General features: G+C 41.0%; 2 protein-coding genes, 1 non-coding gene and 1 pseudogene across 12 annotated transcripts; 2 read left to right on the top strand and 2 right to left on the bottom strand.

Annotated features, from left to right (window-relative positions):
* Positions 1-844: 844 nt before the first annotated feature.
* Positions 845-11182, bottom strand: LOC124988805 (40S ribosomal protein S18-like; annotated as a pseudogene).
* A 48968-nt stretch (positions 11183-60150) lies between these two features.
* Positions 60151-86409, top strand: Cgn (cingulin). The gene is made up of 21 exons (XM_047524974.1): positions 60151-60253; positions 65401-66280; positions 67971-68071; positions 68204-68273; positions 68382-68480; positions 70525-70652; positions 72898-73030; positions 73382-73594; positions 73998-74146; positions 74399-74531; positions 78232-78441; positions 78776-78982; positions 79539-79796; positions 80692-80862; positions 81533-81694; positions 82565-82654; positions 83150-83233; positions 83326-83444; positions 83766-83874; positions 84396-84559; positions 84864-86409. Exons 2-21 carry the CDS (start codon positions 65432-65434, stop codon positions 85003-85005), a joined length of 3591 nt encoding a protein of 1196 aa, XP_047380930.1. The 5' UTR covers positions 60151-60253; positions 65401-65431; the 3' UTR covers positions 85006-86409.
* Positions 86410-87837: 1428 nt separating this feature from the next.
* Positions 87838-135317, top strand: Tuft1 (tuftelin 1). Of its 10 annotated transcripts, none has more exons than XM_047565187.1 (14): positions 87850-87968; positions 88620-88782; positions 102016-102090; positions 102473-102574; positions 115341-115427; positions 116000-116089; positions 117580-117645; positions 121283-121396; positions 126069-126197; positions 126910-127004; positions 130468-130573; positions 131920-132003; positions 132803-132903; positions 133711-135317. In XM_047565187.1, exons 2-14 carry the CDS (start codon positions 88717-88719, stop codon positions 133772-133774), a joined length of 1179 nt encoding a protein of 392 aa, XP_047421143.1. In that variant the 5' UTR covers positions 87850-87968; positions 88620-88716; the 3' UTR covers positions 133775-135317. The 10 variants fall into 10 exon arrangements, with proteins under 10 accessions (XP_047421164.1, XP_047421186.1, XP_047421143.1 ...); XM_047565195.1 differs by lacking the exon at positions 87850-87968 and adding an exon at positions 88200-88365; XM_047565200.1 differs by lacking the exon at positions 87850-87968 and adding an exon at positions 88381-88497.
* A 7494-nt stretch (positions 135318-142811) lies between these two features.
* Positions 142812-142915, bottom strand: LOC124968807 (small nucleolar RNA U13). Its single transcript, XR_007105849.1, has one exon. It is a non-coding gene; the product is annotated as a small nucleolar RNA U13 (small nucleolar RNA).
* Between the last annotated feature and the right edge of the window lie 1264 nt (positions 142916-144179).

Genomic DNA, 144179 nt, shown 5'->3' with positions numbered 1-144179 from the left:
AGATGCAGGTTTAACTTTTTTTTTCCCTCCAAGACTACTCACTGGAGTGTTTTATTCCTTCAGGAGACATATTCAATGTCTAGATCCAATCTTTAAAAAGAAAAAATTTTTTAGAACATTATAATTATACACAGTAGTTGGATTCATCTGGACAAAATCATACATGTATGAAATTTGTAGATCCAGTCAGTTAAAAATCTGTCAGTCCTTCTATAGTTACAACTGGAATACTTTCACTGTTAAAAAAACAAAAAACAAAAAACAATAACCCATACCTACTATTTGGTTCAAGTGGAATAGTTCATACAGAAAAAGTTTTGATTCTTTCTATCCTGCTTGATTCTTTCCTTTTACCAGTTTTCAAAATGAGTTGGTTAGCAGCACTTCTCCAAAGTGATCAATAAGCTCATTCTCAAACTACCATTATGATATTACAATTTAAACATATTTAATGTTTTGATCCCTGCAGTTACCTTTACTGAGGTAAAATTTATTGATACTCAATTTTGGTCATTGGGAACATCTTCCCTTGGCTCCAGAGTTCTTTCACACAACACCAATAACTGATAAAATCCTTGCTAGTGAACAGATGTTACGTGCTCATCTCATACATTTCCTGCCCCACACCTAGAACCAGCTATTTATTCAAGGACTGATATTGGGGGGGAATGATATTCGAAGACCAAATCTACATGGCTGGAGGTCCTTCTACTCATTTTATATATATATATATATATATGTATATGTATATGTATATATATATATATATATATACATATATATATATATATATTTTTTTTTTTTTTTTGGGTATATAAACTATTAACAGAAAAGACCTACAGGCTCATTTCTTCTTGGACACACCCACAGTATGGCCAATGTGCCCAGTGGACTTAGTGTGCTGGCCTCAGACGTGAAGGTCCCAGAAATGGCAGAGATCTATGGGCCCTAATCTTCATTAGTCACTCCAGGTCCTCCCAGAACTTACTGACTAGACCACTGGCCAGAACCTGGCTGTATTTTCCATCCTTTACATCCTTCTGGGATCTTGTACTGTCATGGATTCTGCATAATGGTGACAACCACTATGATCACTCATCCTCAGTGAGTTCTCCTGCCCTTTAGGTGAGGTCAATGTCTGCTTTCCTCAACACCACATGAGTATATCTTTGCCCCACACCCTTAATAGCATTGATGGCAAAGGCTATTTTCTGCTGCCCATCATGTTTATGTTCAGTACTCGCAAAATGTGCTGGAACTTCTCAGGAATCACTAGAGACTCGGCAGTAGTTGAGTGGCAGCCTGTAGGCCTCCTGTGGAAGAGCTCTACTCATTTTAAACATAAATTACCTCCACAACACCACCCAACTGTTAAGTCAGCTATTATCAATTTTGCTCCTATATTATCGAGTAGAAAAATTCCATATCCACAAATACTACATCTTAGAAACTTTTAAAAAAATCATTTCTCCTAAAAAAATTTCACCCCAGTACTAGGGACTGAACCCGGGGAGGTGGGAGGGGGACACACACTACCACTCAGTGATACCCCAGCCCTTCTTTATTATTTTGAAACAGTCTCACTAAGTAGCATTGCGAGGCTGGCCCTGAACTTGTGATCATCCTGCCTCAGTCTCCCAAGTCACTTGGGATTATAAGTATGTGCCACTGCACCTGGCTTCAGTCTTATGAGTAACTTACATTTATTAAACTCTTACACTATTCCAACTGTGTGTATTCCCTTTTCTTCTCCTTAATACCTAGATCATTTTCCCTTTTGGCATAATTTATGTACAATCAAGAAATTTTGCCTGGTGTGATACGTACACCTGTAACCCCAGCAATTTCAGAGGCTGAGGCAAGAGGACAAAAAGTTTGAGGCTAGCCTTGGCAATTCAGTGAGACTGTCTTCATGTTTCAAAATAAAAAAGCCAGGGGAGGTGGTGTATGCCTGTAATCCCAGCAACTCAGGATGCACACAGTTTCAAGGTCAACCTCAGCAATTTAGTAAGACCCTCAGCAACTTAGTAAATCCTGTCTCAAATTTAAAAATAAAAAGGACTAAGGATAGAGAACCAAGTTCAATCCCTAGTACCACAACAAAAAAGTAAAATAAAATAAAAAGACTGAGCAATGTAGCTCTGAGGTAGAATGCGTGCCTAGCATGCACAAAGCCTGGGTTCAATCCCCACTACCTATGAAAAATTAAGGACAATATAATTAAACAATCAAAAGCTAACTAGGCTGGGCAAGGTGGTGCAGGCCTGTAATCCCAGTTACTTTGGAGGTTGAGGCAGAAGGATCACAAATTTGAGGCCAATCTGGGCAAATTAGTGAGACCCTGACTCAAAATTTTTAAAGAGCTTACAGTATATAGCTCAGCAGTACTTTCCTAGTTGCTCAAAACCCTAGGATCAAGTTTCAGTAAGGGGATGCTTACTGGATGCTAATCAAGGGGATACTTAATCAAGTCTTTTAGCAAGTAATTTTTAAGACCATCTTTCCTTCACCACCATGATACAGAGATCACTACAAAGATATCAAAATTTTCAACTATTCCTAACAAAAATTTATCTATATTATACAATAAGAACTTCTTCTAAACATATATGTGATGTGTTTGAGGGTGTTCAAGATTTAGAGCCAAAAGCCCATAACTTGACTTCCAAATAGAGTTCATTTCTACTTTTGATAAAATTTCCAACAGAGCTTAAAAAACAAACAAACAAAAACCCTCATCCAATTTCAGTATTCTCCAACATAAATCAGGTAGAGCCCATGCTATGCAGTGTATCTGCAGAAGAGATTCAACAACTGTATAGTTTATATAAAGAGAAATCTAGATTATAAAAGACATCATTAAGGAATCTTCACAGGTACTAGTGGATTTTAGCTAACCCAGAAGTATTGAAACAGGGTCAATTTTGACCTTCAAAAGATGTATGGCAGTGTCTGGAGATATTTTTGGCAGTCATAATAACTGGGGTGGAGGTGAGAGAAGATGCTACCAACATTTTATCTAGTTCGCAGTGACCAGGGTTACCTGCAAGGTAGTACCAAGATTGAGAAACCCTAATCAAATAGAATACATGTTCTGAATAAGAAGGAAACTTTAAAAAAAAAAGAAAAAAATCATCCCGCAGTAATTTTTTTTTTGCAGGGGGGGAGAGGAGGTGCCAGGTATTGAACCCAGGGGCACTCAACCACTGAGCCACATCCCCAGCCCTTTTATTTTGAGATAGGGTCTCACTAAGTTGCTTAGACTTTACTAAATTACTGAGTTTGGCTTTGAACTTGGAAACCTTCTGCCTCACCTCCCAAGCCACTAGGATTACAGGTATGCACCATCATCACACCTGAAATAATTTCTTTTAAAAATATCTATTCTTTCTGCAACAGAGCAAAACATGGTTCCTATGAACAGTTCAAGTGTTTTTATCTTGTTCAGCAAAAACACTTTTATAAAACCCATAAATGCCTAGTTTGTTTCACCCTATAATCATCTACCTGTGAAACTTGATTTTATCTTCATATTCACCTGACAACTCTGGTGTCATTCTTGCTGGAGTACATAGTTTCTCCTAATAAAACTGGAGCATCATTAGCCCCTTAACATTATGGTTCTCTCTGTTTGTTACTATCATTGACTAGTGAATAATTTTTGTGAAAATAATTTCTAAGTCCTTTTATCTAATACACCCTTTTAAAATCTTTCTGGTTCTGGGTCCTTAATTTCCTCCACAGGCTGCTTTTCCTTCCTCCCAGTACTGGAGATCCAACCAGGGGTGCTCTACCACTGAGTAATATTCCCTAGCCCTTTTTGAGACTGAGTCTTACTAAATTGCCAAGGCTGGCCTCAAACTTGCTTTCTTCCTGACTCAACCTCCCAAGTAGCTAGAATTACAGATGTGCATGCCTTCCCCCACCCCCTGCCAATCTATGGGTTGCTTTTACTTCATATATGAACTCTTACTGCTTTTTCATCCTCTAAATCATTTTCTCAGAGGACAGTGAACCAAAATGACACCTGCAAATCTTCTTGAGTTATTTCTCAAAATCTCATGGTAGTGTGTGAACTCAAAATCACAATAGCTCTATATCTCAAAAGCCCAAGTTTATAATAGGCTTAAGTAGAAAAATGTTAGCCAACAATTCAAATTATTGGCAAATAATCCAAATGTTAGTTATTAGTCATTTGTTCTGTGGTTTGTTCTTTTTGTAAAAACCAAACAAACAAAAGCCAAAATCTACTTATGGAGCATTTATTCCTGACAATAATGTTTAACTGAATTAAGTACTTACGTTTAACTTGAAGTGCACAGGAAATATAGCAATGAGGAACAAATAAATATCACTATAGGAAATTAAATGAAATAAATCCAAAGGCAGGACTTTCTATAAGGAAATACGCAAACACAGAAGATATGACATTCTATTAAACAACTAAGTTTGCCTTTTGAAAAACGTCAACTCTGCCAATCACACAGGAATCCTAGCAACTGGGGAGGCTGAGGCAGTAGGATCCCAAGTTCAAGGCAAGCCTGGGCAACTTAGCCAGACAGCCTGTCTCAAAATAAAAAATAAGGGTCAGTGGTAAACACCCCTGGATTCAATCCCCAGAATCAAAAAAAAAAAAAAAAAAAAAAAATCAATCTTTCTCTTGCTACATACATACACCCACCTACCCATACATAGGCACAAAATTCTAGGTTAAAAGATAATAAAGAGGGGCTGGAGTTGTGGCTCAGTGGTAGCATGCTTGCCTAGCACACGTGAGGCCCTGGGTTCAATCCTTAGTACCACATAAAAAAAATAAAATAAAATAAAGGTACTGTGTCCACCTACAACTAATATATATATTTAAAGGAAAAAAACCCTCTGTTAAAAAAAATTAAAAAATAAATTAGGGCTGGGGAAATAGCTCAGTCGGTAGAGTGCTTGCCTTGCAAGCACAAGGCCCTGCGTTCGATCCCCAGCACCACAAAAAAAAAAAAAAAAAAAAAAAAAAAAATTAAAAAGATAGTAAAGAGACACAACCAAACGCAACATGTGAACCTTTATTAATCCTGGTTCATACATAGCTATTAGAGACATTTTGAGGACAACTGGAACATTTAAATATAGACTAAGTAACAGATGATATTCAGTATTTTTAATTTTCTTAGAAAGACATCAGTATAATAGTTATGTAGGACAAAGTATTTGCCTAGCAAACACACAAAATGTTTAGTGGACATGTCACAAGTGTGACTTTCAAGTGTTTCAGCAAATAGGTATTTTTGGCTTTCTTACCAATATGCCCACTTTTTAAAAATTTCTGGCACATTCCAAAGTATCAACCCATCATTATGTCTAAATGATAGGTTCATCATAAACATTCCATGTATTTTCACCATTTTTACATGCATGAATTTTTCTTAATATAAAGTTGGAGGAGGGAACTACCTTATCATACCCTGATATTTTATATACTACATTCTGCTATTATCTTTTTGGCATTTACTAACTAATTGGGTAGCTGGTCAAATTTTCTGTTAACTTTTGTTTCTAGGAGCAAATTTTCATTTTTTAAAAGGCAAAAAATAAGAAATGAACGTAACATAGACTATATAGGCTACAAAGGAGGTATAGTAAGATGAACATTACCTTTTTCTATTAATTGGTTGACATCTTAGTAATCTAGTTGGTTTTCCTATTTTATAGTAGTAACTGTACTGGTAACACAATTGTTGTGTACACAATAGGCTTTATTTAAAACTGCAGAGGCTGGGGATACAGCTCAGTTGGTAGAGTGCTTGCCTTGTAAGCACAAGGACCTGGGTTCAATCCACAGCACCACAAAAAAATAAAAATAAAAATAAAATAAAATAAAACTGCAGCTCACACAGGACTATAAGCCATGCTCACAGTCTGGTCTTTGGCACTCATATTTCCGTCCACAATCTGGGCGTACCAGATTAATACCCTTCTGTGGGTATTAACTTAACTGCTGTCAAATACGGCAGTGTACTTCATACTCAGGTCCTATATATCAGCTCATCAGAAGTCTACCTAACCAAAAAGGCAGGATACAAACAGATCCTTTAAAAGCAACAAATACAATCTTGCAGATAACACCTGTCTACTTTTGAGGTATTTAACAGGCAACAAATAATTTACTTATCTTCATCTCAAATAAAATTAAGGAAAAATGTAGAGTCTACCACAACCCTCCAGACATACTTCGTTCTTGCGCTTTTAAGTCCTTTAATTTGGTGTTCTTTCATAGCTTTAACAAATTATAGGAATGAAGAATTCAGTACCTAACATTTTCAATTCACTGCTAGTACAAACCTGCCCACAAATTAAGATAAAAAGAACATTTGGAATAGGAAAAACAGTTTTAAAAAACAAACAAAAATCTCTTTCTGAGACTGCAGTCTCCCTATGTTGCCCAGTCTGGTCTTGAACACCTAGGCTCAAGTGAGCCTCCTGTCTCACTTCCCAAGTACCTGGGACTACAGGCAAAATCTTCAGAAAACCACCCTCTCTTACTCCAGGGTTGAAAACTAAGCAATGCTAATCCTCAAAATAAATGCAATTTATTGTTCAAGTTACCTAAATTTCTGGATTTAAAAAGGAATCCAGAAAACTAATAAGGCTAAATAATCTGGCTGTAAAACTAATTATAGTTAAATATATAATAAAAAGTTTTTATATGGTCCATTTTGTCCCTCCTAGCATCTAACTGCTGTAGTATGTTAAATATAATAGTCATAACGGGGTTTATAATAATCTTAAGAGCCTGTCTAGTATTTCCAAACCCAAAATACTTTCTACTTGTCTGGCAGTAAGTTCCATTATCAAGAATTACCCAAACATTGATTAGGTTAGGTGCTCTTTACTAAAAAACAAACCACTGAAGTAAACAGTAAGTCCTCTTAAGAAGGTTCAATATCCAGGAGTCCCTTTCATTTCCCATGGAAAAATTTTCTTCACTGATGTTGTCTAAATTCCATTTCTGGGCTGGTGGTATAGATCAGTAGTAAAACACTTGCTTAGCATGCTGGAGACCCTGTGTTCAATTCCCAGTACCACTAAATAAATAGTTGGATAAGTAAATATATATTTCATTTCTACTTTCTCAGTTTCATTTAGATCTGCTAAATCCTAACAAGAGGTTAGTCAGTATTTGTCTCAATTCCTCTCAGTTACAAATGTAAAAATTCATTCTTGTAGACATGGCTTAAAGTTACAAAGCAGAATACCAAAAATCTATCAAAGTGTTACCATATTGACAATTATGGCAAAACTAGCAACAGTTCTAGGATTTGCAATTTAAGCCACCTTCAACAAAAATTAATTAAAAGAACATAATCTGGAGAACAGACAAAAATATCATCTGGAAATGTTTTGTTTTACTGTGATATGGTTGGCATTGTTATGCACTTTATATTAACTCAATGAATTTTCATACCAATTTTATATCCCAAGTACCACTTTTTACATGTAATGTCAAAACAGAGGCTTAGAGAGACCACAAGCAGCTGGACATGGTGGCACACACTTGTAAACCCAGGGATTCAGGAGGCTGACAAAGAAGGATTGCAAGTTATTGCCCAACTCAGCAACTTAGTTGAGGCCATTAGCAACTTAGTGAGATCCTGGCTCAAAATAAAAAAAGGGGTGAGAATGTAGTTCTCAGTGGCAAAGAGCCGAGTATACCACCCCTACCATCCCCTGCAAAAAATAATAATAATAATAATAATAAAAATAATCACAAGCAATTTCCCAGACTACAAGTTAGTAAATACTCATCCAGGATTCAAACCAAGGTATTTTGTTGTTGCTGGGTTTGTTTCAGTACTAGGGATTGAACCCAGGGACACAATACCAGAGACACATCCCCAGTCTTTTTTATTTTGAGACAAGGTCTGGCTAAATTGTATGATTCTCCTGCCTCAGCCTATGGAGTAGCTGGCATTGTAGGTGTTCACCACCACACCCAGCTCAAAGCACAGTTTTTTACTCTGTAACTCCTCCCTAAGTCATTGCTTTTTCCATTAACTTCAACTAATATATGTAAATTCTCCAGAAGGTTCTAAACAGAGGCAGATTTTGATGGTTTGGAGAGCAGAAGCAAAGGACAGGTCCAATGATTCTCCAATTTGGGGATATTTTAAATTCTCAACATTTTGGTCTCTTAAAATTACTGATGACCCCAAAGATTTTTCATTTATGCAGGTTACATTTACCACAATAGAAATTTAAATGAATTTAAAAAATACTTATCAGTACATGAAAAAACAAGTCCATTACATGTTATTATAATATGTACAATAAAAAGTCACTATTTTCTTCCCAAATAGAAAAGTAACAGTGCTTTCCATGTTTGTAAATCCCTGTATGTATACCTTAACAGAAGACACAACTTATTAGTTTTCTCATAGCTGCTTCTGTGATCAGTCTATTGCTATGTGCTGTTTTGATTAAGTATATAAAAAAATCTGGCACTGTACAAATAAACAGTGGAAAAGGGAGGGTTTTTGTTTTTGTCTTTGCACCAGGGATTGAACTCAAGGGTGCTTAATCACTAAGTCATATCTCCAGCCCTCCCCTTTTTTTTTTTTTTTTTTTTTTTTGAGATAGGGTCTCACTAGGTTGCTTAGAGCCTTCCTAAGATGCAGAGCTGGCTTTGAACTTGCAATTCTCCTCCCAAGATCACAGGTATGGCATGCCTGGCTGGGAGGAGTATTTCAATACAGTTTTCAGTTAACCATGAATAGTGATAAATACTAAAGTTCAATAAATGATAGTTTTTTTTAAAGAACAGTTTTGCATCTTGGAACCTGAAACCATATCAATTAATTTTTCATACTTTGTAACATTAAAATCCACTGGTGTAACTTGTATTTTCATAACATCAAGCACTGGTCATTTGGAAAATAAAGATTTACTCAGTTATGCCCATCTTTAAGAGATATATTTCATTACACAATTAAAAAAAAAATCACAGTTGTTAACTACTATTATGAGAAAAGTTTGTTAAGTACTGGGAAGTTGTGAACTCAAGCTGTCACTGTAATCCCAGCAGCTTGGAAGGCTGAGGTAGGAGGATTTTGAGTTCAAAGCCAGCCTCAGCAAAAGTGAGACACTAAGCAACTCAGTGAGACCCTTTGTCTAAATAAAACACAAAAAACACGACTGAGGATGTGGCTTAGGTCAAGTGCCCTTCAGTTCAATCCCTGGTATCCAAAACAAAAACAAAAACAAAATCCCCTCAAGCTGTCAACTTTTTAAAAATACTTATTTTCACTTAAAATTTATCACTGATAACAAACACAATTGTTTTTCTAGAGGAGACAAACTCACTTCTTTCATTTTCAAGAAAACATTGCCAAATACCCAAGTGCGAAAACTAGTTTGTCAGTCATCCTCAAGTAAAAAATGCCATATCATGAAACAAGCAGCTTACAAATCAATCTTACGAATGCTTTTCCTCATGACAACAATCATACCTCCATACAAAGCATAAATAATTTATGCTTCTCATTTCATCTTAGAAATTTTAAAGATGTATTTAAAAAATCTAAGATTTAATATTATTAATAGTTTTTAATTGCTTGGTCAAGGACATTCTCCTTGCCACAGTAGAGTCTGGTGCTACTGACTGGCTGTGTGCTAAGGCACACTAGGAGTTTTTACTCAGCATCATTTTTGAGTCATCAGTGGAAGTGCCAGTGAAAAATAAAGTGTCTCAGTATTATTTTGAAAATGTTATGGCCTCAAGCCGCCTCTGACAGGGATTTCTAGGGGCCAACTGGCCACACTTTTGTGAAGTGCTTTCCACTACTTCAAGAAGGGAGAGGAAACAAAATCCTGTTCATTTTGAATCCATGCTCCTGGTTTCTTCAAGGAAGGAAATCAAGTGAAGAGACTGCCATTTGTTTTCACATTATATTCTGATCACCTTTATGAGAGATAATTCTCAGTGTAGTGGTTCCTTTAACCAAGTGGTTAAAGGACTGCCCATTAAAAACGCAAAGATAACATTCCCTCCCCACCCCACTCAAATTCAGGGATGAAGGTACTCTTTATGCACCCTTCAGTTAAGAATGATTATGCTAAATAAGTGGTTCCAATTTTGGGTCCATGTTCCCAGTTCCTGAGCAACAGTCTAGAAATTCATTGTTGTTCACCAAGCAGCAACCATCCCTCCCTTTCCCCTTCATCTAGTTGAGGGAATTCCTTTAGAAGTAAGATCCCATTTTTGTTAAGTTTTCAACTGCAGTAGGAGGTGTTTAAAGTGTGTGGAGACACAGTTATCGTCTACACTATTCTGATATAACGCAATTATATCTCAATTTCCATCTCTTGAGATCGACTGGGCCAAATGACTTAAAACACTCTCAGCTCTTTCCGAGCTAAGGTCTAAAACAAGTGAGTCAAGAAACGTGCAGTGTTATTAACAGTTTGAGGGAATCCCACACGTCTAGCAAAAGAACATGAAGAAAGGACGAAAAGCAGGTGGTTCAATGACATTACTTCTTTTCAGTAGGTGCTAAGAATCTAGAGAAAATAGTCCTAGGGATAAACATGGCGCCCACCGCGGCAGGACATAATCACCAGAAAATAACGACACTCTGCCCCATCCCATTTTATAAATCACGGCGCCATCCTTGAAGAAATTGGGGGGGGGGGCAATGCAAGAGACTGTAAACTAGCTGCAATACACTGAGGTTTGGGATGCAGTTGGAGACAGTACAGGGATTACATAACACTAGGGATCGGCTAAGCAATCGCTCATTTTCCTCCTCCCGCTCAAACCGGCGTCCCACACCTTCCCGAGCGGGAGCGGGGGCGGGGCGGCGGGAACCCCCACCCCGGGGACGCCGCCGCCCTCCTCCCGGCGCAGCCTCGCCCCTCGCCGGCCCCTCCCGCAGCGCCGCGCCGTCTCGCCGCCGCCCGCGCCCCCCGCCCCTTCCCCAGCGGGCCACCGCCCGCGCCGCCCACTCCTCCGAGACGCCTCGCGCCGGGCGTGCGTGTGGACGTCGGGTGTGTGCGGGACCGTGGGGCGCCGAGTGCGCGCGCGCGCGCCGCGGCGGGCGCCGGGGGGCGGGGGCGGTCGGCCAGCCGGCAGGCAGGGGCCTCCGCCGCCGGTCCACCGCGCGGCTCCCACGGCCCGGAACGCACGCACGCACATACACACACACACACACACACACACACTCACACACGCGTGCTCGCGCACCGCACCCCACGACCGCCACTGCCACGGGCCGCGCCGCCACTCGCGGTGGGCGGGGGCGCGCGCCACCAGCCCCCCGCCCCCACCTCCGCGCGCACCCGCCCCATCCCCCTCTCATTGTCTCGCCTCGGAACGCCTCGCCAAGCGAAAAGATAACGGAACCCCCGGGAGAAGGGGGTGGGGATAGCGAAAGCTCGCTCGCTCACTCACCTCCCGTGGTCGTCGCCGCCGGTAGTCTGACCCGAGGAAGGCGCCGTCGCCTTAAAGGGACCTTGCACCCGGCGCTGGGAGAAGGGGGTGGGAGCAGGGGAGGGGACGGGGGCTTGGGGGGAGACGAAGAGGAGGGAACCGTTGAAAGCTCGTCTCCCCGAGGGTGAAAGGAAGCCTCCCTCGGGTTCGAGTGATTTGGGGTGGATTTTTTCCCGAGGGGGGCGGGGGGCCCCGAGGGAGGGGGGTGGGGGGGCCAAGGAATGCGGCTCCGTGTACGGGAGCTGGCGCGGGGGAGAGAGACGCCGACTCCCCCCACCGACCCTCTCGCCCCGCGGAGGGATACGGCTCGTCACTTCCGCCCTCCCCCTTTCGTGGCCTTTCAATTGGTTGAGTTGCGTGGCACGTCATGGGCTCATCCTAACCCCTGCCTGGGCTTCTTTTCTAGTCAAGTTTGTCTGGGCCTGCAAATAAATAAATAAAGAAAAAAAATTTTTAATAGAAAAAATAATTAACTTAAGAAGTAATATGTAAATTTCGGTGAGAAAAATGGGTCTTCTAATGAAAATATTCACTAATTTACTCGCTTAGACTTTTCAGGAGGAATTTTAGGAGCCTCCCCACTTCCATTCAAGGCTTATACCCTATCAAGAGAACTTCATGACACAAGTCAGATGATGAAGTCCAGTGGCACCAACTGTCATTGGAACAAAGGGAGCAAGATGGCACTCTCCTTCCTCAAGAGACATTTGGCCAAGTAGCCTTGTGGCAATGGCCTTATTTAAGTGAAGACTTTTTAGAAATCATTTTTACCCCCAAGCCCTTCTGGACTCTGGAAAAAAGTCACACATAATTTTGTATCAAGGTGATTCTTGTGAAGGGTACTGCTTTCAAACAATAGTGAATAGACTCAGCAGAGATCCCCAAGCCAAGAAACGATAGATCCATATGCTTTGGTTTCATTCAAGGCCAAGATGGATTGGTCCAAAGAAATTGATTAGTTCATTCAAGACTATCCACCTGTTATTTCTCCCCCAAATAAAAACTAATCCTTTCTATAGGTAGCTAAGAAATTTTGCCTTTTACTGCCTCCTGAGATGATAAAATTCTGAAATATTCAAATGTTCTCTTTAGTATTACACAAATATTTGTTCCAGACGAAATTCTAAATCAAGGTACTTGGTGCAAGAATGGTGAAATCCAAAGTCATATTTATTCCTTTTTATACAGTCCATGCAAACTATCAATCCATAACAATAGGCATTCCAATGGTTCACATGTACACATGTGCACATGTATACACATACACTGTCACCACCCATTTTCATTCAATTTCATCCCAAAACCAAGTAAGTGATTCCAATGAGTCATTCCTAGAAATATCTTCATTAAATTGGCAGAATCACTTGTCTTTCTGAAAATACTTCCAAGAACTTACCAGACCAGATCTAGAGAAGCCTACAATGAGATTATGTAGAATTCTACATAAAACTCCAATCTTATTTTATGCTGTCCTACAGTAATTATTATAATTTATTAAGTTTATTATATATATACATTATACATGTTATAAATGTTATTTACCTCTGAAATATTCCAAAATATTTTTCCATGTTCTATGTGCAAAATTATAATCTCAGCCAATGAGGTCTAGCCCAGCAAACTGTGTCATATTCTATTAATCAAAAATCATGGGGCTGGGTTTGTGGCTCAGTGGTAGAGCACTCGCCTAGCAAATGTGAGGCACTGGGTTCAATCCTCAGCACCACATTTAAAAAAATAAAGTTATGTTCACTTTATAACTAAAAAAAATTTTAAAAACCATTAGCATGTCATACTGAAAATGCATCATGCATATATTCATTCATTCAAGTATTTATTGAGTACTTGTCATATACAAGGCACTGTGCTAGGGACAGCAACAAAACAAACAAAATGCCTGAACTTTTGGGTCTTATATTCTAGTGAGGAAGAGACAAAAAACATGCATACAAACAAAGTGTTTTCTTATCTATTGTCAAATAGCAAACAGTCTCCAAACTTATTGGCTTAAAGCAACAATTTTATTATCTCTTAATTCTGGGAGGTGATAAGGCTAAGCTAAATGGTTCTCATTTGGATCCTCTTCTGCAGTGGCTGGCACTGAAGTCATCTCAAAAGCTTCCTTACATGTTTGGAAGTTGATGTTGACTGTTGGCTTGGGTCACAACTGGGGCTGTTGGCCAAAACATTTATAAGTGGCCTCTCCACGTGGCCTGTGCTTCCTCTTTTCACAATGGCTGAATTCCAAGAGTGAGTGCTCCAAGAGGACCAGACAGAAATTTATGGCTTTTTCTGACCTAGCTTCATAGGTCACATAGCATCACTTCCACCACAGTTACACTTCGATTGGAGTGTGTGGGGGTGGAGATCTATGTTCCTCTCAAAGGGAGTAGTGCACGCATCATTTTGAGAAGAGTATGTGAAATGGAAAGTCCATCGACATCCTGAAAGATGCAATCTGCAATATGTTGTGTAAGTAAATATATAATATGTGATGTGATGATAGGTTGTACAGAGGAGAAAAGGTTAGGATTCTGTGCAGGAAAAAGGTGAAGAAGTTGCTGTTTTATGTGGAGCAGGCCTCTTTATCATGGTAACATTTAGGCAAAACCCTGAAGGAAATGAAGCCAAGTTCAGATTTTACTCCTAGGCAAAGCAAAGCCACTGAAGGATTTTGAGCCAAATAGTGAAGTGACCTAATGTTTTTGAAGATGACTCTGGCTGTTTGTGGAGAATAACTGGTAGGTTCCAAGACAAACTGAACCTTAGTCAACTAATATTGGTTGGGTGGTGTAGGGAGACCTATTAGGAGGCTATTGCAATAATTCTGGTGAGAGATAATGGTGGCTTGGTGTAGGGTGGGAGTGGTGAGTTCTGTGGTGTGTTGTTTACTTCTGTGTAGCCTACTTTCCTGTCATTTAGTTTGTGCCTCGGGAAACCCTTTTGACCTATAATAGCTATCAAAATGTGTGAGTGATGATGGTATGCCTGCCACAAATAAAGGGAGAATATCATGCTGAATGTAAAAATGAGAGCTCTACAGGGTCTGGAGGCACTTTGAGGAAAAGGATAAAGATCAACAGGCAATTAGAGAATGAAGTAGGACAGTATCCTAACTGGTACAGTATCCTAACTATGCCACAGTGGGAAGAATTGATGAACAGTTGAATGATGGATACCTAGAAGAAATGGTGGGCCAAAGGCATTTTGTAACTTCAGAGGAGTTATAAAATTTGAAGAAAAATCTGCTGTCTTGTAGCACTGGTGCAGCACTTCAAAAAAGATGCTGGGGGCTTAAACCTGGGGCGCTTAACCATTGAGCCACCACACCTGGCTCATGATCCTATTCATAGAAACGTAATTCCCTTGGCTAGAGGGAATGCCTGTATTCATTTGGGTAGCATTGAGACATTTTGCTGTCATTGGCTTTCTAGACATGGCTTTCTAGAATAAAGTAACCAATAGTTGTGGTGTTCAAGTATGAACCATCTTGATAATAATGGAAAACCAAAGCATTGGAATAACTTGAATCAAATCCTTGGAAATCAATCACATAGCCAGGCACAGTGGCACACACCTATAATCCCAGCAATGCAGGAGACTAAGGCAGGAGGATTGTAAATTAGAGGTTAGCCTGACTGACTTAGGGAGACCTTAGCTCAAAAAAAGTGTGAGGGGGTAGGTTGTGTGGCTTGGTGAAAGAATGCCCCTGGGTTCCATCCCCAGTACCAAAAAAAAAAAAAAAAAAAAAAAAAAAAAGAAGGTGTCCTTCAACATTCAACAGATGAATGGATAAAGAAAATGTGGGGGCTGGGGAGATAGCTCAGTTGGTAGAGTGCTTGCCTTGTAAGCACAAAACCCTGGGTTCAATCCCCAGTACCCAAAAAAAAAAAAGAAAAGAAAAGAAAATGTGGTATATATACACAATGAAATATTACTTAGCCTTAAAGAAGAATGAAATTATGGCATTTGCTGGTAAATGGGTGGAGCTGGAGAATAACATGCTAGGCAAAATAAGTCAATCCCAAAAAACCACAGGTCAAATGTTTTCTCTGATATGCGGATACAATAAGGGGGGTTGCTAGGGAAGAATAGAATTTCTTTGGATTAGGTAGAGGGGAGTGAAGAGAGGGGAGGGGGTCTGGGGATAGCAAGGATAGTAGAATGAATCAGACATTATTACCCTATATACATATATGACTACATGACCTGTAGGATGCTACATTATGTACAACCAGAAGAATGAGAAGTTATACTCCATTTATGTATGATATGTCAAATGCAGTCTACTGTCTGTCATGTATAACTAATTAGAACAAACTTAAAAATCAATTCACGGGCTGGGGAGATAGCTCAGTTGGTAGAGTGCTTGGCTTACAAGCACAAGGTCCTAGGTTTGATCCCTGGTACCACCAAAAAAAAAAAAAATCAATTCACAAGCGTCTCTAGAACATATTGGAGAGGGGTCTGAAAGTCAATGCAGTTTGATACATTGAAGAATTTAGACCCTAACTGGGTGCGGTGGTGCATACCTATAATCCCAGTGGCTGCAGAAGCTGAGGCAGGAAGAGCACAGGTTCAAGGCCAGCCTCGGCAATTTATCAAGGCACTAAGCAACTCAGCAAGATCCTATCTAAAAATTAAAAATAAATAGGGGCTGGGGAGATAGCTCGGTTGGCAGAGTGCTTGCTTTGTAAGCACAAGGCCCTGGGTTCAATCCCCAGCACCCAAAAATAAATAAATAAATAAATAAATAAATAAATAAATAAATAAATAAATAGACCCTAACAACATACCCCTAAAATAGTGCTACCCCAGTCTTCAGTAACCAACTTAGAAAAACTGAATCCTTACCATCTGGATTTTTTTTTTTCAACCAGGGATTGAACCCAGGGGAGCTTAATCACTAAGCTACATTCCCAGCACTTTTTATTTTTTATTCTGAGACAGGGTCTTGATAATTGCTGAGGCTGGCTTTGAACTTGTGATCATCCTACCTCAGCCTCCCAAGCCTCTGGGATTACAGACATGCACCACAGTGCCCGACACTCCATCTGGATTTCTGAGAAATTCAGAAGTTAATGGAAGTCCCAAGTTGGGTTTTTCACAGGTAACAAGAGAGTATTCCTTTTCTACAGTTTATGGAAACATTTATTTGCTTTCCTTGACTTATGGTTTCTGCCAAGAGTTGAAAATTGAAACCACCTATAGCTTGGAGAGTGTTAAGGCAGAGAGACAAATGGTTTCAACGTGTTTACAAAAACAGTACGTTATGAATGCCCTCTCTGGTGTCATTTTGCTAACATACAGACCGAATCACTCATTCACCAGGTTCAGTGTGACAGTGACCAGTATGAGTTGGTGTAGGAAGTGTGGTTGGGAGTGGGGTGTATTAGGTAGTCAGGCCACTCCAGGCAGAAAGCAGCATCAAGGGGGCAATGCCAAGTTTCTTTCAAAAAGGCATCCCACCCTCTGTAACTCACTCAGAATGGTCAAAGCTTGGAATCAAAGAGAGCTCATTTTGAAAATTTTAAGAGAAAAAACAGTGGAGAAATTTTCACCATCTGAGCAGCTCCAGATTAAAAAGATCAACAGCTGATTGCACTGAATCTGGGAGTGAAGTCAATATGTGTCAGTGTACAGGAGGACTGAAATGCCTAAAGTGACAGGGAAATTGTCATGAAATAAAAGGCAAGTGAAGATCCACATTTGACCTGTGTCAAAGAATGAGGAACTTAAAGGCTGTGGCTGGATTTTATTTAGGAATATTTTTGCTACCTCCTTATACATACGTAGAAGAGCTGAGGTACAGGAGATGAGGAAAAACCTAAGAAGTTTTCAGACTGGATTCCCAAAGGAAGAAAAGTTCCTCATTTGCTTTCAGCAAGAAGAAATCTGTCTCTGTCTTCAAAACATATTTTGTAAGAAGTGCACAAGCAGCAATTTCATCAGTCATCACGATTTCACTGAGTTACTGCATGATTTCATAGAATAATGATTTAATTTAACTTTGAATTAAATGAGTATTGTTTAAGAGACTCAAAAGCAAAGCAATGCTTGTTTCATCTAGGTTGCTGCTATTGAATTGACCAGGTATGTTTATCTAGTAACTAAATTGATTCTATAAATCTTCATGGAAAAAAAAACTACATTATTTTTATAGATAGTTAATATCTGTTTTATTCATTATAATGAATTGCAGAGTAAAATTTAATACAAATTTGCTTCTTTCTATAGGATACATTTTTTTAACACTGTTTTCATTTTATTATAGTCATAAACACAACTGTGGATAATAAATAATTTACCAATTCATTCTTTTGAAGGATATGAGGATTAACATCATTATTCTATAAAAGAGAATGAGGTATCCTTCAGAATTAAGTTTTAAAGTTTTCTGGTGGAGATAAGTGGCCAGATCCTTTTGCATTTTCTTATTGTTAAGTATGTAGAATAAGGAGCAGAGGTGGCAAGGAGACCATCTCCTATGACAGTCATGGATCCGTTTCTAATGTCTTTTCTGTTTCATGAAACATAAATATAAAATCTGAAAATGTGAAACAGCCAAGATTCATCAATTTAAAGTCATTTTATAGGAGAAAATGACTTAACCTTCATTCATCCAAGAAATAATTCTCATTTCTAGGTTTGTGTTAGAAATGACATGAATTCAGTGTGAAGATGAGTTCCTTCTTTCCTATACAACCTTACTTCCTGGCAGGCTCTGATCTTTGTTTCTCCAATACAGAGATTTTATTTCTAGCCTAGCAAAATTAACCTTTAACCTCTTCTACATTATGAACCCTTCAAAAATCTCTAGGAAAGTTATTATCTTCCCCCAGAAAAATGCACATTTGTATAGACACAAAATTTTGCAAATTTTTCAACTTAATGCCTATATCTGGGCCTATCATGAACCCCAAGGAAAGAGACTCAGACCCTGGGCTCCACAGACAAGATACTTCATTCCCTGTCTTCCCAGGGAGATGTTATCTCTTAATGATCATGAACATCTGTGACTAAAAAACTAGAGACTCTTCTCTAACCAGTAGTTTATTACTATTACTAGTACTATTTTACTTCCTTATTTATCTTTGCCCAAGATATTCTCTGTATTCCTTCCCTCTTTCCAGCATACAATTAAAACATTTTTTTTCATGTGTGTTGTGTTAGGGTTTAAACCCAGGCCTCACACATACTAGGCAAGTGCTTTGCCACTGAGCTAAACCCCTGGCCCTTTATCCAAGATGTTCTTTAACTGAAAAATTCAGGAACCTCTAGATGACCAGAGGGTCTAGCTACTTCAGTCAGGTAAATTGACATTCATTGGCACTGAAGACGTTATTTCTGAGATTTTCCAACTCTGAAAATATAATATAGTTGCTCTCCTGGGATGCTTAGTTTTACTTCATTGACTGACTCATTGACTGTGGTTCTCTGCATTTCCCAGAGTCCCTTGCAGCTGTACTAGGGCTTCAAGACCAAATCCTTATAAAGGGGAATATAAGTTCAAGTGATGAATTCCTTCCAGCCTACAGCATTTAAAAATTGATTTGCCTCCCATTCATTGAGATGACAGACTCACAATATGAAAGCAATCTAGATCCCTGAGTCACCTCATGGAGGAAAGCTGAACTAATGAGTTACTCAGCATACAACGGACTTTACCAGAATAACTACAACAAAAATCCTTTATTGTGCTAGGCCATGAAAATTACAAAATTAATTTGTTAATGCAGCATACCTTAGTTATACTAACACATTGGTATAAAGGTTGAATTTTTTTTTCTTTTATGGTACTGGGTATTGAACTCAGGGGCACTCTACCATTGAGTTACATCCCCAGCCCTTTTTATTTTGAGACAGGGTCTTGCTAAGTTGTGGAAGCTAGTCTTGAACTTGCAATCCTCCTACCTCAGCCTCACAAATAGCTAGAATTACCACCCAGCTAAGGTTTAATTCTTAAAAGAAAGAAAGAAATGCCTAGTACACTTTTTTTGGGGGGGTAGGTGGGAATTGAACCCAGGGCTAGGCTAGCACTCTACCACTGAGCTATATCCTCAGCCTTCCCAGGACTTTAATAATGGGAGATAAACTGGGCGAGGTGGTACACACATGTAATCCCAGTGACACAGGAGGCTGAGGTAGGAAGATCTTAAGTTCAAAGCCAACCTTAGCAACTTAGCAAAGCCCTAAGAAACTTAACAAGACCCTCTCTTGAAATAAAAAATAAATAAATAAAAAGAAATGGGGATGTGGCTCAGTGGTTGAGTGTCCCTGGGTTCAATTCCTAGTACCAGAATAAATAAATAAATAGAACTTGGAACATAGCTCAGTGGCAAAGCTCCCCTGTGTTCAATCCTCAGTTTAAAAAAATGGGGGGGGGGTTACAAACTAGGCATGGTGATACATGAAGACTGAAGCAGGAGGATTTGAAATTTGATGCCAGCCTGAGTCACTTAATAAGACCCTATCTCTAAAAAATAAAAAGGACTGGAGATGTAGCTCAGTGCTAATGCACTTGCCTAGCATGCTTGAGGCCCTGGGTTTAATCCCCAGTACCACAAAACAAAAAAATAGGAGGCGGCATTGTTAACTGGATAGTGCTTGACATTATATATCTACATTGTAGGGTAGATATAGGTATAATACATAAAATGCCCAGGCCAGAATCTGGCTTATGGTAGTTACTCCATAAATGATAGCTTTTATTAAAAACTATTAAAATATATTATAATATATTAACCATATTAAATTATTAATATATAATATTTAATATAATAAAATATATTACAAATATATAATTGGAGGGACATAATTAAATTTGACTATAATCATGAATGACAGTCTCCCTTTTTTGATTCTTTCCCAGTTTTCTCACCTTAGGGTATCTCTTCTAAATAGTTCAAATTTGGGGCTCAAACATCTTTACAGAATTGAAGTAAAAACCTCTAAGAAATGCATAATTTATTATCCTTAATCAACTATTTAGAAACAGTCTACTTTTTCTTCCACACATTAATTAACAAAAAAACATAATAGGTAACATAATTTTGCCAAGTGCTTGTGCGTGGTTCACACAATTAAATAGTATGACTTATAAAATGATGCTGAATGTGTGACATAGACAGTACCTTCTGGAAGAAGAAAGAAAAGTTCTATGCAGGCTTGAGTCTCTAGTGAAGACTTCTGAAAAGAAGCTGGCTCAGACCTTGTCTTAAAGAATAGGTGGGAGAGGGCTGGGGTTGTGACTTGGTGGTCACTTGCCTGGCATGCATGAGGCACTGGGTTCGATCCTCAGCACCATATAAATAAACAAAATAAAGGTATTGTGTCCATCTACAACTAAAAAAATAAAAAAAAAAAAAAAGAATGGGTGGGATTGCTGAGTGTAAGGCACATACCTACCCGTAATTCCTATGACTCTCAGGAGGCAGGAGGATCACAAGTTCAAGGCCAGCCTATACAGCTTAATGAGATCCTGTATCAAAATAAAAAACAAAAAGGCCTTGGGTTGTAACTCAGTAGGAGAGTATTGCTGGGTTCAATCCTCAGGAATGAGGGGTGTGGGGAGAAAAAGAGAACGGGTAGAACATGGATAAAAGAGGAAAAGAAGGAAAGGCTTTCTACATAGGCAACAGAATGACAAAGGTGCTATAAAACCCACAGTTTAAATAAAATATGACCTTGAATAATTTTAAATTGATGAGTTTTTTTTAATAGATTAAAATTGATCTAGCATTGGCAACTCTATATTTTTGACCCAATAAAAAGTGACATTTGTAGAGTGATACACTGGTACTTTCAACTGTGTTGGTAATTTTTTTTTTATACTGAGTGGTAGATATAAAGATTTCTTATATTACTTCTTTTTTTTGTTTTTTCTTTTTTGGTACTGGGAATTGAATCCAAGAGTGCTTTACCACTGAGCTACATCCCTGGCCCCCTCCTTTTTTTTTTTTTTTTTTTTTTTTTTAAGTTTGAGACTAGCTCTTGCCAATGTACCCAGACTGGTCTCAAACTTGTGATCCTCCTGCCTCAGCCTCCTGAGTTGCTGAGATTACAAACACGTGCCACCTTGCCTGGCTCCTTATACTGTTTTAAATTTTCTTGAGGTTCTTAACTACTTCATAGACATCTTTTTAAAATTATTTAAAGAAAAGCAAAAAATTGCTAAATCTCATCTAATAATTTAAATAATCTCTTTAGATAACACTCATCCTCTTTTAGGAAAATACACTTGGTTTACTCAGCATTCTCAGCCTTTCAGCCTTTTCTTTAAGAAGTTATCTGAGTGTCTTAGGGTAAAAGCATGACTATGCAACCTGTGACAAAGGAGAAGAATCCAGAAATCCCAAATGCAGTGTTCTTTGGCTCCTTTGGCCTCTGGGCAATGTCCCACCTGTCATTGGCCACTGATTGCCTTACTGGTGTGGATATAACTTGTGAATTGGCCTCCCTTAGGTTGCTCAGACCTCATAGTTCTTCGTCTACCTACCCTCAGCTTTCTAGCTTATCTAAGAGCTTTATAGTTTGTCTAAAAGACTCCTTTGACCCTGACCTTAAGGGGGGAGAAGGTGGTTCACTCCACAGTCCTCACTACAGTGCCACCTTGACCCACTAAGGTTCAAGTTCCTCAACCAGACTCTCAGTCACTGCCTGTCACTGACAGCACCTCAGGAAAATGGGACCTTAGGGTCCCCTCTGCCCGACTACAGCTTACTCACAGTTTTAGTTGATGCACTATGCCACAGAAGGGTACAGGAAACCCTGGTTCTCCTCACAGAAGCTAAAACAAGAACAGGTCTTTTACCTGTAGTTATCTGCTACACTTCATTTCTACACCAAAGCCTGGAGAGGAGAAATCCGAGCACATATTTAAGTTTTTCCTTTCTCTTTTTCTCTCAACCACTTCCTCTTCCCATGATCCCCCAGAACCAGAAAACAGGCTTCCTTCCTTTCATGTCCTTCCAACATTGATCAGGGCATCACAGCCTAGTATGCATATGTAGAAAGTGTAACTTCTGTACCCTTTGGGAGAACTCTCTGAGTTAAGCCCGCCATGCTCAACTTCCTCAAGTTGAGGGAGTTATATAACTTCTTTTTTAAATCCTTAAAAAAAAATTAGTAAATCTTCCAAGCCACTAACCTGGCTTGCAAAGTTCTTGCTTTAAAATTCTGTTGTACTGGGTATTGAACCCAGGGATACTTTACCACTGAGCTATATCCCCAACCATCTCCTTCTCCTCCTTCTTCTGACAGGATCTCACTAAATTGCTGTGACTGACCTATCCTCCTGCCTCAGCATCCCAATGGCATATTACAGGCATGGGTCACCAAGCCTGGCTGTAAAATCCTATTTTGAATAAGTTGAATATCTCCCCCACCATCTTTTCTGTTATGAATCCTCATTTCTTCCAGGCAGATAGATGCAAAGGGTCATCTAAGGATAAAGTCATTTATTCAGAAAGGAAAAAATGAAAGCACAGTTTTTCAAAATACATTTCTAATTGCTCTCAATTTTCCCCCATCTCCTGTTCTTTCCCTTCATACATCAACAACTGCCCCATAACACTCATGTATCAAACTCGAAGATTTACTGTCAGCATTGATTCTCAAGATGTTGAACTAGCTGAACAGCAGCCCAGATCCATGAACATGTAGAAGAAACAAAACCAGTTGAATAAGTTCACCACATTTTCTTTTCCTCTCTCCCAAGGCACATATTTGTACAGCACTCTGAATGTTTTACCCAGGGTGTTCTGAGAATGGTTCCCCTTCCTCAATCCACTTTAAGCAATGATCTCATTCTGCCTGCTAGGCAAGGAGATCTGTGGAATTTGCCTGGTGCATTGCCATTTAACAATGTGAGACTTCAGGACACATAAACTGTCTCACTGGTATCACAACTGCCCTTTAAGCAGGAGATTCCTGAGAACAAATGCTCAGCCCCCACGTTCAGTGAATCAGTGAAATGAAAGACCAGGTAGCAGATAAAGGGTCCTGCCAGTCTGTAACCAGAGTCAGACCACCCCAGTTTGAACCCTGCCTGAACTACTAACTAGCACAATTACTCCAACTTGTCTAAGCCTGTTTCAACTATGAGATAGAGTTATAGGGCAAGTTCATAGACCTAAATGCATGTACGATGTTAGCACAGAACAATGTTGAATAAACATTAGCTTATCAATATAACTCTAAATATTATATTGTCATTACCATTTAATATTAGTGGGTCAGTGATCCACTGCTGACAGTGTTTCCCTACTATTTGTACCTCTACTCACACTTGCACTTCAACCTTCCAATCTAAATGTTGAACTAATAAAAGGGGCAAGAGTCAAGTGATTGTGTATAAGATGGGAAAGGAATGGGTATAAAGATAATTCAATCACAAACTATAGCCTGGTTAGCACAGAAGAGAGCTTCCCTAATGAGAAAGGACAAAGTCAAATTCAAGCACTTCAAGTCTTTCATGTTACCTTTACAGAGGATAAAATTTTAGAAATAAATTAAAAGGGGGAATGAAGTCAGCATGGTGGTACACACCTTTAATCTTAGATACTCAGGAGGCTGAGGCAGAAGGATCACAAGTACAAGTTCAGCCTAGGTAACTTAGCAAGACCCTGTCTCAAAAAAAAATAAAAAATAAAAAGGGATACAACTCAGTGGTAGAGCAATCCTGGGTTCAATCCCTAGTACTGTAAAATGAATAAATAAATAAATTTTTGAAAAGGGGGGGATGAGATGAAGAAAAGTTTAAGTCTAAAAATGAATTAAAATAAAATAGACCTATGAGGGTATTTAATTAGGCAATAGTCCAGCAGCCCAGGCTTCTCTGGGACCACACTGGAGGCCAGGTTTGGGCACATTTGGAAATGTCCCCCCACCCCCCAGGCAATAGGGTAGAAGAGGAGCCATAGAAATGAGAGGAGCTTGGCAGAACTGCCTTCCTATTTAAATTTATAGCTTTCCTAACTGAAATAATAGCTTTAAAGAGACAAATTATTCACAAATCATTAATAGCAAATGTTGAGATGGGAAGATGATAAGCAAGAAAGATAATTAAAGTCTGTACTATTCTTAAAATGAAATACTGTCTAAGCACAGAGGAATAAATTATGTAACTTTTCAAACCTTTCCAATATAGCATCCTTTAAAAATTCCACTGTCTAGCACAGTGTTTTTCAAACATCTTTTGACAACAACCCACAGTAAGAAGTATATTCCACATCTCGATACCATAAGCACAACACACCCTCCATTTAATTTCATGATTCAAATTTGATGAAAGAATATTAATTCTTACTATATAGTAGCTTTATGTTCTCTTCTATCCAGCTTTTTCCTTCTTTCTTTCCTCCCTTTTTTTCTTCCCAATACACCTTGTCAAAATGATTTTGGCCGCACACAGTTTGAAAAACTGTGGTCTTCAGGGTTTTCCTAACCATTAAATATTTTTGCAAGTTTGTTTACCTACCCAAAATACAGCGAGAATTCAGCAAATCTGCCTGAAACAGCAGTCTCTAGGTTTGACTTTTGTCTCTAGGATTCAAGATGTCATTCCCTGGGGATCTGGGTTCCCTATTGGTGGACCTAGGGAGCCAAAAGAGAGAGGGATAGATAAAATGAGACTCAATAGAAAAATCTGTAAGGTCTGAAAGACAAGAACCATTTATCTAATGGAATCTATTTTATATCAATTTGCATAAAAATCTCCATCTTAAATATTTAGCATCAACATGAACAATCAACCCAACAACCAAAACTCTGGCTTGGGGACTTCAATTACAATTTTCATGGAACATTGACCTTTTTTGCAATACCGGATCTCACGGGTTACCCCCACCGGCCCCAGCCCTTCTCCAGCCTCGGGTAACTTTTCCCTCCAGTTCGGTGGAAGGTTACATTAGAAGAAAGTAGTCCCTACCGTCTAGAAAGTTTTCAAGGAAAAGAGGGCGTTTGACGTGCGGGCGGATGGCCGGCCAGGGCGTGGGCGGCGGGCCCCGCGAACGCCCGGGCGGGTGGCGCGGGTGTGCGGAGGCCTCCGGGCGGCAGGAGGGCCCGGGCAGGGGGCGCAGGCGCCCCGGGTCTGCAAGGCGTGCCCGTCCTGCGCCCCTCGGTCCTGACGAGGCCAGTCCACCCTGCGCCCCGCAGCTGGAGGCAGCGCTGATCACCGGGCAGTCGAGGGCGGAATCCAGCGTCTCCAGGAGTGGGCTTGGGTTTTCAAGAACCGTCTTTTAGAGAGTGTGTGTGTGTGTGTGTGTGTGTGTGTGTGTGTGTGTGTGTGTGTGTGTGTGTGTGTGTGTGTGTGTGTGTGTGTGTTTTTTCAAGAACCGTCTTTTTGTGTGTGTGTGTGTGTGTGTGTGTGTTTTCAAGAACCGTCTTTTAGTGTGTGTGTGTGTGTGTGTGTGTGTGTGTACGTGTTTTTTTGTTGGTTGGTTGGTTGGTTGGTCAACATGACCAAAAAAAATCTAACTGAAATGCAGAAAATGAGATGTCCTGTTGAAAAAAATAAAAAAGAGGTTTTGAGAGGTTTTGAAAATGTAGATTTTCCTACATCCTTTTTCTCTCAGATCAATTTAGCTGTAAATTACGTGTTGATAAGCGCCTAGAACAGTTTAGTAGGCTCTGTCTTCTGCCCTCATTTGACACCAGATTCTGGTGTGAAAACATCATCCTGCTAAGTAAGTGATTTTGAGTTTTTGCTTTACTTCTCTCCCCCCTCTCCACCCCACCACCCCTCCTCGTTTATGGCACTGAGGATTGAACCCAAGACCTCACACAAGCTAGGTAGGCACTTCACCTCTGAGCTAAATTCCCAGGCTTTTTTTTTTTTTTTTTTTTTTTTGAGACAGGGTCTCCTTAAGTTGCCTACACTGGACTTGAACTTGCCATCCTCCTGCCCCAGCTTCCTGAGTAACTGGATTACAAGAGTGTACTACAGGCCTGGCTGTATTGCTTTATTTTAATATATATCCCTGCTTCAAGTGGGTAACATTACACCTAGCTTAGCCCAGGTTTAATTCAGATCTTTAAAAAAAAAAATCAGTGGTAAATAATTTAACCTATTTTCTCATTCAGTTTTAGGAAATTTTATTTATTACTACGCACATTTTAAAGTTTTTTGTTTTTTTTTTTTTTTTTTTTTTTTTTTTTTTTGCTGTGTCATTCTTAGGATAGACACAGCCTCCTCCCCTGGTTGGCACTGTCAACAGACATTTGGTGAGTACTTAGTTCAGGATGCTGATGGGTACTACATAGATTAAACAATATGACATACTAGTTGACTTCATTAGAAACAAGACTTAAAATTTCATATACTTATAATCTATGCCATGTCATGTACCAGAAATCTATGTAAAATACAAATTCTTTAAATGTAAGGACCTCATTTTATTCCTCAATGAAATTAAGTTCATCTTGGCAGTGTTGTAAACTTAAAAGGGTCTAGTACATAATACCCATTTAATGATAGGTATTAGTGTAATTTCTCTTGATATCTTCCAAAGTGCTTTGCATGTGGCAAACAATAAGTACTGGTTGAATGAATGAAAGTGTCATGTCCCATACTATACACAAAGAAAACACCAGGATGGAGACCCTCTAGCACAATGACTTCATTTCATCAATGAAGCTTAGTGTGGAGGTGTCCATCTGCAGCCCTTTGCCAGATGCAGGCCCTCTTGACCTTGGGATGTGGATCATTTAAAATTTTCTGAAGAAAAGTGTGCCTAATTAGCTAGTAGGGCTTAACCTCTTGTCAGTATGGGACTTGAGAAGTTTGTCTAAATATGGAAAAACTAAGCTCACTTGACACAGATCAGAGGAAAAAAAAAGATTTCTACAAGTTATTCAAGTTATTCATGTCAAAAGCAATTAGGGGGCCTTAGCTTCCATTACATCATTCCTTAGGAAAGTATGTGCTGGGAGTGCTGCAAGTCTTGTGATTTGATAGAGAAATTAAATCTGGATTTTCTTTGTGTTTCTGTCCTTAGCCATATTCAGTTTTTAGTATGCCTGGAGAAGACTGAGCAGAACACAGAGATTTAGTTTATATTAATGCTGTCAGACAGCTAAACAGTGGAAACTTGTTTAAGAAATTTACTGAAAGCTATTTCCTTAGATTAAAGACCAGTGAATTAATTAAAAAGGTTTTGAGAGATAGAATGTGCCAGACTCCTACTGGCTCATAAGATTGTACTTTCTTACTGATGTGATGTGACAGCTGAGTTCAGTTTCATGTAAACCTGGAGGGGAGTAACACAAGAGCAGTGCTGATGTGTTCCAAGTCATGCAGGTGGCCATGGCAACTGAGTCCACCAGCCACTGGACTTGTTTCCTTTTGCTAAAGCACCCTGAACTCAGTAGAAGCTCATACTTTGACAAGATGCTCAACTATTTGGTGAAAATGAAGTCACCAAATTTTGATGCCTTTATACTCTTTCAGGTTTGGTTGTTTTTACGACACCTGACTTTAAATAGCCCTCAGTTATTGGTCATATCCATGACATTCAGTTTCCAGAGCAATTAACCGAGCTGAAAATGAATCATGTAAAAAGACACAAAGCCCTGTAATTTTAGAGACAAGTAGAATTGCAGAAATATTCTAAAATTTTTGGTCCATTTCTAGGCAGTGTTTGGGTCTAACTGGTTCAGAAAGCACATTCCTTTTTTCATGAAAATGTTAATATTGAAGCCAAAAACAATGCCATTGATATATAACCATAGTCAAAAATTGAATGTGCCGGCTGGACATGGTGGTATGTGACTGTAGTTCCAGTACTTGGGAGGCTGAGTTTAGGAGGTAGAGACCAGCCTGGGTAATATACAGTTGCCCAACATAGGTGTTTGAAAACAAACAAACAAACAAACAAAAAGGGAGGGAGGAAAGGAGGAATGGGGGAGGAAGGAAGGAAGAGAAATGTTTCCTGGCTGATTATAATTTATTCTGAATGCTAGGCATCTGCGATACCTAAGTTCTTATTGTTTATAACAGTGTCATTCAACAGGAATGTAATGGAAACCACATATATAATTTGTGGTAAAATTACAATTTGTATAAAATTTGTGTAAAATTTTCTAGTAGCCATATTAAAAAATTAAACAACCTATAATCCCAGCAACTTGGGAGTCTGAGGCAGAAGAATCAGAAGTTCAGGTCCAGCCCAGAGAACTTAGTGAGACCCTGTCTCGAAATAAAAAATAAAGTTGGGCACGGTGGCACATGCCTGTAATCCCCACAGCTCTGGAGGCTGAGGCAAGAGGATGGCAACTTCAAAGCCAGTCTCAGCAATTTAGTAAGACTGTAAGCAACCTACTGATACCTGTCTCAAAATGAGAAATAGAAAATGGGCTGGGGATGTGGCTTAGTGGTTAAATATCCTTGGGTTTGTTTAGTATACATAATATATTAATATAATAATAATAATAAAAATTTAAAATAAAAAATAAAAAGGATTGGGGATGTAGTTCAATGATAGAACACTCCTGAGTTGAATTCCTGGTACCAAATTAAATTAAATTATATTAAATTAAAAGAAAACTGACAAAATTTATTTTAATAACATATTTCACCAAATATATCTAAAATCATAGAAATTATTAAATAATTATTTTGTATTCTTTGTGGTTTTTTTGTTTGTTTTGTTTTTGTAGATGGACAGAAAACTTTTTCTTTCTTTCTTTATTTTTATGTGGTGCTGCTGAGGACCTAACAGTGCCTTACATGTGCTAGGCAAGTAAGTGCTCTGCCACTGAGCTATAGCCCCAACCCCACATTCTTGGTTTTGAATTAAGTTTTTCTGCTTCTCTAACAGCATATCTCAGATTGTACTAACCACATTTCAGGTACTTAAAAACCACAGGTAACTAGTGGCTACCATGCTGGACAGTCCATGGATGGAGGGAAGTACAGATGAGGAAAGAGGTCATTTATATTTTGTATAATAAAGGCTATAACGAGAGAGGTGTAAAATACATTGAAAGTATATAGAAGTGATCTACTTTCTTCAGTTCTTCTTCCTAAATATCCTGTAATTCTCTCTGCTTTCCTGTGTCTTTCCTGCAACTGTTCTCACCCAAGCTAGATCATCTCTCTGTTAGACTTCCACAGCAGCCTCCGAAAAAGTTGCCTCTTAACATCATCTTCCTCTTTTCACTTATCTGTCTCTTTTCTGAATTTCTCTTTTCTTGTCCCCCTTGCTTTCCAGAAAGTTTTTTCTTCCTTCTTTACTTTCCTTCCTACTTTATCCTCTTGTAATATTGAATGCAAATAGATTTCTAAATTTTTGCTTTAGTTATTTACTTCTGTGTTCCATGTTTTTCATTTAAAAATCTGAAGAGCTTGACCTTTTATCAGGATTAAATTAAGATGCTTTTTACTCTAACCTGGTCTTCAGTGAACTTTTCTTATAGATTAGTGTGTTTCTATGGAAAAAATACATAACCATCTTCTCCTGGGAGGAAAACAATCCCCTTCACCATTTGTAGAGGAGAAAATGGAACAGTTACTCACAGCCTCTTTTAAGAGCAAGAAGAAACACTAAGACTATAGAAGGACGAAAGAATTTTTTTTTTTTTTTTTTTTTTTTTTGATTCTGGGAATGGAACCATGGGGATGGTGGGTCTTGAGGAGGCTTTACCACTGAGCTACATTCCAGCCCTTTAAAAAATATATAGATAGATAGATATAGATATAGATATTTAAAACATATATATTTTAATTGTCAATGGATCTTTTATTTGTTTGTATGTGGCGTATTGAACCTAGGGCCTCACACATGCCAGGCAAGTGCTCTACCACTGAGCCACAACTCTAGTCCCTCTTTTTGTTTATTTTATTTTGAGACAGGTTAAATTGTTTTGGACCTCAGCTAAATTGCTGAATCTGGCCTCAAACTTGTGGTCCTCCTGCCTTAGAATCTGGAGTCCCTGGGATTACAGACTGGGTCTGGGGAGGGAGATTGAAGAAAGGAAGTTATAATTCAAGAAAGACTTCTTACTTTAGAGGCAAGTAGATACCAACACTAAACAAATGAGAGAGATTCTTAGTCTAGGATTTCTGTATAGAGAAGACCACCCCCATCCCAGTTCTGACCAGAGGAAGAGTCTTCCCCAGTAAGGTTTGGGCATTCAGCTTCAGAATCAACTGGCATTTGTTAAGTGAGTACTACATATGAGGCAGGGTCCTAGACACCTTCTACTATACAATTTTATTATTCAAGCCCAAGAAAAACCTTCCAAACTTTTTCAAGTGAAATCTTACCATGAAATGAGACTCTGCAAAGTGAGGCCTACATATGGAAATACTTCAGTGTTAAGGAACCAACACACACTGAAACATTTTCCCTACCATTGACCATTGCTCTGAGAACATTCAAAGCCTGTTGTTTACCATATTCCATCCAACAGCTTGTTTTTAATCTCTCACTTCAAAGATTTATCGAGAATTTATTTCTGAACATAATTGTGAAAAAATAATAATAATAGCAGTGTGTGTATTAATTAGGATAGAGTAATTGCTCTAACAAATAGACCAAAATAAAAATAATGGCTCCTAGGCCAGGTATGGTGGTACACACTTGTAATCCCAACTGTACAGGAGGCTGATGCAGGAGGTTCACATGTTCAAGACCAGCCTGGGCAACTTAGGGAGAATCTGTCTCAAAATAAAAAGGGCTGGGGATATAACCCAGGGGTAAAGCTCCCGTGGGTTCAACTGGGTTCAGTCCCCAGTACCAGAAAAAAAGAACAGAAAAGAAAAAGAAGGGGTGTGGGGGTGGGAATAATGGCTCAAATACAATAGACATTTATTTCTTGGTTCTTGGGTGGTGAGGCAGCTTGCCTCTATGCAGTCATACAGGACCCCAGGATAATAAGACCTGACGTACAAAAGTCATGAAAGAGCACATATGGGAAGTTTTTATAGGTCTAGAAGAAGGGTGCATCCCCCACAACAAATAGGCTCCATGAAACAGTGTAGTTTGTAAACAGTTCATTACTGGTGTTTGGCAAGATAAGAACAGAAATGGAAAAATAAACCTTTGAAAAGTTTCATAGCAATGTTGGCAATCTTATACCTAGTGAATCTAAAACTTTTAAATTGGGCTTAATTTTATTTTTTACCATTAATAATTTATTTTTTAAAAATCAAATCATGTGCATCTCACCACGTTACTCTTCAATAATTTCCTAGTACTTAACATATTTGAGTTAAACTTTTGTCATAAAAAGCCTATGAAGTCATTCAAATCCAGTGCCTTTCTACCTCCTTCGACTCCTCTTCCAGCCATGTCCTGTATCTTACAGATCTTGCCATTCACACAGCCTTGCAGCTACTCTCATACGTCCTGCTCTTGTCCTTGAGTAGTCTCACTGGGCTTACTTCCTTCAGCTCTCAATTTAATAGTACTTCATCTGTGAAACCTTTCTGGATTCTCCTTTACTTGGTGAAGCATCTTTCTTCCACGAGAACCATAATTGTTTGGTAAAGAATAGCTAGCCATCTTCTGAAAGAATGTATTTCTTCCTTCTTAGACTATAATCTAAATCAGGGCTGAGAACATACTTTTTTGTTTTGGTGGTGGGTCGGGGGAGATACTGGAAATTGAACTCAGGGACACTCAACCACTGAGCCACATTCCCAGGCCTATTTGGTATTTTTTTAGAGAAAGGGTCTCACTAAGTTGCTTAGCGCCTTGGTTTTGCTGAGGCTGGCTTTGAGCTCGCTGCCCTCCTGCCTCAGCCTCCTGAGTGGCTGGGATTACAGGCATGTGCCACCCACCATGGCCAGCAAGAACATACTTTTTCATTGATGTGTCTCAGTAGCCTTTTTCTTTTTCTTTCTTATTTATTTTGGGTACTGGGGGTTGAACCCAGGGGCACTCCACCACCAGGTTACATCCCCAGTCCTTTTAATTTCATTTTATTAAATTTCGAGACAAGGTCTTGCTAAGTTGCTCAGGTTGGCCTTGAATTTGTGATCCCCCTACCTCAACCTCTCAAGTAGCTGGGTTTACAGATGTGTACCACTGCCCTGCTGCTTCATATGGTTTCCGGCTAATAGTTGATACTTAGTGAATAGCTGACAAGTGAATGAATGGGGAGTTTCAACTTTTGGACCATCAAGATGGTGGAGACTCTCTCTCTTGTTTGTCTCCTAAAAGTCAAGGGTTTGAAGAAGATAGAACAAGTGGAGACAATAACAGATAAATCCAAAACCAGACCTCAGAAAGACTGTCAAATGAGAAGACTGAAATGTAGGCATCTAGGATGGGCTGTGACATCTCAGTACCTAGAGAGGTAACATCTAATCTTTCATACTTCCTCAGTAACGGAAACTGACTTATTAATGAGGGTGACAAAATATCCAGCTGAAAAACTTTATCTTCCGACTCACTGTAGATGAGTAGCAATGAGATTTAGGTGGAAAGATCTTTAAAACAGGCTGACTACACTCAGAGGTCTTCCCTTTGACCTTGCCTCATCCTCATTCCTGATGTCCAGAACTTGGATGTGGAATCTAGTGTTGCGGATATTGCTACCTTTCAGGAGGCAACCCTGAGAATCAAGTCAGGAGCTAGGGATAGCAGAGCAGAGAGCTAGCGGGAGACTGAGACCCTAAGGAAGTAGAGTGACTCTACCATTCTTAAAACTTGAACTTTGCCAGCCTTGGCCTTCTTCCACATAAGAGGGAAATAAACTTTTACTTTATTTTAACCACACTTACTTAGACTTTCTGTTTTATGTAGTCAAATCTAATGCTAATGTAAGGGGACACTTATAGAGTGCCTTTCTATGTCGGGTATTTTATACATGTTACCTATTTTATTTTAAAAAAAATTGTAGTTCTTGGAATTGAACCCAGGGTGCTCTACCACTGAGCTATATCATTAGCCCTTTTTATTTTTTATTTTGAGATAAGGTCTTTTTAAGTTACTGAGACTGGCCTCAAACCTGTGATCCTCCTACCTCAGCCTCCTAAGTCTCTGGTATGCATCATTTCACCTGGTTCACATTTTCTTTTTTTCTTTTCATTAAAATGCTACAAAATTTGACCAGATTGTCATTTGATAGTTACGTGAACTTGGGTAAGTTACTTCACCTCTATGTGCCTCAACTTCCTCATTTGTAAAATGAGAATAATAATAACACCTTTTCATAGAGCTATGATGATTGCACACATTCCTATACATGAAGTACTGGAACTATGCTTCACTTACAGTAAGTACTCAGTGTTAGACATACTGTATTAGCAATGAGACAATCATAATTCAGAAACCTGATTGTTGCTCAGAAAGTTACAGTAACTTGTTTAAGTTGGCACAGTAAGTGATAGGGCCAAGATTCAAATCCAGGCATGTGTAACTTTTAAAACTGCATTTCCCCAGCTGCATTCAGAAAGGACCCAAAGTTAATAGAAGGGTGGGAGATGGGGAGGGAGCTGAGCTGGAGCCCAGATGCACAAAAGAAATCCTGCCTTTTACCCTTGTATAACTGGGTGAGTCTTCCCAATGGAGTAGCGGAATCCATCTCGCCCTCTTGTGGCTGTAGGATTCACTGTGCACTCTTGGCAGTTAGGCCATAAAGGGAGGGATAAAGTTAGCAAAAGGCTTGGCTTTGGACCCTATATGGGAGTACAACAAAAACAAACAAACAAACAAAACAATAGGGTGAAGTGAGAGCCTACAGAATGGGAGAAAAGTTTGCCAACTACTCGTCTGACAGAGAATTGATATACATAGTATATAAAGGACTAAAAAAATTCAACACCAAGGAAACCAAAAACCCAATCAATAAATGGGCAGATGACTGGGCACAGTGGCAAAATGTCTGTAATACTAGTAACTTGGGAGGCTGGGGCAGGAGGATCTTAAGTTAGAGGCTAGCTGGGAAACTTAGTAAGACCTTGTCTCAAAATAAAATAAAAAAGGCTGGGGATGTAGTGCAGTGGTAAAGCATATGCTCAGCATGTAGGAGTCCCTGGGTTTAATCCCTAATATTGCAAAATAATTTTTTTAAAAATAGGCAGATTAACTGAACAGGTACTTCTCAAAAGAAGAGGTACAAATGGCCAACAATTATATGAAAAAATGTTCAACATCTTTAGCCATCAGATAAATGCAAATCAAAACTACTTTGAGCAGGGCAAAGTGGCACATGCCTGTAATACCAGCGGCTCTGGTGCCTGAGACAGGAGGATTGGGAATTCAGAGCCAGCCTCAGCAAAAGCAAGGCCCTAAGCAACTCAGTGAGACCTTGTCTCTAAATAAAATACAAAATAGGCCTGGGGATGTGGCTCAGTGGTTGAGTGCCCCTGAGTTTAATCCCTGGCACCAAAAAAAAAAACAAAAAAAACAAAAAACAAAAAAACCCCAACAACTTCTTTGAAGTGTGGATCAATGGTTTAGTGCCTCTGGATTCAATCCCCAATTCCTAAAAACAAAACAAAAACTACATTTGATTCCATCTTATCCCAGTCAGAATGGCAGTTATCAAGAATACCTATAACAATAAACGCTGGCAAGGTTGGGTGGGGCTCATATACATTGTTGGTGGAAATGTAAATTAGTATAGCTACTATGGAAATCAGTATGGTGGTTCCTCAAAAAATTAAAAATAGCCCAGTGTGGAGACATATACCTATAATCCCAGCTATTCAGAAGACTGAAGTAGGAGGATTTCAAATTCAAAGCCAGCCTTGGCCATTTAGTGCGACCCTGTCTCAAGATAAAACATTTTTTAAAATGCTGAGAATGTAGCTCAATAGAAGAGTGTCCCTGGGTTCAATCTCCAGTACTTGGGTAGGGAAGAACACACTAAAAGTAGAACCACCAAATGATCCAGCTATACCACTCCTTGGTATATATCTGAAGGAATTAAAATCAGCATACTATTAGGATACTTGCATACGCATATTTATCACAGAATAATTCACAATCACCAAGGTATGCAATCAGCCTAGGTACTCATCAACAGATGAATGGACAAAGAAAATGTGATATTTTTGCATAATGAAGTATTATTCAGTCATAAAGAAGAATGAAGTCATGTCATTGGCAGGAAAATGAATGGAACTGGAAGACATTATGTTGAGTGAAATAATTCAGACTCAGAAGAACAGGTATTCTATGTTTTCTCTCAAATGTGGAATATGGGTCAGGGAAGACAATATGAAATAGAAGAAAGAACATTAGAGAAGAGGATAAGGATCAGGGGAAAGAGAGGAGAGGGTAAAGGAAGGTAAAGGGGGTTGTGAATGATCAATATATGTTATATGCATGTACAAATCTGTCACAATGAAACACTATTATTATTATTATTATTATTATTATTATTATTATTGGTTTTGGGATTTGAACCCAGGAGAACTTTACCAAATCCCAGTCCTTTCAATTTTTTTTTTTTTTTTTTTTTTTGATACTGAGGGTTGAACCCCGGGGGTGCTTAACCTGAGCCATATTCCCAGCCCTTTTTTATATTTTATTTAGAGACAGGGTCTCGCTGAGTTGCTTAGGGCCTCAGTAAATTGCTGAGACTGGCTTTGAACTCATGGTCCTCCCCGAGCCACAGGGATTACAATACTGTGCCACTGTACCCAGCCTTTTCTATTTTTTATTTTGAGACAGGGTCTCAATAAATTGCTTAGGGCCTTGCTAAATTACTAAGGCTGGCCTCATACTTGTGACCTTCCTGCTTCAGCATCCAGTTACTGGGATTACAGGTATGTACCACTGTACCTGGCTTGACACCCTTTATTCTGTGTAATTAATATGTGCTAATAATAAAAGAAAGAAGGAGAAGGAAGGCAACTTCAAAAGAATTCAAAAGAATCTTGATTAGTTCAGTGCTCAACAACTTCTTCTATTCCCTCCTCTCCCTCCTCCTCTCCCTGTTCCTCCTCCTCCTCCTCCTTGTGCTAGTGATTGAATCCATGGCTTCACACATACTAAGCACCCACAGTACCACTGAGCTATAACCCTAGACCTCAGTGCCCAGCTTCTGAGTCCCAAGTCCATTCCCAGGGCCAGGAGTGACAGCCTTCCATAAAAATGAGGCCCAGGCAGTTGATAAGACTTTTTCATAAGCGTGATGTGGGGCTCTCAATAAAAGAAACAGGAGATAACGTCCCTGCCCCCAAAGAACTCATCATATAATTAACCCTTTCAAATAATCAGCAAACAGAATTGCATGTGGTTAAGAGAGTGATTCTAGAGGCACCCTGGTTGGGAATCCTGCTGCTTTCCGTATGCCCTTGAGCAAGTTATTTAACTTTTTCTGTACTTCACTTTTATAACTAACAAAGAGGGAAATACTACCACTTCCCTCATAAGATCATTATGAAGATTAAATGAGGTAACATTTGTAAAGTAATTAGAATAGTAATTAAGCAAGTACTTAAGTGTTTTTAAATAAATAAACATACACCGAACAATTAGAGATTTCAAAATAACGTAAGTGAAATACTCATGGTGTGGTTTAGCTCGGGAAGAACTCAGAAATAGGGAAAGTAGGGGCTGGTGATGTATTTCAGTGGTAGGTGGGCCAAACCCTGTGTTCAGTCCCCAGCATGAAAGACAGAAAGACAGAGAGAGAGAAAGAAAAGAAGGAGAAGGAGGAAGAAAAAAAGCCAAGTATGTTGGGGGCACACCTGTAATCCCAGCAGCTCAGGAGTCCCCTGGGTTAAATTCCCAGTACCAAAAAGAAAAAAGAAGAAGAAGGAGGAGGAGAAAGAGAAGGAGGAAAAAAATGGCATGGGCTGGGGCGCAGATGAAATGGAGAGTGAGAAGACATGGTAGAGGCATTAGGATTGGGGAGCAGGGAGCCCTAAGGTTGAGACCTGATTATGGAAGACTTTGCAAACTAGATTTGCTGTAAAAGGCAACAGGGAGGTGTTGAGACTTTTCAGATGGAAATTATTTGATGAAAGTAGTGTTTTAGGGAAGATTCATCAGGCACTAGTTTTCCAGAAGGGTAGACAGTAAAGAGGTAGGTACAATAATTTCTGGCCTGAGGTGATTAGAAGCTAATTCAATGTTGTTTAAGACATGGAGATCGGAACAGAAAATCAAGGTAAGATTACAGTTAGAGTAAAAAACTAAATAACACATAGATATTTAAAATGAAATACAAGTCTCCCTTCTCTTCAAGATCCCCAGTCTAGCTGGGCACGGTGGCACATGCCTGTAATCCCCGCAGCAGGAGACTGAGGTAGGAGGAAGGTGAGTTCAAAGCCAGTCTTAATAATTTAGCAAGGCTTAAGCAATTTAGCAAGCCCTTGTCTCAAAATAAAATATAAAAAGGGACCGGAGATGTGGTTCAGTGGTTAAATGCCCCTAGGTTCAATCTCTGGTACCAAAAAGAAAAGAAAACAATCAGTCTAACACACACACACAGTTGATTTTGTGTGTGTGTGTGTGTGTGTGTGTGTGTACATGTGTACTTGGGATTGAACGGAGGCAGTCTACTGCTAAACTACATTCCCAGCCTTTTTTTACTTTTTATTTTGAAATAAAGTCTCACTAAACTGCCAAGGTTGGTCCTGAACTTGTGATGCTCTTGCCTCAGCCTCCCAAGTAGCTGGGATGAAGGCACATGCCACTAAGTCCAGCAAGTTGACTCTTTTTATTCTACGTAATTGTGTTCTATATAGTTGCCACAAACACTGAATTAGCAAATATTTCTCCTGGCGGACATTCAGGGTTAGGTTCTTGCAAGCCTGTGGTCACAATATTTTCAGCTGATCAATACATAAGCCATGTTTCCATTTAAAGATGCCTTATTTAATATGTATTGTCAAATCACCGACATTGAATTCACAGCCAATATCACTATAACTCATATGCTGAACAAAGCTTGTCTAGCACAAGTATTTTCTCCGTAAGGCATATCACAGCAGCCTTCAAGGCTCTGGAACACTAAGAAGAACTTGAGCATATTTGGGGGACATTTTGTTTTTGTTTTTCTGCAGTACGGGAGTCAAACCTGGGGGTGCTTCACCTCCAGGCCTTTTTATTTTTTATTTTGAGACTGGATTTCTCTAAATTGCCCAGGTTGGCCCTGAACTTGTGATACTCCTACCTCAGACTCCCCCATTGCTGCAATGACAGTTGTGTTCTACTGCACCTGGCTTGGTACAGTGTTAAAATAATGAAATCTCACTGGGCGCGGTGGACCATGCCTGTGATCCCAGCTGCTTGGGAGGCTGAGACAGAAGGATCTCAGTTCAAAGCCAATCTCAGCCAGAGGGAGGTGCTAAGCAACTCAATGAGACCCTCTCTCTAAATCAAATTAAAAAAAGGACTGGGGATGTGGCTCAGTGGTTAAGCATCCCTGGGTTCAATCGCCCGTACCAAAAATAGAAACTAAAATAAAAGCACATAACTGTGCAAGTATCACAGGAACCACACTTGGAAGGGTCTCAGGCATTGCTTTCATGCTCTGCTCTTGTTGCTGTTTTTAAGTTTTTAATTTGTGAACAAGAGGCCCCTTACCATTTTCATTTTTGCACTAGGCTACATCTTATATAACTGATCCTGTATGTATGTGTGTGTGTCTATTTAATTTATAAATGAGATCATAAATATTATACTGCATTTTGCTTCTTTCTCTTTTCCTTTAAAAAATTAAAAAATCAATATTCTATCTTTGGAGATCTTTTTCTATTGACACATATAAATCTACTTTCTTCTAACATCCAACTTATAGATGTATCATAATGTACTTATTGAGTGTGTTATGGGCCTTTGTTTATGAATTTTTTACTTTTAGGAATTACTTTGAACCAGAGGTAGTGGTTGTACACCAGTCATCTTAGTTACTCAGAGGCCAAGAAAGGAGGTCACAAATTCAAGGTCAGCCTGGGCAACTTAGCAAGATCCTGTCTTAAAAAAAAAAAAAAAAAAAATATATATATATATATATATATATATATATATATTTATTTATTTATTTATTTATCCCCAGCATATAGTTTAGTAGTAGAGTGGCTCTGGATTTAATCTCCAGAACCAAGAGGAAAAAGAAAGAATTGTTTTTAATTTACAGAAAAGTTACAAAGATATTCCAGAGGATTCCCATGTACCCATATCCAGTTTCCCCTATTATTAACATTTTGCCCTAGTATGGTACATTTGTCACAGTTATTATTATTTGGGGGAGCAGCTACCTGGGATTGAACTCAGAGTTACTCAACCACTGAGCCACATCCCCAGCCCTATTTTGTATTTTATTTAGAGACAGAGTCTCACTAAGCTGCTTAGCACTTCACTTTTGCTGAGGCTGTCTTTGAACTTGCAATCCTTCTGTCTCAGCCTCCTAAGCCACTGGGATTACAGGTGTGTGACTTTGTGCCTACCTGTCACAATTATTGAATCAATACTTTTTTAACTGGTTTTATTTTATTTTTTTTTTATTTTAGTTATCGATGGACCTTTATTTATTTATATGTGGTGCTGAGAATTGAACCTAGTGCCTCACACATGTCAGGCGAGTGCTCTACCACTGAGCCACAACCCCAGCCCATTGAACCAATATTGATACTAGCTATTAACCCAGGTCCAAATTTTATCAGATTTCCTTAGTTTTTACTCTCATATCCTTTTTCCCTACTAGGATCCCATCCAGACTGCCACATCATATTTTTTTTTCATATCTTCTTAGACTCCTCTTGGCTCTGACAGTTGAGTTTGTACTTTTTATCATTGTCATTCTATTCTGACTAATTCTATTCAGACATCAATTCTGACTAATGGGAGAAAAACCCATCTGACTTAACCATGCCCAGAATACAGAATCAGCAAACAGATGAGTCTAGATCTCTATCCCCATTTTCCCATCTGCCACAATCCCTTTTCTCTGAAGCTCTCAGGTACCTTCCTCTTTCCCCATATCCACCAAGTGCCCTGTGCATTCCTTCTTTGCCCTCTGACTTCAACCTACCAATGATGTAACAAGGAGTTAGAGAGGCTGCTTTTGCTAAAAGCTGTGACTCTTCACCTAGACCTGCAAATGCCCTATGGGTAACTGAAAGCAGGATGCAACTTGGTCCCTCAGTATTCATTTTGCATCTCTCTCCTTAATTACGTTAAACTTTGAGTCAGGTCCCTGCTCAGTTTTGCACATTAGCATGTTAATCATTTAAGGAGTGTTCATCTAAAAATTGGTAATAAAAGGTTTATTAGCCCTAAATTTATAGGACCTATCTCCTTCTCCTTCAAGACTGGGACCCAGATTTGCTGGGAGATTTGCAGCATCCTGTTTCAGACCCCTGGAGTTCGGCCAAAAAGCTTTCAGTAGTTGTCCTATGCCTTCCAGGAATCGCAGAATCAATCATCTCACAGAAACTGAATTGCCCTCTTGCAGAATTATAGGTCTGATGGATAAACATCCTGAGAAGCAAGTGAAAATTGCCCCCTGAAAGTTATAAGGGCTTCTCTGGAGTCACTTTTCAGAACAAGAACTGAGAGACTGATCAACCAGATCAGTTCAATCCAAACTGCTTAATTATGCATACCTCTCCCACCTTACTCCAATACTTCCTCTGTTTAAACCTAACTCCTGTCAGCACCCTGAAGACAGAGCTGAGATGCTGGATCTCACTTTGTCTTCCCAATATGGCCAGAGCAACTAAAGTTTCCTTTGCTTTTTTTTTTTTTTTTCCTTTTGGAGGTGGGTACTAGAGATTGAACTCCGGGGCACTCAACCACTGAGCTAAGTCACATCACCAGCCCTATTTTGTATTTTATTTAGAGACAGGGTCTCACTGAGTTGCTTAGTGCCTCACTCTGGCTGAGGCTGGCTTTGAACTCCTGTCTCAGCCTCTTGAGTTGCTGGGATTACAGGCATGCACCACTGTGCTGGCTCTTTGCTACTTTTTACCATTACCTTTTCTGCTTGTTTTTTTGCCCCTCCCCTCAGGGGGAATCAAGTCTCAGGCCTAGGACTCCTGGTAAGAATGGCAAGTCTTCTTCTTCTTCTTTTTTTTTTTTTTTTTTTGGGGGGGTTGCTGGGGATCGAACCCAGGGCCTTGTGCTTACAAGGCAAGCACTCTACCGACTGAGCTATCTCCCCAGCCGGCAAGTCTTCTTCGAGTCAAATACTACTTACTAGCCTTCTTTACCAAATGTTGAGGTTCCCTCATATATTCCTTAACCTGCACAATATTTATTTATTTATTTATTTATTTTAGTGTTTTATTTATATTTATATTATTTTATTATTTAATGTATTTATTTATTTTAATGTTTCCCACATTCAGAGTATCTGACAGATTTTATTAGTAGTTAATCTCTAGTACAATTTTTTTTTTTTTTTTTATACTGGGGATTGAACCCAGGGGCACTTAACCACTGAACCACATTCCTTGTCTTTTTTATTTTTTTGTTTTGAGACCGTCTGACTATGTTTCTCAGGGTCTCTCTAAATGGCTGAGGCTGGCTTTGAATTTGTGATCCTCCTGCCTCAGTCCCCTTAAGTCACTAGGATTACAGTTGTGCGCCACCACACCTAGCTCTCTAGTACAATTCTAAACAAAGAGTTGCTTGGTGTAATATTGGGGAAATTGAAAAGTAAAGGCACGGGTCTGGGGTTGTGGTTCAGCGGTAGAGCCACTGGATTTTGATCGTCAGCACCACATATAAATAAATAAACCAAAGGTTTTGTGTCCATCTACAACTAAAATAAATAAATAAGTAAATAAATAAAAAGTAGAGGTAGGGAGGTTGGGAAGGAGAACTGGCATATTGGGGAAGTTCATGCACCTGATTAGTATGTGTCCTTAGTAAAGGTGAAATGTGCTTTTTTTGTGTGTGGTAGATGGACTCATCTGGTCTCATTACTCACAGTACTCATGCCCCATAGCTCTGGGCTAGATAACATAGGACAAGTACAGAAGTCCTGGAGAAAGTTGGAAATACAGATTTGGTATATGGATAAGAAGTCAGTGTTCAGAAATATGAGAGTTGTCTGCTTATGGAAGCAGAAGTGGAAAGCGTGAGAGTGAATTAACCATAGAAAGATAAGAGTGGAGGACCCAGAGGAAAGGAAAAATCTTTTCCATAGTTAGGTGACAGAGGGAAGAAAAACCCATGGAGAGACCAGGGATAGGCTGGAGCTAGAGGAGATCTTAGAGCAGTGGTACAAAAACCCATGGAGGAAAGAGTGAAAAAGTGGGTACAGAGACACACGAAGCGTAGGCAGAAGGAAGGTTGAGAAAGGCCCTTGATTTCAGAGCTCTAACGCAGGACAAGAGGACTTGGGTCCATTGGGTATAAACTGCTCAGAGATGGCTGGTACAAAGAAAAAAAAATAGGAGAGCATCTGCACATTGCAAAGGGATTAGAAGATATTCTAATACATTTTTGTGGGCAGAAGAAAGTAACCCATAAGTTACTTTCTTAAAAGTGGGGTTTAAGTTCTAGCTTTTAATTTCCCCACAAAGGGAAACTCACAAGTTAAGCTTACGAAAGCAGGAATCACTCTATTTTGACTTCTATTATATTTTCTAGAGCCTAGAAAAGTGTCCGGTATCCAGTAGGTGTTCAATAAATATTGAAGACTAGAGAGACAAGCAGGAATTAAGTCTGGAGAGTAAGAAGAGAGAATGACTTTAGAATAAAGAAGGACTATCTCAGACCCCAGAAAAAATTGAGCTAGAGATTGGGAGGAGAAACTCATGCCCCATAGTCTTGGGCTAAATGACATTTAAGGTCCAGTGAAGATGGACTGCAAGAGGGCATCTTAAGGAACTGAGGGCAGAAAAATTCCTCCTGCTTCCACACAGGGCAGCCAAGAGCTGACCTGGGACACCAGCTGGGTGCTTTTTTCAGTCTTTTGCATTTCAACTGAGCCCTGTGTACAATGAATAAAGAGAAGTGACAGTATAGTGACATGATTTAGGTTAATGAGCTACTGATCACCTGCCAAGTGGGTAGAAAGTTGGTTTTTTTTTCCTGCCCGCTTTTGTAGAAAAAAAATATTGTAAATGAGTCATCTGGTCTCATTACCCAGGGTACAAATCAGTGAGCTGATAAGAAGTCTCCATCCCCTCACCCCATTCCCAGTTTCTGGTGTAAGGATACAGTCATTATCTCTATTGTGGGAAAGATTTCATGGGTATAAACATATGTCAAAACTATACAGTTTATGCAGTTTACTATATATCAATTATATATTTTTTTTCTTTTTTGATACTGGGGATTTAACCCCAGGTTGCTTTGCCAGTGAGTCACATTCCCAACCCTTTTTATTTTCTATTTTGAGACAGGGTCTCAGTAAGTTGCTTAGGGCCTCCACTAAGTCACTAAAACTGGCCTTAAACTTGTATTCCTCCTACCTCAGCCTCCTGAGCCACTGGGATTACACCACACCTGGTTCAATTATATTCAATAAGGCTATTCCCCCCCCCCCCAAAAAAAAAAAAAAATCTTATGTGTAAAATATTTAAAATCAGAGTTTGTGTACTTAATTTCTATGTGCTTATTTACATATGTACATTTATCTAATTCATTTTTATAGTCAAAGAGAAAGATATTTTGAAATAAATCATATATAATCATATATATATAATACATATGTATATATAATCATATGTATGCATACTTTTTTTGTTGTTGTTGGCTGTGCTATGGATGGAACCCAGGGTCTTGCTTATGCAGGCAAGTGCTGTACCACTGAGCTAGACCTCTAGCTCTAAAATCAAATAATTACCTTGGGGAAAACAAAGGACAGCCCTGGGAGACAAGATACAAAGAGTGTCATTGTAGAATTTCTATCCACATACCAGGATAAACTAGCCACTCCCTCTCCTGAGAGTAGGAGGGAGAATTGAAGAGGAAACAGTCTTTAGTTTGATAACCTTGGGTAAGAATGCTGTGTTCTTTGTGTACTTTCTTTCTTTCTTTTTCTTTTCTTTTCTTTTCTTTTTTGGAGCTGGAATCATACCCAGGGCAGCAAGTGCACTAGGTAAGCACACTAACACTGAGCTATACCCCTACCCCCTGTAACTTCTTGAGACCAGCCTTTCTTTGTCCTCCTCAAGTTCCAGAAAATCCTCCCTTTCATAGACCAGAGAAAGACTGCTTTCTCCTAGGGAAGCCAGTTGTTCTGCCATTCTTCATCACAGGATCCCACTTCTTAGTCATCCTGATGTGCTACAGAATTTGAGAGATGCCAATGCAACCCACCTAGAAAGATCCAGAACCTGTGTTCCCTGTTCCTAGTACTCAGCAAGGAACCAGACCCTTGCTGAGGAAAATCTACTATTAAAAACTTTGCTGAAGGGATTTTGAAATTATTTCCAAAGGAATTAAACTTAAACAGCTAAGGATTTAAATTCCTCCCAATTTGGTATCCACTGTTAGAATTTAAGGACTTTTATGGCAGACACTATAAAACAGTCCTGGGTGCTGTTCTTAATCCTGCACAGACAGGGTTGGCTCTTGATGTTGACTTGAATCAAAAAGGTTGGAGATTTAAATCTGTGGGATGGAGTAACAAATCAATATTTGCTTTGTAAGCTCAAACTTGTCTGCTTAGTAGACCACATTAATGAGTGCAGAGAGTAAAAGTCAACGAACTTCCTGAAGCAACAGTCCTCAAATTTACCAAAAATCTTCTAAGAACTCCAGGAGGATGGAGCCATGAGTGATTATCACTATCTTCTCATTATTCAGGATTTGACTCAAAAGTCAACTCCTCAAAAGGACTTCCCTGACCACTCTCTGTATCTGGTCACCATCATGTTACTCTTTTTTATTTATTTATATTGGTAATGGGGATTGAACCTAGGGGTGCTCTATCATTAAGGCACCTTGAACTTGAGCTCTTCCTACCTCAACCTTCCCAGTTGCTGGGATAATAGGCATGTCCTACTGTGCCAGGCTATCTTACTTCTTTCAAGGCAGTACCTTCAGAATTCACTGTTAAATTAAAATTAAGACCATACTCTTTCCAGGCATACCCCAGACAATGACTGAGCTTAGTGTGTGTACCCAAGTCTGGTCATTTCTAATCAACATGGGACTCTTCCAGTAACTTCGCCCTGATCACCTCATTGGGATGACTAAGACTCTTTCAGATCTGTTACCTCTTGAGGTTCTCCCTACCCAGTTCCATTTCTTCTCTCTGTATCTTTTCCAGCTATTATTACCCTTAATAAACCTGTTCAACTTCTAACTTTGTCTCAACATCTGCTTCCTAGAGAACTCAAACCAATGTACTGGGTGATAAAATAATGCAAAACAGATTAAAAAAAAAAAAAAAGACCCAGCTATCTCACTTCTTGGTATTTTCCCTTAAGATCTAAAATCAGCATACTACAGCAATAGAACCACCTCAATGTTTATAGCAGCACAGCACAATTCACAATAGCTAAATTATAGAATGAACCCAGGTGCTGTCAATAGATGAATGGATTAAGAAATTGTGGTGTGTACATACAGTGGAGTTCTACTCAGTCAAATAAAAAGAATGAAAAGCTGAGGTTGTAGCTCAGTGGTAAAGCGCCTGCCTAGCACATGTGTGGAACTGGATTCCATCCTCAACACCACATAAAAATAAAAATAAATAAATAAATAAATAAAGGTATTGTGTCCATCTACAACTAAAAAATTTTTTTAAAAGTTGAAATTATGGCATTTGCAGATACATGAATGGAAATGGAGAATATCATGCTAAGTGCAATTAGCCAAACTCAGAAACTCAAAAATTGAATATTTTATCTCCTATGTGGAAACTAGAGTAAAATAAAAAGGGGAGGGAAGGATAGGATATCATAAAGATAAAGGGAAGATCAGTAATTAGAAGAAGGAGATTGAGAGACAGAGTGGAGGAAGGGGCAAGGAGAGGCAATGCAGAATGAGTTTTTTTAAAAAACATGTTCTGTGCCTACATAAATATACCACAGGGAACTTCACCTTTATGCATAATAGAAAGAATCAATCAAGGACTGGAGTTGTAGCTCAATGATAGAGCACTTGCCTAGCACATTGAGGCCCTGAGTTTGATCCTCAGTACCACATAAAAATAAATAAATACATAAATTTTAAAAAAGAACCAATCAAATATAACAGATGAGTGAAAGGAATTCTAGTAGAGGAAAGAGGATAGGGGAGGGAAGAGAGGAGAGAGAAAAGGGTAGAATCATGAACTGAAATTGAATTCCATGCATGTATGAGTTTGTTGGGATTAATCCAACTACTATGTAAATCTATAGAGCTCTTGAAAAGCTGGATCTGGGCATGGTGGCACATGCCTGTGATCCCAGAGGTTTAGGTGGCTGAGGCAGGAGGATCGCAATTTCAAAGCTAGCCTCAGTGATTCAGTGAGGCCTTAAGCAACCTGGCAAGACCCTATCTTAAAATAAAAAAATAAAAAGGTCTGGGGATATTCTCAGTGGTTAAGAACTCCTGGGTTAAATCCCCAGTACCCACCCTCAAAAAAAAAAAAAAAAAAAAGAATATGAACACAATTTGCTATTGTACAAAGACTGAAAGTTGTGAAGTATTTTTATTATTGGCTGATATCCCAGATATAAGGAAGATGGTCAATCAAAAAATATTTATTGAGCATCTACTATATGTCAGGTACCATTTGTATTAATTTTCTATGACTGCTATAACAAATTATCAGAACTTCAGTGACTTAAAGCAACACAAGTTTATTATCTTACAGTTCTGGAAGTCAGAAATCCTAATTTCAGGAAGATCACAAATCAAAATTTCAGCAAGGTTTTGTTCCTTCTGGAAGCTCTAGGAGAGAATCTATTTCCTTGTCTTTTCTAGTTTCTAGAAGTTTCTGCATTCTTTGACTTATGACCCTTTCTTCTATCTTTAAAGCTAGCCGCATGGCATGGTTAAATTAAATAAGTAGGAGGTCATTAGCCTGAGACTGTCTCCATACTTTGAGTTCCTATGGAACAAACTCCAACCTAACAATATGTAAACAAACCTAAATCTAATTTAGGAGTATAACAAACATCCAAGTTTCAAGCAATCACAGGCAGCTAACTCATCACACCATGCTCAAATAAGGTAGATACCTTTGCTTCTGGGACCAGCCTATAAAATCTGGCTGCTCACACTACTCTGAACCTCTTCTGGTTCTGAGAACTTCCTGATTCACAAATTCTTCTTTGCTCCAACTTTACTAAATCTAATTTGTCTAAAGTTGATTTTTGCTTTGTGCTACTGGGTATTGAACCCAGGGGCACTCTACCACTGAACCTCATTCCCAGTGTTTTTATTTTATTTTGAGACAAGTTCTCACTAAATTGCCCAGGTTAGCCTAAGACTTGTGATCTTCTTGCCTCACCTCCCACCTCTGCCCAAAAGCTGGGATTACAGGCACGCACCACCTAATTTTTCTAAACATTTTATCAGCATCTTTAAATATTTCTCCCATTCTCTAGTCATTGCCTCTGTAGTCACATCTCCTCTGACTGATGCTCCTTCCTCCCTCTTACCAGAACTCTTGTGATGACATTGGGCCTGCCTGGATAATCCAGAAAAATCTCTCCATCTCAAGACCCTTAATTTAATCACATCTGCAAAGTTCCTTTTGTTATGTGAAATAACATGTTCAGAGACCTTTGATGTGGACATCCAAGATGTGGACATCTTTGGAAGGACAATATTTTGTATTATTGTGATACTACACCCAAGAAAGATCTGAGGTCTCCCAGAGATTCTGTTCTAAGGTAGGAGAGATGGATAACACTCAGGTAAATTAATTAACATTTTCAGAGATCGATAAATGCTATGAAGACATTTTAAAAGAGCAACATAATGCTAGGTGTGGTGGTGCACTACTGTAGTCCTAGCAACTGGGGGGGCTGAGGCAGGAGGATCACAAGCCTTAGCAATTCAGTGAGACCCTGTCTCAAAATAAAAAATAAAAAGTACTGGGAATGTGACTCAGTAGTAAAGCACTCCTAGGTTCAATCCCCAGTGCCACACACACACACACACACACAAAAGGGGTGCCTAAATGGGTCACCAAACATATTCCTCTTTTCCCCAACTATATAAAAGTAGTCCTACCCTTCCCCTGATCAGGACCTGTTACCCCTGACAACATGGTCATTTCTCTTCTTGCCTGGTGATTGCTGTAAAAGGGGTTTGAAGTGCCCAAGTGGCAACCATAGCTGTTGTTGACACTTATTGGAAAAAAGTATGGCCCTTTGGGGAATCAGAACTTCTAATCCTGAGGATCCCAGAGTCACAGGACTAGGATGCACAAAGTTCCCTAGTGGATTACTGGGAGCAATGGAAATGGGGCTGCTCCTTTCCTTCTCTAGGCCCCTCTTAGAGCTGTCAGTCTTTTGTCCCACCAAGTATATGGGTCAGAGCAGTGTTCCTTTTTTCTTTTCTTTTTCTTTTCCTCTCTTCTCTTCCCCTCTCCTCTCCTCTCCTCTCCTCTCCTCTCCTCTCCTCTCCTCTCCTCTCCTCTCCTCTCCTCTCTTCTCTCTCTCTCTCTCTCTCTCTCTCTCTCTCTCTCTCTCTCTTTTTCTTTCTTTCTTTTTTTGGTATCAGGGATAGAACCCAGGGGTGCTTAACCACTGAGCCACATCCCCAGCCCTTTTTATTTTTTATTTTGAGATAGGATCTTGCTAAGTTGCTGAGGCTGGTTTTGAACTCACAATTCTCCTACCTCACCCTCCTGAGTCACTGAGATTACAGATATGCAACACCATGCCCAGCTCTTTCCTTTTTAAGATGGTGGTCTCACTGTGTTGCCCAAGCTAGTCTTGAACTCCTGGGTTCAAGTGATCCTTCCTCCTCAAACTCCCTTGTAGCTGGGACTACAGGTGAGCACGCCACAGGATATGTTTCTTACCAAGGTTTCTAGAATGTTAGTGTTTTTGATTGTCCTACTGATCAGCATGTCCATTGATGAAAATGATGTTCTGTAATATGTCCACACAGAATTGTTTATGACTGAATAGGGAGGATTCACTATAAGCTGGACTTTGGCTGGGACTATTAGTACCTACTCCCAACAGAGGGGTGAAGATGACACCCGTCTCCAGGTATCAATGTCAATTCATATTCTGTGTCCAATAACCCTCAAACTGCCTGATTTCTTTTCTCTGTGTATAGTCACCTGAGTAGTCACAAGTCTCTGAAAGGAGTGGGGAAATCATTAGTGTCTCCCATACATTATTGCTGTTACCAGTCTTGGGGACCTGTCTACCTCTCTATAGTCAATGAGTTTGGGGTCTGAAAATAGACTCAGGTCAGGGAAATAGACAAAGGAACATAAGGTTTTTTTTGTTTTGTTTGTTTGTTTGTTTGTTTGTTTGGTACCAGGACTTGAACTCAGGGGCACTCAACCACTGAACCATATCTCCAGTCCTATTTTTTTTTTTTTTGTATTTTTAAATTAGAGACAGGGTTTCATTGAGTTGCTTAGCACCTCGCCTTTGCTGAGGCTGACTTTGAACTCCCAATCCTCCTGACTCAGCCTCCCCAGACACTGAGATTACAGGCACATACCACCACACCCAGCTTTTTATTTTTTTTTAAACTGGAATCTTCAACTTAGATTCTTGATCATTCATTCATTCTTATGTCTTTTGATTACACATATTCAGCAATATCCTTATTCTGACTTCCCATCTATTTTGTCACTGGGGATACCACGTTCCATTAACCATCTATACCCACTCTTCTTGTCAAGCCCCCTTGGCTACCACTTTGACCTTATAGTCAGTATGAAAACCCTGACCCCTGGGTTTCTGGTAATTAAGTGCTGCCACTAGCTTCTATTGCTTTAGGACCCCATCATCCCTGTTGGTACCAAAGGGCTAAGCTAAGGACAGTGTCTTTTCTTGTTAGGGGTGGTTTACAGCAGAAAGTCACCACTGAACTTCTTAGTGATGTTGGTATTTTTCTCACTGGCTTTGGTAATCAGGGTTCCTCTGTGCCTTCTATGGAACATTCTTTGACGGGGCTTCTGCTCTCTTACAAATTGACTCTAGCATGTCTATGTCACTGGGGCATTTTGTCCTTTCTTCCCCCAATTACTATAGAAATTCAGGCATTTGACTTTTACTTAGCAAGAGTTATCAACTTCCTCCAAGTTTCTAGAAGTCTCTGGGGCATGTCCTTATCAAGAAGTTAAATTCTATCTCAAGAAAGTGACCCCCAAGTCGAGAAACACTCCTTTATCTACTCAAGTATTTCATGTCTTGGATTAAGCATCATCAGAATCCAATACCATAGCTACTCCCCAACTCTTATCAGTACATGTTGGCTAGTTCTGGAAGATACTTTGAAGTATCTACAAGTATCTCCCTTTCTTCCTCCATCAGGTCCAGCCTGTTCTCGCTGGACTATGAGGCAACCTAATTCTAATTAAGACCCTAGAAGTTGGGAGATTCTGAGGGGGAGAGGCCTCTGCAACATCTCACCATAAGGAGAGAATGCTAACTCTTAACAGGCAGAGGTGGGCTCCCTCTTAAGGCTCTGAGAATTCACAAAAGCAAAGGGAACCAAAATCTTTGAGGTCACCTCCCACCCTCTGACCCCAGATATTTCCATTCAATGTATCAATCTTAGGTTTTCCCAGCCAGGGCCCTGACCTTGAGTGCAGATCTGCCTGTGGGAACTCTATTGAGTTAGGAGTTGAGGTTTAAGATTTTTTTTTTTTTTTTTTTTTTTTTTGCTTTCCTACTGCTATAGATAAGAGCCTCTTTGTAAGTCACCAAAGAGGCCCTCTGGCCTTCACAGTTAATTTTCAATGTTTGTTAACAGCTTTCAGCTTTTCATTATCTCCTGGAAGGGTTCAATGCAACTTAATAACAGGCATTCAATTCCACTGTCCCTGTATTCCTCACCTAACCCATTCCTCTGCCTAACCCATATGCCTGAATTGTTGAACTATATATTCTTCCACTTCACCATCAGTGAAAGTTTAAGCAACTGAGGCCACCATCTCCTCCCAGAGACTATCTCTACCCATACACAATCCAGGAGGAGTCCTTTCTTTCTTTCTGTTTCTCTTTTCTCTCTCTCTCTCTCTCTCTCTCTCTCTCTCTCTCCCCCCTCTCTCTCTCTTTCTTTCTTTCTTTCTTCTCTCTCTCCTTCCCTTCTTCCTTCCCTCCTGCCTTTCTTCTTTCTTTCTTCTGAAGTTGAGATGTGTGCAGTGGTGCTAGCCTGTAATTTCAGCAACTTTGGAGGTTGAGGCAGGAAGATTGCAAGTTTGAGGGCAGCCTGGCCATCTTAGTGAGCTCTTGTCTCAAAATAAAAATAAAAGGCTTGGAGATGTAATTCAGTCATAGAATGCCCCTGGGTTCAATCCCCAGTACTACAAAAAAAAAAAAAAAAAAAAAAAAAAAAAAAAAAAAAAGAGAGAGAGAGAGAGAGAGAATCTCATGTCTCACTATGTTGCCCAGGCTGGCCCTGAACTCCTAGGCTCAAATGATCATCCTGCCTCATCCTCTCCAGTAGCTGGAACTACAGGTATGCACCAGGGGTGAGTTATGCAGTTCTCAAATCCCACTTTATTACCTGCTTTTTCAGACCAGTGCTGGAACAAACTGAGTCATTTTAGGTGGTTTGGAAAGCAGATGTGGAGACAAAAATTAGGAGTGCAAAAGGTGGTAATACCTGGTAAAGACAAAGGGGAAGGAAGCAGGAGTAAGCAGAGAAAAACCTTTGGATAGTGATGCAGATTAGATGCTTTCGAAAGTTAAGGAAGTGGAAACAAAATTAAACAAGCTATGATGTAGATCCTTCCAAGCTGCAGTCTACCCAGTGAGAAGGTCCAGAACAAAGAGTATCCTATTGAGAAGTCCGAAACTGGGCAGAAATGACCTGACCCTAATACCCTCACTGTGCTTCGTCATTGACTAGAGGCTGTCCAGGAGGAGTGAACCCCTAATTCTAACTCTGTAGTGGATCACAAAGGTAAAGCAGCTGGAGGTGGTAGCTAACTGCATTCTGGCAATTGAAGACAGACTATTGTATTTATTTATTTTGGTACTGAGGATGGAATCCAGAGGGGCTTTACCACTATACTATATCCCTAGTCTTATTTATTTATTTATTTATTTGAGACAGGATCTCACTAAATTGCCCAGGCTGACCTCCAACTTGTGATCTTCCTGTCTCAACCTCCTGAGTCACTGAGATTACAGGTATGCTAGCCACGACGTCGGACTTGAATGGCAGATTCTTTCTTAAAGGGAGCTATGGTTGCCATATCAGGTATTTTGTCTTTGAGTCTAGTGCTATTTCTATATATCATCTTGCCTCTGTACTATGAGACATAAACTTTGAAAAAGATTCTGATAAGGAACCTAAACAAATGAGGCAGTTAGTGGAATTCTGCTAAAACTTTGCCACAGTAGACTGTGGAAGAATTGGAGGAATCTTGGGGCTTCAGGAATGTGTGCATAGGTTTAAGCTGCCAAGTTTCTGTCTCCCTCACTGATGAGGGAAGGAAAGAAAGATGGGTGGTGGAATCAGCTGTTGTTTGGGTGTGTGAAGGAAAGCTGGCTTTCTCCTCAGAGATGGCGTTTTAACAACTCAAAAAAAAAAAAATTATGCAGAAAGAATCCGATCCTTTAATTTCATTAGAATTGGAAATATGTGGCATTTTTTCTTTTCTTTTTCTTTTAAATTATACTCTTACTCATTTATTTTTTATGGTACCAGGTATGTGAACCTAGGGCACCATTCATGCTAGGCAAGTACTCTTTCACTGAGTTACATCTCCAGTCCTTAAATTATACTTTTTTTTGTACTGGGATTGGTTCTAGGCACACTTTACCTCTGCGCTACATTCCCAGCCCTGTTTATTTTTTATTTTATTTATTTATTTTCTGTTTTCAAAACACGGTATTTAGCTTTAAATGTAAAATTACTGGGGATGTAAAAAAGAAAACAGTCAAAGGAGAAATAAAACAAATGGTTACCGGCAGTTAACACCTGAATGTGAGAGATTCACAGCCCCTTCACAAATAGGAGCCTTTTTATTTTTTATTTTAAGACAAGATCTTGCTAAATTGCTGAGGCTGGCCTTGAACTTGCAATCCTCCTGCCTCAGCCTCCAGAGTCACTGGGGTTACAGGCATAAGCCACTGTGCCTGGCACAATACTCTTATTTTGAATGTATACTGGAGACTTGGAACACACTGGAACTTAGTTGCTCAAAGGATTAGAGGTGCTTAGCTGGGACATTAAAGATTTAGAGGGTGGGTCAACTCAAGGAACTTCCAGAAGAGTTTTTCCCTAGGGAGTGACTCTGATTAGGCTGAAAAAAGTTCCTTGGAATTCTTTGTCCTAAACAGTTACCCTTTTATGTTACCAGATATGGTTACACTAATTCATGTACCCAGGAGTGATAAAAAGGAGGAGCTGGAAGACAGAATATGATTGTTTTTTGTTTCTTTGTTCCCTAAGAAGCCCACAGGAGCCTGATGAGGTGATGCACAGCTATAACCTCAGTGACTCAGGAGGTTGACTCAGGAGACTGAAGCAGAATCCCAAGTTTGAGGCCAACCTCAGCAACTTAGTGAGGTCCTAAGGAACTTAGTGAGACCCTGTATCAAATAAAAAATAAAAAGGGCTGGGGGGTGTAGCCAGTGGCAAAGTGTCCCTAGATTTCACCCCCAGTTCAAAAGATAAAGAAGGAGGGGGAGGTGGAGATGGTGCAGGAAGAGGGAAGAAACCCGTGGGATCTGAGTGTGATGGTGCATTCCTATACTCCCAGCTACTGGGGAAACTGAGGTAGGAGGATTGCAAGTTTGAGGCTAGTTTGGGGGAAAAAATGGCAGGGACTGGGAATGTAATTCAGTGGTAGAGCATTCCTGGGCACAATCCCTAGTACTGCCAAAAAAAAAAAAAAAAAAAAAGGCAGGTGCAGTAGTGCACACCTGTAATCCCAGTGGTTTAGGAGGCTGAGGCAGGAGGATCACAAGTCCAAAGCCAGATTCAGCAATTTAATAAGGCCTTAAGCAACTTAGTGAGACTGTCTTAAAATAAAACAAACAAACAAACAAAAAAAATGGAAAGGGCTGGGGATGTGGCTCAGGGGTAAATTGCCCCTGGGTTAAATCCCCAGTACCAAAAAAAAAAAAAAAAAGGAGAAGAAGCTCAAAGAATATGATACAATTATGAATTCCGAGAGCATATTCTTATATCTTCTTAATTCTCTGAGGAAGCTGAATTCCATATAGTTTAGAAGACTGGCTAGGCGTACAGCTTTCCCAGAAATAAAATTAGAATACAGATCTCTTGTTTTCTCAATCAGTGCTCTGCTCAATGATGTCATAAAATCTCTGCAGCTCTGCTTCACTGGTCAGACTGAAGATTGGAGGATAAGAGTCACAAGAATGAAATATCTTCTGGGGATTCTTAGAGATCCTGTACCCCAAGGTTGGAAGGGTATATAAAGTGAGAGTTTATAGTGACTCTTTCTTTTCTTTTTTGTGGAACTGGGGACTGAACCCAGGGGTACTCTTACTCTGAGTTATCCCCCACTCAACCTTTTCTTGTTGTGACACAGGGTCTCTTTAAATTGCCCCTGTTGGCCTTGAACTTTTCATCTTCCTGCCTCAGCTTTCCAATTGCTGGGATCATAGGCATGCACCACCATGCCTGACATGACTGTTTTTTATTATCTTCCCTAGCCATACCTATAATAGAAATTTTACTCAACCAGGAAAAGCCTCAAGTGTTAGTATATGTATGTTACTATTGCTGTTAAAAAGGCAAGTATTTGTAGCCAACCACAGTGGTGCACAACTGTAATCCCAACAACTCAGGAGGCTGAGGCAGGAGCATCATAAATTCCAGACCAGCCTCAGCAATTTAGGGAGACCCTGTCTCAAAATAAAAAATAAAAAGGTTGGGGATGTAGCTCAACGGAAAAATCCCCCTGGGTTCAACCCCTTGTATGAAAAAGAGAGAGAGAGAGAGAGAGCACAAAGTATTTGTAAACAAAGCACAAGAGAAAAATGATGAGTAATATGCTGAAATGTCATCAGGGTCAATGGTCACTATCCCCCGCCCCCACCTTTTCTACTACTGCATAAACTTACCGCCTCAATCAAGCCTTGCCATTGCATTTATCAGAGACCTAGATTAGCCTTCTGAAGTGCTGCCATTTTCTTGTTCAAAAACCCTCAATAGCTCTCCATTACCTACCAATAAAGCCTTGCAAAATTAATCTTTCATCTTATTTCCTATTGCCCTGTCCCTTTTTTTTAGTCCACAAGCTCTTTCTCCTTTCAGTTCCCTCAGTAAATATCCTTTTCTGTCCCTGGGCCTTTGGACATTTTCTTCCTTCCCCTTAATCTGCCTGTTTTTTCAAGGACTCATTAGTTGAAAGGGAGATTTTCTAGTAAGTATTTCATTCGTGCCATTCAATTGGCATTTATCATATATTTCCTTGGGTTTACAGATAATTCCAACAGCCCCCAAAACTTGTTTACGAATTCTCTAGCCTCAAAGATAAAGAATTACTCTGCTCTTTGCCAAGTCCAGCAATCTGTGAACTAAAGGTATCTGACTCAACTTCAACTCCCTACTTCTCCAAACCTACTCTTCCAAGTTAAGTTCTAAAACAGATTTCACCTTCTCCTCTTAAGTCCAGGCTTTGACTATCCACTCTTTTTTATTTCTTGAATCTTACCCATTCTTCCAGTAGCTTCTTCTCAAAACACAACTAAATCTCTCCTTAAAAACAAAAACAGAACTAACACAAAACTTCCCTTTTGTTTCCAGTTTTTCTCTAAATCAAGGTACCCTCCCATCTTCCCTTTTATTGAAATGTTTTTCATGTTGCCATCTGAATTGAGACCTATTACTATGCTGAAACAGAATCTGAAGATCCATTACTTCTAAGTGCCAAATTGCAGTCTCTTCTACTTTAATAGTTCTTTTCAATGGGTTTTCCCTCCTACTTCCCTATCACTGGTTTCTCCCTCATTTTTCTTCCACCTGACTTATATTTCTCATGGTTTCTTCTTTGGTACTTGTTGCAAACTTTCAAATCTATAGAATGATTCTTAGTTCTATTTCAGGAATGACTTTTTTTTTTGGGGGGGGAGGGGTGCTGGGGATTGAACCCAGGGCCTTGTGCTTGTGAGACAGGCACTCTACCAACTGAGCTATCTCCCCAGCCCCTGACTTTTCTTTTAAGCTCTAGTTGTTTGCTAGGTACTTTTTTTTTTTTTTTTTTTAAATTAGGAATCGAACCCAGGGGTGCTTTCCCAGTGACCAACATCCCCAGCCCTTTTTATTTTTTATTTTGAGACAAGGTCTTGCTAAATTGCTGAGGCTGGCATTGAACCTGTAATTCTCCTGCCTCAGCTTCCAGAGCCACTGGGATTACAGGTGTGCATTGCTGCACCTGGCTTAGGCACTTTTTTGTAGATGTCCCAGATACTTCTCCACAATGTTAAGTTTCAAAGCTAATTTATCATATTCTTTCTCTTCTGGGTTCTCCCCCAGTCCCTCCTGTCTTTTATTCTTTGGATTTCAGTCAATAGCACTATGTCCTTCAGCTATTGTTATTTTTAGTGGTGCTGGGAATGGAACCTAGGGTCTCAAGCATGTTAGGCAAAAAAAAAACTACCACTGAGCTACATAAATCCTCAGTTATCATTTTTCTAATAGGTGATCTTTTTTTTTTTTAAAAAAAAGTATTTTTAGTTGTAGGTGGATACAATACCTTTATTTTGTTTATTTATTTATTTATTTTTTTTACGTGGTGGTGGGGATTAAACCCAGTGCCTCATGCTTGCTAGGCAAGGGCTCTACCACTGAGGCACAACCCCAGTCCAGTAAGTGATCTTTGAGAGAACAATTTCAATGGAGTTGTCAGAGGTAGTGATGAGTCCTGGAGAACTCAGGAATGAATTCAGAAAAGAATTATAGGACAGGAATTTGACTCCAAATGCACTTCTTTGATGAATCTTCTCCAATTTACCTAGAACTTTCTCTTCTACCCCATTATATTGTGGGAGAAGAGATATCTCCAGAAAAAGGTCTGAGGAGTTCCCAGAGGAGAAGGGGACCTCAACTCAGGACCAGCAGAGTTCTTGACATGTGAAGGAAAAGAATTTCAGCATGAGTCAGACAAAGGCATAGACAGAGGTTTATTAAGAAAGGTAGATACACATTCTAGAGAAATGTGGGCTATCTCCAGGGTGAGAAGGCCTGCCTTGGGTTGGGGTCAAATGTTTATAGAAGGGCTGTATCAGGAATGGAACTGGAGGTAGATCCAGGATGGAGCTGTGCAATGTCACGCCAGTTTTCCTGTGCTCTCCTATTTCCCTCATTTTACAATAGCATGGACCAACTGTGGAAATTCACCTCTCAACGTTTTCTGCCTCTCAATGTTTTCTGCCTCTCAACGGCTGAAGGTGTTTTCCTTAAGATTCCGAATTTCTCCCTCCTTACCCTAAATCCCTACCTCACTTTCATAAATTAAATTGTTCTCTTGAATATATTGATTTTTTTTTTCCTGGAAGTTACATTTGTTTTATTATTTTGCTTTTGCAATGTTTATAAACTGGACAACTTTGTCATATTGTACCATTTCTTTTCTTTCTTTTTTCTTTTTTTGTGCTGGAGATTGAACCCCTGGGTGCTTAAACATTGAGTTGCATTCCCAAATCCCCAGCCCTTTTTATCTTTAATTTTGAGACAAGGTTTGGTTAAGTTGCTGAGGCTGTCCTTGAACTTGTCGTCCTCCTGCCTCAGCGTCTCAGGAGTCGATGGTGTTACAGGTTTGAGCAACTCCATTGGGCTCAAACCATTTCCTTTCTTCTTTTAGTATAGGGGATTGATAGAACCCAGGTGCACTTTACCACTAAGTCACATCCCCAGTCCTTTCTTAATTAAATTAAAAAAGAATTTTTTTTTTTTTTTTTTTAATTTTTGAGACAGGGTCTCACCAAGTTGCTGAACCTCTTCCTATTAATCGCTGAGACTGGCCTGAAACTTGTGATACCCCTGCCTCAGCCTCCTGAGTCTGTCATTATAGGTTATGTGCCACCATGCCTAGCTAAATTGCACCATTTCTTAAGGAGAGGGATCACTTCTCTTTTGAACTTTGGAGAAAGATCATGGTTTCACCTTTGTCACCTGGTCCTGATGATGTCCCTCTGAGACAGTACTTCCTTGAGGAACAGATCACAGAGACAATGACTAAGAGGCTCCCAGGTTTTACTTGTAACTTGTATTCCTAGTGCTGGGGAACTACCTCTGTATTTATTACAAATACACTAAGTATCCTAATTGTTAAGGGTTTCCTAGGAAAGTTCAAGCGTTTTCACTTTTCCATCTGGGTCTATTCCACAGTCCCACATTAATAAAAATGAAAATATCGTCAAAAAAAAAATCACCGCAGTGGTATGGAAGTGATCTGATCCAGGAAGGACACTTCCTTTTCTGATCCCCACCCCTCACCGCACCTTTTTTGCTATTCCTCCCCAGGGCATGGGCCAATCTGATGGCTATATTCCTTATAAAAAAGCTTCCTTTGGAATGCGGAGACTTTACTATCTTAGTAGGGAGCTGGTAGATGGACTTTCCCCTTCAGGGCCCACACCTAGGTTCTGAAGGCTGGGGGAGGGGGAGGAATTGAGCTTCAGAGATCGCACGGGATTGCTGACTGCATTGAAGAGTCCTCTTCAAACCTAAACATGTATAAAACAAATATTCGTTGAACACATAAGCGAGAGAAATAATTTAAAGTCCAGCAACGTAAACGAAGTCAATCCTTTAAAGCATATATCCACAGTTAATACTAGGACTAGCCAAATTTAATATTACTTAACCTCTACTCTTTTCTAAGTGCTGCGATCGATATTCCTACTTCTTGAAAGCTAGCTTTCAAGAAAGGTGGATTTTCAACCTGGGATTGAGTTCCCTTCCGCTTAGAACAAAGGTCATTCCAATACGTGTAAATATACATCTCTGATACCCATTCATTCGACAGCTATTTATTAAGCGCCTGATACTTCTGTTTCAGGCGTTTCGGATGAAATAGCGAGCAAAACAGAGGAGATCCTTGCCCAACAAAATGATAAAAATGATTTTTTAGAATTATGTAAAATTCTAAGGTGATAAATATTTCAGAAAAAAAGCTGTCAGGCTGGAAAATGACAGTGGAGGTCCGGAGATAGAAGAGAAACCAAATTGGGGTTTGGGTTCGGGTTGGGGAAAAGCGAGACGAACTGAGGTGGAGGGAGCTCTGATGTCGGAGAACAACGGAGATATTTTCTGCAGAAAATGATAGAACAGTGTTTTGGCTTATGCGGTGGTAGATGAAGGGCAAAGAGGGCTAGGACCGAGATTCCCGTTGAGAAAACCCGAGGCAGGAGGCTCTTTTCCAGTAGAGCTAAGGAGACGCTCTGGAGGGAGACTCCCGAGGCCCAGGTAGGGGACGACCACTGGCAGCCAGCCACTACGCCCCGAAAATGGCCTCCGATGCCCCTCGCCGCCCCGCCCCGGCGCTTCGCAGCCCGCCGGCCCACGTGACCCGGCCTGCCCCTCCCGCCTACCCTGCTCGCGACCCCGGGTCTGGGTCCCAGCGGCGGCGGCCCCGCCCCTCGGGAGAAGCGAACCAACCGGAGGAGGGATAAGGCGGGACGGGCGGTGACGGCCAATGGGGGTGGAGTTCTGGAGTAACAGGTTGGTGGGAGGGGGAGAAAGAAGGAGGGAGCGCGAGGGCCAGAGGGGGAGGGCCGGGAGCCGCGCGTGCAGCTCTGCCGGATCCCGAGCCCGGAGCGCGAGCCCGGGAGCGCCGACCCTGGCTGGGGTGAGTGAAGTGGGAGCTGGCAAGGGTACTGAGAGGCAAACGACCCTTTAGGTGTACCCCTGAAGGGCGGGAGTTGAGGCAATCAGAGATATCTCCTTGCATCGCACAGGTGATGAGTTGGAGCAAGGCGAGATGGGGAGGTCAGTTAGGGTGGCAGAACTGATGAGGAGTTGGCCCCCTACTCTGAGGTGCTAGAGGCAGGTGCCTGAGAGGGTGTCAGCGTTGAGCACCCGAAGCCAAGGCTATTCCCAGGGCACGAAGCGTTTCAGGGCTAGGAGATCTCTAGAGGTCAGACGCCAGCCCTAGGGGCAGAATTTCTCTTGGAGACCGGGGTGAATTGGGGGTGTGTGAAAGAATTAGTCCCAGTTGGGCAAAGGGAACTGCTGCCTGAGGTTCAGAGACTTAAGGGGAGGGCAACAGCAGGTGCTCTTTTCCTGAGATTCCTTTTCCGGATTGCCAGTCTGAACTGGCCACAGGCACCTCTCTTCTGGGTTTGAGATGGCTCTGAGGTGTGGGATCTTTCTTTAACCATTCACCTACAGGTGAAGGCAGTTGCCAGTAGAAATATGGAAGGGCAGAACAAGAGGGCACCCCTCTCTTCTTGCTAGGTGTGAAACTATTTAAGGCTTTCAGTTTCTGTCTTCCTTTGCTTTCATGCCAGGGCGAATTTTTCCTTATTCTTCTGAAGAGAGAATGTGCTCTCCAAGAGAGGGTTATGAAGAAGCATAGATCCATGGGTTTACAAAATATCTAGAAATACTTATTTCTCATGAGACTTCCTTCCCCAAGCTGATATCAAATCCTTCCTCCAAGCACATATATTTTCTTCACTGGTTCTAGATGGGGGTCACTGGGTGAGGTTTGGGAACCACATCAATTTCCTTGATGTTTTTTTGAATCCTCATTACTTCCTGAAACCCCTTGAGGCATCCCTGACTCCTGATCCTTGATGGCTGACAGATTGGCAGTAGGCACTAATGGTGCAGGAAATAGGCAGAACTCCCCAGGAGACCAAAAGACTAGGGGAATTACACTTCCAAATCCCCAGGCCAGTTGAGAGGTGCTCATTGGGGCCAAGACAAGACTTCTGAGGCAAATTTCCTTGCCTTAGGCAGCAATGGAACCAGAGCCAACCTCAGCTTGGCCCCTTTGATGCCCTGCCTGAGGAAAGTTGTAATTGGGAAATAATTAGCAACTGCTGTTTGTAAATGGTCTGCATGCACGTGCCCCACCACCATTTTTTTTTAATCCAGGATATTTGGGAGTAGGGGTCTGACTGTGGGGACCTGCTAATCCAGAGATTTGTCTGACTCTAAGAGGATTCTGGCTTCCTAGATCCCTGCCTGCAGTTCCCAGGCTGGTCTGCATGCCATTACCCTTGTGGGAGGTGCAGAGGGGGTAGGGCTGCTTCTCTTCAGGCCAGGGAGGGGAGATCTTGGCTAAGGATGTGGCAAGGTAAGTGTGGGATCTGGAATGCAACTTTGGGAACTTGAGAGGGAGTGGTGAAGGGAGACAAAGTCTTCCTGTCACACACTGTTCTGTCACTCACCAAGTTCTTTGTTCATCTGCTCCTCCTGCCTCTTCCCTCCTGACCTTCTGCCTGCTCCTTGGGAGCCTTGGCTTTGGCATCCAAGCTGGAGAGAGTCCTTCCCATGGTCTTGCCCTTCTGCCTCCTCTGGTATGGAATTTCTCTGGTCTCCTTTACAAGCTGCCCATGTAGTTTCCCTGGTCCTCCCCTTCCCCTTGCCTCTCAAACCAGTCCAGCCAGTTTGTAGGGGCCCAATTCTTCATTGTGTTTTTTTCCCCACTGGCCAAGCAGCTCTAGCCTGGCTCTCAGGTTTCTTCTTTTTCGGTGGACCTAGCCAGGAGTTCACTTGGGGAGGGGGTTCTATTTGGACCCACGGGGAACCTTCTTATCTCTATAACTTTATGAGAAAAAGGAAGCTGTCTTTTTCTGTTTTGACCATTTACTTACCACCAAGGAGCTTCTAATCTCTATTCTTTTGCTTCTCCAATTTTCTAAATGTGCCAGTTATTTAGCATCTAGCATATTGCCTGGCCCTTTGTGTACCAATCCCTCCCGTGCCCACACACCTCCCTGAAACCACCCCACCCCAACTTCCTGCTAGAAGTCCAGGGACCCTGTCACTCCTAGTTGGGAACCAGATGCATATGGCTGGGCCAGAGGTGATGGAATTGGGGCAGGGCAGGCTAATGAGTAACTCAAGGAGAAGTGGCTGTCTGGTACAGGTGCCGAGTGTCCTCCCCCTCTTTGCAGGCAGGCATGGCAGAGGCAGACAGATGAGGCTGAATTAACTTGTGTCCTAGTCTCTTCCCAGAGTACAGTTGGTGAGAAGAGCCCTGGGCAGATGCCAAGGGAGGGAAAAGCAGGGTCAGGCATCTGGTGAGAGCACAGGCCCTGGGCTCCATGTCACCTGGTGCCCAATCATTGTTTACCTTCCTCTGGGGCTTACGAAAGGCCTTGGAGCTGCCCTGTTCCCTTGGCCCCGCCCTGCTGTCCTCTGTAACTGAAGGAGGGTAGGTTTCGGGTTTTCCGTGTTGAATCATTTAGAGCCCTGCTGTCTGACCCACCCCAAAGATCCCTCAGCCCTCCTGGCCCCTGACCCACATGCCTTGGGACTGAAGGTGATTGAGGCTAGGGAGTCACTGGGATCTGGGGGAGTACTCGATACCACCTTTGCACAACTTGTCACTCTCACCCAAGGGGCCGTGCACTTTGCCAGGCCTAGGTGGGAACTCTTTGACCTGGATCTGGAAGATCTGTAGATGTACTGACAGGACAGAGCTGTGTCATGCATAAATCATGTGACTTCTGAGTAGCAGTCTAGGCACTTATGGTTGTAAGATCATGACTGCATAGGGCAGGGAGTTCAGACCAGGAAGAGGTCTTGTTAGTAGGGCAAGAGAGAAATGACCTTGGGAGATCCCTAGGCAATCTTCCTGCTGCTAGGCGACTCAGCCTTGGTTTAGGATACAACCTTTAACAAATATTTGTTCACATCTACCATGGGCTCAGATGATGATGGTCTTTGCCCTCTAGGAGGTTAAAGTCTAGTGGGGGGAGATTGAAAAAAATCACTCCAATATAAAGATAAACTGAGATAAACTTACAGAATGGTAACTGTAGAGAGCATGTAATGTGGATCTGATCTGGTGTGTGGGAAGTAGTGGTCAGGGAAGTCTTCTCTGAGGATGTGACATCCTTCTGTGAACCACGTAAAGCTAGGAAGTTCCTATGGAAAGGAGTAACTTATGTGAACAGTAACATTTATTGTCAGATTTGAGACAGGGCTTTCATGTTTAATATATTATCATTGCCTCACTGTTATAGTGGAATCTAATTATGATAAAATGCAAAAACTTCAAGAGCCTAACAATAATCTTACAATTGTATACACTGTATAATTATTTATTGTCTGATTCTCACAGGCAATTACCTTGTTATGTCTCATTATACCCATTTTATTGATGAGGAAACCAAGGCTCAGAAAAATTGTGATTTGCTAAATGTTGTATACATCAAGTGAAGAGCAGAACTAGGATTTTTTCAAGCCAGATCTTGACTCTAGTCCAGTGTCTTTTCTACCAGATGAATGATTTGGAGAACTACTTTCCCTCTCTGCCTTCTCAAACCTTTTAAGGTTTTGTGGCAAAAGTTTGTGTGGGCTATCTCCTGAGGGAGAACGCATTGCTTTCACAGTTTTCTCAAATCTAGTCCCAGCGCCCCGAAAGTGAAGAACCATGCCCCCAGGTGACCCCTCCCTCCCTGTTCCTCTCTCCTGAGGAGAGGTGCTGGTAATGCTAGGAATGTTCTTCCTCAGAGACCCCCACCAAACCCTTTCTCACCTGGAGCTCTGCTTCTGCCTCCTTTCTCCCTCCTTATCTCACCCTGGTTTGCTGGCTTTCTAGCACTCCTACAGTTCCTAAAAGAGATGTTGCCAAGTTTCCTTGGCCCAGAACTCAACGAGGAGGTTGAGTTGGGCATGTTTATTTTTCTGTCTGGCACATTAGAGGCTCCTCCTGGAGGTTGGTGCTGGGCTCTGGTACAAACTAGCAGAAGGGGTGGGGAAGCTGGATTTTTTATTTATTTATTTATTTTTTTATTTGCTTGGAATAGAACCTCTCTCCCAAGTTCCTGGAGCCAGAGCATACCTGAAACACATTCCATCTGCTGCCTCTAAGCTTGGAATGTGAACCAGGGAGCTAACCTGTGAATAGCCTTGTCTCTGCCCTCAAGTTGGAAAAGCCTACCTGTTTAAGGGTAGGGTGTGTGTGTTTGGATTGGCAAACTTAAAACCTTATTTAAATCTTTTCTTTTTGTTTGGTGTTTGTTTGCTGGGGATCAAAACCAGGGCCTTACACTTGCTGGGTAAGCATTCAACCACTAAGCTACATCCGCAGCCATAAATCTTTTCTTGAATAGATAATGTATCTATATGATCTCAAATGCAAAAGGGGCAGAAAGATACACAGTAAAAAGCCCATCCCTTTCTATTCTCCCAGAGAATAGACACTCTTCCCCTCTTCCATCCCTGTCCCCAATTCTCAGTTCCCCCACCCAAGAGGCATCACTGCCATCAGTGTGAATATTTTTTCAGAAATGGGATGCCATGTTTTGAGGTCATCTGTACTTTAAATGAGCTCTGGGAGAGGAGGCCCTCTTTCCTCCAGGGGGTGGAGGTTATCTGGTAGGCAGGCCTTGGATCTGCCTTTACCCAGGGGAGGAGGGAGGCAGTTGGTGTTATATGTGCACAGTATGTTTGAAGATCAAGCACAATCTTTAAACTCTTAACAAAGCCAAGCTCCCCAGGGCTATATCAGAGGAAATAGATTCTTCTAGGTCAGTGAATTTCAAAGTGTGCTAATCTGGACCAGCAGTATCAGCCATCACCAGGGAGAATTTGGTTAGAAATACCCATTCTCAGGTCTCACCCTAGACCTAATGAATCAGAAACTGGGGGTAGGGACCCAAATTCTGTGTTTCTGCTGCTCAGATAAAGTATGAGAACCACTGTGGTATATATAAGGAACTGATAAGGCAACCAGTTTCACTAAAGGTGGGCAGGTGGGGTTTTTGGGTTTCTATTGCAAGTTATTCAGCTGAAACTCTTTTCTTCATCTTCTAGGATCCCTCCTACCCATGAGCAGGCATCTGCCATGGCTGAACCCCGGGGCCCTGTAGACCATGGAGTCCAGATTCGCTTTATCACAGAGCCAGAGGGCAGTGCAGAGATGGACACCTTACGTCGAGGGGGGCGACGCCCTACTAAGGATGCAAGAGCCAATACCTATGGGGTTGCCGTGCGTGTGCAGGGCATTGCTGGGCAGCCCTTTGTGGTGCTTAACAGTGGAGAGAAAGGAAGTGACTCTTTTGGGGTCCAGATCAAGGGGGCTGACAACCAAGGGACTCCAGGAACTCTGAGCTCTGATTCGGAACTCCCTGAGAACCCCTACTCTCAGGTGAAGGGATTTCCTGCCTCCTCTCAGGGCAGCACTTCTGATGAGGAGCCTGGGTCCCATTGGAATGGGAGACTACTCCGTTCCCAGTCACAGGCCTCACTGGCAGGCCCTACCCCTATGGATCCCAGCAACAGGAGCACCAGCTTGCTGGAATTAGCCCCCAAAGATACTTCCCCAGATAGCACCATTGACACTGCTCCATTGTCTTCAGTGGACTCCCTCATCAACAAATTTGACAGTCAAGTTGGGGGCCAAACTCGGGGACGGACTGGCCGTCGTACACGGACACTGCCCCATGAACAGCGCAAACGGAGCCAGAGCCTGGATAGCCGTCTCCCACAGGACACCCTTGAGGAACAGGAGCGCCAGTCCCCCAACCACTGGACTCCTAGCACAACATATGATAACCATGTGAGCAGCTCGAAAAAACCATCCCAGAGCCAGAGCCCTGTGAGTGGCCTTAGCCATTCCCATCAGACTCAGGACTGGGTCATTCAGAGTTTTGAGGAGCCACAGGAGAGAGCACGGGATCCCACCATGCTGCAGGTCAGATTTAGTCTCAACCACTTCTAACCCCAGCCCCTCTCACAAACTCTAGCCCACCAGCCCCAGGACTCCTTGCTAATCCACTAATCCAAATAACCTAGGGCAGAAAGTCCCTACCTTTGTTCTACACTCTCAATCTACTAAATGGATGATATTCACATACACAAGGTACTTCCATGGGCAAAATTCTAAAGAAAGTAGAACTAACTATGAAATCACTATTCATAAGTGAGGTATGGTGTGCATAGTTTTTGGTTTTTTGTTTTTGTACCGGGGATTGAACCCAGGGGCTCTTAACCACTGGGCCACATCCCCAGCCCATTTTAAAATTTTATTTAGAGACAGGGTCTTGTTGAGATGCTTAGGGGCATCACTAAGTTGCTGAGGCTGACCTTGAACTCATAATCCTCCTGCCTCAGCCTCCTGAGCCCCTGGGATTACAGGCATGCACCACTGTGCCTGGTTGTGGTGTGCACATTTATAACCCTAGCTACTGGGGAGGCTGAGGCAGGAGGATCACAGGTGTGAGGCCAGCTTGGGCAAGTTGGTGAGATCTTCAACAGCTTAGCAACAGCCTGTCTCAAAATAAAATAAAATAAATAAATAAATAAATAAATAAATAAATAAATAAAGGACTGGGGATGTAGCTTAGTGGCAGAGTACCCCTGGGTTCAATTCTGAGTACTGCAAAAGAAAAAAGAAAAAGAAAAAAATCACTATTCACAAGCTTAGAGAGTTATTTGTCATTGCCCCAGCCATTAACCATGCTTCAGTCACCTGCAAATGTTGACTAGGTCTACAGCTTTCATAAGACAGACTTGGAGAATATGAACAGTTCCCTGGTGCTCTTGCCAAAATTCCACACCTTTTTTCTCTATCAAGAATGTAAGGCCCCAGCACCCAAAAAAAAAAAAAAAAGAATGTAAGGGCTGGGGATGTAGTTGGTAGAGTGCCTGCCTCGCGAGCACAAGGCCCTGGGTTCAATCCCCAGCACAGCAAAAAAAAAAAAAAAAAAAAAAAAAATGTAAGGAAGGGCTGGAGTTGTGACTCAGTGGCAGAGCGCTTGCATAGCGTGCATAAGGCACTGGGCCCAATTCTCAGCACCACATGTAAATAAATGAATAAAATCAAGGTCTATCAACATCTTTAAAATAAAAAATTTTTAAAAGGTGCCCAAGGGAAGAAAGACCAGGCAGAACATGTTTTTTTAAAAAAAGAATGTAAGGAAGTGGGGAACAACTTTACTTTGAGACAAAGTTATATTCATTCTAAGAGTAAATCATTTATAAACTCTAGTATATCAATCATCATTAGTGACAAATTACTTGTGACGTAGCTCATAGCTTTTTTTTTTTTTTTTTTGGAGTAAATACATTTATTGATACCCATTTTATATATAGTTCAATGAAATCTATAAATATGAAAGCATTTTTCTTCTGGATATCACCATGGTCCATGTAAATACTCAACAGTCAGTCATAGCTTGTTGAGGTCTGCTTACTGAGGAAAATCTGGTTTACAACATTAGCACAAGGAGGTATCCTGCTTGGACTTCTCCCTGCCCTATTGCTTAGGCCTCATCATGCTTGAAGCTGCTACCTCTACTTCATTATAACTCCATTCACACTTTTGGTCTAATCTATTTTTCTTTCTTCCTTCTCTCTCTCTCTTTTTTTTTTTTTTTTCCCAGTTCAAATCAACTCCAGACCTTCTCCGAGACCAGCAAGAGACAGCCCCACCAGGCAGTGTGGACCATGTGAAGGCCACCATCTATGGCATCCTAAAGGAGGGGTAAGGAGGGCCCAGCCAACACTGGAGACATATATGTCCCTTCTTTTCCCTCCATCTTCCTTGCTCTTCCCTTTTTTTTATCTAGTACCTTTTTCCTGTGCTCACTTTTGCTTCTATTCTTTTACCTTCCAGAAGCTCAGAAAGTGAAACCTCTGTTAAGAGGAAAGTTAGTTTGGTCCTGGAGCAGGTGCAGCCTCTGGTGGTGAGTGACCTTCCTCAGGTGGGAGCAAGGCTTAGGGTTAGGGCTGTGACGTTTCCAGGGATCTGGATGTGGATTCAACTCCTGCCCTCTCACCTTGCTTATCTTCAGCAAATGGTTTCTCCTGATTCTACTAAGGCCCTAACAGGGCAGGGCGAACTCACCCGAAAAGTGGAGGAGCTACAGAAAAAGCTGGATGAAGAGGTGAAGGTGAGGAGAGGTTAGATATATGGGAGGGATGAAGGGGAGAAAACCTTGGCCTTGAGATGGACTGGGCTGGCTCTTTCAAGCAATGAGATGAGCACTCTAGTGTCCTGTGAGACAAGAGACAAGAGTGTGCACTAGTACCAGCAAGGACTTTTGGGGTTCTCTGGAACTTACAGAGTACATTAAGATCCAACTACTTTCCATTGCATATTCTTTGGGAGTTCTCTTCCTGGCTCTGCTATTTACTGGCTATAGAAAGCTGGAAAAAAAATTACTAAAATTCCCTTCCTCTATTCTTTGCATCTTCTTCATAAGATGGCTATACTAGTAGCTGTTATTTATTGAATATAATTTTTTTGGTACTAAGAATTGAAGCCAGTAGCATTTAACCACTGAGTTACATCTCCAGTGTCTCTTATTTTGAGTCAGGGCCTCACTAAGTTTCTGAAGCTGGCCTCAAACTAGAGATCTCCCGCCTCAGCCTCCTGAGTTGCTGGGATTACAGGCATGCACCACCATGCCCGGCTTTTGAATATAAATTTTGTAGCAGGTGCTGCCCGGGGAAATATGTAGTCATTATAGTAACCCTGTAAAGTATTTATTCTAGACTCATTTCAAGGCAAGCACTTTATTACTGAGCTACATTCCCAGCTCACCTGAGAAAACTCAAGATTAGAGAGGTTAAGTACGTTATCTGTGATAGTAAGTTGCAGAGAAGGAATGAAAAATTTGTCTTATTCTAAAAAACTATCTTTTTTATTTTGCAATACTAAAGATTGAATCCAGAGGTGGTTTACCACTGAGCTACATCCTTAACCGTTTAAAAATTTTTTTGTGGTGGTACTGGGAATTTAACCCAGGGGTGCTTAATCACATCCCAGCTCTTTTTATTTTTTGAGACAAGGTCTCTCTAAGTTGCTTAGGACCTCACTGAGTTGCCCAGGATAGCCTGGAAATTGTGATCCTCCTATCTCAGCTTCACAAGTAGCTAGGATTACATGTGTGTGCCACTGCATCCAGGTTGCCCTTTGTGTTCCTTTTAAAAATACCACTTCCATCTTTCACAGTATTGCTTTCTCGGTGCTCAGTGAGTGTTGGATTGTAGTCCCCTTGTTTTCTAGAAAGCAATGCAGTGGACTGTGGATTCAAAGTAAATGGGTTCTAATCTTGATAACATTACTTTTTTCTTGTTATAACCAACCTTGAACAAGAACTGTTTTCTTTTTTCTTTCACCGTGCTAGGGATTAAACCCAGGGCTTCATGTGTTCTACTACTGAGCTATACCCTCAGCCTCTTGGATGAATTCCTTAAGTGTTCTAAGCTTCTGTTTCCTTAAATGTAAAGTGGAGATAATAATAGTACCATTATTTATTATTTAGTTATTTGTTGCTGTTTAACAAATTATCCTGAAACTCAACAGCTCAAAAACAAGCATTTTTCAGTGTCTGATGATCAAGCATCTGGGATCTGCTGAACTGAGTATTTCTCACTCAGGGTATTTCAGTTGAGCTTTTAACTATGACTTTTGTCATTAGAAGACTTGAGTAGGGTTGAAGGATCTGCTTCTAAAATGATTTTCTCAAATGGCTATTGGTTGGGGACCTCAATTTTTGGCTATATGACTTTATAAAATTGCTTGGGTGTTCTCACAATATGATAGCTACCTTTCCTCAGAACGAGTGATCCAAGAGAAAAGGTAAGGAGGAAGCCACATTGCCTTTTTATGACCCAATCTCAGAATCTATATATCACTTCCTCATTTTTCTGTTTGCAAGAAGCATGTCACTAAATCCAGCCCATCCTCAAAGGGAGCAGAATTAGGCTTCATCTTTGAACAGAATATCAGAATTTCTGTATGTGTTTTAAACCATCCCTAGTACTAAGGCTTGTTATGTGAGTTCTATATAGGTAATACACATAACGTCGCTAGTACTGTGTCTGTCATATAATGAGTGTCCAATGTATGTTAGACATTCTCATTATTCTGGATCTTTCTGAGAGTCTTTCCCTACTCTCCCTCTGCTATACTCTTTCTCCCTTTTCCAGAAGCGACAAAAGGTAGAGCCATCCCGTGTTAGACTAGAGCGGCAATTGGAGGAGAAGGCAGAAGAATGTGATCGGCTGCAAGACCTGCTGGAGAAGAAGAAGGGGGAAGCCCAGCAGAGCACCAAGGAGTGAGTGCTGCTGATGGCACATTTGGGACTGCCTAAACCAAACTTAGAGATCACCCCTCCCAGGGTTGAAGGGGATAGAGGGAAACCTTCAGAAGCTGAGAGGGGCAGGGATGGTTAAACATAGGACCTTTCTCTTTACTTTCTCTAGTAATGGTGGTAGTGCATGACTTGGAGTCAGGACACCTGTTTGTCTCTGTGCCAAAGTTTCTTGATCTGTCAAATGAGCTTAATTGTAGTACCTGCCTCACAGGATTGATTCAGATGTTTTCCCAACACTGATCTGGGTTCCTGAGGTATATCAGTGAGCTATGCAAATGAAGCACCCTGTTCTCCAGAAGCTTAGTGAGAGGGAACAGACAATAAACAAACATAGTATGTGACTAAATTTGTAACATGTGAGAGGTGGTAAGTAGAGCAGGATCAGGCGGATTGGGAAGGTCAGGTTGTCAGGGAGCAGGTTGCAGTGTTAAATAAGGTAGTCAGGTAAGTGAACAGGGAGCCAGGCATGTGTCGTACACCTGTAATCCCAGCTACCTGGGAGACTGGGGCAAGAGAATTACAATTTTGAGGTCAACCTGGATGATTTAGGAGAACTCGTCTCAAACTCAATCAAAAGGGGTGGGAAACTGCGCAGCAAAGGAAACAAGAATGTGAAGAGAGAATCTACAGAATGGGAGAAAATCTTTGCCAGCTACTCTTCTGACAGAGGATTAATATCCAGAATATATAAAGAACTCAAAAAACTTAACACTAACAAAACCAAATAGCCCTGTTAATAAATGAGCAAATGAACTAAATGGACACTTCTCAAAGGAAGAAAAGCAAATGGCCAATAAATATATGAAAAAATGTTCAATGTTGTTAGTAGTTAGGGAAATGAAAAGCAAAACTTCACTGAGATTTCATCTCACTCCAGTTAGGATGGCAGCTATCAAGAATACAAATAATAGCTGGGTGGGGTGGTGCATGCAATAATCCCATCAATATAGGAGGCTGAGGCAGGAGGATTGCAAGTTTGAGGCCACCCTCAGCAACTTAGCGAGACTGCATCTCAAAATAAAAAATAGAAAGAGCCAGGATGTGTAGCTCAGTAGCTCCATGGTTAAGTGCCTCTGAAGCCCTGCTACTTAAAAAAAAAAAAAAAAAAAAAGAGCCAGGCGCGGTGACACACACCTGTAATCCCAGTGGCTCTGGAGGCCGAGATAGGAGGATCGAGAGTTCAAAGACAGCCTCAGCAAAAGCGAGGTGCTCAACAACTCAGCGAGACCCTGTCTCCAAATAAAACGCAAAATGGGGCTGGGGTTGTAGCTCAGTGGCCAAATGCCCCTGAGTTCATTCCCTGATACCAAAAAAAAAAAAAAAAGAAAGAAAAGAAAAGAAAGAATAAACAATAATAAATTAATAAATGCTGGAGAGGATGTATAGAAAAAGGAACACTTTTACACCGTTGGTGGGACTGTAAATTAGCACAACCAATATAGAAATCAGTATGGAGGTTCTTCAAGTCCAGGCATGAAACCACCATGCTATCAAACTCCTCGGTATTTATCCTGAAGAATTAAAAGTCATCATACTATAGTGATAACATGCAGACCCATATTTAATGCAGCACAGTTTACAATAGCCAAACTATGGAACCAGCCTAGATGTCCTTAAGTGGAGAAATGAATGAAGCAAATGTGGTATCCGTACACAATGGAGTTCTTTTTAGCCATAAAGAAGGATGAAATTATGTCATTTTCAAACAATGAATGTAATTTGAGAACATTATGTTAAATAAAATAAGCCAAACTCAGAAAGTCAAGGGTTGTATGTTTTCTCTCATGTGTGAGAGCTAGAGAGAGGGAAAGAAAAGTGAAGGGGATCTTAAGAAAATCCAAGGAAGATCAGTAGAAGAAAGGGATCAGGAAGAGGGAGGCAGGGAGGGAATGGGGAAATACTGGGGGATGATATTGGCCAAATTATATTGTTATATTGTGTGCATGTATGAATATGTAACAATAAATCCTATTATGTATACTATAATGCACCAATTTTTAAAAAGTGGGGAAAAAAAGGGTTGGGGCTACAGCTCAGTGGTAGGGCACTCCTGGGTTTAATCTCCAGCATTACCAAAAACAAAATAAAACCCGAACAAACAAAAGATTTGAATACATACTTAAAGGGGGTCTAAATGAATTAACGTTTGTGCAGTATTTAAAAAACTGCCTGACACATAGTGTTCAATGATGTTATCTATTATTAGGCTCCAGAATATGAAGCTACTCCTGGATCAGGGTGACAGGTTACGACATGGACTGGAGACCCAGGTGATGGAGCTGCAGAACAAGCTGAAACAGGTTCAGGGTCCTGAATCTGCTAAGGAGGTACTTCTGAAGGTAGGGAATGGGATTATGTACCCCAGCATGGTTTCCTTTTACCTGAAACAGCCTCAAGTCTGCATGGTTTCCCCAAAGTTTGAGGAGTAGGTTGCTTATTACAAGTACTCCTTAGTGTGAGTTCATGAGACTCGGGTGGGAGTAGCCTACAGCCCAGAATAGTAGGTTTCCTTTATCCTAATGAGACATCTTAGTGGGCAGAGAACACCTGGGTACCATGTCTAGGTGTTCAATAAATGCTTTCTTTTTTTTTTTTTTTTCCAATAAATGCTTTCTGACTAAATGAATAAATTAATAAACAGAAGGATCCTAATATAGTCACCCCTGTGCTTTTATCTTCCCTTTCCCCAGGAACTGTTAGAGACCCGGGAGCTTCTGGAAGAGGTCTTAGAGGGGAAACAGCGGGTAGAGGAGCAGTTGAGGCTGCGGGAACGGGAGCTGACAGCCCTGAAGGGGGCCCTGAAGGAAGAGGTGGCCTCCCGTGACCAGGAGGTGGAACAAGTCCGGCAACAGTATCAGCGAGATACAGAGCAACTTCGCAGGAGTATGCAAGATGCAACCCAGGCATGTGACCAGAGCAGGGCTGGGAGAGGAGGGCTCTGCTGGGGAATGGATCTGTTTTGGGATCTTGTATTTTTGGACTCTTCAGGGTTTAAACAGGAACTCTCCCTAAATGACATGTGTGAGGTGTAGTAAGAACCTTGGCCAGGAAACATATAAGGACAGAGGGAGGGAGTATAGGTCAATACCATAAGGATGTGGGGCCAAAGGGCCACAGGGAAATAACTGGGGGAGGCTTCCTGTAGATGACAGAGAAGAGGAAGTGACTTGGAGAGCATTGTGCCAGATACCACCAGATGCTGGGGTGCAGCTGGCTTGGTGCCCTCTGGGCCTTAGCTTCCTCCTTTACACACTCAGAATTTTTCCTGAAGTAAAGCCTCTGGTGCCCACCTCTCCCCTTACCTAGGACCATGCAGTATTGGAGGCCGAGAGGCAGAAGATGTCAGCCCTGGTAAGAGGGCTGCAGAGGGAACTAGAGGAGACCTCAGAGGAGACAGAACATTGGCAGAGCATGTTCCAGAAGAACAAGGAAGAGCTTAGAGCCACCAAGCAAGAGTAAGGACCTCACACTTCTTCCAGGAATACATTTCCGTGACTCTTGTATTACACTGCCTTTCTACCAGTGTTGTACTCTGACTCTCTCATTTCCCAAATTGCTCTTCTCCATATCCACTTTCCTCTCTCTTGAAAATGGGTGCCTGATATAGTGCCCTCCAGGGAGGCAGTTTCCATTGTCTTACAAACCTCTCCTAGGTGTGAGGTCTGACCCTGTTCCTTTTCTCCTTTATTTTACCTTTCTGGGTTCAGACTCCTGCAGCTGCGGATGGAGAAGGAGGAGATGGAAGAGGAGCTTGGGGAGAAGGTGGAGGTCTTGCAGAGGGAAGTAGAGCATGCTCGAACCAATAGTAGAGATAATCTCCAACTTGAAGAGCTCAAGAAGGTACTTGGGAGTTGGGGGGCAGAATTCCTGGTCTGGGTAATGGGTGCAACATGCAGATGTGGCTGTCTCCCATGTGCTTATTTTCAGGCCAGCAGGTCTCTTCATCGTGTATAGAGATTTCTAATGGAAAGGGCTCTCAGCAGCCAGGTTGGGGTATAGCCAGAGGCTGCTGGCTGCCTCCCAAGAGACTTCATGGTTAGCAGCATTTAGGTGAATTTGGGAAACTCCAGGGTCCTTTTTACAGGCTCAGAAACCTAATTTGTTCAGCATAGCAAAAGCTGCTGTATTTCAGGGGGGATTCATTAACTACATGATGAAACAAATGTTTACAGTCAGAATGCCAGTTTATTAATTTATAATGAGAAATGTCATCACATGGCCTGGAATGCTTTCATTGGCATGGGCAACTGAACTACATGGGAAGCCAAATTGTAATCTGAAGGCTATTCAGATAGTACACAATCTGGACCTGGGGAACTAATGGGTACTGGTGTTTAAGGCATCCATCTCTTTAGTCTCCAAGGCACAACCTTGCTGGTGGGGTGGTAACACTCAAAGTTCATGGTAAAATTTCCTCTTTTGTCCTTTATTTTTTTAAAGTTAACTCTTTTTTTTTTTTTTTTATCATGATGGATGATATTTCATAGAAGAGTTACAAATAATAAGGTCACGTAATTGAAGTGAACACAAATGATTTCATATTCTTAGTGTTTTTGTTTATAAGGAGGCAATAATTATTTTTGGGTGACTTAGATAACTTAGAAAGTCTTTTCATTAATTATAGGGAACTAGCATTTATGACTTCCTAAAGATTCTTTTAGCTCTTACACTTCATTGATCCACAATCCTGGATATGTAGTAGATGTTCAGTTAACAAGTATTAGTTAGGGCTGGGGATATAGCTCAGTTGGTAGAGTGCTTGCCCCGCAAGCACAAGACCCTGGGTTCAATCCCCAGCACTGCAAAAAAAAAAAAAAACAACAACAAGTATTAGTTAATCCATGCTTGTTTATTACACCTCTACTATAAAACTGCCTAGGTGTAATTAAAGTAACTATATTTTTAAGTGAAGAAATAAGTTGCTGTAAATTATTATTTCCCAGGTAAATAAGAACTTAAGATTATGCAAAATATTTGGTGGAGAAAAAGATAAAAATTGCTAGTTGGGCATGGCAGCACATGCCTGTAAACCCAATGACTTGGGAAGCTGAGGCAGGAGGATCACAAGTTTGAGGCCAGCCTCAGCAATTTAGCCAGACCCTGTCTTAAAATAAAAGATAAAATAGGCTGGGGATGTGAGCTGTGGCTCAATGACAAGATGCTTCCCTTGATCCAATCCCTAGTACCAACCCTCCTCTCCCCTCCAAAAAAAGAAAAACCTAAAATATGTTAATCCAAAATACATTGATGAGTATTATGTTCTGTTATGTAATTTAAAATTGTTTTCTCAGGTAGCTGGGTATGGGTGGCACACACCTGTACTCCTTGGTACTCAGGAGGCTGAGGCAGGAGGATTTAAGTTTAAGGCCAGCCTGGGCAATTTAGTAAGCCCTTGTCTCAAAATAAAAAATAAAAAGGGCTGTGGATATAGTCAGTGGTAGAGAGCCCCTGGGTTCAATCTTTAGTAACACAAAAAGAGGAGAAAAAATTTTTTTCACAAAAACTTCCAAAAGAATGATGAGGTTAAAAATACTCTTAAGTATCATGTTATTTTGAAGTTAACAACTATCACTGATAGTCTAAGTCCATTTGGACAGTTCTCTCAACAATTTTTTTTTTTTCTTTTAACCAGGGATTGAACCCCAGGGGTGCTTAACCACTGAGCCACATCCCCAGCCCTTTTTATTTTTTATTTTGAGACAGGGTCTCACTAAGTTGCTTAGGGCTTTGCTAAGTTGCTGAGACTGGCCTTGAACTCTTGAGCCTCCTGTCTCAGCCTCCTAAGTCGCTGGGCTTACAGGTGTGCACCACCATGCCCAGCCATTTCTCAACAATCTTAGTCAATTTATTATTTTGGGTAACACTAAAACAGCAATAACGAGTGTTTAATTTATCTCATATAGTATGTGTATTTTATCAAATATTTAATAAATAAGAAAATATCCATTGGGAAAACAGACTAAACAAGTCTAACAGAACTTTCAGTCTACTGTTTTTCTTTTTCTTCATAATTAGTCCTGTTAGTGTTTTACCTTGAAGACTCACTACCTGTTACATGACCCTTCAAGTCTAATTATGGTTATTTCTGAATTTCACAAGTAACTAATAGCTAAAGAATTAGAACCAAAACTCATAGTTTAATTTTCCTTTGAAAAGAAATTAGAAATGTACTAGTAATTATAGTGTCACAGTTTTGGTTTTCAATATTTTACAGATAGATAACCAATCTTGTTTTATCTGTAAACTAATCCACTATCCCTCTGCATAATTTAAAAAATATTTTTAGTTGTAAATGGACACAATACCTTTATTTTGTTTATTTAGTTTTTTTTTTTTTTTGCGGTGCTCGGGATCGAACTCAGGGCCTTGTGCTTGAGAGGCAAACGCTCTACCAACTAAGCTATCTCCCCAGCCCTTATTTAGTTTTTTTATATGGTGCTGGAGGTTGAACCCAGTGCCTCACACATGCTAGGCAAGGGCTGTACCACTGAGCCACAATCCAGCCCTGCATAATTTTTTTAAAAATATTTTTTTAGATGTTGATGGACCTTTATTATTTATATGTGGTGCTGAGAATTAAACCCAGTGCCTTGCATGTGCTAGGCAAGCACTCTACTACTGAGCCACAACTTCAGCTTCCCTGAATAATTTTTTAATGGCGTTATATTTTACATACCATAAAATTCCTCCTTTTAAAGTGTACTGTTGGGTGACTTTTAATGTAATCACAAAGTTGTGAAACCATCACCACTGTCTACTTACAGAACATTTTGGTCATCTCACAAGCTACCCTGTCCATTAGCTGTCATTCTCTCCACACCTTAGCAACCACTAATCTACTGTCTGTTTGGTTTTGTCTATTCTGGTTATTTCATAAAAGCACAATCCTACAACATGTGACCTTTTGTTTCTTATACTGGCATGTTTTCAAGATTCATCCATGTGGTAGCAAATATCTTCATCCCTTTTTTATGGATGAATAAGATTCTACTCTACAAATGTGCCATATTTTGTCCATTCATCAATTAATGGACACTTGGGTCATTTCTGTTTCACCTATAATGACTAATGCTGCTATGAACATCATGTACAAGTTTTTATGTGAACTGTATATTTTTTGGTTCTTTTGGGTATATACCAAGGAGTGGAATTTCTGGGCCATATATTCAGTCCGTGTTTGACTTTTTTGGTGTGGTACTAGGGATTGAACCCAAGGCCTTTTTCATGCTAGGGAAATGCTCTACCACTGAGCTACATCCCTATTCCTTTTCTTTTATTTTGAAACAAAGTCTCAGTAAGTTGGCCAGGCTGGCCTGGAATTTGTGATCCTGCTGCCTCAGTTTCTTGAGTAGCTGAGATTATAGGCATGTGCTACTGCATCTGATTATATTCAGCTTTTTGCAAAACTGCCTAGCTGCTTTCCAAAGTAGCTGCATCATTTTACATTCTCTCCTGTAAAATGTGTGAGAGTTTCTCTGTTTTCCACCTTCTAGAACCTTAGTCTGGTCTTTGTCCTGTCAATAATCCCCTTCCCTTCCAGGAGCTTCGCTGGGCACAGGAGGAGCTTAAGGAGCTGCGAGCACAGCGGCAGAGTCAGGAGGTGGTTGGGCGACACCGTGATCAGGAGTTGGAGAAGCAGCTGGCAGTCCTGAAGGTTGAGGCTGATCGAGTCCAAGAGCTGGAACAGCAGAACCTCCAGCTACAAAAGACCCTCCAGCAATTGAAACAGGACTGTGAAGAGGCTTCCAAGGCAAGGGGAGTGGGCACCGGGCTTAGGAGGTGGAGGCTGAGGGGTCTGGAGGGCTGAGGAGCCACAGGGCCTGGAAAGTTACCTATGCTGGGTATGTACTGACCTGCTCCTTGGGCCTAGGTATGTGATTAAAAGCAGGATGTGGCAGGGGAGCCCACTGGACCTGATGACCCAAGCATCTGTGTAGGGGTGGGATTTCCAGGGAAGCCCCTGCCTGGGACCACTCCTCTTTACTTCTGGCTTCAGTGGGCTCTTGGTGGGTCGGTTTTCCTGGGTGTGCTTGCGTAGTAGCCTGAACCCTGAGGTCTGAGCCACTGCTCCCAACTGCCCGCAGGCCAAGCTGGCGGCGGAGGCAGAGGCTGCTGTGCTGGAGAAACGTCGGGCAGCAGTGGAGACCACTCTTCGGGAGACCCAGGAGGAAAACGACGAATTCCGCAGGCGCATCCTGGGTCTGGAGCAGCAGCTGAAGGAGGCACATGGCCTGGCGGAGGGTGGGGAAGCGGTGGAGGCACGACTTAGGGACAAGGTGCAGCGGCTGGAGGTTAGTGCTTTACCCCACAGCATCGGCTTCTTCCTGACCCTTTCTACACTCAGATCTGGCTAACTACTTGCTTGTCACTCAGCTGTCAGTTTTATTTTGCTAATAGTGCACTTCTGTTTTGCCTTCCTGAATCCTCTGTTTACCTTGGGTTTATTTCCTAGAGTATACTTGGTGTGAATATTTGAGATTTTGTACTGGTATTTTTATCTCTTATCTCCTGTCCTTTGCTTGCTCTCTGTCTCTTGATATCTTTTTTGTTTCTTTTTTTAAAAATATTTCTATTAGTTGTTGATGGACCTTTGTTTTATTTATTTATTTTTATGTGGTGTTGAGGATCAAACCCAGTGCTTCACACATTCTAGGCAAGAGCTCTACCACTGAGCCACAACCCCAGCCTTGTGTCTTGATTTCTCTGCTGGTTCTTCTAAGCCAATTTTCATTGCCCACCATTTTCATAAATACCTACCTCCCCTCCCTCCCATCTACCCACCTCCAAATAACTTGAACCCAAGCTTTGTCTCTTCCTAGCCCAAACTGGTCACCTCTCCCCTCTCAGGCAGAGAAATTACGGCTACAGGAAGCGCTGAATGAAGCTCAGGAGGAGGAGGGGAGCCTGGTAGCAGCCAAGCGGGCATTGGAGGCACGGCTGGAGGAGGCCCAGAGAGGGCTGGCCCGCCTGGGGCAGGAGCAGCAAGCACTGAACCGGGCCCTAGAGGAGGAGGGGAAGCAGCGGGAGGTGCTTCGGAGGAGCAAGGCAGAGCTGGAGGAGCAGAAGCGTTTGCTGGACAGGACTGTGGACCGACTCAATAAGGAGGTGAGCACTAGGTGTTCTGGGTCCTTAGAAAGAGGCCCAGCTTATACAGATGCTTGCCTAGGGGATGGGCTGGGGGTAAGTCAGAATGTGTGGCATCTGCTTGCTTCAACTATACCTCCAGAGTAGCTGGGATTCTAGGTGTGTGCTACCATGCCTGGCTTCCCCTCTGTTTTCCCTTGCCCCCCCAACAACCTTTATAGTCTTCATTCTTGGGGAATATTTCCTGGAATTCTGCTTTAGAGTATATAAGATCCAAACTCAAGAATCTTCATGAAGAGTTTCAAATTGAGGGAGGGAGAGGAGAAAAGGAGACAGGGAAATAAATTGCGTTTTGCTGCTAAGGTTCTTCTCATAGTTTCTTACTTTATGAAACAAGACCAACACCTAATATGTTACATCAGTTCTAAAGTACACATTTTATCATTTCTGAAATTGGATTGTGTCTTATAATTGGAATTGGTATGTCATAGTTCAGTTGGCAGATTCTTTCTTAGTGTTACACCTCATAATTACTGTCACCTTGCGTTTGCTGAAATGTGGTCACTGAAGGTTTACTTTGTATCAGACACTGTTGTAAGTACTTTGTGTAATTAATATAGTTCTCCCAACAACTCTGCAATGTAGGTACTATTATTATCCCATTTTATAGATAAGAAACAGACCCAGAAAGGATAAGTAGCATGCTATTGGTCACTAATAGTGGAGTTGGAATTTAAACCCCAAACATCTGTATACAACTACTATCCATACTAGGGACCTAGGTCTGGGAAAGAGCAAGAGAGGGCTGCCTTGGCAGGTAAAAGACTCTATGGAGAGTCTTGTGAGCTGGGCCTGGAGAAGGGACAGAGTATCTCCTAATGAAGTGCAGTGCTGAAAACTCTTTTCTGCATTTTAGCTGGAACAGATTGGGGATGACTCTAAGCAAGCCCTGAAGCAGCTCCAGGCCCAGCTGGAGGATTACAAGGAAAAGGCCCGTCGGGAAGTGGCAGATGCCCAGCGCCAGGCGAAGGATTGGGCCAGTGAAGCTGAGAAGACCTCTGGGGGGCTGAGCCGGCTTCAGGATGAGGTAGGAGCCTAAATGGCAGGATGGCAATGGTCTGATGTCCCCAGGTCTGAAGATCACTGCCTCTGAAAGACCCTATGTCTTTGGTTCCTGAGGCTGAGGTTTGACTGTGAATAAGTACAACAAATGACATGTGAAACTGTCATTTTCTACCCTTGGTACAGACAACAGGGAATGCATTGTCTGAAGAGCAGTGGTTTTTCAACTGTGCTGCACATTGGTCACCTGGGGAGATTTTAAAAAGTCTCAATGCCCAAACTGTATCCCATGCTACTTAAATCATAATCTCTAGGGGTGGGACCCAGGATCAGTATTTTTAAAAACTCCTCAAGTAGCCAGGTGCAATGGCATTTACTTTTAGACCCAGCTACTTGGGAGGCTGAGGCAGGAGAATCCCTTAATCCCAGAGGTTTGAGACCAGCCTAGACTGTAAAACACACATGCGCGCACATACACATACCTTCAAAAACCTCAAGTGATTCCAATTTTTATACAGAATTTTGAAACACAAAGAAAATGGACTAAAATTCAGTCTGCTTTTTATCATCATCATGTGCTGGCAATTCTGAAGAATGTCGATAATGAAATATTTCTTCCCTTGTGGAAAGACAGCTCTCACCCCTCAATTCCCACCTCATATTACACTGAACTACTGCATTTTCCCTTTTGGCAGATTCAGAGGCTGAGGCAGGCCCTGCAGGCATCCCAGGCTGAGCGGGATACTGCACGACTGGACAAAGAACTTCTGGTCCAGCGACTACAGAGCCTGGAGCAAGAGGCAGAGAACAAGAAGCGCTCCCAGGATGACAGAACCAGGCAACTGAAGAACCTTGAGGTGAGGACATTGGGTGGTTGTGCTTGGGTGAGAGAGGGGAGGAGGGGGTTCTGGGTCCTGGCACAGGTGGGCCTTCTGTGGGGAAAGGAACCAGGGTACTCTAAGCCTCTTTTTGTACTAGAGATTGAAACTGGCAGCCCACAGGTGATGGATTTTGTTGGGCTGCAGTATTTTAACCAATTTTAAACTAAATGTCAATGTTTTGAAATTTGGATTTCTGGCTTCTTTTATATTTAAAAAATGTAACACTGAGCTTCTAGACCTGAGTTGACTGGAGCTAAGCAATGGCATCCCCCCTTTAGAGTGAACAGTGGTCCTCAATTTGCTATATTTGAGAATTATAACAACAGCAGTAACAGCAGCAGCAGCAAAAATATATTATGCTGTGCCATTTCATTTTCAGAATAATCTTGAGCTAGATAGTCTTGCTTTTTCCATTTTACAGATGAGGAATATCAAGACTCAATAATATGATTTTCAAACCAGGTAGTCTAGTCCCAAGTTTATATTCTTAACATGGTACTGCCTGGCTTAAATTTGCTCCCCCAATATGTACTCTGGTGCTTTGGTTTCTGAGTCTCTGTTGGCCTTGGCCCAGGTACTTGGGTTTCCCTCTCAGTTTTCCCATAAGGAAAAAAGAGGTCTCCAATGAGGAATGGATTCTGGGGACCACACCATGCTCCTCATGCCACATCTGGTCAGAAGAGGGCGCTAGCTCCATGATGGCTCTGGGCAAGGACCTAAAGCTCCTGGGAATATGCAAAAGGAAAACAGCTATGGAGGCTGAAGTTTGACAGGGCCCTAGTCTGAGTTTGGCATTCCAGTGTCCAGCATTTGGGGAAGAATTGACCTTTTGTCCTTCTACCTTAGGAAAAAGTCTCTCGACTGGAGGCAGAGTTAGATGAAGAGAAGAACACTGTGGAGCTGCTAACAGACCGTGTAAATCGAGGCCGGGACCAGGTGATTCCTTCCTTACCCCTTATTGTGTCTACTCCTGACTTTGTAACCTCTTGGACCTCTCAAAAACAATTCTACCCTCCCATCTTTCACAATCTGGAGAATTCTGGCTGTAGGATTTGTGTGTGGCTAGGTCTACTTCAGGTCTCTTCTAGGAGGAGTTGGCAGGTTTCCTCAAGTGGAAAGAAGCCAAGAATTTTAGTGGAGGAAAGAATCCTGCTGGCCTGGGCTACTGTGACCAGAGTCAGGGCTGCTTTAGTTCAGAAGGAATGCTAGTTCCTGGTAGGACTAAAGAAGCTCTGTCTCCATTCTCTGGCTCCTCTTGTTTGCATAGACTGTGATTACTTAGTTGCTTGAGAAATTTTGGGTTCAGAGACCATCCTCCAGGGGTCTACCCCACCAGGGGTCTGCCCCTTCAGGGCTCTGTCCTACTTGGTTCAGCTTGCTGGTTCATTCTTTACTTTCCCCAATTCTAGACCCTCTCGCCCATCCCCCTAGGTTGATCAGTTGAGGACAGAACTCATGCAGGAGAGATCTACTCGGCAGGACTTAGAGTGTGACAAAATCTCCTTGGAGAGACAGGTGAAAGAAAGGGGAGTTTGGGGGATAGACCATGGGGGTGGGTAGAATGACTAAGTGAAGTATTGACCATGGGGGCTTCCTGTCCTTCTCAGAACAAGGACTTGAAGACCCGATTGGCCAACTTAGAAGGCTTCCAGAAACCCAGTGCCAGTTTCTCTCAGCTTGAGTCCCAAAATCAGTTGTTGCAGGAGCGGCTACAAGCTGAAGAGAGGTAACATGAGCTTGTCCTTCCTTGCTCCCTTCCTTCCTCCCTCTGTCTGAATTTTTCTCCTCTAGGGCTTCCCTCATCTTCTATCTCAGGCCTGATCTTCAGGGAACCCCTTTTCTCCTAATACAGAGCAGAAAGAGTTGTAGAAATTCCGAGATATAAATGACCTCTATCTCCTCAATTCTTTGGATCTTCCCTGAACCCTCCTTTTTCTGTTGTTGGGGCTTATGATGGAGAGAAGTCCTTAGAGGCAGAAAGGGACCAAGTAAGGATTCTCTTAGAAATGGTGATAGCTGTAGTCATCCCTCTACCTTCCTCTCCTAGGGAGAAGACTGTTCTGCAGTCTACCAACCGAAAATTGGAAAGGAGAGTTAAAGAGTTGTCTATCCAGATTGATGATGAGCGACAGCATGTCAATGACCAGAAAGACCAGGTAAGGACATGGTACCCTGGGGCCAAGCTGCCATGGGCAAGTATATATTATGTGTTTGCTTGAAGGATAAAGGAGGTCTCCATCTCCCATAGGTCTTTTAAACCTAATCTTCCCTTGTATAGAGACAAGAAAATTACATTGAAAGGAGAGACTAGAACAGTTGTAGTTAGCATATATGTTGAATGCTAGTTTCTTTCTTTTTTTAAAATATTTTTTGAGTTGTTGATGGATATTTATTTATTTATTTATATGTGATTCTGAGAATTGAACCCAGTGCCTCACGCATGCTTGGCAAGCACTCTGCCACTGAGCCACAATCCCAGCCCAAATGCTAGTTTCTTTTGCTAAGTGTTATGCATGCATTAAGTCATTCAATCCCCAAGGCAACTTCTCAGGCTAGGGAATTTGCATATTGTTGCATTTTTCCAGGGACAGTTACCCCTTGTCGAGATTGTTACAGGGGAGAGTCTAGGCCATGGTAGCAGGTGCTTTTCTAATGTGGGACTTGATATCCTGTCCAGCTAAGCCTGAGGGTAAAGGCTCTGAAGCGGCAGGTGGATGAAGCAGAAGAAGAAATTGAGCGACTGGATGGCCTGAGGAAGAAGGCACAGCGTGAGCTAGAAGAGCAGCATGAGATCAATGAACAGCTCCAGGCCCGGATCAAATCCCTGGAGAAGGACTCCTGGTATGGGCTGCCCTTTTGCTCCCAGCTCCATGGGAGCAGCACAGTAGGAAGAGAAGGGTCTCTTGTAAGCTGGATAAGAAGGAGAATCTCTAAAATGGGACTGTACCATCACTTATTGTGACTGGAAGCTAGTGTGGTTACTTCTTAGTATTTCAGCTCCATCTTGCATCTCGTCTGCCCAGATCTCTGATTAGTGGGGGATCTTGTGAATGGTGTTAGGTCTTAGAAGAATGTTTCTTTGGCTTGGAAAGAGTGGCTATCTCAATCTAGTCCCCTTCCCTTACCAGTATTCTTTCTGACTCAGGCGCAAAGCTTCCCGTTCAGCTGCTGAGTCGACCCTCAAACATGACGGACTGAGCTCAGATGAGGAATTTGAGGGTGTCTACGACCCCTCATCCATTGCATCACTACTTACGGAGAGCAACCTGCAAACCAGCTCCTGTTAACTCGTGGTCTTCAAGGGTTCAGAAACAGGCTGAAGGCCTACCCCAGCCAGCCCTGCTCTGCCTTGCTCTGCCCTGCCTGCCTTGGATTCATCTTTCCTATGGGTGACCCAATTATTCAAACCTAAGACAGGGATGGGGCCAAGTGATGGTGATAAAAAAAAAAGACATCAGCAGTGAACTGATGGATGAACTTGGCCTTTCCATTGGAGGAGTGGATATTTTAGGCCTGTGAAGTCCTTCTCTTAGATGCTGACTCCTCCTTCATCTCTTTAATAGTGGAAGGACAATCAGCATATAGACTGAGGGAGACTGAGAAGGAAAGGAAAGGGTAGAAATTGCCATGTATAAAGCTTTATTTCTTTAGCCCTTAACCCTATGGCTCAGGGAAATACCCTCTGCTATTCTGCTCCCTGGATTCCTGCAACCTATTTTTCTCCCACTCTGGAGCAGGGTGAGGGGAACATTATGGGTAATGAACACGCAGGCGTGAGTCTACCCACTTCTCAAATGCTTCTCTTTGCACAGTCATGGGGCCTGTGTGGTCCTATACCTTTCTAATTCCTGTATTTTTATCTTCTTCAAGCCAGTGGGTCCAGAGGAACCTTCAGCCTCTCTCCCCTTTCCATCTTCCTCCCCATTCCTACCTTGTTTCTTTCCTCTCAGTGCCTTAGCCAGGGTGAGAAGATAAGTATGCTTTTCTTGCCTTTTATACCTGTACACTTAGACCTCTCCAAAAACCAACCTTTCTCCAACTGGAATCCTCAGCCTGCCCTGCTTCTCCAGTAACTGGTCAAAAGGTACTGGCTGCTCTGCCAATAAGCCCTGGGTGAGGGACTTTGGTAGGGCCATAATAAGGTGTGGGGGCCTGGTTCCGCTCAGGGTTTCTATGTTCCTTTCTTTCCCTCCTCTGCAACGATGGTGGTTATAAGGTGGTTGAACCTGGGAACCCTGACAACTGTGTGTACAAGTTCCAAAAGCAAAGGTCTCAGTTCTGTGGTCTGCCTTCTGGTTTCTCTGACTAGATATGTCCATCCTCAACGGGGAACCAAGGGACCCTCATTTTCTCAAGAATTGGGCCCTTATTCAGGGTTTCCCTGGGTTTAGAAGCTGACTCTTGGTACAGATGGGAAGAGGCAATGGGTTATTTATTCCTCCTTTGGATTTTGGGGAGAACCAATCCCTGGTGGGGAGGAGGTAAGGGGGATGGATGATTCACCTCTTATTTCCAAAGCAGGTTTTGTAAGGAGCCTGCGGGGACCTGCGGAAGAAGGCTGTTCTCACCAATGACTTGTAATTTCATGATTAAAAAAAAATACCTATGTTCTTCTGCAAATAAGACATTTTCTCCTAATCCAATCCAGCCTTGTTTTTATTTTTAAATTAAATATTAAAATTATATATCTATATTGAAATCCTTGTCTTCTTTTTCCTGGCTTATTTGGAGGTCTGAGTTTTACAAAGAAGTTGTTTTAACTCTACAGCTTAGAGGACATGGGTCTTTTACCATTGGTCATATGTATCTAGAAAACCTGGAAGTGTTTAGCAGCAGCCCTATTCTCTCCTGTACAACCTTCTCAAAATAGCAAGGCCGGAAAATGTCTTCTTTGAGGGTTAGAGCGGAATAGATTGGAACTGTGATTTATTCCATTGGTTTCCAGGGGTATCCCCAGCATTCACCTCCTAGGCATAAAGATCCCCATCTATTACTAACTGGCATGGGAACTTATCTGGGAGGTGGAGAAGTTTCTGCCATCCCTGCCTTTGTGTTGGCTTGAAGAAGGAGCTAGCCATTCACCAGAGCCAGATAGGATACTTCTTACTTAAGAGTGGGTCAGATCTGAGTGATTCTGCCCACTGCCCATGTGGACCACAGACAAATAGAACAGCCATCTGCTAAGAACAGCTGGGCTGGGAAGAAACTCTAGGGTCCTGGTCTGCCAACCCTCTCTCTTCTAAAGCCTTCAAGATCCCAGCCTAGGCTTGGGTAGCAAATGACACTGAAGAAGGTGAGACTCATCCTTTCTCTAGAATACAAATTCCTTTTAAGGCAATGTGTCCCGCCTCTCCTCACCATATAAGGGTAGCTTTGGTTTAATAGCTTCTGCAAAACAAGCCCCACCCAGAGCCTAGCTGGCTTTGACTTTGGCCTGGGCAACTTGCCAGGGAAGGGCACCTGCCAGACTGGCTTAGGCTAGTCTGAATGAGCTGGCCCTTGGTGCCTACCTTTTTTTTTTTTTTTCCTAAGTACTGAGGATTGAACCCAGGGGACACTTTACCACTGAGCTACATCCTTAGTTCTTTTTATTTAGATTTTGACAGGGTCTCCCTAAATGCAGAGGCTGGCCTAAAACTTTACATCTTCCTGCCTTAGCCTCCCCAAGTCGCTGGCATTACAGGCGTGCGCCACCTTGCTGGGCGGTGCCTACCTTTCTACCGCAGAGGAAAGGTTTACTCAGCTCTACCAAACCTACAGGCTGGAATATATAGGGAGAGGAGAACCTGCAGAGTTATGTACAGGTTCCAACTCCTCATTCCCTATAGAGGGGCACATAGGGTGATTCCCTCTGACCAACACTGATCTTGAGAGTTGAAAGGAAATTAAACTAAAGAATGTTGAAGTAAAACCCCACACTCTAGATAAAACTGTTCAGTTAAGCTGCCTCAGGTCACTTCCAAGTCCCACCTTTATGTAAATCTGAGGGAGCGCTGAAGGGCGTGTCCTGGAACCGCCCACCTCGCTCTTTCGCTCGCTCATTGGCGATCAGCATTTCAAGGCGTGGCCTATGTTCAGCCCGCCCCTGACGGGTCTATACAAGGGGGTGGTTACGCGCGCGCCCGCGGAGAAAAAGCCAGACCAAAGAGTGGAGGGGTGGGCTGTCCGCGGGTCTCCGGGCGGGAAAACGATGAACGGAACGCGAAACTGGTGCACCCTGATGGACGTGGACCCGGAGGGCCAGACTGCGGTAAGAAAAAGCGCCCAAACCGCTTTTCCCACTTAGTATTCTCGGTTTCCAATTCCACCCCTCCCGTGCAGAGCTCCGAGTTCGCTGACATCACCTGGTGCTTGACTTGGTGCGGTCAACCCTTCGCGGAGCATTTCTCTCTTTTCCTTTGACCTGCCTCTGGGCAGAGGCGCGGTACGAAGACATTTGAGTCTCGAGGACGGGAGGTGCCCCTTTCCTTTGGGAGAACACTGCGGCTTTTGCCTGCGACTCGGCGCGAGTGCGCCCTTGTTTGGGCCGCGGGTCTCAGCACGAGTACTCAGGCGTCCGGTGGACCAGCTAGATTGGATTGTAGGAGAAAGAACACAAGGAACCGAATGCCTGCGCTGCTTTGGATACTGTGTCCCGCCAAGACGGAGTAGGCTTTTCTGTGGGTCTTGGTGACCTCAGAGGCCCTTCAGAGAATTTTATGGTGCTTTGGAAGATCAGTAACAGGAAACAAGGAAAAGGGGTGGAGGGTGAAATCCTAGGGTTTGGAATGGAGTGACGGGTACGGTAGGACTTAAATCATTCCGAAATTGGCTAGGGACTTTACCTTTCGCTAAGACGGGTGGAACTTTGCACCTGGTGGTCACCTTTTTTTCTTGAATTTCTCCTTTTTGCCCCTTGCAGTTCTCCTGCTCCCCTCCCCCAGTCGGCCAGCTGATAACTTCCTGGGACGGTTTGTTTGTTTGCTTCCGTCTCCAGTCGCCAAGCCCAGGGCAAGTGGATGAAGGGATGCAGACCTGGGCTGAGAAGGGAAGGGAAGCGAACCACGAGAGGGTTTCTGGACTCGGTAAAGGCTGGGGAGATGGAGGTCGTTCTCTTGTGCAAGCCAGTGTGCCCTGCTTGTCTCATTCCCTGGCTCTCATTCCCTGCACGTTTGTGTCCGTGACCCCTTCCCGCTGGCCATAATGTTTTTCCCCTTCAGAGGCAAAGGAGGATAATTTGTGGCTGAATATTTCTAGGCTCTGCTGGGGAACCTAACCTAGCATAAGTGTGTAATATTTCATCAATTTCTAAGCTATTGTATTGTGGTGAGAGTGAAATGGAAGTCAAGGTGATGGGTAGTTTGCGTCCCCTTCCGGTATCTGATCTCCCTACTCTGCCTGTCTCAGCAGGCTCCGGAGGTAGAGCTAACCCAGCTACCGCTGGATTATGGCTCTTCAAAGAATATTTGTAGAATAGATGCTCATTTGAACTTTAGGGTACAGATGATCATTTAACTATGTTTACAGTTCCCTTACTATTTCTACTTAGGCTTATGAATGTTTCTGCCACTTCACAAATCTTGCTACTGTCCAACTTAAGTCCCCCACCCCCAAGTCTTGTCCTCCAGCTATAGGATGCTGAAGAGATGGGAAAAAAAATCCAGCCCCTTTTGTGTCCAGCCCAAAGTCCTACTACATGACCTTGCTGATTTGGAATGGTTGAGACAGGGAAAAGGGTATGAAATAAAGGATAGGGTTGTTTTGGCTTCTTTTTGTTTGCTGTAGAAAAGAGATCCAGAAAGAGGTCTAAAACTATGTCATTGGCAGCACAGAGAATGAATTGTCACCCTCTGCTGTCCCTTGATGTTTTTTTGCTGCTTGTTTGGTGTGGCAGGAAAAATAGGTAGGAAAATAGTGAGTAAGGAATTCAGACATAGATTAAGTTTGAAGCTAACCAGAGACCTCTAGAGCAAGAGGAAGAGAAATTTCCTTTTATTCCTTCTTTCTAGGTTGAACTTGAGATTTGTTTTACACCAAAACTGGGAATGAAATAACCATTGGGTCTGATATTGAAGACATTCCTGGATTCTTAAGGAGGGACAGGAGATGGTAAACAATCAGTCAGGAGATAGGCATTGTCCTGGATTCTTCTTCTCTGAGCCAGCCTGCAGATAGAATTTGTGGCTTTGGACAGTCCCTAGGAAACTGTCATATATTCATACCATTGAATGAGTGCTCAGTGTATACAAGAAGTGAGTAAGTGAATATATAAAATGAATACTTTTTTTCTGGAGTTGGCAATTGTAGGCAGTTGATTGGAGTGTTCTAGTGGAAATCAGGATCCTGAATTTTTGTGTTTGCTCATGAGCCAGGCCATGTGCCTTAGTATCCCATACACTGAGATGGGAATATGGCTGATAAACTCTCTGGATTGTTTCATTACAGGCGTGTGCCACCGCGCTTGACCTTTTTTAGTTTTTACTTTGAGACAGGGGCATGCTAAGTTGCTGAGGGGGTCCTGGAACTGCAGTCCTCCTTGGAACTTGCAGTCCTCCTGCCTCAGCCCCTGGAGTTATTGGGATTACAGGTTTGTGCCACTCCACCCAGCTGGATTGTTTTTATTGTCGGATGCAGATGCAGCATGTACAAGAAGTCACTGTTTTTCAAAACTGCAGACCATAAACACTAGTAGGTCTGAAATCACCACAGTGGGATAGAATCAGAATAAAAAAAGAAGTAGCGTTAATGCTCTGAGTGTTAGTGAGGGTAGACTTTTGGCAAAATTTTTGTTTCAGTTATATCTATCTATGTACATTTTACATATGTGTTTGTTTACTGGACCTTGAGGTAAAATTTATTTTTTAGGTCAAAAAAGTTTGCAAGCCATTTGGTAGGTTATCAACATATGAAAGTGCAAAATAAGCCTCAAACTAATTTTTAAATGTTTTATTTATTTATTTATTTATATGTGGTGCTGAGAATTGAACCCAGTGGCTCACTTATGCTAGGCAAGTGCTCTACCACTGAACCACATGTGACACTAGCCCCTCAAACACATTTAAAAAAATTTTTTTTTAGTTATAGATGGACATATATTTATTTTATTTATTTATTTGTATGTGGTGCTGAGAATTGAACCCAATGCCTCACATGTTAGTTAGGCAAGTGCTTTGCCACTGAGCCACAACCTCAGCCCTCAAACTCATTTTTATTAGGCATTTCCGTTAACTTCCTTTGGTTAAACAACAGGGAGTAATTCTAGCTAACTTAAATAGAAGAGGAATTATTAGAAGGCAATGGGGCAGTGCACAGAATTTAAGGGAAAACTTAAAAAGTCCAAATTGAGGGAGTCCTGGGGCCTCAGAAGGTGGAAGGAACTAAGGGAGATTTTTCTACTTTTGGGTGAATTGGTTCCAACTGTTTTAGGTTTTTTTTTTTGCCATTCTGCCCAAGATTCCAGGGAGAGGATGCCATTGTCCTCTCTCTCCCTCCTTGACCAGGGGTAGTGCCAGATTCCTTGATTGACAGGCCCATAGGATTACCCAGTGAAGAAGTGACTCTTCAAAGTAAAGCCCAAGTGTTACCAGAGGAGAATGGAAGCTGTGTGATAAAAGGAAAATGTTCGTAACATTTGACTTTAGCATGATGAACTATGATTCTTCCTTTTTTTTTTTTTTTGAATGGAATGGATATATGTACATGATTTTTAAAATATCTGAATAATACTGAATGACTTTTAAAATAATATAATAGTCCTCAACTTCAGTCTTTGCACCATGGAAGCAGCCACTTTCAACTATTTTAGCTGTTTTGTCTTGTGTTCACCTCCATGTTAAATAATATGCTTATAGGCTTATAGTGATATTTCTTGATTTATTAGTCTTAGACATCTATTGACTTCCTGTTATAGGAATTATGGGAAGATTTATACTCTCACCCCTTACATTCTCCTTTCCCATGATTCCACAGTTTTTAGCTATGATTTCTATTAATAATTGTGGTTGAAAGCATGGCTCTTGGAATCTAAGGTGTGCTGTAGTCAGGGCTCTGATGTTTGCTTTGTCCAGAAGTACTTTGGTAAATTAATTTCTTCATTCTTAGTTTCCTCATCTGTAAAACGGGGATAATAATTAACACCCTTCTCATGAGGTTGTTGTGAGGATTAAGTAAGATAATACAAATGAAACATTAAGCAGCTTCCTGGCACAGGGTAAGTGCTCAGCTGTTATTTTCTATTTACTTCTGTACTGTTTCAACATCTTTGGAGCGCCCTGGCCAAAGGATGGAGGAAAAGTCTGGAAACCGTTGGGCTTGGTCGAGGTTTGCTCCTCATTATGTTGACATTTATTTTACTTATTTGTTCCTTTCCCTTACCTTGATTATTTAGATCCCTCTGCCTGTGGAGGATCCCAAGGGTAAGAGAGGGCCTATGGATAGACCAGAGGAAAGATGTGGATGACCTTTACTAAGTCCTTACTCAGTCAGGACTGGTCTTAAATGGGGCAATGGTTAGGGTTCATATGTTGGCATCCCTCTCCTCTTGGGCCCCTTTTCTTCTCTTTTTCTGATCTCATAGCCAAGGCAGCTGTGTCCTCTGATTAGGCGATTCTCTTTAAGTAACCTATCAGTGTTACCCTTCCTTAAAACATTTGCATTCTTTTCATCCTCTTGTGTTGTGATGTGTTTAATTTATCTTGACCAGAGAGGTTCTTTCAATACCATGGTAGATTTGGAATTCATCTATAATATGAACTCCTGTCTTTGCTATGGAATAGGTGACATTCCTGTAAGACCTCAGAAGCTAAAATTGTTTAATGCCAAATCTTTCCTGAGCCCCATTTTTTTAAAACCTAGAATTATAATTTATTGAAGGCTTACCATGAGCATCACATATTTTTTATAACAACTTTATTGAAATATAATTCCTATTTTATTATTTGGTATCAGGGATTGAACCCAGGAGCACTTAACCACTGAGTTACATCCCCAGCTCTTTTTATTTTTTATTTTGAGACAGGGTTTTGCTAAGTTGCTTAAGGCCTCACTAAAAATTGCTGAGGCTGGCTTTGAACTTGCAGTCTTCCAGCCTCAGCCTCCCAAGCCACTGGGATTATAGGTGTGCTCCACGGTGCCTGGCTAGGGTTCTTATATTCACAGAATTGTGCAATAATCAATAAATCAATTTTTTAAAAGTAAGTCAATTTGAGAACATTTTTTTTTCCACTTCATAAATCCTGACCCATAAGCAGTCATTCCCCATTTTCCCCTAGCCAACTACAAGTCTACTTTCTTTCTCTATGAATTTAGTGTTCTGGACATTTCATATAAACATAATCATACTGTATGTGGTCCTTTGTGGCTGGCTTATTTCAGCTAGCGTGCTGTTTTTGAGGTTCATCCACATTGTAATCACATTTTGGTTGTTTCTGCTTTTGGGCTATTTTGAATAATACTGCTGTGACCCTTGTTGTACAAATTTTTATGTGCACAGATGTTTTCATTTCCCTTGGCAAGAAATACCTGGAAGTGGAATTGCTGGATCACAGTATTTGCATTTTAAAAGAGGGCTGATCTGGAATCCTTGGTATGTACTCTAAAGGAATGAATGAATTCTCAAATGATGAGGTCCTGGCTCTGTAACACCTGGATGGGGAAAAACTCCTGGGTAGAGGAACTTTTCAAGTTTTTTGACTTTGTTTCTTCCAGTCATGAGACTTGCCAGACTCAGCCCATAAATTTCTCCTCATACCATTCCAGCTCCTGCAATTCCTTACTTTCAGGAACGCTGTGGCTGATATCTCCAAGCCTGCCAGGAATTTAGGGAATGCTGGGCTTTTGCTTGTGGAGGGAGGGGAGGATCCAGGAGAGGATGGTTGCCTAATCATTAGGCATTCGGTGCCAACGTTACCCATATTTCACTGGGGTGGAGGGAGGTATGCACCTAGATGGTTTCGGTTCCAGACACGTGTGCTCGGAGCAGGTGGGACAGGCTTCCTTGCCTACTGGTAATTATGGTACATGCCTTTTGGGTCACAGCACAGAGTCTTGTGTAATGCCTTTGTTTCCTAGAGATGGGCAGGTTTAGTTGGTAGAATAGGTATGTGCTAGGAAGGTTGGTAGCCCAGAGTTAAGCCTGGTTAGCAGAGGCAGGAAAAGAAAAGATAGGATAGGGTATGACTGGGAATGGGTACGTGAATGGAGGAAAAGGAAATGATTTCCTAGGGTCTGGAGCACAAAAACTAAAATCACAAAGTAAAGTGGTCAAAGAATACAGAGGCAAAGTCACTTTTGCTAGCCCTTTGAGGGACGGGAACCCCTAGGATTTTACTTGTTCATTCCAGGCTGGCGAGGCATTAGGCAGGTGTCCTGGAGAGAAACTGGCTCAGCAACAAAGTGTCTCCAGAGTAGGGGATCAGGAACCTACTTCCCTCTATTTATATACTCACACCAGGCCCCAAAGTAGGACTCGAGGTAATGAGAAGCACTGTCCCACTTAGGGTGCCATCCCAAATCACTTTTTCTCATTTCACTTCCCAGCTAGGGGGGTCAACCCACAGCCTATAACTTGTCCAGCCCATGCCTCTGGGTAGGTAGCCAGATAAAAAGCAAACACTGGTTTTGTTGGCTAATCTGTGAGGAGAAAGAAAGGGAGTGATTCTTTGTGTTGTACTTAACAAAGGGCCATATCTCCCTGAGAAAGCACTGTAGAAGGCAAAACCAAGTACACCGAACCTACAAGCTAAGTGGTTTGGGAGTCTTCTCCAGAATAGGATGGGCACCCAACCATCCCACCTGGCTCTCCTTTTTGGGCTTTCCCCATCCTGGCATCTTGTTACAAGAGGATGATAATTTCTGTTTCTCAGAGTGGGCAAGTTAAGTGGTTGCTACTGCAGCAACTTATATGTTTGGGGTGGGAGAGGCAGCAGGATTGAGGGACAGAGTAAGGGAAGAAAGGGGTACAGGGTAAAGATGAATTTAGAATGCTGGTTTCAAACTCAGAGAGGATCTCTACTTCCTTCTTAGAAAAAACCCTTGACCCTCCTTGCATTGCTCCCACCACCCAGTGCTAGGGGCCCCCACAATCCTGGGGAGTGGGCCCCAGGGAAACAGCTTTTCTCTATAGATATTTTCCCACTCTCTTAAGCCTCTGGTATGAGAACCCCTGGGGCCTGCCTGTTGATCTTCCTGGGGCCTCCCTATTTATCTCTTATCTTTTCATTTTCTCCTTGAGTGTCTTGATCTCTGAGCCCTCAGCCATATGTTTACCCCGCTTCTGCTTTGAGGAGTGAGTCACCTTCAGAGATTTGTTTGAACAGAGTGGAGAGGCTGCCTGTAATTTGGACGTTGCTGGGCTTCTCCCCAAGAATGTTTATGAGGTTAGAGGCTGCTTACCTTGTGATTAGTGCTGCTTTTTCCCTAGAGAAGAAGGCACCGCTTCCATTTTGCCTCTTACAGAGTCCCCAGTAGGGTCCACCCTGCCAGACAGTTTGGGGGATTTCTTAAGCTCTCTGGAACCTGTTTACGGGTCTGAGGTCACTCAGCTCCAGAACACAACTGATCCCACCAAGCAGAGAGGAGCCCCAGGTTTTCCCTCCTTGGCTCTGGGTTAGGGTTGTGGAGTAAGAGGTCTGGTCTTACAGACTAAACATTATCTGGTTCTGGAGGATGAAGTACCAGGGAAAGCCCTAGAGTTTTCACCAACTCCATTTAGACAATTTGCTTCACCACCACTAACACCCCACCCCCATTGGCAGGCTCTCCAGAACTACTTGAAAAGTACTGCTGTCTCACCTTTGTGAAGTGATTTATGGTTTGTAAAGCACTTTCTCATTGTTTCACATCTACCTACCCTGCCTAAAATGTCAGCAGGATGGGCATGATCACCTCCACTTTACAGATAGAAACTGAAGCCCAGAGAGATGAAGGATTTTGCTCAAGGATTAATGGATGTCAGTTGGGACTGTACACCCTACCTCTGACTCCAAGTTTAGTACTTTTTCTTTCCTTCACTTTGTTTTATTATAGGAGTATTGCACAAATACATTTTTATTTCTGAAGTCTACAATACCATAGAGGGATGTAGAACAAATGGTCTTTTTCACTCACCTGCCTTTCTTTAGTTTAGTTTATATGAATCCTATGCTTTTCCTATGTGGGTTCCCCGACCCCAAAGAAAGCATGTGACATGGTTGTTAGGAGCCCATACTGAAACAATAGGACCTGGATTTGAACCCTGACCCTGACTTTCACAAGTTGTGTGACCTTGGACAAGATACTTCTATGCCTGAGTTTTTTAATCTCTAAAATGGGAATGTTGCTAATAATACCTACGATGTGATATTTTTTGTGAGGATTAAATGAGTTAATAACTATGAAGCCCTTTGATCAGGGCCCAAATACATAGTAATTGCTATGTATTGGAGTTGGCAATTACTGATACTATGAACATGTATACATGTACCATATAAATAAATGAGAAGTCATATTTTATTTTATTTTTCCATTACTGGGAATTGAACTCGAGGATGCTTTACCAACTGAGCTATATCCCCAGTCATTTTTTATTTTGAGACAGTGTCTTGCTAAATTGATGAGGCTGGCCTTGAACTTGCAATTATTCTGCCATAGCCTCCTGAGTCACTGGGATTACAGGTGTGTGCCACCGTGGCTGGCAACTCTTTCCTTTTAACACAGAAGTGATCACTGTCTTGAATTTTGTATTTGTTTCCTTGCTTTCTGTTATACTTTTATGACATGCTCAAATGATACATTGTCTAGTTTGGCAAGTTTTGAATTCTGTATAGACATTATATTCTATAGATTGCTTTTTTTACTTAACATTAATTTTGAGATTTATTCATGTTGATGCATGTTGCTGTAGTTCATTTATTTTCACAGCTGAATAGTAATTTATTGCACTAATACACCAGAGTTAATGAATTCATTTTCTTGTTAGGGGCCATTTGGGTTTTTTCTAGTATTTTTATTTTAATATGTTTGGAGGGGAACCAAGAATTGAACCCCAGGATGCTTTACCACTGAGCCACATCCCCAGTCATTTTTATTTTTATTTTGAGACAAGGTCTTGCTAAGTTGCTTAGAACCTTGCTAAGTTGCTGAAGCTGGACTTGAACTTGTGATCCTCCTGCCTCATCTTCCCAAGACACTGGGATTACAGACATATGCCACCATGCCCAGCAGAGTGTTTTTGTTTTAAATATTTTTGGTTGTATTTTTCTATTGCAGGCAATTCTGCTGTGACCATATTTGCATATGTGTTATTGTTACACTTTATAAATTTAGTAAAATTCCCCCTTATTATCTTTTTCCTTTTTCTTCTTTTAATTTTTGGTGCTGGGAATCAAATGCAGGGATTTGAGCATTAACATTTTAATTTGGTGGCTAGGGTTGTAACTCAGTGGTAGAGTGCTTGCTTCACATGAGTTAGGCACTGGGTTCGAACCTCAGTACCACATGTATAATAAAATAAAGATATCATATCCATCTACAACTAAATAAATACATAAATAAATAAATATTTTAATTTGCATTTCCCTAATTACTAGTTAGGTAGAACATCTTTCATATGTAAAATGACCATTTAAGTTTCTTCTTGGAATTTCCTTTTTTAGCCAATGCTTATTTACTTATTTATTTGTTTGTTTATTTATTTATTTGACCCACCCTTGGGTCTGCTTGTTCCAGTATTGCATTTTTAGTTCTCTAAACAGCAAAGTCTGAATTTCTCCAAAAAAAAAAAAAAAAAAAAAAAAAGGAGGTTGGGGGTGGATTGGGAAAAATCCCTGACTTGTATCACCTGGAATTCCTGTACCACTTCTCTCTCCCCCCCGCCCGCCAGTATTGGGGCTCAAACCCACGGTCTCACACATGCTAGGCAAGCATTCTATTACTGAGCTATATCCCCAGCTCAGCATATATCTTCTGAGTAGCCACTCCAGGCCAGTCACTGTGCTATATAAGTTACCCATGTCTTCAAGGAGTTTGTGATTTAGGGGAGCAGATGAATGTATAAGTAGTTAGTTATAAAAGAATGAGCTGGGGAGGTAGCTCAGTTAGTAGAGTGCTTGCCTTGTAAGCACAAGGCCCTGGGTTCGATCCCCAGCACCCAAAAAAAAAGAATGGGGTCAGTGTGATAGCATAGGATTTGTAGGGTGCAGTAGTAGGTACAGCTAGTAGGCTGTGTACCTGTGCAGGACCCTCTGAGAGGTGTACACAAGCTGAGCCTTGAATGCTGAGTGGGATTTCTCTAAGGAGCTATTCTTTTTCTGGAGAGGAGAAGGAAAGGTGATCTAAGTACTGTTGTGTATCATTTTGTTGGGTCAAAATAAAAGATGTCTCCCCTGGGAATGTAGTGCAGTGACGGAGTGCTTGCCCAGTATGCATAGAGATTCTGGGTTTAATTCCCGACACACACACACACACACACACACACACACACACACACACACAGAATACACTAATGGCGCTATTTCTAGGTGATAGGAAATTGCTTTTCTTTAAACAATGTAATTCTAGCTGGGGATATAGCTCAGATGGTAGAGTGCTTGCCTTGCAAGTACAAGGCCTTGGGTTCAATCCCCAGCATGGCAAGAAAAAAAAAAAAACAAAAACGTAATTCTATATTCACTTGTACCTGCATTCTTTACTCAGTTTCCCTCAGTGGTAACATCTTGCCAAACTAGTATAGCAAGGATGTTGCTGTTAATACAGTCAAGATATAGAACATTTCCATCACCATAAGAATTCCTCCTGTGTCTTTTAGAGTCACATCCACTTTCTTCCTGCCCCCATCTTTTCCGTAACTCCTGGCAACCATTAATCTGTTATCCATTTTTATAATTTAATCAATTTAAAGAAAGTTACATAAATGGAATCATTAGTATGGGACATTTCATGATTGTTTTTTCACTCATCATAATTTTCTGGAAATCATTGCATTTATCAATGTTTTGTTCCCTTTTATTGCTGGGTAATATTCCACGGCAATAGATACATAATAGTTGGTTTAATAACTCACCCATTGAAGGCATCTAAATTGTTTTCAGGTTTTTTCTCTTCCTTTCCTTTTGATTTTTTCCCCCAGTTACTGGGGATTGAATGCACGGATGCACTCTCTACCACTGAGCTACATCTCCAGCCCTTCTTATTTTTTATTTTGAGACAGGGTCTTGCTAAATTGGCCCAGACTGACTTTAAACTTGCCATCCTCCTACCTCAGCCTTCTAAGTAACTATTATACAGGCATGTGCCATCACACCAACTCAGTTCTACAGTTTTTGCTTCTTTTTCACATTTGTTGTTTGGCACATATTCATTCGTGATTGCTGTGTTTTCTCTGTGAAATGACCCTTTTATCATAAATAATGTCTATCTCTGTCTTTGTTGTTCTGAGTTATCAAAGTAAAGCCACTCCTGCTTCCCTGCTTCACTTTGGTTAGTGTTTGTATGATATATCTTTTCATATCCTTTTACTTTTAGCCTGCCTATGTCTTTGTATTTGAAGTGTGTTTTTCATAGATAGCATTTATTGGGTCATTTATTTTATTTCATTTCTTTTAAATGGAAGATAAAATTGTATGCTTTTACCATGTACAGTATATTGTTTGAAGTATATATACATTGTGGAATGACTGAATCTAGCTAATTAGCATGTGCATTACCTCACAAAGTTATCTTTTTTATGGCAAGAATGGGTCATTTTTAATTGGTGTGTTTAGACTACTTTCATTTAATGCAATTATTGATATGGTAAGTTTGCCATTTTCTTTTTGTATTTTGTTCTCTCTTTATTCCTTTTCTCTTTTCTTTTCCTGCCTTCCTGCTATTTGAACACTTTTTAGGATTCCATTTTGATTCAGTGGTTGGTCTAGTATTGCCTTATATATACATAACATCACAGTTTGCTGGTGTGTCATTTTACCAGTTGGAGTGAAAAGAAAACATCCTTTCTTTATATCCCTTTACCTTCTTGCGCTTATATTAATTTAAATATTTCCTCCGTATAACCACATTAGATAGTATTATAATTTTAGCTTCAATCATCAGATATAACTTAGAAAACTTAAGAAGGAAACGCTATTGTATTTAACCATATTTTTTCTATCCTTGCTTCTTTCCAGTGTTCCAGGGTTTCTTTTGTTTATTATTCCTTCTGTTTAGAGAACCTTTAAGCCATTCTTTTAGTGTAGGTCTGCTGGTGAGAAAATCTTGTACATTTTCCTTCATGTGAGGATGTCTTGATTTACCTCCCCTTCCTGAAGAATACTTTTCCTTGGAATAGGATTCTGAATTAACAGTTCTTTTCTTTCAACACTTGAAAAATATTATTCCACTTCCTTATAATCTCTGTCATGTGCCACCACATGACAACTCAGGCATGTGCCAGATTTCTAATGAGAAATCTACTGTTACTAAAATTGTTTTGCCCTTAGATGAGGTGTTATTTTTTTCTGACTGCTTTTAAGTTTTTTAAAAATTTGTCTTTAGTTCATCAGAAGCTTATTTATGATGTATCATGACATGAATTTCAGGTTTATTCTGTTTGAGGTTTGTTTGGCCTCTTGGATTTGAAGATTTATGTCTTTTGCCAGGTTTGGGAAGCAAAATTTTCTGTTACTGTTTCCTTAAATACTTTTTCAACTTATCCCTTTCTTTGTTCCATCTGGGTCTCTGATGACATGAATGAGTAATCTCAGGGACTCTACACAGCCTACTGGTCTGTGCTCTTCCAATTAGAATGCCTGGATTCATGAAACAAACCAGACTTGGTAATTTTCATTGGCTAATAGCTCCTTTGTTCTGACTGAAAGATGCCCTACCCCCTAGCGTTTTTCAACTGCCTCTAGGTATGAGGAGATTAAAGTGTTTGCTGGTATCCTGAGAAAAAAGAATTGGCAGTTACTCTGCCTATTTTGAAATTATTTCCTTTTTTCTTTTATATTGTTTCTTCACAGAGCATTCACTGTATACTCAGAAAATACTTTACTTTTCTCAAGGGTTGTGGCAGACAGCAGCTCTATAGGAGTTAACAGTAGAAGGGGCATTTCTTCATGGAACATAGGTACCTGAGAGATGCCATAGAAGGCCTTGTAGTGCTTAGGGAATTTGGGATGGAAGTATGCCTTTTCCATGGAATACAGGGTAGTGTCAGGGAAGATGGGGGCTTGAATATACCCCAGGTGAAAATGGGAACAAAGTGAAGGGATGATGGGAACAAAGATACTGAAGTTGGAAAGCACATTATATATTGGGCAGTGGGGAGCAATGAGGGACCACAGCTGGAGAGCTGACCCAGACTGGAGAGCTTTGTATGCATCTGACTGAGGATCTAGCTTTTAATTGGTAGGAATTAAGTGTTTTTATAAAACCAACTACTTTTCTGGGATTGGGAAGTTTTGGGTTCATTCCAAGAAGTGGGAAGAGGCTAACATTTGAGTGTTCCCTCTAGGACATTTTTCGTTAATCTTCAAAAACCCCCTCGTTTGGATGGTAGTATTCCATTTTACAGATAAGAAAAATAAAAGTTAACTATCTGACCACACTGAGACTTAAGTATCTGACCAAAGACCTAATTTCTTCTCCATTAAGTTGGAAGGTTATCTTCTATAAATATTTGAAAAGTTAAGAGGATTTTTTTAAACTTTCTAGGGTAAGATGATCCCTACTTTCCTTCTTGCCCTTTCCCCCCCCCTTCAGGTTTTTAAATTGTGCCCGCAAAGTTAATTGTTTACCCTTCTTTGACTTTTGAAATTAGACTGATCTCTAAATAATACCTATTATCTTGCCTGCTTTCATTTGGATAATTTCTTTGTGGCTCAGAGAAATGGGGTATAAATTCAGGTATTTTCTTATAGTTGGTTCAGGAAGCATTTCCTAATCTTGTAAAATACATCAGTAATTTCCTGGCTGATTGCCAAGGGCAGAAGTTGTGGATTGGAGATGGTCAGTTCAGGGATGACCTCCCCATGACAGCGGGAGGAGGGGAGGTGAGTAGTTCCTGCAGTGTGTTTCCTATAATGTGAGAACCACAGCTCCACTATAGCTGTTTGGAGCAGTGTGCTATATAGTGTCTGGTGTGGTAGAAAGAGGACTTTCAGATGCCTCAGAGACATGCCAACACCCAGGAGTGACTGATCTTAGGCAAACTAAGGCCATATCTCTGAGCCTCAGTTCTTGTCTGTGAATTAGTGATAGATCCTAAAGCTTACTCCACAGTGTTGGCTAATGTGCATCTGTACCAGTAGTACTTGTAGACTGCAAAGGTAAGGATTTATTGTTGCTGTCATTGTCATTATTAGGACAGCATGGACATTCTCAGACTGACTCTTCAGAGTGAACTGACGGGAAAGGAGCTAGAGCACATAGCCCAGAAGGTATTGAGGTTTCTGGTGGGTCAAGGCCTGTTTCCCTCAGGAAGTTCTCCTTCCTTGCTGCTGACCACTCACCCTGCCTGGAGCCACCTCTGCTGCTGTAAGCTTGGGAGCATCTCCTTTCAGACACATCCAGCTGCGCTCAGCATTGTGCCCTGCTTTGGTGGGTGGGAGATTCCCACTAAAGTAAAACTAACCTGCAATTTCTACTAATGGTCTCCATCCAGTGTTCTTGCTGTTATGTGGCTTCTTATGGACGTTCTGAAATGAATTTTTGGATGGGAAAAGCAAACTAATGCTTCAAGTCTTTAGAGGAGCAGTTCTCAGTATTGGTCAAGGGGCTTGTATAGTTTCTGAGCCACTTTTCTGTCTCTCTTTTTGGCAGGCGGGCAGGAAGACCTATGCCATGGTGTCTGGCCATTCAACTGGTCATTCTCTGGCCTCAGAACTGGTGGAGTCCAATGATGGACATGAAGAGATCATTAAGGTAAGCTTAACACACCTCCTTTTTCTCCTTATAGGCACATGCAAGGGAACAGCAGAATGTTGTGAAAGGGAGCTTGTCGTTTGACTGGAAGGAACTAGACCTGAGATGCTAGTTCTTGATCATCTCCTGGATGGATTTTTTTTTTTTCTTCAGTTGTTGATGGATTTTAATTTTATTTATTTATTTCTTTATGGTGCTAAGAATTGAACTCACTGCCTCACACATGCTAGGCAGGCACTCTACCACTGAGCCACAACCCCAGCCCCTCCTGGATAGATTTTAATTAACCAGGAAACCAGTCTGCCTATAATGACTTTGGTACAGCATGACCTGGGGCATGGGGATGAGGGGGATGATTTTTCTAGTTACCTATCCCCTTTGCCTATGTTTTGCTACTGGAGATTATGGAAGACAGGTGGGAGATGTGTTTATGGTACTTTTTTTTTTTTTTTTTTTTAATTAAAATCTTTTTTATTTTTACAGTCTGTATTTTGATTCATTGTACACAAATGGGATACAACTTTTCATCTCTATGGTTGTACACAATGTAGATTCACACCATTCATGTAATCATACATGTACATAGGGTAGTACTGTCTGTTTCATTCTGCCAACTTTCTGTCCTCCACCCGCTTCTACCCCATTTTCCTCTATGCCTTCAAAAGTTCCTTCATTCTTCTCTTCCCCCTCACCTCCCCCCTTGTTACATATTGTCATGTACTTATCAGAGAAAACATTTGGCCTTTGGTTTTTTGGGCTTGGCCTATTTCACTTAGCATGTTATTTTTCAACTTCATTCATTTACCAGCAAATGCCATAATTTTATTCTTCTTTATTGCTGAGTATTATTCCATTGTGTATATATACCACAGTTTCTTTATCCATTCATCAATTGAAGGACATCTAGGTTGGTTCCACAGTCTAGCTATTGTGAATTCAGCTGCTATGAACATTGATGTGGCTGCATCACTGTACTATGCTGATTTTAAGTCCTTTGGGTATAAACCGAGGAGTGGGATAGCTGGGTCAAATGGTGGGTCCATTCCAAGCTTTCTGAGGAATCTCTATACTGCTTTCCAGAGTGGCTGTACCAATTTGCAGCTCAACCAGCAATGTATGAGTGTGCCTTTTTCCCCACATCTATGACAACACTTATTATTGCTTGTGTTCTTGATAATAGCCATTCTAATTGGAGTTAGATGAAATCTTAGGGTGGTTTTAATGTGCATTTCATATATTTGTTGATCACCTGTATATCTTCTTCTGTGAAGTGTCTGCCCATTTTCTTAGCCCATTTATTGATTGGGTTCTTTGTATTTTGGGTGTAAAGTTTTTTAAGTTCTTTATAAACTTTGGAGATGAGTACTCTGTCTGAAGTATGTGAGGAAAAGATTTTCTCCCACTCTGTAGGCTCTCTTTTCACGTTATTGATTGTTTCCTGTGCTGAGAAAAAACGTTTTAGTTTGAATCTATCCCATTCATTGATTCTTGCTTTTATTTCTTACGCTATGGGGATCTTGTTAAGGAAGTCTGGTCCTAAGCCAACATGATGGAGATTCAGGCCTACTTTTTCTTCTATTTGGTGCAGGGTCTCAGGTCTAATTCCTAGATCCTTGATTCATTTTGAGTTGAGTTTTGTACAGGGTGAGAGATAGGGGTTTAATTTCATTTTACTGCATATGGGTTTCCAGTTTTCCCAGCACCATTTGTTGAAGAGGCTATCTTTTCTCCATTTTAAGTTTTTGGCACCTTTGTCTAGTATGAGATAACTGTACTTATGTGGGTATGTCTCCATGTCTTCTATCCTGTACCATTGGTCTACCTGTCTATTTTGGTGCCAATACCATGACATTTTTGTTACTTTTGCTCTATAGTAGCGTTTAAGGTCTGGTACTGTGATACCTCCTGCATCAATCTTCCTGCCCAGGATTGCTTTGGCTATTCTGGGTCTTTTGTTCTTCCAGATAAATTTCATGATTGTTTTTTCTGTTTCTATGAGAACTGTCATAGGGATTTTAATTGGAATTGTGTTAAATCTGTATAGCACCTTTGGAAGTATGGCCATTTTGATGATATTAATTCTGCCTATCCAAGAACATGGGAGATCTTTCCATCTTCTAAGGTTTTCTTCAATTTCTTTCTTTAATGTTTTGTAGTTTTCATTGTAGAGATCGTTCACCTCTTTGGTTAGATTGATTCCCGAGGTGTTTTTTTTTTTTTTGAGGTTATTGCGAATGGAGTTGTTTTCCTCATTTCCCTTTCAGATGTTTCATCCTTATGTATAAAAATGCTTTAGATTTATGCATGTTTATTTTATATCCTGCTATTTTGCTGAATTCATTGATGAGGTCTAGAAGTTTTCTGGAGGAGTTTTTTGGATCCTCTAAATATAGAATCATGTCATCAGCAAATAGTGACAGCTTAAGTTTCTCTTTTCCTATTCGTATCCCTTTAATTTCTTTAGTCTGCCTAATTGCTCTGGCTAGAGTTTCAAGGACAATGTTGAATAGAAGTGGTGAAAGAGGACATCCCTGTCTTGTTCCCTTTTTTAAAGGGAATGGTTTCAGTTTTTCTCCATTAAGAATGATGTTGGCCATGGGCTTAGCATAAATAGCCTTTACAATGTTGAGGTATGTTCCTACTATTCCTATTTTTTCTAGTGTTTTGAGCATGAAGGGGTGTTGTATTTTGTTGAATACTTTCTCTGTGTCAATTGAAATAATCATGATTTTTAACGTTAAGCCTATTGATGAGATGAATTACATTTATTGATTTCCGGATGTTGAACCAGCCTTGCTTTCTTGGGATGAACCCCACTATATCGTGGTGCACTATCTTCTTAATATGTTTTTTTTTAAATTTATTTTTATTGTAAACAAATGGGATACATGTTGTTTCTATTTGTACATGGAGTAACAGCATACCATTTGCGTAATTATACATTTACATAGGGTAATGATGTTTGATTCATTCTGTTATTTTTTCCTTCCCCCCCACCCCTCCCACCCCTCTTTTCCCTCTATACAGTCCCTCCTCCCTCCATTCTTGCCCCCCTCCCATCCTCATTATGTGTCATCATCTGCTTATCAGTGAGATCATTCACCCTTTGCATTTTTGAGATTGGCTTATCTCACTTAGCATGATATTCTCCAATTTCATCCATTTGCCTTCAAATGCTATAATTTTATTATTCTTTATAGCTGAGTAATATTCCATTATATATATATATATATATATATATATATATATATATCACAGTTTCTTTATCCATTCATCAATTGAAGGACATCTAGGTTGGTTCCACAGTCTGGCAATTGTGAATTAAGCAGCTATGAACATTGATGTGGCTGTATCTCTGTAGTATGCTGATTTTAAGTCCTTTGGGTATAGGCTGAGGAGTGGGATAGCTGGGTCAAATGGTGGGTCCATTCCAAGTTTTCTAAGGAATCTCCACACTGCTTTCCAGAGTGGCTGCACTAATTTGCAGCCCTACCAGCAATGTATGAGTGTACCTTTTTCCCCACATCCTCTCCAACACCTGTTGTTGCTTGTATTCTTGATAATCACCATTCTAATTGGGGTGAGATGGAATCTTAGTGTAGTTTTGATTTGCATTTCTCTTATTACTAAAGATGGTGAACATTTTTTCATATGGTTGTTGATTGCTTGTACATCTTCTGTGAAGCGTCTGTTCATATCCTTAGCCCATTTGTTGATTGGGTTATTTGTATTCTTCGTGTAGATTTTTTTGAGTTCTTTATATATTCTGGAAATTAGTGGTCTATCTGAAGTATGAATGCCAAAGATATTTTCCCACTCTGTAGGTTCTCTCTTCACATTGCTGATAGTTTCCTTTGCTGAGAGAAAGCTATTTAGTTTGACTCTATCCCAGTTATTGATTCTTGTTTTTATTTCTTGTGCTATGGGAGTCCTGTTAAGGAAGTCTGATCCTAAGCCAACAAGTTGAAGATTTGGACCTACTTTTTCTTCTATAAGATGAAGGGTCTCTGGTCTGATTTCAAGGTCCTTGATCATTGTGAATTGAGTTTTGTGCGGGGTGAGAGATAGGGGTTTAGTTTCATTCTGTTGCATATGGATTTCCAGTTTTCCCAGCACCATTTGTTGAAGAGGGTATCTTTTCTCCATTGCATATTTTTGGCACCTTTGTCTAGTACGAGAAAATTGTATTTACTTGGGTTTGTGTCCGTGTCCTCTGTTCTGTACCATTGATCTACCTGTTTTGGTGCCAATACCATGCCGTTTTTGTTACTATTGCTTTGTAGTATAGTTGAAGTTCTGGTATTGTGATACCCCCTGTTTCATTCTTCCTGCTAAGGATTGCTTTAGCTATTCTGGGTTTCTTATTCTTTCAGATGAATTTCATGATTGCTTGCTCTATTTCTGTAAGGTATGTCATTGGGATTTTAATTGGAATTGCATTGAATCTGTATAGCACTTTTGGTAGTATGGCCATTTTGACAATATTAATTCTGTCTATCCAAGAACATGGGAGATCTTTCCATCTTCTAAGGTCTTCCTCAATTTCTTTCTTCAATGTTTTATAGTTTTCATTGTAGAGATCTTTTACCTCTTTGGTTAGATTGATTCCCAAGTATTTTATTTTTTTTGAGGCTATTGCAAATGGAGTTGTTTTCCTCATTTCCCTTTCAACTATTTCGTCGCTTGCATATAAAAATGCTTTAGATTTATTTGTGTTGATTTTATAGCCTGGTATTTTGCTGAATTCATTGATGAGGTCTAGAAGTTTTCTGGAGGAAGTTTTTGGATCCTCTAAATATAGAATCATGTCATCAGCAAATATGCATTGTTTCTTAATAAAAATAAAATCTTGCTCTGCAACTTCCTTTCAGTTTCCCAGGATTCTGTTAAGGATTTTTGTGTCTATTTTTATCAGAGATATTGGTCTAAAATCTTCTTTTCTCGATGTGTCTTTTTCTGGTTTGGGTATCAGGGTGATACTAGCTTCATAGAATGAGTTTGGAAGGGTTCCCTCCTTTTCTATTTCCTGGAATATTTTGAGAAGTATTGGAATGAGTCCTTCTTTGAAGGTCTTGTAGAACTCGACTGAGAATCTGTCTAGTCCTGGGCTTTTCTTGGTTGATAGACTTTTGATGACTTCTTCGATTTCATTGCTTGAAACTGATCTGTTTAAATTTTGTATGTCCTCCTGGTTCGGTTTGGGAGGAGCATATGTCTCTAGAAATTTTTTGGTGTCTTCGGTATTTTCTATTTTGTTGGAATATAGATTTTCAAAGTAGCTTTCCATTATGTTCTGTATCTCAGTGGTGTCTGTCGTGATATTTCCTTTTTCATCATGAATTTTAGTAATTTGAGTTTTCTCTCTCCTTCTCTTAGTGTGGCTAAGGGTTTGTCTATTTTGTTTACTTTTTCAAAGAACGAACTTTTCCTTTTGTCAATTTTTTGAATTGTTTTTTTTTGTTTCAATTTCATTGATTTCAGCTCTGAGTTTAATTATTTCCTGTCTTTTACTACTTTTGGTGTTGTTCTGTTCTTTTTCTAAGGCTTTGAGCTGTAATGTTAGGTCATTTAGTTGTTGACTTTTCATTCTTTTCTTGAATGCGTTCTATGCAATGAATTTTCGTCTTAGTACCACTTTCATAGTGTCCCAGAGATTTTGATATGTTGTATTGTTGTTCTCATTTACCTTTAAGAATTTTTTTTATCTCCTCCTAATGTTTTCTGTTATCCATGCTTCATTCAATAGCATATTATTTAGTCTCCAGGTGTTCGAGTAATTTCTGTTCTTTATTTTGTCATTGATTTCTACTCTCATTCCATTATGATCTGATAGAACACAAGGTAGTATCTCTATTTTTTTGCATTTACTAAGGGCTGATTTGTGGCATAACATATGGTCTATTTTCAAGAAGGCTCCACGTGCTGCTGAGAAGAAAGTGTATTCACTTGTTGATGGATGGAATGTTCTATATATGTCTGTTAAGTCTAAATTGTTGATTGTGTTATTGAGTTCTATGGTCTCTTTGTTTAGTTTTTGTTTGGAAGATCTATCCAGTGTTGACAGAGGTGTGTTAAAGTTACCCGGAATTATTGTGTTGTGGTCTATTTGATTCCTGGAATTGAGAAGGATTTGTTTGATGTACATGGATGCACCGTTGTTTGGGACATAAATATTTATGATCATTATGTCTTCCTGATTTATGGTTCCCTTAAGCAGTATGAAATGTCCTTCTTTATCCCTTCTGACTAACTTTGGCTTGAAGTCTACTTTATCTGAAATAAGGATGGAAACACCTACTGAGTCCATGTGCGTGGTAGGTTTTTCCCCATCCTTTCACCTTTAGTCTGTGGATGTCTTTTTCTATGAGATGAGTCTTTTGCAGGCATCATGTTGTTGGGTCTTTCTTTTTAATCCAATCTGCCAGTCTGTGTCTTTTGATTGATGAATTTAGGCCATTAACGTTCAGTGTTATTATTGAGATATGATTTGTATTCCCAGTTATTTGGGCTTATTTTTGGTTTTTAACTTGAGTTGATTTCTCCTTCGATTGGTTTTTCCTTTAAAATAGTTCCTCCCTTTGCTGACCTACATTGTTATTTTTCATTTCCTCCTCATGGAATATTTTGCTGAGAATATTCTGCATCACCGTCTTTCTATTTGTAAATTCTTTTAACTTTTACTTATCATGGAAGGATTTTATTTCATCTTCAAATCTGAACGTTAGTTTTGCTGGGTATAGGATTCTTGGTTAGCAACCATGTTCTTTCAGAGTTTGAAATATGTTGTTCCAGGCCCTTCTAGCTTTTAGAGTCTGGGCTAAGAAATCTGCTGATATCTGTATGGATTTCCTCCTATATGTAATCTGATACTTTTCTCTTGCAGCCTTCAAAATCCTATCTTTATTTTGTATGTTAGGCATTTTCATTATTATGCACCTTGGTGTGGATCTGTTGTGATTTTGTGCATTTGGTGTTCTGTAAGCCTCTTGTATTTGATTTTCCATTTCATTCTTCAGGTTTGGGAAATATTCTGATATTATTTAATTGAATAGGTTGTTCATTCCTTTTTTTTTTTTTTTTTTTTTTTTTTTTTTTGTATCTCTGTGCCTTCCTCAATTCCAATAATTCTTAAATTTGGTCTTTTCATGATATCCCATATTTCTTGGAGGTTCTGTTCATGATTTCTTACCATCTTCTCTCTTTGGGCAACTTTATTTTCAAGATTAAATATTTTGTCTTCATAATCTGAGGTTCTTTCTTTCAAGTGGTCTAGTCTTTTGGTGATGCTTTCCATTGAGTTTTTTATTTGGTTTATTGTTTCCTTCATTTCAAGGATTTTTGTTTATTTTATTTTATTTTTTTTGAGAATCTCTATCTCTTGGTTGAAATGATCTTTTGCTTCCTGCAGTTGCTCTTTCAACTGCTTATTCGTGTGATCATTAATTGCCTGCTTTTGCTCTCTTATCTCATCCTTTGCTTCACGAGTCATTTTAATTATGTGTAATCTGAACTCCTTTTCTGACATTTCTTCTACCATACTGTCACTGGATTCTATTAACATAGAATCTAGATTTGTTTGGATCTTTTTCTTCCCTTGTTTTTTCATGTTGTTCATATATCTTCCCCTCTAGCAGTACAGATCTGGGGTATTGCAGTTTCCCCCCTATAGACTTATAGTAACCCTATAGGTTTCCAATATCTTTTCTGACAATAGCTTCCCGTCTCCAGCAGGCATCTCAGGATGAGATTTGTCCCACCTAAAGATGGGAGATACGACTTCCAGGATTATCTAAGATGACTGCTCTTCCTTCCAAATGTGTTGGCAAATGGGGAGCTGCAGCACAGGTTGTGGGCATGATCCACTGGAGGTCCTGGAGGTGGGGTATGGTTGGTCTGGTTGCAGGATCTTGGAGGCAGTCAGTTGGTAAGGGGTCCTGGTGGTAGGTGCAGTCATCGGTCTGGGGGTCCTGGCGGCGGGGAGCAATCAGTCGATCTGAGGACCCTGTAGGTAAGGAATGGTTGGTTGGGCTGAGGGGTCCTGGAGATGGGGCTCAGTCAGTCTGGCCAGGGGTCCTATAGGTCCTGGTTGTTGTCCCAAAAGGGTGGCAGCCACGTGTAACCAAACCTGCAGGTACTGTGACAGTGAACTTCCAGGCAACAGCAGGCAGCTGGGGCTCCACTGGCAGCCTGTGGTCAGTCTGCTGGCTGCTGTTGGACAGTCAGCAGGTGAACCTCGCCTGTGGGTGATTGGTAGGTGAAAGGCAGGCAATGGACAGGCAAGAGGCAGGCAAATGGCGGATGGTAGGCTCCAGACAGTGAGCAATCTGCGCTCAAAAAGTAGTCGACATGCTGGCAGACTGCAGTTGATTGTAGTAGACAAATGGAGTAAACAGCAGGGGATCGCTAAGCAGCAAAAACTGCCTCACGAAGAAATAGATATCCTCTGCTTGAAACCCGAGTTATGGAACAACAAGGAACGCAGCCTCCCTCTAGTATGCCATCTTGGATCTCTATCTGGTACTTACTTTTAAAAATTAAAACAATTTGGCTGGACATGGTGGCACATGTCTATAATCTGAGCAACTCTGGGGGCTGAGGCAGGAGGATCACAAGTTCAAGGCCACCTTGACCAAGGTAGGGAGACCCTGTCTCAAAATAAAAATAGAATGGGGTGGGATGTACCTCAGTGATAGAGTGCCCCTGGGTTCAATATCTGTATCACACAAAATTAAATAAAATAAAACAATTTGCCTGGTGCAGTGGTGCACATCTGTAATCCCAGCTACTCAGAAGGCTGAGGTAGGAGGATCTTAAATTCAAGATTAGTCTCAGCAATTTAGTGAGAGCCTGCCTCAGTAAAAAATAAAAAGGACTAGGGATGTAGCTCAGTGGTAGGATGCTCCTGGGTTCAATTCTTAGTACCAGGAAAAAAAAAAAATTAAAACAATTTTTGTTATTTCTTTTTTTTTTTTTTTTTTCCTGTGGTGGGGATTGAACCCAGGGCCTTGTGCTTACAAGGCAAGCACTCTACCAACTGAGCTATATCCCCAGCTCTGTTATTTCTTTTTTAAAAATTTTTTTGCAATATAACTCACACCATACAATTGACCTACTATTTAGTGATTTTTAGTATGTTCGCAGAGTTAACCATCACTATTGTTAATTCCAGAACACTTTCAGTTATTTTTCCCAGCTCCTGGCAACCACTAGTCTACTTTCTGTCTCCCTCTCTCGATTCACCTATTCTGGCTATTTCATATAAAAGGAACCATACAATAGATTACCTTTTGTCTTTCACTTAGCATACTTTCAAGGTCATCTATGTTGTAGTTTATATTGGTACTTACTCATTTTGTGAAATAGTTACCATCAATTGGTAAATATTTGGGTTGTTTTCATTTTCTGACTTTTGTGAGTAATGCTGGTATAAATTCTCATGTACAAATTTTTGTGTGAACTTATGTTTTCAAGTCTCTGGGTATGTCCCAAGGAGTGAAATTGCTAGGTCATGTGGTAACTCTATATTTAATTTGTTGAGGGACTGCCAAACCTTTTTCCAAAGAAGTTGCCACATTTTACATTTCCTACTTTCTCTACATGCTGGGCAACACTTGTTATTATCTGTCTTTTAGATTATAGCCACCCTAGTGAGTGTGAAGTGGTATCTTATGGTTTTAATTTGCATTTTCATCATGACTAATGATGTTGAACATCTTCTTATATGTTTACTTCCCATTTATATTATCTTTTTTAGAGAAATATTTACTAAAATCCTTTACTCATTTAAAAGTAAAAGATTGTGGGGTTGTGGCTCAGCAGTAGAGCGCTCACCTAGCACATGTGAGGCACTGGGTTCAATCCTCAGTACCACGTATAAATATATAAAATAAAGATATTGTGTTCACCTACAACTAAAAAAAAAAATTTTTTTAAACCCAGTTGTCTTTTAATTGTTGAGTTCTGAGAATTCTTTGTCTATTCTGGATACTAGGCCCTTATCAGATATATGATTTGCAAATATTTTCTCCTATTTTGTGGATTCTTTTAATTTTCCTGACAATATCCTTTGACGCACAGAAGTTTTTAATTAAAAAAAAAAAATTGTTGTAGGTGGATAGCATGTCTTAATTTATTTATTTTTATGTGGTACTAAGGATCGAACCCAGAATCTCATATATGCCAGGCAAGTGCTCTGCCACTGAGCTACAGCCCTAGCCCCAGAAGTTTTTAACTTTGATGATGAAATTTTTATGAATAGATCTGCAATCCATTTTGGGTTAATTTTTGTGGACAGTATGAAGGAGGAGCCAAGCTTCATTTTTGGCAAGTAGGTATCCACTTTCCCAGCACCATTTATTGAAAAGATAATCTCCCTATTCCATTGAATTGTCTTGGCATTCTTGAAAAAGTCATTTGAGTGTATTATTAAGTATTATTATTGTTTCTGGATGTTCAGTTTTATTTCAGTGATCTACATGTCAATTCTTATGCCAATATCCCTGTCTTGATTTCTGTTTTTTTTTTTTTTTTGATTTCTGTAGTTTTATAGTAAATTTTGACATTGGAGAATGTGTGTGAGTCCTCCAGCCTTGTTCCTTTTCAAGATTGTTTTAGCTATTCAGGGTTACTTGTGTTTCTATATGAATTTGAGGATCAGCTTATTAGTTTCTGGAAAGAAGCCAGCCTTAATTTTAATAGGAATTATGCTCATCTGTTGGTCAATTTGGAGAGTATTGCTGTTTTAACAATATTGAGTTTTACAATCCATGAAAATGGGATGTTCTTTACTTTTTTTTTTTTTTTTTTAGGTCTTTGATTTCTTTCAACGTTTTATAGTTTTCAGAAAACAAGTCTTGAACTTCTTTCGTTAAATTTATTTGTAAGGCTTTTTTCCCCCTTTTTAATACTATTATAAATGGAAATATTTCTTAATTGTTGATTATTAGTATATAGAAATACAACTAATTTTTATATGTTGATCTAGTATCCTTCAACCTTGCTGAACTTACTTAGGATTTTCTATATAGGTTATGTCATCTACAAATGGAGATAATTTTACTTCTTTTTTCCTTTCCTATCCCAGCATCTTTAATTACTTTCTTTTCTCAAAGTCATTGCATGCCCCTTGAGGAAAGCAAAACTACTTCATAATCCAATCAGTGTAACCACTGTGAACATGTATCTTATTGTGTGTCCTCCCAAACATTTTCTCCTATATGTGTTTTTTTCAAGCCAGTGAAATTGTATTATTACACTGTTCTATCCTCTCCCCTGCCCATATTTTAATGATATAATATCATCTGTGTCTAAAATGTAAATATCTGACATTTTAATGACTGCATAATATTCTGTTAAAGACTGACCATAGGGGCTGGGGACGTAGCTCAGTTAATAGAGTGCCAAGCACAAGGCCCTGGGTTCCATAATTAATCATCTATTGTTGGGCATTTTGTCTGTTTCCATTCTTTTATAACCATGCATAATATTTGTGGAATTTTGCCACATGTCGTGTGTGGGTGAGGAAAAGGGTTCCTGTCAGAGGGATGGGCTGGCTGTGAAATAATAGCTAAAAAATTTATTAATCATCAAGAAAAACAGGAGACAGAATTATCTTTAGAATGGGGGTGTGACAGGTTGAGCCATTCATAAGGGTCTAGCTCTAACAAAATGGGGGAGCCCATGTTTTCTTTATTTTTTAGGGATACAGATCAAAGGGGACCTGGTAGGAGCTTCTTTGGTGAGAAACAGAATGGGGTGGCTTTAAGCAAGCCATTTTGCTCTAGCAGGTCACTGGCACATCCAGGGCCTGCAGACTCCAGCAGTGAACCAGTTTGCAGGGAAACCACATACTCCAGGTAATCTGGAGCAATATTTCATAATTGTCAGTTCCTGAAAGCCAGATTTCTGTGTCTAATGGCTCAACCAAGACAGGTTTTATTTGCTGGCCATGAATGGCGCCCCATAGTAGATCATGTTACTAAATCGTGTATGTATTTTATAATGCAAGTAATACAGAAATACTGTCTCAATTTTTAAAGATTCAAGCATAGTATGCAGAGCAAAGTATTCAAATCCCCTTTTGTGCCCCTCTTTCACAGAAGGAGCCACAGTGAATGGTTGGCTATGCATTCTTCCAGTTCCTTTTCTATAAATATATTTATATTAAACCCATATACTTATATGCTGTTTAACATAATTTTTTTGCATTAGGATAAATTCTCAGAAGTAGTTTTAACTACAGTATTTTCAACTCTTCTATTTTGAATCACCAAATTGCTACCCAGTAAATTGGTGGTAAAAATTATCTTTCTACCAATATATCAGGATGTGTTCTTATATGGAATTGATTTATTTTATTTATTTATTGTTTTATATATATTTTTTAGTTGTCAATGGATATTTTATTTTATTTATTTATATGTGGTGCTGAGTATTGAACCCAGGGCCCCACACATGCCAAGCAAGTGCTCTACCACTGAGCCACAACTCCAGCCCCTGGAATTAATTTAACTTGAGGTTTCTTTTTTTTTTTTTTTTTTTTTTTTGTATTAGGAATTGAACCCAGGGGTGCTTAACCACTGAGCCATTTCCATAACCCTTTTAGTTTTCATTTTGAGACAGGGCCTAGCTAAATTGCTGAGATTGGCTTTGAACTTGTGATCCTCTTGCCTCAACTTCCTGAGTCCCTGGGATTACAGGCATGTGCCACTGCACCCAGCTTAATTTGAGGTTTCTTAACTAAATAGCATTGTCTTTCTTACTTCAGGTGTACTTGAAGGGAAGGTCTGGAGATAAGATGATCCATGAGAAGAATATTAACCAGCTGAAAAGTGAGGTCCAGTATATCCAGGAGGTGGGTACCCTTTCCTTCTGAGGAAGTACCTTTGCCATTTCGATAAACCTTACATTTGGAGGGGCTTCTCTTTTGTATGGGGACTGTTTTTTCCCCCTTCTGCTCACTTTATATCACTGAAGTACCATCACACTCTCATGTGTCCCATATCACTTTTGACCCTTTGGATCCAATTCATTAATCAACAAATACTTATTAAGTACCATGTGCCTAGCAATCTCCCCCTGCTGCTCTAATATTCTCAGCCACCTTCCCCAACATTTCCCAACGCATCCCTGACTTGTTTCTCCTTGGCGTTTACCACCATAAATCATACTATACATTTTACTGATTTGTCTTTTGTATTATGTATCTTCCCAACTAGAATGTTAGCTTACCAAGGCAAGGGTTTCCTTTATTTGGTTGCTTGTGAAGGAAGGACTGGGCTGTCACCCATTTGATGAAGGCTCTTCTGTCACATAGCCAGTACTTAGAACCATGCCAGACTCATAGTAGTATAGCCTGGGGATGGGACATAAAGTTTGATTTCTTTCCCTACCCTGAAGCTCAAATTTCTTGCCCTCCCCTCCCAGGCCAGAAACTGCCTGCAGAAGCTCCGGGAGGATATAAGTAGCAAGCTTGACAGGGATCAAGGAGACTCTCTCCATCGACAGGAGATACAGGTAATAGGAAATGGTGTCAAATCTAGCACCACAGCAAATAAGGGAGAAGATGTAGAGGATGCTGAAGCTTACAGTCTAGTTAGGGATCCCAGCAGGTAGGCACTTGCATTTACACTTATCAGCCTACATACTACTCCTTAAATACTACATAAAATTGAATATATGTAAATTAAATTATCATGTTTTTGGCAAAAACTCTTATCAACATATTCTATAATCAATCGTCTAGTAATACAGAAAATTATAAAGCAATCACCCAAAAGTCCAGACTTCTCATAAGTTTATTTTGCTGAATTTGAGTGATACTTATCTGTGTAAACTGAGATCTTGGTCTTAACCTGTGGTTTATCTGTGTATAAAGCTCTCTCTCTTCTGGGATGGGAAACTCCTTGAGGTTAGAGGTTCACCACCCTGTCCCTTTATCCTTATGCTGGCCCCAGGTGTGAGATTAAAAAAAGACATCAGTAAATATTAGACCAAAAAGATTAGAAAAGCCTGTCTTGGGATGGATATCTGGAATCCTACTTTTCAACTTTTCCAAAATTCTGGAATGCAATGTCTTCAGAAGAGGAGAGCTATCTCTTCTTGACTTTACTCTCATCCTCCTTAAGATTCTGAGTTGTGTCTCAGAATTTGCATTTTGGTGTGGGCAGGATGGTCGTTCTTCAACTGCCTCTGCCCCATCCCTTTGAAAGAACAGTAGCCTAGTCACTGGTGCTAGGAATGTTCCTCTTTGTCTTGGGCATGTACTAGCTTTATGTAATGGACGTTCCCTAGTTTATTTTGATTTGACTGAAAGTAGGACTTTCAGTACCTATGTCACATCTGCCTGGTAGGAGGTGACAACCTTGTGTAGTTAGACACTGACTCCAAAGCCCAGGCTTCTTGTCTGTACAAACCAGAAGTCATATGATGAATGATCAAGCTTTGGTTTAGAAAGAATTATAGCAAAAGCTACTTCCCCTTTTGATTTATGCTTTGTCAAACCTCATCAGTGTCCCTGTAGGTTAGGGAAACGCTTTGTCTGTGGCAAGCAGCTGCTTGTATTCCTAGGAGGAATCGGCCTCACATATTTTCCAATCGTCTGAAAGGTTTTAGCCTGAAGTTTCTTTCTCTCTCTCCCCACAAGGTGAGTGTATTCCCTCTCAAGGCCATGTTTCCACCCTATCTCTGGTTTCTGTTTTCCCGTGGAACACTGGAAGTCTTTTTCTTTATTTCATTTCCTCCCTTCTTTCCTTTACTCTCATCCTTCTCTGCTTTCCTTTCTTTCTTTCTATTCCTTCTTCTCTCCCTCCCTCTTTTCCTTTTCTTTTTCTCTTCTTGTCTCCTCCTTTTCTTTTCTGCTTCTCTCCCTCTTTCCTTTTCACTTCCTTCCCTCCTTCCTCTTCCTTCTAAGATTTGAGGAATATAATGTTTCAAAGTTGGTTGGTTGATTGGTTGTTTGGTTGCTTTAATTATGTTAACTAACAATTTTATTTTTCTTCAACCAGATGGTGCTAGAAAAGCCAAATGGCTATAGTCAGGGTCCCACAAACCTGTACAGCAGCCCACCGGAGGTAAGTAGCAGAGGGGACTCACTATGTGACTGCTGTTCTGAGTCCTTTCTTTTTTGCTTTCTCTATCTGTCTGTCTCTGTCTTTCTCTCTAAATACAAGAGTAATATTTGGTGTAAAATTTCAAATAGAGGACCAGTCACAGTGGCACAAGCCTGTAATCCCAGTGACTTGGAAGGCTGAGGCAGGAGGATTGCAAGTTTCAGGCCAGCCAGCCTCCGCAACTTTAGTAAGACCCTGTCTCAAAATTTAAAAACATTTAAAAAAGGACTGGGAATGTACCTCAGTGGTTAAAGCACCCCTGGATTCAATTCTAAGTTAAAAAAAAAAAAAAACCAAATAGAGAAAAAAATGTGGGAATTCCCCTTCCCTAAACCTACTGCTTGGAAATTTTCACTTGACAGATTGAAGTGGGTGAATCCTTCTAGCATAGTGCATCTTATCCTTGGCTGCCCATTGGAATGACCTTGGGAGCCTTAAGTGAGATGTTGTTACATAGTTGTTCTGAGATGTGGCTTGGGCATCAAGACTTTTAAAGGCTCTTCAGGTGATTCTAAACTCAGTATTCTGGAGTATTTTTCTATGCATAGACACTCATATTTAAATAGTATATGTATATTAAGCACATCATATATATGTAAATATATATGTGTTGTATATACATACTTTTCACAGATGCAGTCATGGTAAATACATTATTCCTTGCTTTTCATTTTGTTCAAATGAGGAGTATATTGCAAGCTTTTTTCCATGTTAGTTACGTATAGATCTACCTCATTCTTTTGAATAATTGCATTGTGTTTCTTTCTATGGCCATACTTTTTTTTTTGGCGGGGGTACCAGGGATTGAACTCAGGGGCACTTGACTACTGAGCCACATTCAATGTTGGACTCGAAATGTGGCTATAAAATGTTTTCAGTTTATATTATGGACTAGTGTTATTTCTTTTTTCTGTTTTTTTTTTTTTTTTTTTTTTTTTTCTTTTTTTTTAACCCAATATGTTTTTAAGATTTTACTTTACTATATTAAAATGTAGTTTGTCATTTTTTCCTTCTACATGTAAAAAGTGTTTTTCGTTTTTGTTTTTGGCACTGGAGATTCAACCTGGGGCACTTAAACACTAAGCAGCAACCCAGCCCATTTTATTTTATTTTTTTTGGTTGAGACAAGGTCTTGCTAAGTGACTGAGGCTGATCTCAAATTCAGGATCCTCCTGCCTCAGTCTCCAAGTTGCTGGGATTACACACATGTGCCACTGTGCCTGGCTCTCTCTCCTATGTGTAAATAAAGTTTTATAACTCAGGTTTTTTTTCCCCCCTTCATATTATATCATATGATAAAACAGTATTTTCTTAAAAATTTTCCATAACATTAGTCTTATGAGGACACTGTTTGAAACAAATACATCATGGATATGTTCTAGAAGACTTTTAAAGAATTTTTACCTGCCTAGCTGCTAAGGTAAGGATATAGGGAATTGACAAGATAACTTATCGATGTCTAGATTTTAAATGTTGTGATTCTAGTTACTTGTTTTAGATCTGAAGTTTGGATTTTTCTTTTCTCTGAATCACTATATTTGGCCAATATATTATTATTATTATTATTATTATTTTAAAATATTTTGTTTTAGTTGTAGATGAACACAATACCTTTATTTTATTTTTATGTGGTGCTGAGGATCGAACCCAGGGCCTCACGCATGCTAGGCAAGTGCTCTACCACTGAGCCACAACCCCAGCCCTGGCCAGTATATATTATTGGCAAAAGATTGTAACAGGGCAGGGGTGGTTGCTCAGTGATAGAGTGCTCACCTAGCACATGTGAGGCACTGGATTCAATTCTCACAAAAATAAATAAATAAATAAAATAAAGGTATTGTGTTCATCTACAACTAAAAAAAAAAGAAAGAAAGAAAGATTATAACAGCACCTGATAATGTCTTTTCAACTTCTTTCTTCTCACAAGCTCAAAGCGTTACCGAATATTAACTTGCTTACTTTTGATCAATCTGTAAGGCCGGGTATGCTAAGGAGTCTTCTCCATGTTTCACAGATAAAGAAATGGAGGCAACCAGGCAAGGTGGCACACATGCTTATAATCCCAGCTACTAGGGAGGCTGAGGTAGGAAGGTAGCAAGTTTGAGGTCAGCCTGGGAAATTTAGTGAGCTCAAAAAATAAAAAGGACTGAGGATGTAGCTTAGTGTTAAAGTGCTCCTGGGTGCGATCCTTAGTACCAGGAGAGAAATAAAAACAATTTGCTAGCCATAATCATCCAACTATTTTAGGACACATTCAATAATTTATTTATTTTATTTTATTTTTTGGTATTAGAAATTGAACCTAGGGGTGCTTAACCACTGAGCAACACTCCCAGCCCCCTTTTAAGAAATATTTTATTTAGAGACAAGGTCTCATTGAATTTCTTAGGACCTTGTTAAGTTGCTGAGGCTGCCTTTGAACTCAAGATTCTCCAGCTTCCTGCCTCAGCCTCCTGAGTTGCTAGGATTATAGGTGTGTGCCACTGCACCCATTAGCAATTTTTTATATACAAATCAACTGAATAATCTCTTAACAGGTAGGAGTATGCTCTCTTTATGCATGGATCCTACTTCCCTCCATCACACTAGAGCTCCAAGAGCAGGGATGTGTTCTCCTTTGAACTAAACTTCCTCAAAGACAGGAACTATGCCACTCTCATCACAAAGGAAAGCAGCCCAAAGGCACATCTTTTGCTGTCCTTGGCACAGGTCAGCATATAAAAGGTCACCATGCAGGGATGGACAGATTTAGGGCAAAAGCACCCAAGGAACCCTGGAATCTGATTAGACACAGAAAAAGGTGTCTCATCAAAGTAACTGCTCAGTGTCTCTCCCAGACACACTCAAATGTAGGCTGGTAGTTAGGGCTGAGCTGACATGTAGGGTCTCGCCCCCATCTCTGCTGCAAAGGCACCAGACACTTCAGATACCAGTACTTTCACCCCAGAGTGTAGAGTTATGGGTTTGAAGGAAAGAAACAGCTTCACAGTCAGTCACTGCCTTATTACTAGCTCCTTTGGGCCTTTATTTCTTTTTTCTTTTTTTTTCTTTTTTTCTTTTTTTTCTTTCTTTCTTTTTCCCATGACACTAGGGATTGAACCCAGAACTTCACACATGCTAGGTAGGCACTGTACCACTGAGCTACATCCCTAGCCCTTTTTAAAAAAAATTTAAATCTAATTAATTAATTAATTAATTTGGAACTGGGGATTGAACCCTGGGGTATTTTACCTCTGAGAAACATCCCCAGTCTTTTTATTTTTTATTTTGAGATGAGGTCTCAGTAAGTTAATGAGGCTGATCTTGAACTTGTGAGCATCCTCTGCTTAGTCCACCAAGTTGCTGGGATTACAAGTGTGCACCACTGTACCCAGGGAGGCTAGCTGAATTCTTTAGGGTATGAAGTGAGAATGTTTTCATGAAAAGCTCAGAACTCTTGGCTGTTGAAGACCACCTCTCCCCTTGTGTGCTGATAATTCTTTTATGATAGAGGTCCTCACCAACCAATGGATGATCTAAACCAGTATATGTCAGGGAGGGACTCTTCCCAAGTCTCAGACATGGTGGCTTCACCTTCCCTTCCCTGCTCTGGTGGTAGGTGGACACCTATGTAAATGAAGATGTGGAGAGCTTGAGGAGAACTGTGCAGGACTTGCTTGCCAAGCTACAGGAGGCTGAGCGGCAGCACCAGTCAGATCGTGTGGCTTTTGAGGTAAGATTTGAGATTTGGGGGAAAAGTGCCCAAGGAATAGGCTGCTGGATGCATATAACAGTGACTTTCTTGGCATGCCACCAACTGGAAAGGAGGTACTTTGAGGCCTGGTATGCTTCCTATGTGCTTTTACTTCTATCGGACATTTAGAGTGTTTACTATCCAGTCAGGCCCATAGTTCAAAGGTCAAATTTTAGCTGGGTTCAGTGGCACAGCTGCTCAGGAGGATCACAAGTTCTAGGACAGCTTCTGCAACTTGGTGAGGCCCAGTCTCAAAATAGTAAATAAAAAGGAACTGGTGATATAGCTCAGTGGTAGAGTACCCTGGGTTTAATCCCACACAACAACAACAGCAAATCCAGATATCTATAAATAGAGAGTGAAAGCACCCTTGTATTAAGAGTATGTGAGGTCCCATACTTTCTAGAAAATTCTTTGAGTACAAAATGAGATAGAGGGTAATTTTTTAACTATTCCATGTGACTACCCATTGTCTGCTATTGTTCATTTACAAATAAAGTGGTTTTATTTCAAAATATGTGAGGATTATATTCTGCCTAGGCATTTTAGGAGCTGGTGGAAAGAGGAAGGCCAGCTTGAACTCTTCTTTTTCATAGATTTAAAAAAAAAAGAGGGCTGGGGTTGTGGTTCAGTTGTAGAGTGGTTGCCTAGCATGTGCGAAGCAGTGGGTTTGGTCCTCAGCACCACATAAAAATAAAGAAGGAAGGAAAGGTATTGTGTCCATCTATAACTAAAAAAATTAAAAAAAAAAAAGAGTTGAGGGTGAGGAAAACAGGCACTAAGAATAATAAATTGCTCAAGGTTAGTTGAAGTCTTATTTGAGCAAGTAATTTAACATCTCTTAGAGTCAAGGAGTCAAAAAACAAAAGTGCTCTCAACATTTGTAAAAAAAAAAAAAAAGAGTCATGAAATATACTTCACATGTGGATTGTATGAGGTAGTATATATATATGAGGGCACTTTTTTATTCTAAAAGGTTTTTAGAAATATGAGATATTATAACGTGGGCACAGTGGCATACACCTGTGATCCCAGCTATTAGAAGGCTATGGTGAAAGGATCAAAATAAAATATAAAAAGAACTGAGGATGTAGCTCAGTGGCAGAGCATTTGCCTAGCATGCATGAGATGCTGGGTTCAATTCCAAGTATATACATATGTATACATGCTATTGTAAATAGTTTGATTTAAGGTAATACTAAGTGTATTTTGTGGTTTCAGAACAAAGCAGCCAAGGGCTAGGATGTAGCTCTTGCCTAGTATGCTAGAGGCCCTGGGTTCAATCCCCAGTACTGAAAAACAAAATAAAATAAAAGCAGCCATGTGGTAAAGGAGTTTCAGATTCCACAATTTGGATAATTTGGTTGTTTATGTATCAGTTTTGTGACCTGCTTTAAGCTTCTGCACTGAGAGGCATGATGAAGTTGTAGAAATTCCAGAAATACATATCAGTTTTGACCCCACAGGCAGGGGTCTGCAGCTCCTGAGCAAAAATGCCATACGGCCCCTGACAGCTGCAGCCAACTGCTCTAATATTTAGTAGAGACTTTTTTTTTTTTGGTAGTACTAGGGATTGAACCTAGGGGAGTCACATCCCTAGTCCTTCTGATTTGTTTTAGAGATGGATTCTTTAAATGGCCAAAGCTGGCCTCAAACTTGTGACCCTCTTGCCTCAGCCTCCTGAGCTGCTGGGCTACATGCATGTACCACACCACACACACCTGGCTAGGAAGGACTGTTCTTTACTCCTATGGTGCACAGTACCCACTTGTAATGGGAGGTGCTTCTTGGGTTGTTCCCACTATCAGGGTTGGTTGGAACACTCTTTTAAATTTATAGAGTTCCTTTGCAGGCAGGGCTCGCTGGAGCTACTAGGATAAATACAGAAAGGCAGTTTGTAGTCTTTATTTTTTAAATACCTTCATGTCTGTGATGGGGGGGATTTTGAGGTTTAGGCCCTGACCCTGTTAACACTGTACTCTGGGCATACATCAACCCAGGTATAGTTTTCCTTTTTTTTTTTTTTTTTTTTTCTTTTTTCTTTTTTTGAACCCAAGGGTGCTTAATCACTGAGCCACATCCCCAGCCCTTTTTTTTTTTTTTTTTTTTTTTTTCCCACATAAGGAAATTTATTAAGCAATCAGAGTGTCTCCCTGCAGGGTAAGAGAGAAAATGAGAGGAAAAATAGAAAGGAAAAGAAAGGGCACGTGCTAGAGAGAGTGGAAAGCCAGGAGGATAGAGAAAAGTGAGGAGGACAGACAGAAGAAAGGAAAAAAGATGGCGGGGAAGCTACAGTAAAACAGTTGAATTCTGTCGGGCTAACAGGGGACCAATATTGGAGAAGGATACTTGCAAGCTCACTAATGAACCAATAGCTAGCTAGGATGTTCACAGATTGACAAGTGGTTATCCCCAGCCCTTTTTACATTTTATTTAGAGACAGAGTTTTGCTAAGTTGCCTAGGGCCTCACTAAATTGTTGAGGCTGACCTTGAACTCCTGATCCTTCTGCCTCAGCCTCCCGAGCTGCTGGATTACAGGTGTGTGCCATTGTACGAGGCCCTTTTTATCTTTTTGTGCAGCATTGGAGATTAAACCCAGGGGCACTCTACCACTGACTTAAATCCTCTGAGGACTTTTTACTTTTGTTATTTTTTTGTTTGTTTTGTTTTTTTGTTTTCTTTTTGAGCCAGGGTCTCACTAAATTGCCCAGGCTTGCCTCAAACTTGTGATCTTCCTGCCTCAGTCTCCTGAGTTCCTGGGATTACAGGTGTGTGCCACTGTGCCAGTACCTGGCTATATGTAATTTTTATGTACTGACATGAGAGGCCTTTGTTTTTAAGTTCCTGCTTATGGAGCTTATCTGTTTTAGGCTAACATGGGTTATTTGAGAGCCCTTCTTAACCTCTCCTAGTGAGTTGGCCTCCTGGTGTACTTTTCTGAACCTGGGTGTAGGAAGGGCAAGATTGTTGATTACCATGAAAATAACCAATCACTAAACATGGGATTCCTTGCTCTGGGCACAGTGTTGTATACCTATAATCTCAGCAGCTTGGGAGGCTGAGGCAGGAGGATCATGAATTCAAAGTCAGCCTCAGCACTTAGTGAGGCCCTAAGCAATTTAGCAAGACCCTGTCTCAAAATAAAAAATAGAAAGTGCTGGGGATGTGGTTCAGTGTGTAGCACCCCTGGTTTCAATCCCTGGTACCAAAAAACAATAACAACACAATGAAACATGGGTTTCCTGTTCTACTGGCTACTCACTGTCAGGACAGATTTACAATGAATTTGTTGTGAATAGGACTGGTGTGTAGTATGGACACATCCTATCACACACCTTCCTGTGCTCTCCTTTCTCCTCCTAAATCCTGACTCTGGGAGGAGCCAGACAAACTGGCTGCTTTTGGTCTGTTTTCTCAGGGTATGGCTAGGCTTTCTAGAGGTCAGCTGGATTCTTCTTTACTAAATGATGAGGAGTCGTGTGAAAGTAACTGGGTAAGGTAACTGGGTTTTAGAATTGCCCCAGTCAGTCTCCAGCTGTGCAATCTTGAATAGGTTGGTTGATCTTTACTTATGAAAAGGAGAGAATTGGACTAATTGAACATCAGTTCCACTCCCAACCTTATGGAGCAGTCTCCACATGTACAGTATTATGTGGAACTATAATGATGCTCAAGGCCTATACCGGCATGAAGCTTGACAGTCCTCTCAGAAGAACACACAAGGGACTGGGCAAATAAGATGGGAGGGCTCTGTGTCCTCTGTGGGTGTCTTCCCCAGTCCCTAAAGGCTCCCTAGCCACAGGGAGTCTAAGTGAGACTTGAAGGGTAAGTAGGAATTGGTGAGATGCAGGTGGGAGGATATGAGGCAAGAAAAGTTCTTAGCTTCCTTTCTTATTCTAACAGTCTAAAATTCTGCTCTGTCCTTTCCAAGTTGTCTTCTCATCTCCAACAAACTACAAATTCTTGCTGGTACTTACTAGCCCCTCCAGATGCCTTAGTTCTTAGCCTCTGAAATGTTTTTTGACGTGAGAATGAGGAAGAGTTGGGGAAAAAGAAGGACATGGATTATTTACTTTTGAATTAGTAGGAAAGCCACAACATTGGGGTAAGCGTGATGGCATTGGAGGATTGGTAGGAAATTGAAATTAGCTATCTGAAAAGTGTCACTTGCTTCACTTTATTTCTTTATTTATTTATTTAGTACTGGGGATTGAACCCAGAGGCTTTACCGCAAGCTACATCCCCATCCCTCTTTAGTTTTTATTTTGAGATAGGGTCTCAAAGTTGCTTAGGGCCTTCATAAGTTGCTGAGGCTGGCCTCAAACTTGTGATCCTCCTACCTCAGCCTCCTGAGCGAGTCATTAGGATTGCAGGCATGAACCACTACACCCAGCCAGGTGTCACATTAAAGTATAGTTCAGTGAACTGTGCTAGTGAGTTTTAGAGATGGAGTTAGTCCATGCAAGTCCTCCAAGGTGGTCCTGAACAGGGATGGAAAGTGGCAGTGCACTTACCATAGCTGCTATCTTTCACCCATCACTGCTCCAGAGGGCCACCCCCACCGCCAGGTTCCTGGGTTCTTTTCTAAGGATTTTATTCATGTTTGCTTTTTTTGCCCACCACTGAACACATGCTCATCCTGTGTCATAGGTCACACTCAGCCGATACCAGCGAGAAGCAGAACAGAGCAATGTGGCCCTTCAGAGAGAAGAGGACAGAGTGGAGCAGAAAGAAGCAGAAATCGGAGAGCTGCAGAGGCGCTTGCTGGGCATGGAGACGGTAATGGTTGGGGGCTTGTGTTTCAGCACCTGGACTGTAGGGCTGGAAGGGCCCCAGGATTGATCAAGATGATTGCTGAGGCTCTCCTTTTTCCAAGCAGCTCCAAAAAAGCACATTTCACAGCTCTGGTAAATCCCTTTGAATACCTTTAGTCCTTAAGGAATTGGAAGGGTTTTTTAAATTTAAATTTTTTTTTTTTTTTTTTTTTTTTAGTGGTGTTGGGGATGGAAGCCAGTGCCTCATGCATATTAGACAAGTGCTCTACCACTGGGCCATGTAGCTAGCCCAGGAAGGTTTTTCTATCATCTACCATCAGTTTCCCCCTAAACAGAGTTGAACCCATTTCCACTTTAGTTGGGTTCATACTAGATGCACATCTAGCTAAATGCTCCTTTGGGGCTTATTTTTGAAAATTTGACCTGGTTCCTCAGAGACTGGCCACCAGAGCTGGCAGATGGACTTGCATAATGTAGCACCAGATTCTTCCTCCGGGCAGCTGGGTGAGGCTGGGAAATTTCTGTGTGCTGATGGTGGGAAGGATTCTCCCTGACTGGGGAGGGCACCCCATCAAACCAGCTTGGCCTGCTGCACTTTGGCAGCTGGCCCAGGACCAGTAGGGGCTGAGTCCCAACCTTAGTGCCTGTCTTACCCCAAACACAGAAACGGTTGCCATCTGCTCATGTTAGATGTTTTTTTCCTTTGACCCACCCAGGAGCATCAGGCCTTACTGGCAAAAGTCAGAGAAGGGGAGATGGCCCTAGAGGAACTTCAGAGCAAGAACACTGACTGCCAAGCAGAACAAGAAAAGTAAGAGTTCTTATTCAGTGTGAAGTTGAGTGCAGGGAGGAGAGGGCGGGCCATGCAGCCTGCAGCTCCCATGGTGGCCAGGTCTGGGGAGGAAGCTGGTGCTGACCTCCATTCTTCCAGTTCTGACTCACAACATGCTTGATCAGGGTGGAGCCCCACCCAGGGAGACACTATTTGGAAGGCTGCTGTCTACTGGGATTTCATTTTCCGTGGGGCAATCAATAACTTAAAAAAATTTATTTTAAAGTTTTTTTTTAATATCTAGATATCTGAGTATCTATTTTTGCAGTGCTGGGGATTGAACCCAGGACCTTGTGCATGCTAGGCAAGTGTTTTACCACTTAGCTATACCCACAGCCCAATTTTTATGATTTTATAGCCGAGGTCAAGAGAGAACTGGTAAAGCATCTGCTGTCACAGCCACTCATTCCAAAGGTGATTCCACTGGTTGTATCACTCCATGGTTTCCGACCCCCAAAAGCAGATTCTGACTACAAGCTGAGAGTCAAGTAACTTCCTCCTCAATCATGCTGATGAAAGACAGTGAGCAGTTTCATGAGGACTTCCTGTTACTGGAAGCAATTTAGGTAGAAACTGAGACCTACATGTCCACCGTGGCATATAGGGGATCACTTAGATCCCAGCTTAGAGGGTTTTTGCAAATTCCGTCTGATCGGAGGAGAAAAGAAGCTATCTCAAATAGTAAATAAGATTTAACATCAGCATATTGGGTCTGATCTTCATTGTATAAGATGGACAATTTTTTAGTTCAGCAGACATTACCTAAAGGGCCTTGCAAGGAATTTCAGGATTAACAGACACAATCAGAACCACTCAGTCTTAAGGGGGCTATTTCTCTCCTTTTGGACAACCTAGATTTGTCTTTCCTGGCATGGAAAATGCAGGCATCTTATTGTAGGCTCCTTTCTGATTTGACTTTATGTCAGAATTTCTTTAAGTTATGATTAGCCCTTTGTATCCACATCTGCAGATTTAACCATTTGGGGATTGAAAATGTCAGATGGGAAAAAAAATTGCACCTGTACTAAACATGTGCAAACTTTTTTCCTAGTCATCATTACCTATTACAATGCAGCATAACTAACTATAGCATTTGCATTATATTAGTTATTATAAGTAATCTAGAGACAATTTATAGTATACAGAAGAATATGCATGTGTTTTATGTGTGCAGATACCCCATTTGACTTAAGGGACTTGAGTATTCCATAGGGTTCCTGGAACCAATCCCTTTGGATACTGGGGAATGACTGTACTCAGTACTCCTTTCTTTGTGTTTGAGGTGTTCATAGACCAAGAGGGGAGGAGTAAGAAACAAAACAGACTAGATAATCCCAAACGTAGATTTGGAAATAGTAATCAATAAATAGCTATGCATCTTTTGGTACTGGAAATTGAACCCAGGAGTCTTTTTTTTTTTTTTTTTTTAATTTTTATTTGAGACAGGGTCTTGCTAAGTTATTGAGACTGGCCTTGAACTTGTGGTTCTCCTGCTTTAGCCTGTTTAGTCATAGAAATACAGGTGATAGCTATGCATTGTAAATGATGGTTTTCTAAATAAAAGGAGACTAAGAAATAGGGAATTAGAGAACTGAGGGTAGAGATCTGAAGTTTAGGAAGAATGTGGGATAGCTCAGATTGTACTGTATGCCACTCTATCTTGAGTAATGCCCTCCATCTAACAGCATGTGTTTGTCAGTTTCTTCAGGCAGAACTAGAAGTTGGTAAGAGCAGCTCTTCAGGAATCCAAACCTGACTAAAGGAAAACTGTTGCTCTTCTCATAACACTTCTGACACCAAATGTGTAGGTTTCCACATCAGGAATTCTCCAGTTCTCTGTTGACACAAACCGGGTGTCCCACAACTTAATTCACCCTGACACTAACTGCCCAGAATTAGTGTAGACTCCATAGGTTAAGGGCTCAGTCCCACAAGACTGCCCCCACTTAGATGCCAGTCACAGTTAGTGGATCCAAGGTATCCACATTTTTCTCTCACTTGGCTACAAATCGAGGGGTTCCCGTAATTGCCTCTTCAAGTTTTGACAATATGCTGTAATAGCTCAGAGGACTGAGGAAACCATTTACTGGTTTATTATAAAAGATTCAAATGAAGAGGCAGAGATATAGAAAGGTGCAGGAGCTACTGTCTCCAGGGTGTTGGGGTATGCCACCTTCTTGGCACATGGATGAATCCACCAACCTGGAAGTTCTCTAATCCCCTTGTTTAGGATTTATAGCAGATATTCCAGTATGCGTGTGTGATTAATTAAATCACTTGCCATTCATGATTAACTCAATCTCCAACTCCTATCCCCTCTCTCCTCCTGAAAGGTTGTGGGTGGGACTGAAATTTCCAATCCTTTAATCATACCCTGCTTTCTGGTGACTAGCCCCCATCCTGAAGCTTCTAGGAACCTCAGTCACCAGTCACCTCATTAGCCTACAAAAGACACACTAATCATTCCTGGAGACCCTAAGGGTCTTTTCAGGAACTAGAAACAAAGACCAAATATTATAACAAAATATGCCCCTATCACTCCTCTAGTTAGAAATTATAAGAGTTTAGAAATTCTCTGTCAAGAACTGGGGACAGTGGACTGAGGATATAGCTCAGTTGGTAGAGTGCTTGCCTCACAAGCACAAGGAACAAAGACCAAATATATATTTCTTATTGGGGATCTTGGCTCAATTTGCTTAGAATACAAAGGAAGCAATAGTGGTTTAGGAATAGGAGATTTAAAATTGTGTGTAGAGGCTTTAAGTATCCTTAAATTTTATCTCCCTCCTGATACAAAGTTCCTGCCAGTTTGATGATGTTGAACATAAAAATTCCAGTTCTAGCCTGGCATAGACACAGCTGTGATCCCAGTGGTTCAGGAGGCTAAGGCAGAAGTATCGTGAGTTTGAGGTCAGCCTCAGCAACTTAATGAGAACCTGTCTCTAAATAAAATAAAAAGGGCTGGGAGTGTAATTCAGTGTAAAAGCACCCCCTGGGTTGAAACCCCAGGACAAAAAAAATACATATATATGTAAATATATTTAAGTTCATACGTGAATCTTCCCAGTAATGAGGAACTCATTACACGTGAGGCAACCCACTTTCTGACAGCTTTAATACTGAGAATTTTTCCTGTGTTAATATAAAAACCACCTCCCACCACCTACTTGTTGGTTCTAGTTTTACTCTCTAGAGCTATCCAGAATACTTATCCCTTCTAGCTTATCTGAATTATACTTTCCTTATTTAGACTAGATGATCTCTGATTATGCTTCTAATGTGATGTTCTAAGGTGTCTAACCATCTATTCTTTAGATCAAACTGCTGGGGAAATCAGAGGGAATTAAACTTGGTGGGAACCTCCCAAGTTCAAGTTCAGTCTCCTCTTCCTGTGACTGGCATCTTTTCCCTCTTGCCTCAGACTTCTGGTCTTTATTCCCAGGGCTGCTACCTTGGAAAAGGAAGTGGCTGGGCTGCGGGAGAAGATCCACCACTTGGATGACATGCTCAAGAGCCAGCAGCGGAAAGTCAGGCAAATGATTGAGCAGGTAAGGAAAGTTAGATCTTAACCTGCCCTGGGTTATTCCCCCATGTCTGTGCTTTTATTTATTTATTCTCTGGGTAACTTGGCTCATATTCATGTATTTCTCATGAAACATTTATATCTACAAATTACTAGGGTTTGAGTTATTGGGATTTACTTTCCTTTTTTTTTTTGGCCATTTGGATTTTGCTATCCAATGGGAAAGGAAGGAAAGGTTCATCTCCCTTATACTCTGAAGAGTGCTGGTAAATGAATAACCGAGTCATAATAAATCCATTTATCAGTTTGCAAATTATCAACCTTTGTACCTTACTGTACCTAAGCTTTAGGGTAGCACCTTCAGGACATGCTGGTTTGTAGAATTGTTTTGAGAATTTGAGACCCCTTAATTGAGCTGGGTGCTGGTGGCACACACCTATAATCCCATCTACTTGGAAGGTTGAAGCAGGAGGATTACAAATTTAAGTCCAGCCTGGGAAACTCAGTGAGATCCTGTCTCAAAATAAAAACATAGGACCGGGGATATAGCTTGCCACCTAAGCACAAGGCCCTGGGTTCAATCCCCAGCATCACCAAAAAAAAATTTTAAAAATAAATAAAAAATAAAAATATAAAGGTTCTAGGGATGTAGCTCAGTGGTAAACCATCCCTGAATTTAATCCCCAGTACTAAACACACACACACACACACACACACCCATGCGCACACCCATGCGCACACACACACACCCTGCACCTACCCCTACCCCTAGTCAGAAGGGCCTATTTCCTTCATTTCAGCTTCACTTGTATCTACTTTGTTTGCTGCTGTTTCCCATTGTCTAGAGCAGGTATTGTGGTATCGTCATGCAGTAAGCACTCAGTATTTTTTGTTGTTGTTTATGATACTGGGGTCTGAATCCAGGGCCTTGTACATGCTAGGCAAGTACCCTACCACTGAACTATATCCCCAACCCTTTTTATTTTTTTATTTTAAGACAGGATCTTGCTATTGCCCAGACTGACCTTGAACTTGCAATCTTCCTGCCTCAACCTCTGGCCTGATAAATATTTCTCAAATGAATAAATAATTTGCATTTTCCAAGAGCCAAGTGGAATAGGTTATATATTAATATATTTTGGATAATAAGAGTGATATTCTCCTCATACCTCCCCTCCCCCATCCCAAGGATAATCAAGAGTGTAATATTGACCAAAACAAAGCTTTTGTGGAAAAGCTAATTAAGTCACTTGATAGTTGCACAGCTCTGCCTTTCATCTCTGCTGGCTTCCGCAGCAGATGGGGTGAAGTTTGGTATGTGTGTAATGAGTCATTGCAAAAGGAGCTCCAGTGTTTCCTACATCTTTGCAGCTCCAGAATTCAAAAGCTGTGATTCAGTCAAAGGATGCCACCATCCAGGAGCTCAAGGAGAAAGTTGCCTATCTGGAGGCAGAGGTATGTGTACTAGGCAGCTCTAGCAGAGAGCAGGGCTCTTGAGGGAGGGAACAGTGATGGAAGGAGTCTGGTCCTATCTATTTGCTACTTAGAAGTGACACATATCTTTAAAGTTGCTTGGTGGTCATTTCAGTTGAGTAAACATTTTCTGAAACCTTTGGGGAATTGCTGGCAATGGTAAGACCTGCCCCTGCCCTCAAGGGACATAATATCATGGTGCAAGCCACCTGCCATGGAAAATTTTAACTGTGTGGACTTTGTGGAGGAACTGACAATGGAGCTGGGCTTTGAAGGAGAAGGCATTCCATAGTTGAAGTCTTCTCCATGGCTAAGGTGATGAGGCCAGTTAGCTAATGGGTTGTCTTCCGAGTCTAGCTTCCACTTTGCTACAGAGCCCTTCCTGACCATTGACTACCTGAAGATCATTTTGCAGCCACTGCATGATGATTTTTGTAGTGGGGGAGACAAATGGGAGACAGGTTGTTTATCTTTAGTGAGTTTGTTGTGTAGAGTTAAGAGATAGAAATACATTTAAAAAAATAACCCAAGAATACTTAATAGGATAACGTATTGATAGAGACACATGGGAAATAATGAGTATTGCACAGTTACTGGGGAACAGATGTTGGAGGAAGTGTCATCTATAGTGACAGGAATGAAGGGAGAAGGGAGGTGGGGAGCATGTTAGGGGTGCGGCAGGAGCAGCATAGACAGAGGTAGAGAGACCAGAAGGAGCTAGCTAACTGACAGATGACAAGCCAGAGAAGGGCCTGTTGTAACCTCAAAGCTTGTATTGCAGAATTTAGAGATGCACGACCGCATGGAACACCTAATAGAGAAACAAATCAGTCACGGTAACTTCAGCACCCAGACCTGGACCAAGACAGAGAACCTGGGCGGGTGAGTGCGTTGTTATAGAGTGGGCCCAGGTGAGAAGGAAGGAATGGAGGGACAGACCTATGCAAAATCTTTGGTACAAAGGCAAGGACAAGGCTCTTTTAAATCTAACTTTGCTCTTTCAGTCTCTGATCTGGCCCATTTTCTATCAGAACCATTTTCTGGCCTATTTAGAATAAAGCCAGATATCAGGAAGCCAAGGAGGTCCATAGAAGGATTCTAGAGGTGTGTGAACCTCCAGAGATTGCATGCAAATTTGTTAGTAATATTTGCATATTATCAATATGTATGTTACTATTAGTCTATCTTAAGAAAGGGTCTTTATATAGAGTCACAAAAGGGCCCAAACTACTGAAAAAATCAAGAATCACAGGTATATCCTTCTCAGGAATAAACTTCTCAGATGTTTAACTGCCCTTACCTTTTTGGGGGGACAGGGGATAGTGGGGATTAAACCCGGAGGTGCTCTGCCATTGAGCTATACCCCCAGTCTTTTTTATTTTTATATTTTTTATTTTGAGACAGGATCTTGAACTTGGGGTCATCCTGCCTCAGCTTTCTGAATCCCTGAGATTACAGGCATGTGCCACTATATGTGGCTGCCCCTGTCTTTTCATTACCCATGCCACCAGACACATGTATCATGCCCCAAATCTCTTAGATGTTACTAAAACTTACTGTTGCAAAGCACTTGAAACTCAAGAGATCAGCTAGCACTGAAGTGCAAGATTCCAGAGGCAAATGTGGAGGGGATGCTGTGTGAAGAGTGGGCAACAACACAGTACTCATTATTTCCAACTTTCTTTTCAGTGTTAGGATATCCAAGCCCCCCAGCCCTAAGCCCATGCCTCTCATCCGGGTTGTGGAAACCTGAGCTGCAAGGAGATGGATGTTGCCACTGTTTCCACCTGTCACCTGCGGAGAAGCCCACCTTCCCTGTAGGCTGTTACATTGACTTTGACTTCATGACTGTTCCCTGGCTATACCCAGGACTTGGGGCTTATGTGCTCCGCTGGTCCCAAGCTCTTGTCCTCTGTTTGCTGGGCAGATGGAGCATGAGCACCTCCTTTGGGCCCTGCAGCCCTTGGGAAGACTTATCCTGCTAGCAGGAGCTAGGGCAATATCCTTATTCCTGTAGTTACTTTTCTCTATAGCAGAACCTCCCTTCTGGTCTCCTGGAGTCCAGCAGTACCAGAAGCCAGGCCCTCATTGAGTCAGGATGAGGTAATAAGATTTGTCTCAACCCTGAAAGTTGGAGGCCCAGATGTCCAGAGTGACTGGAATGTGTCCTAGGGGAATGAAGTTCCTTCTGCAAACACAGCTCAGTTCTTAGCAACTAACTGTTTGTTTTTCTACTTGCTCCACCCTCAGCCCATGTGGACCTTGGCATTCTACAGACAGTTGGGCCACCTGCTGAGGCCTGGTTAGTCAGGGAACCTAAACTTTGACTGGACAACCTTGTGTTTCTGGAGACAAGGGAATGTAAAATCAGGGAGTAGCTAAAGCAAGAAGACTATGTAGGACCATGGGAAGTTATTTTTGACTTCTCTCTGTTGTGAAAGCTCCTAGGCTCTCTTAGGGTTTTCCCCTAAGGTATACTGCATGGCACGCCTAAAGTCTTTCTGACCCAGCACCTCATCTGTGTTTTCACTGAATTATGTCAGCCCCAGCAAAACCCTCATTGTATTTATTTTGCTAAGTTATTGGTGATTTGCCTACAGCTCATCATTGATTTGATACCAAAGTCCTATGGCCTTCTCTTTGAGGTTTTGGATTTGCTTGCAACTTGGAAAAATGTTCCCATTGGCCTTTTTGATTTCAGAGTGACATTGTGATAAACCTTTTTTGCCCTTTCCTCCACCTGCTTCTTTTCCCTTTCTCCTCCAAACTTGATCTGTACCTCAAGAAAGCAAGTACACTTTCCCTGAGGCACTGGGGTCTGAGTATATATTGTTTGGGGGAACAGGGTGATCAAAACTCTTTCAGGGCAGGGATGGGTTCTTCGCTAACCTCTCTGAACCCCTCTGCTCTATAATTAGTCTTTAGCCCTGGTTCTGAATGACCCTGTAGCTTGTCATGTTTCCTTTAGGACTTTCCTGCAACCTCAAGAAGTATATAATCATCAGAATGTGGTACTTTAGGAAACAGAACTTAAAAACAAATGTGGATTAAGTCTTAGGCTCTACTTGGCTAACAATCAAAACCCTTATGTCTATGTGTTTCTGTGTATCAGGACTGGGCTCATGTTCTGGCTTTGTTCATAGTGGTGTTCAGGGACTTCAGGCAGTCCCCTCATTTGTGAGATGAAAATGTTGGGCCAGATGATCTCCATATCCCTTCAAGTTCTTGTAATTTTTTTTCTGTGGCATATTCTTTGTATGGTGAATTTAATAAATTGTGTTAATATGTCTGTTTAACTACTTGATCTGGTTTCCTTTTTTACTTTTTGGGGAAGATGAAAAAACATAATTTTAGGGACTGGGGATATAGCTAATATTATAACCCTTTCCTAACATACATGAGGTCCTGGGTTCAATGGACCCAGTATTGGGAGAAGGAGGGACTCAAAACATCAGGTGGGCCTCTTGAATATGGGCACCTGTTGTTCACATCTGAAAGGTGTGGTCCAAATGTCCCAAACACTGTGATATGAGGATGCTTTGGCCATCAGTGGAGTTAGAAGCAGACCATCTGTGGGGTCTGAGTCCTCATCACAGAAGGTGGCCCCTGTCTTTAGCTTTGACCCTTTCTGAGGCAGTAGCCTTGTGGGATTCCTAAGCTTGGCCACTCTGTGTCCTCCTCATTTGGAAAAGGACTGGTTGGAGGTAGAGGTGCTGAGATAACATAGAGATATGCCAGTCAGCCCTGGAGGTAAATGAGCAACTCTACATCCTTGGCAGAAAGGAAAAACACCCTGCAGAAATGCTGACTGCAGCTATTCAAGGGCTTAGTTTCTGACTATCTCTGGGCATCATTCAATTAGTCCAATGATTTTCTTTTCTTCTTTCTGCCAAAAAGGCAATTGACTACAGGGCTAATTGGCGACATAGCCGAATTTACACGATTCCTCTTTGGGCCACAGAAATCGGAAACACAACCCCTCCCCCATTCCCTGGCCCTGTTTCATTTCTAGTCCCCTTTTCTTCAGTTGAGAGTGTAACTTTTCCTATTACTTTTCTTCCCCTTCTATTTCCTAGCTAATTCACACTACGGATTTCAAAATGCATCGGAAACCCTCCCTGGACCTGGATTTGTGTTCTGACAGCCGTGGTTTTCTTTTTTCCCTGGCAGTCTTGCTTGGCATGGGTCTATCTCGACTGTTTGTCTCAGAATATTAACAGAGTGGAAGTAGGGTGGGGTTGGCCAGAGTGCCAAGAAGACTGGCCTGGCTGAGGGCGTATGGAGTGAGTCTGCTGCCATACAGGAAAGGGAGGCTCTCCAGCTGGGCCTCCTGGGCTTGGCGGGAGGGGCAGAGATTTGAGTTAGAGATAATGAAATGGTCTGAAGACTGGAACTAGTGCTTTAAGAGATTTCTTGGACAAAAAAGTACCTCTGATGTTTGTTTCCCAGAGTTTAGACACCACTGTCAAAAGGAAGAAGGGCTTGCCTTGGGATAAGGAGGGCTCATGGGAGGAGAGAGCAGTCAGGGGAAGCTAGTTGATATGTTGGCAATCTTTTCAGTTAAGGATGGAAATTGGGGGTCGGGGTGCTCAGGAGAAAGAGCACTCAGGGCGTGAGAGAGTAGTGAGTAAGCTGCTCCTGGCTTCTATGGCCCGTTTATTGCCTGTGTTTTGTCATTTTTTAAAAGCCAATTCCTCTGTACTGCTTCAATATTTTGTAGAGGGAGGACTGAATATTCCTCTTTGGGACCTTTGCCATGAGGGCCTGTTTCTCAGAGCTGGGTGTTAAGAGCTGCCCAGACATGTAGCCGTCATCAACAGCCTCCTATTAACCTGGAGCATCGGCCCCAACATGGGAAAAGAAGCTTGCAGGAGCACTCCTGGCCTCCCCAGCAACCACCCCTGCCTTCTACTTCATCATGCATCCTTTCCCCAAACAGGAAAAAGCTGGACAGTGTTATGGTATTTCAACCAAATAGAGCACTGGAACTTTAAAAAACTGTTTCTAAGGCCAAAAATGGACTGGCTTAATTTTAGCTCTATTTAAAAGTAACTTTCACTAGGAAATGTCCCATTATGAAGTGTTCCCACTTTGGAAAGATGCTCTGACATGAAACAGATTAAAGCAAATTCAGTTTGACCAAGGAGGGTAATGTCTTTCAGGCTAGAAAAGCAGCTTTCCTTCTCTAACCAATTCTTCACTACATGGGTCTGTTTTCTGTGGGAACTCTAATAATTCTCTGGGCTTCCTCATGCCTCAGAGCCAAGCTGCTGAGCGTGGGCCTGAGCTTGTTCAGGCTCTGACCCGACAGCAGATGCTAGCCTAGGGCTCTTGGCCTCTTTTCCACGCTTTGATTTAGAACTCTAGTTTTGCAGGGAGTAATTGTTTCCTATCTATCTTGTCCCAGTTCTAAGCACCATGGCCTTGAAACTCAAAATTTGGAGACCTAAATATTCTCAAACCCCTCTCTTCCAAGGAAAGGGAAGGCTAAGTATAAGAGATGTTTCTTAAAGGCGAGTAATTTCTAGATTAGCATGCTCTGTGTGTTGGCACTGAGACCTATTTACCCTCTAAAATGTGTGTGACCTTTCTGCTGGAATCTTTCTCCCTGGAGCCCTCTGGAATATGGGATTGAGGGTAGATGGTGGCAGGATAATTAATTTCCTGAGAGAGTGTTAGTGGCCAAGTCTGAGACCACAGAATCTCAGACTGTTGAGGGAAAGGAAATCATTAATCCTCATGACTTAATCTATCAAGTCAGTGCTGATGACTCAACCCAGCTCTTTCCTACCTCTCACTGGTTCCCAGGTCCAGACTCGCCTATGTCTGTGGAAGGTTTGCGATCTTTCTGTTTGTATCTTTCAGTATGTGTTTGTCTTTTAACTGACTTGCTATGTAAAATAACATTTTTTTCTTGGTAAAAAAATTTGAAGAACACTGGTCTATAAAACAGACCTCTCTCCTAGGCTGTATTGTCATCTCAGGTCAAGAGGTCCAAAATTTATTCCCTCCCAAATTTTTCCCCTTTTCAATTTCTTCATTCTTTCTCTTAGAAGAATCATAAACCTTCAGCGATTCCAACTAGACATGTTCTTTTCTTTGTTACCAGAAATTGAACCCAGGGCCAATTTACCACAGAACTACATCCCCAGCCCTTTTTATTTTCCAGACAGGGTCTTGCTGAATTGCTGAGGCTGCAGTCCTGCCTCAGCTTCCCAAATTGCTGAAATTATAGGTGTGTATCACTGCACCTAGTCAGATTAGACATTTTCAAGTCATCTTTACATTTCTTTCCATGACTAGATCCAACTGTATCCAGTTTGTTAACAAGCCCTAAAATGTTTCCTCCTTCTAAATATCTCTTACATGGGCCCCTTCCCATGTTCACAGCCTAGATAAGCCATCTCCCTAAGCCTAGATTACCACTGAAGCCAGTCCCTCACCTCTAGTCTCCTACCTAAATCCATCCTTCTTACCACTGCCTTTTGAATCTTTTCCAAATGCTATTTTCATTCTATCAGTTGGGGCAATTTATCGAGGACAAAAGGAGGCTGATGAGAAACATGATAGCAGTCTCAAGAGATGAACATCCGTCTCTTAGGAGGAGGAACAATTTTATTCCACTTAGCTACGCAGGGCAAAATCCAGAATTGTGGGCAGTCATTGTAGGGGGCCGGCTAAGAAAGGAAAGAATGCATTGACAATTAAGAGTGGAGAGGACTTTAAAGATGGCAAGTATCAAGTTTCCCCATGTAGAACAATATTCCAATTACCAAACAGCATAATATAATAAGTACAAATAGAAAATGCCTAGGAATAACTCTTATTTGAGATGTTGATGATCTATGTGAAAAAATCGACCAAATGTTCTTGAGAAACAGAAAAACTCAAAGGAGAAAAATATTTATGGGTAGGAAAATTATCATTATAAAGATGTCAATTCTTTAATTTCCTTATATTTTGTGGTACTGGGAATTGAACCCAGGGCCTCATACATGTTAGGCAAATGATTTACCCCACTGATCTACATCTCTAGAACCATTTTATTTTTTATTTTTGAGACAGGATGTTGCTTAGCCTAGGTTGAGTTAAAATTTGTAAACCTCCTGCCCTATCTCCCTGGGAGCTGGGCATGCACTACTGAGACTGAACTTAATTTTTGGGGGGTTTTGTGTAATTACAGTAAATGACACTATAATTCAATAGAGTCTTTTTAGAATTGATATAATTATTTTAAAATCCACCGGAAGAATAAACAGGAGAAAACAGCCAAAGAAAAATTTAAAGGCAGAGCTTAATTGGAAGGAGTATTAAGCCTTAGCAAGTAGTAAAACATTACATCGCTTATACATCAATTTAACAGACTGGTTAGGCAGAAATAGACCCAATTAAGCATTTAGAAAGGATAAAAGAAGCTGAGTGTGATGGCACATGCCTATAATCCCAGCAGCTCGGAAGGCTGAGGCAGGAGGATCTTGAGTTCAAAGCCAGCAACAGCCTCAGCAAAAAGTGAGGACCTAAGCAACTCAGTAAGACCCTGCCTCTAAATAAAATACAAAATAGGGCTGGAGATGTGGCTCAGTGGCTAAGTGTCCCTGAGTTCAATCCCCATATGCCCCCACAAAAGAAAATAAAATAAAAATTAACTTTAGAAAAACTTGAAGAAAATACAATTGAATATTAAATCTGAAAAGGATATATTTAGAATTTTAACATGAATGGCCATGAAGGAAAATATGTTGGCTCATAAGCATGTCAACTTTCTGAATTAAAAAACTAAAAAGGGGCACTGGAGTTAGACTCAGTGATAGAGCACTCGCCTAGTGTGTGTGAGGCACTGGGATCGATCCTCAGCACCACGTAAACATAAATAAATAAAAATAAAGGTGTCCATCTACAACTAAAAAAATAAATAAATAAAAAGGGTGGGCACACTGATGCACCCATGTAATCCTAGCAACTTGGGAGACTGAGGCAGGAGGATCAAAAGTTCAAGGCCAGGGGCTGAGGATGTAGCTCAGTTGGTAGAGTGCTTGCCTTGTAAGCACAAGGCCCTGAGTTCAATCCCCAGCACCACCTTTAAAAAAAAAAAAAGTTCAAGGCCAGCCTAGGCAACTTGGTGAGACCCTGTCCCAAAGTAAAACATAAGAAGGACTGGAAATGTAGCACAGTGGTAGAGCATCCCTGGATTTAGTCCCTAGTATTACAAAACAAATAGCTAAAGAAGGCCAAAAAAATGAAGAATTACTAGTGGCAAATGTGACAAAGAGGCAATATTTTTATGGAGAAGTTCAAACAGATTGATAGAAATACTAAGACCCCACTTAATCAATGGCCCAGAAGGGATAGTTCAAAAGAGAGGTCATATTCTTTTATTTCTGCATATTTATTAAGTTCCTACCCTTTCTGCAGGCCACCATGCCTTTGACGAGGATTCAAGTGGGACTATAGCAGTGAGGAAGACAAATAGGGTCCTGCCCTTGGAGATCTTGTGTTAGATGGGATAACATGGGTAGCAAGTCAGAGAAAATGTAACTCCAATTGGCTTAAGCAATAAGGGCTTAATCTTCCTGGCTTATGTAATGGAAAAGTCCAGAAACGCTTCAGGCCCAGGTGAGCCTTCATCAAGCAGCTGGAGTCTCCCCCAAGACCCAGTTTCTTTCCATTCTCTATGCAACAAGTTTGTTGCAGTGCTCATTTTAATAGTATAAAATGGGGAAAACATCGTGTCCAACAATAGAGAAATGGGTAAGTAAATGAGGATGTAGCCACTCTAGGATATTATGCATTCACTACGAATGGCTGTTATGAAGACTCTGTAGCACCAGGGAACAGTGCTCAGAATGTTAAGTGAAAAAAAGTAGGACACAAAATTTTATGGAGACTTATTACAGCTCTGCAAAAGAAAAAAAAGTTTCTAAAAGGGCTAGAAATAGGGCTGGGGTTGTGGTTCAGTGGTAGAGCACTTGCCTGATGTGTGAGGCACTGGGTTTGAGTCTCAGCACCACATATAAATAAATAAAGGTCCATTAACAACTAAAAAAAATTTCTTTAAAAGTCCAGAAATAAATTCACCTAAATACTAACCCTAACCATATTAGTGAGGTACGTTTTATCTGTTACCTTTAGTTTTCATTTTCCAAATTTTCTAGGGTGTTCACTGTCCTCTCTCCAGTTGGGCTATATTCTCACTGCCCTCTGCACATGCTGGGATCATTCCCATCTTTGTCGCCTTGCTGGTGTATGCCTTCCCCTTTTAACCTATGAATCCATTAAATATTTATTGGTAATTGATAGAAGGATACTTTGTAGCTTTTGATAGATACTGTATTAATGAAAACACTTTGTAAAGTGCTTTACAGATGTTAATTGTTATTGTAGGAGGAAAAAAAGGAGGAAGAGAAAAGAACCCATTATTTGCACATTATTGAGTCATGTACTATTGGGGAGGTCAGGATGGAAAAATATAGGACAGGGTTGTGGCTGTCAAGGAGGTTACAATCTTGTGAGATGAGTGGGAGCTGAAGAATACCCATGGAACAGGTAAACAGTAATGGAACATGAGAAACACTAATAGAAGAGAATGGTAGATAGGATGCAGAGCTAGAACTAAGCCTTGGAGGACTGAAGCAGGTAGATCCCGGGAGAAACCGCAGGAAGAAGGCTTGGCATATGTGGGGGATGGTGAGCTGAGATGTCCTTTGGGAAACGGTGGGAGAAGAAGTGGGGGAAAGCGGTAGGGAGGGTCTCCCCTGGGGAAAGTCTGGAGTGTAGTCCTCAAGGAATAGGCTCCACTGGAGTTTTGTCTCATTGTGTTTTCACTAGCATATAAATGACAGGGAGTCAGGAATCTTCCTTGCATATCTTGTTCAGTACTGAATCTCTGTTACCTGAAGAATAAGTTTCTGGCACGTAGTAGATACTCAAGAAATATCAGTTGAAGGGAAAATGGAAGGAATGAATCACACAAGTGACGTGATAATAAGGCTAATCCCAAAGAGGTGATTAGAAGGAATTGAAAAGGTAAAACTGGTGGCAAGGAGACAAGTCACAGATATTAGGGCACCTCCAAGCATGAAGTAATAAGAAGACTGAACCTGGGACCATGACTAACTGTTATGGTTTGGATATGAGGTGACCTCCACAAAGTTCCTGCGTTAATGCAGGAATATTCAGAGGTGAAATGTTTGGATTATAAGAGCTGTAACCTAGTTCATCCTAGTTTTAATGAATTAACCAGGTAGTAACTATAGGCAGGTGGGGTGTGGCTGGAGAAGAAGTGCCCTGGTTTATTTTCCCTGTGGCTCCTTGCCATGATGTTCTACCTAACCTCAGGTTCAGAATAATGAAGTTGGCCGGCATGGACTGAACCTCTGAAACTGAGCCCAAATGAACTTTTCCTCCTCTAAGTTGTTCTTGTCAGGTATTTTGGTCTCAGCAATGAAAATCTAGCTAACACAGCTCTGACCTGGAAAGTAAGGAACTGGCACACAAATCACTTGGAAAGAACTGATGCTCATTTGTGACTAACCAACTGGATACAGGAGATAAAGGAGAGAAAAGAATAAAAGATAACATCAAAGGAAATTACTCATTCTTCAAGACTTTACAAGAGTTCTGTTTCTTGAAGTTTTCCCAGAATCCTCAAGCCTATGCTGTTTCTTTTCTGAAGTCAATTAACATAAACAATCAGTACCACTCTGTCATAGGATGCAATAAAGTATTTTCATGATTGTAATCCACTTTGCATTGTATTTGTTTCCTCAACTAGATTGCAAGCTTTTTTTCCACAGCAGATGGGTAATGTGCTGACATCATAACAAAGTTTAGAGGGAGGCACATATCACACAACGGTGGGAACACACAATCATTATGTTTATGAACTAAAAAGAATCTAGATTGCAAGCTTTTCAAAATCAGGGATATCTTTAATCCTCGCAGTGCTCAGTCCTAGTACTGTGGTGAAGTAGATGCCACACAGTAAGTTTTCATTGATTTAGAAGAAACCTGGATTCTCCTCTGTGCTGAAGATAGCATTTAGTTCTATTTATTTAATTTGAAATTGTTTTCATCTCTCTTGTTTGGTCCCAGGGCATAAGGAAGAGCCAGATCCTAAGTACCAATATCCTTCCCATGGAAAAGTCAAATGCCAACTATTAGCATTGCCATCAGCAATAGAGAATCTCATTCATTCCCTCATTCTTGCATATAGCCATTCAACAGTAGGGGAAAAGTATAGCATCGAATTTAAAGAGTTAGCATAGACCAGGTGTAGTAGTGCATGTGTGTAATCCCAGTGACTTGGGAGGCTGAGGCAGGAGAATTGCAAGTTTGTGGCCAGTTTGGGCAACTTAGTGAGACCCTGTCACAAAATAAAAGTAAAAAGAGCTGGGTGCTCCCAGCGGCTCAGGAGACTGAAGCAGGAGGATCACAAGTTCAAAGCCAGCCTCAGCAAAAACAAGGCACTAAGAACTCAGTGAGACTCTGTCTCTAAATAAAATACAAAATAGTGCTGGGGATGTGGCTCAGTGGTCACGTGCCCTTGAGTTCAACCCCTGGTACCTCCCTGCAAAAAGTAATAAAAGTAAAAAGAGATGGGCATGTAATTTGGAGGTAGAATGGTAGAGCACCCCTAGGTTCGATCCCTAATTTGTCCCAACCCCCCAAAAAAGAGCATGGGTTTCGGATCTTGCTTATAATGTTAGATCTATCTTTTACTGTCCATGCTTTAATTCTCCATCTGTAAAACCAAGATAATAACATCTACTTAATAAGAACATTTACTGAGTGCTAACAGTGTGCCAGGTGCTATCATTTATTTCCCATAAGTATTTTGGGGCATTTAGTATGTCAAACATGTAGGGTTAGACATTGAGGAGTAAAGAGGAAAAGAACCAGATTATATGCCTGTAATCCCAGCAGCTCAGGAGGCTGAGGCAGAAGGATCAGGAGTTCAAAGCCAGGCCCAGCCGTTTAGCAAGCCCTAAGCAACTCAGTGAAACCCTGTCTCTAAACAAAATACAAAAAGGGCTGGGGATGTGACTCAGTGGTTAAGTGCCCCTGGGTTCAATCCCTGGCACCAAAAAAAAAAAAAAAAAAAAAAAAGAATCTAGATCCACACTGAAATGCTATGTCCTTGGCTTAACAAAAATGTTCAA

Source organism: Sciurus carolinensis, chromosome 1, assembly GCF_902686445.1.
Source record: "Sciurus carolinensis chromosome 1, mSciCar1.2, whole genome shotgun sequence".
Taxonomy (NCBI): Eukaryota; Metazoa; Chordata; class Mammalia; order Rodentia; family Sciuridae; genus Sciurus; species Sciurus carolinensis.
This window is presented reverse-complemented; position numbering and strand designations above follow the sequence as displayed.

Bases quoted from the DNA above. Each gene is read 5' to 3' on its own strand.
- Cgn (XM_047524974.1), top strand. From the start codon at position 65,432: ATGGCTGAACCCCGGGGCCCTGTAGACCATGGAGTCCAGATTCGCTTT. The intron at 73,595-73,997 runs GCATGTGACCAG...CCCCTTACCTAG, and splicing joins GTATGCAAGATGCAACCCAG to GACCATGCAGTATTGGAGGC. The intron at 74,147-74,398 runs GTAAGGACCTCA...TTCTGGGTTCAG, and splicing joins CTTAGAGCCACCAAGCAAGA to ACTCCTGCAGCTGCGGATGG.
- Tuft1 (XM_047565187.1), top strand. From the start codon at position 88,717: ATGAAGGGATGCAGACCTGGGCTGAGAAGGGAAGGGAAGCGAACCACG. The intron at 102,091-102,472 runs GTATTGAGGTTT...TCTTTTTGGCAG, and splicing joins TAGAGCACATAGCCCAGAAG to GCGGGCAGGAAGACCTATGC. The intron at 130,574-131,919 runs GTAAGGAAAGTT...ACATCTTTGCAG, and splicing joins TCAGGCAAATGATTGAGCAG to CTCCAGAATTCAAAAGCTGT.